General features: G+C 51.0%; 3 protein-coding genes across 3 annotated transcripts; all 3 read right to left on the reverse strand.

Moving 5' to 3' along the window:
- Nucleotides 1–10,096: 10,096 nt before the first annotated feature.
- Nucleotides 10,097–28,643, reverse strand: LOC128948609 (HAUS augmin-like complex subunit 5). Its single transcript, XM_054293380.1, has 15 exons — nt 28,557–28,643; nt 27,441–27,503; nt 26,959–26,991; nt 26,768–26,792; nt 24,630–24,750; nt 22,970–23,126; nt 22,037–22,100; nt 21,827–21,888; nt 21,699–21,756; nt 21,548–21,618; nt 19,264–19,327; nt 12,836–12,916; nt 11,398–11,574; nt 10,463–10,738; nt 10,097–10,357 (listed from the first exon to the last, which is right to left on the reverse strand). Exons 1-15 carry the CDS (start codon nt 28,640–28,642, stop codon nt 10,097–10,099), a joined length of 1,599 nt encoding a protein of 532 aa, XP_054149355.1. The 5' UTR covers nt 28,643.
- A 349-nt stretch (nt 28,644–28,992) lies between these two features.
- LOC128948610 (olfactory receptor 14C36-like) lies at nt 28,993–74,774 on the reverse strand. Its single transcript, XM_054293381.1, has 4 exons — nt 73,887–74,774; nt 29,557–29,608; nt 29,197–29,275; nt 28,993–29,080 (listed from the first exon to the last, which is right to left on the reverse strand). Exons 1-4 carry the CDS (start codon nt 74,772–74,774, stop codon nt 28,993–28,995), a joined length of 1,107 nt encoding a protein of 368 aa, XP_054149356.1.
- Nucleotides 74,775–109,080: 34,306 nt separating this feature from the next.
- LOC128948611 (olfactory receptor 14I1-like) lies at nt 109,081–110,013 on the reverse strand. Its single transcript, XM_054293382.1, has one exon. The coding sequence runs from the start codon at nt 110,011–110,013 to the stop codon at nt 109,081–109,083; it is 933 nt and encodes a 310-aa protein (XP_054149357.1).
- Between the last annotated feature and the right edge of the window lie 32,428 nt (nt 110,014–142,441).

Consider the following 142,441-nt stretch of genomic DNA (forward strand, 5'->3'; position numbering starts at 1 on the left):
CTTTCCAAGCACCTGCTTCCAGTCTGGGGACAGAGCAGAGGAAGGGCTTTTTCCCCTTGTGCTTTGGTGGCTCAGACCTTTACCAGGGCTCTGCTGTCAGCACTGCCCCCTGCACTTTGGGAGGATATTCCACATTGCTCAGATGTTTCTTGTGCATTTCTTATTCTGGCCTTCGCCTGGTCAAAACCTGCTGAAGAGCCAAGCCCCAGTCTCTGACCATCTGGCCGCACAGTGCTATTGAAGGCATGTGGATATATCTATGACAGATAATATAGAAATGTGCTTCGAATAATTATGCTTTTATTGTTACCATATTGTAGCTGCCAAGGATGGGGGAACCCAGCTGTATTTTTCACTCTTGCAGTGATCACTGTGTGATCATTACAGGATGCTGTGTCACAGTCTGCAAACAGAGAAGGAAATTATGTAGGTAAACCTGGGAATATTATTTGTGTTTACATGAACCCCCCTGTGCTGTAGCTGTTTTAGAGCTGCTATTACATCTCAATTGACTAAATTGGAGATAAATACTCTCTTATCTAGTTATGAATGCCATGTACAGTCTAAAAGACTGTACCAGGTGAAAAACAACCCCAGTCTTCTGGACCTGGTGCCAGTAGCTGAGGCAGTGTGGTGTCAGTGCCCTGCTTTTCCCATATACTAGCTCTAAGGAAAAAATGTTGGTTGTTTTTTTTTGAGGGTGGTGAAATGCTGGCGCAGGTTGTCCAGAGAGGATGCCTCATCCCTGGAAACCAGAAACCATGGAAGTCACTGAGCCATTCCCTAAGAATCCCTTGCAGCCAACAGGATGTGTGGAGGAAGCTTGAAGAGAAACAAAATCAATCACTGCTCCTGCTCTCAGGTGGAAAGCACTGGAACAACAATTCCAATAGATCCCTTAATGAGAAAAGGAATTTATTGCTCTCATGATTTCTTCAAGCAGATAAACAAGAAAGCCATTACATGAACTTCAGTAGTACATTGAGCACACTCTGGAAAACAACATTCCCACAGAGCAGCGGCGGTTCAGCAGCACATCCTACAAGGAATTTACAAGTGGGCTGCACTCTGGTGCAGAGACCTGTATTAGCTGGTTCAAGGGCTTGCTCCCATTCCAGGCTTGCTCTTTGAAGATGGCTCTAACCTTGCACAGGCCCACAGCAATTTTACTGCTCAAAGCATCCGACAGCTGAAATCATCCAAAAAAAGGACATCATTCTCCTTTCCACTTCCAGATTGTTATCCTAGTAAAAAAAATAAAAAAAAAAAAAAGAAAAAAGAAAAAAAAGTCTTTGTCTGCTGTTCTGTTGGCGAGAGCTCAGCCCCTGCTCAGTTTCAATCTGGAAGGAGGAAAAGTGCAGTGGGAGCTCCTTGTTCCAACAGAAACTCCACAAGGTCAGAGGCAGATGAAGCCTCACTTGGAATAAAAGCTGCCTCCTCCAGAGATAGCAGTGCCCTTTGCTGGGGTTAACTGGCAAATGATGGATTGCTTGGTGCTCCCTGTTTACATGGGAGATTCCTGCTTCAGAGAAGACAAGCAGTGGAAGAGGAGGAGGATGGTGTGCAGGGGGGCACAGATTGTACAGCAGCAGCTTTTCCTTTCTTCAAAGTGCTGTATCCACACTTCTCAATCACAGACACATTTACCATCAACACCTTTGGTAGCAAAGGTTAACAAATTTGCCATCAACATCTTTGTTAACAAAGTAAGAGAACAGTACCAATTGCCAAGGATTGTCTGGTGATTCCAGGTCAGTGAGGGCCTGGAATCTTCAGGGCTGGAGCTTTCTACCTTCTTAGCTTTGAGAACAATTTTCTGTGATGGAAATAAATTCAGCAGAAGTGATATAGGGAAGCAACAGGAAAATTAGCAAAAAGCAAAGGGTGTTCCTATGTTCCATTGTTGACAAATACCATGCAGTGATCAAATCAGGATCCTCTGCCTAGCTCAGGGCTCCAGCCCTGTGTCCTCCAGCTCATGTCCAAGGGCTTGTAAAGCCCCGGCAATGGTGGCTCTGTGAACATAGTGCCAAAGGAATTGTGTCTTCCTCACAGATCTGCCTCACAGATCCAAATGAGCTAACAGATATTCTGGCCCCTCTGGCCGAAGAAAAATTACTTCTGCTGAAAGCAGACCCTTCAAACCCTCCCTAATGCTGCAGAGCAGGTCTATCTGCCCCATGTCAGCTACACGTCATGACTGGCTGTGTCTGTTTCAGGATATCACCCACTCTGACTGACACTGTGAGAGGGTCAGGGCGTGGGAGAGATTTCCAAACCTTTATGTGAATAATGTGAAGTGCAGAAGTGCTGATCTCTGGGTTAAATTAAGCTCCACGGGGTTTCCTGTACCTTGCACAGGAGTTGTGGAAGTTTTTTTGAGGCAAGTTCTACACACTTTTCCCAGAAATCATCATGCATTTTAATTACTTCTTTCACACATCCAAGCACTTTATATGCAAGTCAACCTTCCAGGCAAGTGTCTTTTAAATAACTTTTTAGTTAAGCCTGGTATTTTCATTTCACCAACCATTTACTCTTCTCATATAACAGACCTCTGCTCAAAATACTTCCACCATTATGCCAGAGGTACAAATTCCACTGACTGCTAGCACTAAAAAGCAGAATAACTGGATGTTCCCAATTACCATAACTGCCTAAGCAGAACTGTCACACAACATAAAGGTGTGCATAAGTGGTGCAGTTTAAATGGATATTAAACCACCCTACAGCAGGAGCATCCCCATACCCAAAGGAAAAGCAGGATGATGAACAGGGGAGACTGGAGCTGGTAACTTTAAAATGGGGATTAGAAAATGAGTGTGGAAACTTAATGCATGATAGTCTCTGGAACAGCTTTGTCACTTTGCCGTCTGCCCTCTCCCCAGGTCACTTCAGATGGTGCTGAACAGCACGGTCCCCACAGAGCATCACTGGTGGCCTCCCTCTGCAGATCACAGCCACAGCCAGCCAGGATTCTTTTCATGCAAAGATCTTTCCTCTCTGAGAAGCTGCACAGCCTTCAGATAAGACTGAGCTGTTGCTAAGGGGCCCCATCAAAGGCCTTTGCAAACCTAAAACTGAACTGGAGCTTCCTGCAGAGGGGAGTTTGGAGAATTCTCACTGAGGGCCCAGCCATCCCAGAATTACAAACACACACAGACCACAGAACACATCCCTTGGGGGCAGGAGGCACATCGGTTCCCTTATCTGGAGATTTCTTTGAGGAATGAAGTGAAAACGATCCATTAGTGACACCAATTAGTCTCCCATGTACAATCAAGCTAAAGTTTTGCTGTGAACAGTGGTAGATCTTGAGCTGAGCCAAGAACCTGACATCAAACACAACAGGACCCACTGTGTGACACCTGCTCATCTGCTGCCTAGGTGGGAGGTGCTGAGCTGCAAACGTCCCCTTTTAATTCTATGAAATATGGAAACAAACAGCACAATCAGTACTTTATATTAAATAACCTGGTAATAAATGCAAAGGTACAGTACCTTGGAGCTTTACCTTCATTCTGCTGCATAACCTTCCACTGAAAAGGCAGAAAGCCCTAGAAAAAAAATCAATGAAATATCGCAGCTGGTAAGGAAAAAGGAAGCAAAGAAGCAAAACCTTCTGACGTGGAAAAGAAATTCAGGCTGCAACTTCAGGACAAACTGGATACTTCTACCACAGTGGTTAACAGAAGATGTAAAGTCATTATTAAGTTTCAAAGTTAAAGTCCCATTGCTGACACTGAGGCATTACGCATCTCTTGGCAGTTACAGCCTTGGAGGATTTGTCAACACCTGCCCAAGTCTGCCAGGCTAATTCCTAAGGAAATTCTTCTTCACTAACCATTTGAATCTAAATCAAAGTGAAGAGTCTAACAGACACATTGGGCAGTACTTGGACACACCACAGGACTTGCTTTTGTGTTAGGAAGCTTCCCTATGTGTCAAAATATTTAAATGAAGAAGGTTCCTGTGCAATGAGTAGCAAAAGTGGCTTCAATTTGGTCTTTTGCTCTTTGAATTTTGTGTCTTCAAAGATTTCCCTCCACAATACTCAGCTGGTTACATTACTGTGTATGTTTCCATCAGAGACACGAATGTCACCCCAAGAGCATGCACCACCATAGCCAAAATAAAGCATTCCCCATTATCAACTCATCACTCAAAAGTGCATAAACTACAGAAACATTCTGAAATACAGCTGGGAACTGTTATGTTTATTAAGGAACTGGTTTGGAAGTGGAGTTTGGTTTTTTTTAAATAACCAGCATGATACTTCCCCTTCCAAATAAAAAGAAGAGTAACAGAAAGAGAAACTCAGCAAAATACAAGAAGGGACAAAGGGACAACCCTGGAGTGTTCTAACTTAGTGAGTTAACAGATCTCCAAAGCCAGTGTCAAAGAGTCATCACACTCATGAGGGCAGGGCCAATTTATCCAGTGAATTCTCATAACCTCTGCTTACCGATCCTGCACAAAGCTCAAGTGGATGCATCGCCAGTCCAGCAAACAGACACGGAGCAAGCACATGCGAGTGGTTTCAGTCTCCTCAAGTCTCGCATTTCATTACTCAGGGGTAATTAGATTATTTTCTCATAAAAAGCAGTTTAAAGCCCAGCAGTGCAATCAAGTTCCAGAGCTCCCTGTGATGCAGCAATGCTGGGCAGTGGGTCTGGACTGCGCAGAGCACACACCATGGTGTGCTCTTCCAGCCCAGCTGAGGAGACCTTGTGTTGGAGAATTTTGTTCAGACATGGCTTATAGAAAGGCCATGAGCACATACAGCTGGTTAAAAAGTAAAAGGCAGCTGTAAGCAGCAAGTTCTCAGGCTTTTTCCTCAAACAATAAACACCATGTCCTTGAGTAAAGTGATGAGAAAAACATGGTGGAAAACATGGAGGCCTTGAGAATGGTCAATAACAAGTCAACTGCAGGATGAGAAAAACAAGTATTAGCCTCAACAAGGAATCACAGGTATTGACAACAAAGGAGGGGTTGGTGTGTAATCTGTAACCACTGATGAGCTCGGGTTTTGCAATATGTATGAGCTTAATTAACACTACTATAAAAGTGTGTAAGCTGGATCAATAAACCGGAGTTCGATGCTCATCAATCAGGATGTGTGCTCGTCTCCCTTCACTTTCCTCAAATGGTGACACCCGATCGTGATACTGCGACGCACCACAGAGGAGTGAAGACACGGGTCGGGTTCTGAGAAGCAGCTGGGACGGCAGATAAACGCGGAGAAAAAAGGAGAAAAAAAAAAAGAAGCTGAGACGCGCTGTGCCTCAGGTGTCGTATAGACGAGCCCGGCCGATACGTGCTGCTGCGACCTTGAAGAGCTGCAACAGCGCTGACGATTTAGGTATCGAAAGGCAAGCAGCATATGATTTATTTACTGCCTTTTTACAAAAACGGCAGGTTAGGGGAATAGATTTACAAAAGGATTTACCAGGGCTTATGGCTATGCTAAGGGAGTTTTTATTAACCCCCATACTGCTCACGAGTTAACGGAGTGGCGTAAATTTGGTGATTTATTGTGGGAGGCTACTTTAGAGGATGATAAAACTGCCAAGAAGTTAGGTAAATTATGGAGGGTGGTTCACAATGAGATGTTAAAGCATCAGGCTGAGAAAAAAGCAGCCGAGCAGGCAACAGCTGCACATGGCCGTAATAAAGATTATGATCAGGAAATGGGTATTCCCCTCGCCCCTGTAGTGAGGACGGTTTTCTTGCCTGCTTCGCCGTCCTCCTCTGCTTCAGCAGGACTGGGTATAGAGCGCGCCTCTGAGGCTTCCGCACCCCCTGAAGAACAGGAGCAGTGGCCAAGACCACCCGATAAGCTCCCGCAAATCAATGAGCCGATCCCTGGGGCGGAAAATGACCTAGCGGAGGGTATTGCGAGGGAGAAACGGGAGGCGTGGGCTGCGCTTGCAAGAGAAGGCATGGAAAAGGGGGATGAGGAGGTTATCAGCACTGCTACCCAGCTGGCTTGTCCTGTTGTATTCAATCCGCAGGAGGGAGGGGGCATGCAGGCTACCATTACAGCCCTTGATTGGAAATTGCTGTCTCAGCTGAGGTCTACTGTTAATCAATTTGGAGGGAAAAGTGAGCCAGCCAAACAAATGTTAGACTATATTTTTGATACCAGTCTTCTCTTGGTAAATGATTGTCGGGGAATAGCTAAATTGATATTCATTCAACATCAGCAGTTGTTATTCAATGCTCATTGGCAAGAGCTTGTAAATGAATGCGTAGTGGTACAGCAACAGCAGGGAGATCCTCTCCATGGTATAACTGTGAACAAGCTTATGGGCTTGGGACCTTTTCTTCGTACCGAAGCACAAGCTTTGCTGGGGCAAGATAAGTGCTGGGAAGCTATGTGGTTGGTCAGGCTTGCTATAGAGAGGGTAAAAGAGCCAGGAGGGGTACCCGTGTATATGGGAATTAGGCAAGGGCCAGAAGAATCATTCGGGTCATTTATTGATAAGGCTGCTGCTGCAATCGAAAGGGCTGGAGTACCAGAATATCTTAGGGGGGCATTACTCAAGGAGTGCGCTCTCCAAAACTGCAATTCTACTACTAGGAGAGTGCTTAATACTCTGGATGCCAATTGGACTATAGAGGAGGCATTAGAGAGGATGGCTTTGGTGCCAACAGGAGCAGAAGCCTTTGTAGTAGATGCAATCAAACAATTAGGGCTAAGCTTACAAGAACAGGCAAAGACCTCTCAGAATCAGGTGTTAGCTGCTCTTGCACCTCTTCAAACGTCAACAGCACTGCCTCCAACGCCTAGTTGGTGCCAGAACCGCAGTGACCACGCACCAACAGAAGTCGTCGCTGCAGCATCAGCACCCTCTCCTGTCTCCAACCCGACACCACAGGGAGCTTCAGCTTGGAACCAGAAGCCGCCGTAGAAGCTATGCTGATGGCCCCGCACCCACAGAAAATTCCGACAGGGATTCAGGGATTCATGGACCGATTGTTACAGAGTCAAGCTGGGTGCTTTGTTTTTTGGAAGATCATCTGTGTTTGTAGGGATTATTTGTTTTGCTTGGCGTCATTGGTGTGGACTATATGTTATGGTGCATACTCTTTTCCCACCACTCTAAATTAACAAAGGACTGAGAATTGCTCAGCTGGTGCCACTTTAGCCAAATGACTAAGGGATTACAGACTATAAAAGGACAAGAGAGGGGGAAAAATGGTTTTGAATCCACCGGAGGACTTACCTTACTGACTTTGAACCTTTCTGAGAGACCCAAGAAAAGGGTGGAAGTGGAATTTCAAGGACAGAAAGGATCATTTTCAGGCTTGTTGGACACTGGGGTCGATTCCAGCATTATTAGCCCTAGCCTTTCGCCTCCTCTCCGGGTTCGCATGAATGAAAACAGCTAACAGCCTTCTTTTCTTAGTCCAATTACCACCTACCGTGCAATGCCTGATAAGGCAGGACATTATGGCTCAGTTGGGGGTGGTTTTAACCCTTTGGGGTAAAAGCCATTGCTTGGACCATGGCTGGGGAACCTTGTGACATTTGCTATAGGGATACTAGGTGTGCTTTTAATGCTTTTGCTTATTTTGCCTTGTATTTTTAATTGTATTCAAGATATGATCAGTAGAATGATAGAAAAAACCTTGCAGACTAACCTCCTTGTGCAAAAAGAAAAACGGGGAATATGTTGGAGAATTTTGCTCAGACATGGCTTATAGAAAGGCCATGAGCACATACAGCTGGTTAAAAAGTAAAAGGCAGCTGTAAGCAGCAAGTTCTCAGGCTTTTTCCTTAACAACAATAAACACCATGTCCTTGAGTAAAGTGATGAGAAAAACATGGTGGAACACATGGAGTCCTCAAAAGGGTGCTCAATAACAAGTCAACAACAGGATGAGAAAAACAAGTATTAGCCTCAACAAGAAACCACAGGTATTGAAAACAAAGGAGGGGTTGGTGTGTAATCTGTAACCACTGATGAGCTTGGGTTTTGCAATACGTATGAGCTTAATTAACACTACTATAAAAGTGTGTAAGCTGGATCAATAAATCAGAGATCGATGCTCATCAATCAGGATGTGTGCTCGTCTCCCTTCACTTTCCTCAGCTCTGTACTGGCAGGGACTGGGACAGAGCGGCTTTGTACTGGGATATACTGGGAGGGACTGGGGGGAGTCACTGGGATGGACTGGGATTAACTGGGACAAACTGGGACCGACTGGGATGTACTGGGAGCACTGGGATCAACTGGGAGCACTGGCATGAACTGGGATGCAGTGGGAGCACTGGGATGAACTGGGATGGACTGCAATGGAACTGGGATTGAACTGGGAGCACTGAGATGGACAGGGATTGAACTGGGATGGACAGGGTTTGAACTGGGATGCACTGGGAGCCCCGGGGCGCCCCCTGCTGGTGTCCCCTGACGTGGATGGGGCGGGGCCACCCTGGGGACACCTCAGGGACACCTTGGGGCACTTTGGGGACACTTTGGGGTGACCCTGGGGCCACCTTGGGGACACCTCAGGAACTCCTGGGGTCATTTCAGGGACACCTCGGGGACACCCTGAGAGCACCCTGGGGACATCTGGGAGTGACCCTGGGGACACCTTGGGGACATCATGGCGGCCATCGTGGGGTCACTTTGGTACCCCCCTGGGAACACTTTGGGGACATCCTGGGGACACCCTGAGAGCAGCTTGGGGACACCTTGGGGACATCCTGGGGACACTTTGGGGACACCTTGGAGACACCTTGGAGACACCTTGGGGACACCTTGGGGACATCTTGGGGACATCTCGGGGTGACCCTGGGGACATCCCTGAGACACCTCAGGGACACTTTGGGGACATCCTGGGGACATTGTGGGGTCACTTTGGGGAGACTTGAGGGACACCTTGGGGACATTTTGAGGACACCCTGAGAGCACTTTGGGGACATTTTAGGAACCCCCAGCTCAGGAACACCTTGGGGACACTTTGGGGACACCCTGGGGTCATTTCAGGAACACTTTAGGGACATCCTGGGGACACCCAGAGAGCACTTTGGGGACACTTTGGAGCCACTTCAGGGACACCCTGGGGACATCCCTGAGACACCTTGGGGATACCTCAGGAACCCCCGGGGTCATTTCAGGGACACTTTGGGGACATTGTGGGGACGTTCTGGGAACCCCAGACCCTGGGGTCACTTTGGGAGCTGTCGTGGGGCACCAAGGGGACACATCAGGAGGCCCCTGGGGACATTTTGGGGACACCCTAAGGCCACCTTGGTGACACTTTTGGGGACACTTCAAAGCCACCACTCTGGGGACACTTTGGGGACACCTTGAGGAGACCTTGGGGACGTTCTGAGACCCCCAGGGGGACACTGTCAGAACCCCCCTGGGGACACTTTGGGGACACCTCAGGATGCCCCGTGGGGACCCCTGGGGGACACCTTGGGGACACTTCAGGGTCACCATCATGGGGACACCCTGAGAGCACTTTGGGGACACCCTGAGGACACCTTGGGGACACTTTGGGGACATTTGAGGGAGATATGGGAGTGAGCCTGGGGACACTTTGGGGACATCTCAGGGACCATCGCAGGGGCACTTTAGGACCCGCAGGGGACACCTTGGGGACACTTTGGGACACCTTGGGGACAGTTTAGGGGGACATCTTGGGGACACCTTGAGGACACTTTAGGGGGACATCTCGAAGCCACCCTGGGGACACCTTGGGGACATCTCAGGGTCACTTCAGGGACACTTTGGGAACACCTGAAGAACTCTTGGGGACACTTTGGGGACATCTCAGTGGCCATCGCAGGGACACCTTGGGGACACCTGAAGGACACTGTGGGGACACCCTGAGAGCACTTTGGGGACATCTTGGGGACATTTTGGGAACCTCATTGGAGCATCATGGAGACACCTTGGGGATACCTCAGGACCCCCCCAGGGACCCTTTGTGGCCATTTGGGGGCATTTTGGGGCCATCTGGGGACACTTGGGGACATTCTGGGGCCATTTGGGGCCATTTTGGGGCAATTTTTGGGCCATTTGGGACATTCTGGGGCCATTTGGGGACATTTTAGGTCCCCCCAATGAGCACAGACTCAGGCCATGCCCCTTTCCCCACACCATTTTATTCCCAACCAATCAGAACCTCCAGAGTGCTTCAGATGGGCGGAGCCTCCTCCGCTCACTCCTCCCCCTTCCCAACGGTGGGTGGGGCCTCCTCGGGGGTGGGTGGGGCCTCCTCGGGGGTGGGCGTGGCCTGCAAGGCGTGGGCGGCGTCTCTCCAGCGCTGCAGCCAATGGGAGAAGGGGGCGCAGCCAGGGGGCGTGGCCAGGACCCACTGAGCCGGCTGGGCCCACCTGGGGAGAGGGGTGGGGTTAGGAAAAGGGGGTGGGGCTTGGGGTGGGAGGAGCTACACTCCCATTCCAGGCCTCTCTCCCTCCAGGCCCCGCCCCCTCCCTCACCATTGGCTGACGAGCTCCTGGAGGCGGGGCCAGTCCCTGATTCGCTGCTCGCAGCCTTCTCTGACCAATCGCAGCCGGGGCAGCAGCTCGGCCACATCCACGGTGAGGGGGGGTGGGGCCAGCGGCTCTGTCTCCGCCCCCAGGACAGGCCCCGCCCCCCGGCGCAGGCGCAGCGCCCCCTGGCGGAGCTGCTGACGCAAGATGGCCGCCTGGGACAGCAGCGAGCCCTGACGGACACAAGGGGATGGGGGCGGGCTTGGCCACGCCCCCCAAACCCTGCAGGACACGCCCACAATTGGCGGCACCCTCCCCCACCTTTTCAGCCCCATTTAAGCCCCACCCCAAATCCCTCCCACTCTCTCCAAGCCCCTCCCCCACTCTTTAAGCTCCTCCTCTTTCCCTCCAGCCCCTCCCCCACATTTCAAGCTCCTCCCCCAATCCTGCTCCCAAGCCCCTCCCCCTAAATTTAAGTCCCTCCCCATCTTTTGGCTCCTCCCCCATTCCCCTCCCCCATCCCTTAGCTCTCTAAACCCCTCCCTCCTCGAGGCCCCTCCCCCACTCAAGCCCCTCCCCCACCCTTTCAGCCCCTCCCCTCCCCATCTTTAAGCCCCTCCCTCTCTTTAGATGCCATCTGTTTTAGGCCCTCCCCCTTTGAGCCCCTCCCCACTCTTAAATCTCCTCCCTCCCCCTCAAGCCCCTCCCCCTCTTTAAGTCCCACCCCTCAAGCCTTTGCCCCACCCTTTAAGCCCCTCCCACTTTAAGACCCTCCCCCACTTTATCCAATCCCCTGGTTTAAGCCCCTCCCCCATTTAAGCCCTCTGGGTTAGGCCCCTCTTCCTGGTATAGGCCTCTCCCCCTGGTATAGGCCCCTCCCTCATTTAAGCTCCTCCTATCCCTCTTTAAGCCCTGCCCCACCCCCTTAGCCCCTCCCCCACCTGTGCCACGCCCATCTCCCGTGCCAGCCCCCGCAGAGGGGGTGTGGCCTGTGCCGGGGGGCGGGGCTCCTCTCCCAGTGCTCCCAGTGCTCCCAGTGCCAGCTGCCGGCGCCGCAGCCACGCCCCCTCCAGAGGGGGAAGGGCCAAGCCCGGCCCCGCCTGCACCACGCCCACAACCTGCGGCCAATCAGAGACGTCGGGAACTGGGATCAAACTGGGAGGGACTGGTAGGGACTGGGGGGAACTGGGTTATACTGGGAGGGGACTGGAGGGAATTGCGAGGTACTGGTTTATACTGGGATGGACTGGGAGGGAACTGGGTTATACTGGGAGGGCACTGGGATCAAACTGGGAGTTACTGGGATCTCAGCTGGAGTCAAACTGGGAGCACTGGGAGGAAGTGGGAGTTACTGGGAGCACTGGGATCAGAGCTGGAGTCAAACTGGGAGTGACTGGGAGGGGACTGGGTTGTACTGGGAGGGACTGGGGGATACTGGGTTATACTGGGAGGGGACTGGGATGGAACTGGGGGGAACTGGGAAGGACTGGGAGGGAACTGGGAGGGAAGTGCCGGATACTGGGATGGACTGGGTTATACTGGGATATACTGGGATGGAACTGGGAGGGTGCTGGGAGGGACTGGGTTATACTGGGAGGGACTGGGATCAAACTGGGAGTTACTGGGAGCACAGTTGGAGTCAAACTGGGAGCACTGGGAGGGACTGGGGGATACTGGGATCTCAACTGGATTCACACTGGGAGCATTGGGATGAACCGGGATGGACTGGGAGGGAACTGGGAGTTACTGGGAGCACTGGGAGGGACTGGGAGGGAAATGAGGGATACTGGGATATACTGGGAGGGAACTGGGATCGTACTGGGAGTTACTGGGAGCACTGGGATCGGAGCTGGACTCAAACTGGGAGCACTGGGAGGGACTGGGATGGAACTGGGGGACACTGGTTTATACTGGGAGGGACTGGGATGGACTGGGAGGGAACTGTGATGTACTGGGATGGACTGGGGAGGAACTGGGGGATACTGGGATGGACTGGGGTTACTGTGAACACTGGGAGGGCACTGGGATCAAACTGGGAGTTACTGGGATCTCAGCTGGAGTCAAACTGGGAGCACTGGGATGAACTGGGATGGACTGGGAGGAACTGGGAGGGACTGGGAGCACTGGGATCAGAGCTGGAGTCAAACTGAGATGAACTGGGACAGACTGGGAGGGGACTGGGTTATACTGGGAGGGACTGGGAGCATTGAGATCACAGCTAGTGTCAAACTGGGATGAACTGGGAGGGACAGGGAAGGAACTGGGATAAACTGGGATGGACTGAAGGATACTGGGATATACTGGGAGGGGACTGGGGGCCTTAGTGGTCCATACTGGTCCATACTGGTCCATACTGGTCCATACTGGTTTGCTCCCCACCTGCTCCTGCAGCGGTTTCAGCGCCGCTCGGCGCCCCCTGGTGGCGGCGCTCAGGAACCGCAGGCGCTGCTGCAAATGGAGCTGGGGAGGGAAACGGCAAAAATCAACAGAATTCACCCCAAATTCACCCAAAATAACCCAAAAATCAACCAAATTAACCCAAAATTCCCCCGAAACCATCCAAATGTACCCAAAAATCAACAGAATTCACACAAAAATAAACCCAAAATTCACCCAAAATGAACCTAAAATACACCAAAATGAAACCAAAGTTAACCCAAAATGAATCCAAAATCACCTAAATTACCCAAAAATCATCAGAATTCACCCAAAATTCATCCAAAATCCCCCAAAACCATCCAAATTAACACAAAAATCAACAAAATTCACCCAAAATTAACAGAAAATGCACAAAAATTCACCCCAAAATCCCCCCGAAATCACCCAAATTAACAAAAAAATCCCCCTGAAATCACCCAAATTAACCCAAAAATAACCAAAATTCATCCAAAATCCCCCTGAAATCACCCAAATTAACCCAAAAAGCACCAAAATTTGCCTAAAATTCACCCAAAATTCACCAAAATTAACCCTGAAATCCCCCCAAATTAACCCAAAAATCACCAAAATTTACCCAAAAATACCCCCGAAATCATCCAGATTAACACAAAAAATCACCAAACATCACCCCAAAATCAGCCAAATTAACCCCAAAATCAGTTAAATTAACCCAAAAATCTACCCAAAATTACTGAAATTAACCCAAAAATCACCGAGATTAACCCAAAAATTCCCCAAAATCACAGAAATTAACCCAGAATCACCCAAATATCCCCCTGAAATCACCTAAATTTACCTCAAAATCACCATAATTCACCCAAAAATCCCCCCAAAACCACCCAAATTACCCTAAAATCAACAACATTAACCCAAAAATCTCTCCAGATCACCCAAATTAACCCCAGAATAACCAATATTAACTCAAAACCCCCCCTGAGATCACCCAAATTAACCCAAAATACACTAAAATTAACCCAAAAATCCCACAGATCACCCCACAATCACCCAAATTAACCCCAAATCACCAAAATTTACCTAAAAATACCCCAAATTAACCCATAATTAGCTTGCAATTTACCCCAAGTCACGCAAATTAGCCCAAAAATCCCCCTGAAATCACCCAAATTGACCCCAAATCAGCCAAAATTAACCCTGAAATCCCCCCCAATTAACCCAAAATTAACCCAAAAAGCACAAAAATTAACCCCAAATACACCAAAGTTCACCCCAAAATCCCCCCAAATCCCCCCACAATCACACAAATTAACCTCAAATCACCAAAATTTACCTAAAAATCCCCCAAATTAACCAAAAATTAACCCCAAATCACAAAAATTAACCCAAAATAACCCCAAATCACCAAAATTAACCCAAAAAACCGCAGTCAACCAAAATACCCCAAAAATCTCTCCCAAATCACCCAAAATACCCGAAAATCACCAAAATTACCCAAAGTTCCCCATTTCCCCCAAAATTCCCCTTTTTCCCCTAAATTACAAAAAAAAGCCCAAAACCCCAAATCACTCCCAATTCCCCAATCCCAAACCTGAATTCCCAAAATCCCAAATCCCCCAAAATCCCCCAAACCCCCTAAACTCCCCAAAATCCCCCAACCCCCCAAAAACCCCCAAATCCACCAAATCCCCCCAAATGCCCAACCCCCAAAAACCCCAAATCCCAAAACACCCCCAAACTCCCCCCCAAGCCCCAAACATTCCAAAAACCCCAAAACCCCAAAGTCCCTCAAAACCCCCCAAAATCTCCCATTTTACCCCCTCAAAAACCCCAAATCCCAAAACCCCAAAAAACTTCAAAACTTCAAAAACCTCAAAATTCCCCAAATCCCCCAAAGTGCCCCAACTCCCAAATCCCCCAATCCCAAAAAAACCCCAAATCCCCCAATTTCAGCCCCAAATTCACCATTTTACCCCCAAAAATCCCAAAGTCCCCTAAACTCCAAAATGTCCCCAAATCCCCCCAAAACCCCAAATCCTCCAAGTCCCCTGAAATCCCCAAACCCCAAATCCCCCCAAATACCTTCAAATCCCCCAAAATTCTCCCCCCAAATCTCCCAAAAACTCAAATCCCAAATACCCCAAAAACCCAAACCCCTAAAACCCCAAATCCCCCAAAATCCCCAAAATTCCCCCAGATCCCTCTGAAAATCACAAACCCCAAAATCTCCAAAACCCCCAAATCTTAAATCCCTAAAAATCCCCAAAGCCCCAAAATCCCCCATACCCCCAAAATTCCCCCAAATCTTAAACCCTTAAAAACGGCAAAAAATGAATCCCAAAACCCCCATAATCCCCAAAACCGCCAAAACTCCCCAAAAACCCCCAAAACCCCAAAATGTCCCAAATCCCCCCAAAATCTCGAATTCCAAATCCCCAAAATCCCAAACCCCCAAATCCCCAAAATCCCAAACCCCCAAATCCCCTCAAATACTTCCCCAAAACCCCCAAATTCCCCATTTTATGCCACAAAAACCCCAAATCCCAAACATCCCAAAATCTCAAATCCCAAAATCCCCAAAAAACCCCCCAAAATCCCAAACCCCAAAATCCACAAACCCCAAATCCTAAATCCCCAAAACCTCAAACTCTCCCAAATCCCAAATCCCCCGAACTCTAAACCCCCAAAACCCCCAAATCCGAAACCCCAAAAAAAACCCAAACCCCAAAATCCCCAAAAATGCCCCCAAAACCCCAAAATCCCCAAATTTCCCATTTTATCCCCCCAAAACCCCAAATCCCCAAAACCCCCCCAAAAAAACCCAAAATCCCGAATCCAAAATCTCGAATCCTCAAAATCCCAAATCCCAAAACCCCAAAATCCCCCAAACCCCAAAAAACTCCAAGGCCCAAAACCGCCAAAAAAACTCCAAAACCTCAAACCACAAATCCCCCAAAATCCCCCAAATTCCCAAACCCCGAATCCCTCAAAATCCCAAATCCCCCCAATCCCCCCACTCTAAATCTCCAACCCCCAAAATCCCAAACACCCAAAATTGCCCCAAATCCCCAAAATTTCCCATACTATCCCCCAAAAACCCCAAAACCCCAAAAAAACCAAAAAAACCCCAAAACACCCCAAAAATCTCAAATCCCACTCCAAAATTCCCCATTTTACCCCCAAAAATCCCATAAACCCCAAAAAGTCCAAAAACCCCCAAAACTCCAAATCTCCAAATCCCAAATCGAAACCCCAAAAATCCCCAAAACCCCCAAAATTCTCAAATCCCAAACCCCCAAAATTTCCCCATTTTACCCCCCAAAACCCCATAAAAGCCCCAAAAAACCCCAAAACCCCAAAATTCCCGCACTCACCACTCGGCCCCTCCCCCTCCACAGCTGCTGCCGGAGCTGCTCCAGGGCCGAGTTTGGGCTCAAATCCGGGGATTTTCGGGCCAGATTTGGGCATTGAGGATCCAAATTTTGGGATTTTGGGGCCAGATCCAAATTTTGGGGTTTTAGAGCCGATTTTGGAGCTGATTTTGAGGCCAAATCTGAGGATTTTGGGTCCAAATTTTGGGATTTTGGGGCTGAATTTTGTGGATTTTGAGGTTTTGGGGCCGAATTTTGGGGTTTTTGGGGCTCCTGGGGTGGATTTTGGGGTGGATTTTGGGGATTTTGGAGTTCCTGCTGCAGCTGGGTCAGCGCCCGGCCCAGGGAGGCCCGGTGGGCCAAGAGCCCCTCCCGGAGCAGGAACAGCCTGGGGAGGAAATTGGGGTGAGAAATGGGGAAATTGGGAAAATGGGGAGAAATAGGGACTGGGGGGAGAGAATGGGGATTTTGGGGAAAATAGGGGGAAAAATGGGGGGAAAATGGGAATTTTGAGAGAAAAATAGGGGGAGAAATGGGGGGAAAATGGGAATAAAAACCGGGATTTTGGGGTCAAATTTGGTGATTTTGGAGCCAATTTTGGAGCCAATTTTGGGGATTTCAGAACAGGTTTTGGGGCTGAATTTGGGAATTTTGGGGCAGAATTTGGAGATTTAGAGCCAAATTTTGGAGTTTTGGGGCTGAACTTTGTGATTTTGGGACCCAATTTGGGGCCAATTTTGGAAATTTTGGGGCTGATTTGGGGCTGAATTTTGGGATTTTGGAGCTGAGTTTGGGGCCAAATGTTGGGGATTTTTGAGGCCAAATGTTGGGGATTTTGGGGCCAATTTTGGGGATTTTGGGGCTGAATTTGAGGATTTTGGGGCTGAGTTTGGGCATTTTAGAGCAAATTTTTGGGACTTTATGGACAATTATGGGGCTAAATTTGGGGATTTTGGGGCGAATTTGGAGCAGAATTTTGGTGGTTTCAGGCAAAATTTTGGGGTTTTTTTCTGGGGGTTTGGAGCCAAACTTGGAGATTTGGATTTGGGGGCTAAATTTGGAGCCATATTTTAGGGATTTTGGGGCCGATTGTGGGGATTTTAGAGCCAATTTTGGGGCTGGTTTTGGGGCTGGATTTTGGGGTGGAATATTGGGAGTTTCGTACCGATTCTGGGGCTGATTTTAGGGCAAATCTGGAGGATTTGGGGCCAAATTTTGGGGCCAAACTTGAGACCAAATCTGGGAATGTTGGGCTGATCTTAGGGCTGAATTGTGGGGATTTTGGGGTCAAATTTGGGGGTTTTAGGGCTGAATATTGGGATTTTAGACCCAAATTTTGGGGCTGATTTTAGGGCTAAACCCAGAGGATTTGTGGCCAAATTTTGGCGATTTTGGGACCGGATTTTGGGGCCAAATTTGGGCATTTGAGAGGCAATTTTGGGGTCAAATTCGGGGCCAAACTTGGGGATTTTGGGGCTGAATTCAGGGACTTTACAGCCGATTTTGGGGCCAAATTTTGGGGATTTCGGGTTGAATTTTGGGGCGATTTTGGGCGATTCTGGGGCCCAGGGAGCCCCAGAAGGCCGAGAGCCCCCCCCCAGAGCAGGAGCAGCCTTGGGGGGGAGTGCAGAGGAATTTGGGGTGAGAAACGGGGAAATTGAGAAAATGGAGAAAAAATGGGGAAAAATAGGGGGGGGGGAAAGGGGCATTTTGGGAGGGAAATAGAAAAATAGGAATAAAAATGGAATTTGGAGGGAAAAATGGGAATAGAAATGGGGATTTTGGGGGATAAAATTCAGGAAACAGGAGAAGAAAAATGGAGACTTTGAGGTGAAAAAGGGGGATTTTGGGGAAAAGGCAATAAAAATTGGGAATTTTGGGTACATTAGGAAAAATTTGGGATAATTTTGGGTATTTTAGGACCAATTTCAGGGAGTTTGGGGTGGATTTGGGAATTTTTTTGGTACATTTTGGGCTGGATTTCAGACATTTGGGGATAATTTGAAGTATTTTAGGATGGATTTAGGATATCTTAGGATATTTTAGGAATATTTCAGGGATTTCGGTCTCACCTGGTGACTCCATCATTGCCCATCCCCCGCTCCAGGTGTGTCCAGGGATTTTGGGGAGCATTTGGGATTTTTGGGGTATTTTGGGCCGGATTTCAGGGATTTTGGGATATTAGAGGGTAATTTAAAATATTTTAGGGTAATTGAGAATATTTTAGGAATAATTCAGGACATTTTGGTGTTACCTGATGACTTCATTGTTGCCCGTCCCCTGCTCCAGGTGCGTCCCCCAGCTGCCCCTCAGTTGGGACAGGTGGGACAGGAGGGGGGCAGCGCCCCCCACACCTCCCCCACGGCCCCCCAGCACTCCTGGGGACCCCAAAAGCACATCAGGGACCCCAGAATGGCCTGGGGACCCCAAAAATCCCAAAAATCCACCCCAAAAATCAGCTCAGAAACCCCCAAAAGCCCCAAGTCCACCCCAAAAACGACCCTGGGATCCTGAAAATGGACTCGGAAACCCCAGAACCCCAAAACCACCCCAAAAACCCCAAACTACCCCAAAACCAGATAAGGAACCCCAAAAATGGAGCCGGGGAGCCCAAAAATCCCAAAATCTGTCCCAAAACCCCTCAATACCTCAAAATCCACCCCAAAAATCCCAAATCCACCCCAAAAACACCTCAGGGACACAAAAAATGGATTCAGGGACCCCAAAAACCCCAAATTCACCCCAAAACCCCAAATCCTGACCCCAAAATTGCCAAAATCCCCCCAAAAATCCCAAATCCCAACCCTATATGTTCCCAAAATCCCTCAAGTCCCCAAAAAATTCCCCAAAATGCAAATTTCTGACCCAAGAAATCCCCAAATCCCCCCCAAAAACCCCCAAATTCAAAATCTTGACCACAAAAAACCCCAAATCGCCCATCTGAAATCATGACCCCCAAAAAGGCCCAAAACCTGAAATTTTGACCTCAAGAAGCCTCAAAATCCCCAATTTTGACCCCAATCTCGTTCCCCTCCCACTCACCTGCAGGAGGCTCTTCAGGGTGGGCGGGGCCTCGGCTGAGGGGGTGGGGCCAGCCAGGAGAGCTCTGTGATTGACAGGTGGGAGGCCACGCCCCCAACGGCATCAGAAATCCCCTCAGGGACCCCAAAATGTCCTAAAAACCCCCCAAATTCCCTACCACCCCATTAAGACCCACCCACCCACTTAGGCCACACCCATTCCTTTTGGCCACACCCACTCCTTTAAGCCCCACCCATTCGTTTGGCCACACCCACTCCATTAATCCCCACCCACCCCTTTAAGCCCCACCCATTGCTTTTGGCCACATCTACCCATTTAGGCCACACTGATCCCTTTAAGCCCCACCCACTCCTTTAAGCCCCACCCATTTTAGTCCTGCCCAATCCCTTTCAGCCCAACACACCCCTTTAGACCACACCCACCCCCTTAAGCCCTGCCTATCCCTTTAAGGCCCACCCGCTGTTTAAGCCCCACCCACCCCGTTTAAGGCCTTCCTGCCCCTTTAACCCCCACCCATCCCTTTAAGCCCCACCCACTTCTTTAAGCTCCACTCACCCACTTAGGCCCCACCCACCCTTTTAAGCTCCACCCATCCCTTTAAGCCCCACCCACCCATTTAGGCCACACCCACCCACTTAGGCCACACCCACCCACTTAGGCCACGCCCCTCTGTTTAAGCTCCACCCAACATTAGCTCACCCAATCCCTTCAAGACCCACCCACATTTTAAAGCCCCACTAACCCACTTAAGCTCCACCCACCACTTTCAGCTCCGCTCATCCCCTTAAGCTTCACACACCCCCTTTAAGCCCCTCCCTTCCTTTAGGCCCCACCCACCTATTAAAGCCCCACACACCATTTGATGACCCACCCAATCCTTTTATCCCCACCCACCACTAATCGCCACCCACCCTTTAAGCCCCACCCCTCTTTAAGCTCCACCCACCCCTTTAAGCCCCGCCCACCCTTTTAAGCCACACCCATACCCTTTATACCATACCGTCCCCTTAAACCCTGCCCACCCTTTTTAAGCCCCACCAACCCCTCTAAGTCCCATCTACATCCTAAAGGTCAACCCACCCCTTTAATCCCCACCTCCCTATTAAGCCCCACCCACTCATCAAGCCCTGCCCACCCTTTTCAGCCCCACCCACCCATTTAGGTCACACATCTCTAATCCCCACCCAACATTTAGCCCACCTAATCCCTTTAAGCCCCACCCACCCACTTAAGCTCCACCCACATCTTTAAGCTCTACATATGTCCTTAAGTTCTACCCTCACCTTTTATGGCCCACCCTTCCTTTATGCCCCACCCACCTTTTAAAGCCCCACCCACTCCTTTAAGCCCCACCTACCTCTAATTCCCACCCACCCTTTAAGCCCCACCCCTCTCTTTAAGCTCCACCCACCTTTTAAGTCTCACCCACCCATTGAAGCCACACCCCACTGTTTAGGCCCCACCCAACATTTAACCCACCCAATCCCTTCAAGCCCAAACCCACATCTTAAAACCTCGCCCACATCTTTAGGCCACACCCATGCAACTAAGCCCAACCCACCTTTTAAAGCTCCACCCACTTCTTTTAAAACCACCCACTGCATTAAGCCCCACCCATTTAAGCCCTACCCATTTTGGCCACACCCACCTCTTCAGCCCCACCCACTCATTTAAGCCCCACCAATTCCTTTAAGCACAGCCTGCTCCTTTAAGCTCCACCCATGTCTGCAAGCCCCACCCACCCATGTTAATGCCCCACCCATCCCTTTAAGCCACACCTACCCATTTAAGCCACACTCCTGGTTAAGCACAACCCAACATTTAATGCACCTAATCCCTTTAAGCCCCACCCACCTTTTAAAGCCCCCACCCACCTCTTTAGGACCCACCCATTCCTTTAAGCCCCACCCACCATTTAAGCTCCACCCACTTATGCCACACCCACTCCTTTTAAGCCCACTCCATCCATTTAAGCTCCACTCACTATTTAAGCCCCACCCAAATATTTAAGCCCCACCCACTCATTGAAGCCCCACCCACCAGTAAATCCAGCTAATCCCTTGGAGCCACACCCACCCTTTTAAGCCCCACCCACCCCTTTAAGCCCCACCCATCTTTTGAGCCCCCCCCATACATATTAAATGCCTGGCCACCCTCTTAGGCCACATCCACACTTTAAGCCCCACCCATCTCTTTAAGTCACACCCGCCCCTTTAAGACCCTCCCATTCTTTTGGCCACTCCCTCCCCTTTAAGCCCAACCCACTCCTTCAGGCCCCACCCACCTTGTGCTCTGATTGGCCAGGACCTCCAGCGCCCAAAGCACCGCCTCTGGGCTGTGGCCAATCAGTACAGCCTGTAGGGGGCGCCATGTGTCAGAGCACAGGGCGTGGCCTGAGCAGAGCCATGCCCCCTCCCCCAGCCTGCCACGCCCACCTCAGCCTGTTCCGACCAATCTGGAGCCTCCTCAGCCTTCCCGGGGTGATTGGCAGCTCTGGGGTTCATTAATTAATTGATTAATTGAGGGGTTAACTGGGGGTTAAGGAGGAAGGGGTGTGGCTTACCTGTGTGGGTGTGGCCTCTGGAGCTCCGCCTCCCTGGCCTTGCACAGGGCCTTGATTGACACCTGCGAAAGTGGGAGGGTTTGGGGGAACTTGGGGATTTTTGGTGGGTCCTGGGCTGATTTTGGGGGAATTTTGGGGGTCCTGCGCTGATTTCGGGGTCCCTGAATGGTCTCCAGGCCCCGCCCACCATGTCAGGCCCCGCCCACTCACCAGCACTTCCGGCTCTGCCCCTGCGGCCAAGATGGCCGACAGCTCCTCCCGGGATTGGCCCGGCCTGAGGGGACCCAAAAGTCTTTTAAAATACCCAAAATCTCCTCAAAATGCCCCAAAATCCCCCAAATTTACCCATAATCCACTCAGGAACTCCAAAAATCCCATCAAGAACCCCAAAGTCTCCTCAAAATCAACCAAAACCCCCTCAAAGTTTCTTCAAAATCCCCCCAGATCCCCTTAGGAACACAAAGTTCCCCAAAAACCCTCAGGGACCCTAAAATCTCCCCAGATTCTTAAAAAATCCCCTCAGAAACCCCAAAATCCACTCAGGAACCCCAAAAATCCCCCAGAAAGCAAAAATTGCCTCACAATCCCCCAAAATCACCTCAGAGACCCAAAAATCTGATCAAAATTTCCTCATAATCCTCCAAAATTTGAAAATTCCCACCAGGGACCCCAAAATCCCCTCAGGAACCACAAAATTCTTCAAAAATCCCCTCACGGACCCCAAAACCTCATCAAAACCCTTCAAAATTTCCCAAAATCCCAGTAGGAACACAAAATCCCCTCAAAACCCTTCAAATTGTCTCAAAATTGCCTCAGGAACCCAAAATCCTCAAAAAACGCTTCAGGGACCCCAAATTCTCCTCAAAATGCCCCAAAATCTCCTCACAATCCCCAAGAGACACAAAAAAATCTCTTCAAAACCCTTCAAAATCCTCCCAAGTCCCAGAGAATCCTCCAAAATCCCCTCAAAAGTCACCCAAAATCCCCTGAAGGGCCCCAAAATTCAGTCAAGGACCAAAAAATCTAAAAATCCCCCAAATTCCCCCATTGCCCATATAAGGAAATTCCCCCACTGCCCATATAAGGAAACACTGCAAGGCCCCGCCCCTTCCACCCTGCCCCTTCAGGCCCCGCCCCTTTTACCTTTTATGGATTGCCCTCAGCGCCCCCTCGTGGCCGTCCCGCAGCCCAGCTGGGCCCGGCTCCGCCCCTCGCTGAAGCTCTGCCCCCAGCAGCCGAAGCTCCGCCCCTCGCTGAAGCTCCGCCCACCGCCGGCTCTGCGCCTCGTCCAGCGAGGCGTCTGGGGGGGAAAGGGGGACCCAAAGGTTTGGGGTGAGAACCCCCAAATTTGAGGGTTGGGGGGTCTGGGACCCCTAAATTGAGGGAGGGGACCCCGAAATTGGGGTGAGGATCCCAAATTTGGGGTTTAGGGGGATCCTGGGACCCAAAATATTGGGGAAGGGACCCCAAAATTGGGTTTGGGGGGTTCAGGGATCCCAAATTTGGGATTTGGGGGGGGGTCACGGGACCCCAAAGTTGGGGGAGGAACTCAAAATTTGGGGGGTGAAAATCTCAAAATTGGGGTTTAGAGGGCTCAGGGATCCTAAAAATGGGGATGGGGACCGCAAAATTGAGGTTTGGGGGTTCAGGGACCCCAAATTTGGGGTTTAGGGGAGGTCTGGGACCCTAAAAATGGGGAAGGGATCCCAAAATTTAGGGGTAGGGACCCCAAATTGGATTGGAGTCCGGGGGGGGGTCTGAGACCCTAAAATTGGGGGAAAGGGACCCCAAAATTGGGATTTAGGGGGATCAGGGACCCCAAAATTGAGGAAGGGGACCCCAAAATTGGGGTCTAGGAGGACATGGAACCCCAAAATTCGGGTTTGAGTTCATCAGGGATCCCAGAATTGGGGTTTGGCCTCGATCAGAGACCCTAAAAATGGGGAAGGGACCCCAAAATTTGTGTTTTGGGGGTTCAGGGACCCCAAATTTGGGGTTTTGGTGGTCCTGGGAGCTCAAAAAGGGGAACGGGACCCCAGATTTAGGGCTTGGAGAAAAATTGGGGTTTGGGGGTTTCTGAGACTCCAAAATTGGGCATGGGTCCTCGAAAACTGGGGTTTGGGGGGGGTCAGGAACCCCAAAATCGGGATTATGGGAGTTCTGGGACACTACAAATCAGGGGGACCCCAAAATTTGGGGGTAGAGACCCCAAAATACAGTAAGGAGCCAAAAATTGGGGTTGGCGGGGGGAGGGGGTCCAGGGACTCCAAAACTGGGAAAGGGGACCCCAAAATTTAGGGTGAAGATGCCAAACTGGGGCTTTAGTGGCTCAGGGACCCCAAAATTGGGGTCCAGGAGGACATGGGACCACAAAGTTGGGGTTTTGGGGGTGCTGGGACCCTAAAATTGGGGAAAGGGACCCCAAATTTGGGGCTGGGGTGTTCAAGGACCCCAAAATTTGGGGTTCAGAGGTTCTGGGACAATAAAAATTGGGGGAATCCCAAAATTTAGGGGTGGGGACCCCAAATTGGTGTCTGGGGTGTTCAGGGAACCCAAAATTGGGGTTTGGAGCATCAGGGACCCCAACTTGGGGTTAGGGGAGGGTCAGGGACCGCAAAATTGGGGTTTTGAGTGGGCAAGGAATCCCAAATTTCTGGTGAGGACCCCAAAACTGGGACTTAGGGGCATCATGAGACCCCAGAAATGGTGCGGGACCCCAAAATTAGGGGGTGGGGAGCCCCCAAAATGGAGGTTTGGAGGGTAGGAACCTTTGTGCGGGGGCCGCGTTTCCGGCCGGACTCACCGAGGCGCTGCGCCGTCTCCTGTGCATCCGCAATGGCGTCCCCCAGGTCCCGCACCTCCTTCCGGAGCCGCTCCACAGCCGCGCGCAGCGCCCCCTGCTGGCCCGGCCGAGCCGGAGCGGCCTGCGCCAAAACGGGCCCAAAAGCGCCACAGTTCAGCCAAAATTCAGCCAAAATTCACCCAAATGTACCTGGGAGTGTGCCCAGGGTTCTCACGATACCCAAAAACTCTCAAATATTGAGAAAATCCCACAAAAAACCCAAAATTCCACAAAAATGAGGATTAAAATTGGCCCAAATCTGACCAAATTCACCTCAAAATTCACCCCAATATCCCTGAGATTGTGCCCAGCGTCCTCACGATACCCAAAACTGCCCCAAAAAAAGAGAAAACCCCCAAAAATGAGGCTCAAAATTGACCCAAATCCACCCAAATTCACCCCAATATCCCTGAGATTGTGCCCTGGGTTCTCACAACACTCAAAGCTCACAAAAAAACCGAGAAAAATCCCACAAAAAATACCCCAAAATCCCGCAAAAATGAGGCACAAAATTGACCCCCAAAATTCCCCGAAAAAAAAAATCACCAAAACTCTCCAAAAATTCCCCCCAAAACTCCCCCCAAAAATCCCCACAAATTTTATAAAAACAAGGCTCAAAAAAATCCCAAAATTCCCCCAAAAATTCCCCCCAAACCCCCAAGATTTTATAAAAATGAAGCTCAAAATGGACCCAAATCCACCCGAATTCAGCCCAAAATGCACCCAAAATTCACCCCAATATCCCTGAGATTGAGCCCAGGGTTCTCATGATACCCAAAACTCCCAAAGTTTGGGGAAATCCCACCAAAAAACCCAAAATGAGGCTCAAAATCGACCCCCAAATCCGTCCAAATTCACTCAAAATTCCCCTCAAAAATAATCCCAAAAATTCCCACCCAAAAATCCCCAAAATTCCCCAAATTCCCCCCCAAAAACTCCCTGAAAAAATCTCCCAAAAATTGCCCCCCAAAAATTGCCCCCCAAAAATCCCCAAAATTTAATAAAAATGAGGCTCAAAATGGACCCAAATCTGCCCAAAATTCACCCCAAAATCCCCGAGATTGTGCCCCGAGTCCTCATGATACCCAAAACTTCCAAACTAACGGGAAAACCCCACAAAAGAACCCCCAAATTCCACACAAATGAGGATTAAAATGGCTCCAAATCCTCCAAAAAATCCCCAAAATTGCCCCCCCAAAAATCCTTCAAATTCCCCCCAAAATTTCCACGAAAATCCCCCCCAAAAAATCCACAAAATTCCCCCAAAAACTCCCAAAAACCCCAAAATGCCACAAAAATGAGGCTCAAAATTGACCCTAAATCCTCCCAAATTCACCCCAAAATCCCCTCAAGTAGCCCTGAGATTGTCAAAGAATCCCAAAATCTTTTTCAAAATTCCCAAAAACCTGAAAACTCCCAAATACCCAAAAATCCCCAAAAATTCAAAAAAAATTCCCCAAAAAATTCCCGAAAACATCCACAAAATTCCCCTAAAAATCCCAAAAAAACCCCCAAAATTCTTCCCAAAAATCACCCAAAATTCTCCCCAAAAATTCCCAATACCCCTCAAAATCCCACAAAAATGAGGCTCAAAATGGACCCCAAATCCGCCTGAATTCCCCCCAAAATTCACCCAGATATCCCTGAGATTGTCAAAAAATCCCAAAAACTCCCCAAAGTCATTTCCAAAATTCCCCAAAACCCCTGAAAAATCCCAAAAGTCCCACAAAAAAATCCTCAAAATTCCCCAAAAAATCCCCCGAAAAATCACTTTTAAATGCCCCAAACCCCCCAAATCCCTCCCAAAATTCCCACCAAACCCAAAAACATTCTCCAAAAATTTTGCATTTCGCCCACAAAAAAAATCTCATTTCAAGCTCCAGAACTCCCCTGGACCCCCCAAAATTCCCTCAAATCCCCTCCAAAAATCAAAAAAGATCCCCCAAAATCCAAAAAAATCCCTTAAAATTCCTGAAAATTCCCCAAAAATCCCAAAATTTCCCCAAAATGTCCCCAAATCTGAGGGAACCTCCCCAAATTTTGGGTTCCCCACCCCAAATCTGACCCCAATTCCCCCTCAGGTTTTGGGTCACCCTCACCTCCAGCTCCTGCAGGTGCCCGTACCTGAGCCCCGAGTTAAGGAACAATTTGGGGATCCCCCAAAAATCTCCCCTTCAATTTAAGGTTGAACCCCCAAATTTGGGAACCCCCACCCCAGATTTTGGGGTTTCCAGAATTTTCTATCCGAGGAACCCCCAAATTTTTGAGGATCCCCCAAAATTTCGGATACAAGCGCAGATTTCCTCGGATCTTCTTCACGTTCCTGTGGGGACACCCCAAAAATTCTGTGAGGGGAGAACCGGGAAAAAGAGCGGGAAAAGCGGCGCGGGGCATGATGGAAGCTGTAGTTCAGGGGGGTGGGGCCTGCAATGATGCTCTATGGGCGGCGCGGGGCGTGATGGGACCTGTTTGCCGGCTATAATGAAAATCAATGGGGCGTGGGGCATGATGGGAGTTGTAGGTTTGGCTATAATTGAACTCACTGGGGCGCGGGGGATGATGGGAGCTGTAGGCTTGGCTATAATGGAACTCAGTGGGGCGCGGGGGATGATGGGAGCTGTAGGCTTGGCTATAATGGAACTCAGTGGGGCGCGGGGGATGATGGGAGCTGTAGGCCCGGAAAGCATCTCCCCCTCCTTCCCCTTAAATTTTGGGGCCCCCTTTCAATTTTTGGGGCTTTTCACTCTCCCCAATGTTGGGGTCCCCCCTCACCGCTGGTTCCGGACGTGGCGGATGACGTAATCCCAAATGGGGGCTGCGGGGCCGGAGCAGAGCCTGCAGGGGAGGGAATTGGGGCACCCCAACATTTGGGGGTGACCATAAAATTCACCCAGGAACCCGAAAATCACCCCCAGGAACCCCCAAATCCACTCAGGATGCCCTAAAAGGGACCCCAAAAGGACCCCTCAGGACCCCCCAAAGGGACCCCAAAATCCCCACAGGACCCCCCGAAACCTCCCAAGGGACCCTTCAAGGGGACCCCAAATTCTCCAGGACCTCCTAAAGGACCCCAAAAGCATCCCCAGGACCCTCCAAAGGGACCCCAAAACCCCCCAGAACTCTCCAAAAGATCCCAAAATCTCCTCAGGACCTCCCCAAACCTCCCCATTACCCTCCAAGGGGACACCAAAATACCCCCAGGACCCCCCAAAACTTCTCAGGACCCTCCAAAGAGACCGCAAAACCACCTCAGGACCCCCAAACCCACCCAGGGCCCTCTAAAGGGACCCCAAAATCCCCTCAGGACTCTCAGGAGGACCCCAAAATCCCCCAAGGACCCCTCAAAAGGACCCCAAAACTCACACAGGACCACCCAAAAGGACCCCAAAATCCCCCCAGCACCCCTAAACCCCCTCAGGACCCTCCAAGAGGACGCAAAATTCACTCAGGACCCCTAAAACCCCCTCAGGACCCTCCAAGGGGACCCCAAAACGCCCCAGAATGTTTCATAGGGACCCCAAAATCCCTTCAGGACCCCCAAAATTCCTCCAGGACCCTCCAAGGGGACTCCCAAACCCTTCCACGACCTTCTAAAGGAACTCCAAAACCTCCCCAGTACTCTCCAAAGGGACCCCGAAACCTCCCAGTACTCTCCAGAGGGAGCCCAAAACCTCCCAGTACTCTCCAGAGGGAGCCCCAAATCCCCCCAGGACCCCCCAAAACCTCTCAGGACCCTCCAAGGGGACCCCAAACCTCCTCAGCCCCCCCCCACATTCCCGCTCTCCCCTCACGGAGCCCTCGGGGGGTTCCCACCCCCGGCAGCCCGAAACCCCCCGGCCCCTCCCCGCCTCAGGGGGGTCCCCATGGGGGTCCCCGGCTGGTCCCGACCTGCGGAGCGCGGCCGGGGAGGGGATGGCGGAGGGCGGCAGCTCCATCTCCTCCCGGAGCCACCGCTCCAGCGCCTCCGCCATCATGGCCGGGGGGCGCTGAGGAGAGCGAAAAACCGCGGGAAAAGCGCCGCGGGGCAGCAGGGGAGTTGTAGTGCGGGAGGGGCGGGGCATGCAATGATGGGCTATGCGAGGCGCGAGGCATGACGGGAGTTGTAGGCGAGTAACTGGGGCGCTGTGGTGCGCGAGGCATGATGGGAGTTGTAGGCGTGGCTTTAATGATTCTCTATGGGGCGCGGGGCCTGATGGGAGTTGTATGCACACCTGTAATGGGGCTCTATGGGTTATAATGATTCTCTATGGGACTCTATGGGTTATAATGATTCTCTATGGGGCGCGGGGGCTGAGGGGAGTTGTATGCGTGTTTGTAATGGAACTCAATAGGCGTCGCGGGGCATGATGGGAGCTGTAAGCCAGGAAGTTTGTCGATGGGGAAACTTGGGGGTCTGGGGGCACTTGGGGGTCCTAAGGGCCACTTATGGGTCAGAGGAGCCATTTAAGGGACACTTAAAAGGCACCCGAGGGGAACTTTGGGTCTGAGGGCACTCAGGGCCACCTGGTGAGCTGGATCCTGGCTTTACCTGGCCTCTGTGGGGTGCGGGGGATGATGGGAGTTGTAGGCTCTGGGCAGCATGGGAATTGTAGGCGTAGACTGAGGGTCTGTGGGGAGGGGGGAGGTTTAGGTGGGGCACCTGGGAGTCCGTGAGGGCACTCGGAGGTCCTGAGTGGGGGCTGAGAGATCACTTAGGAATCCTGGGAGGCACTTGGGGGTCCGGGGGAGCAACTGAGGAGCAACTTTGGGTTTGGGGGGAAATTTGGGGGCGTGTACCGGGCACTCTGTGTGGCTGCGTGGCATGACGGGAGGTGTAGGCCGGGCTTCCTTTAGACTCTATGGGGCCGCGGAGCATGAAGGGAATTGTAAGCCAGCCATCAATACTTACGTGTAGTGCCGCAGGGCATGACGGGAGTCGTTGGCCCCGTTTCAATGGCGCTCTAAGAGGCCGCGAGGCATGCTGGGACCTGGAGTCCAGCGTTTAATAGCTCAGTTTTCTGCCGCAAGGCATGACGGGAATTGTAGTCGAAAAAAGCCAAAATGGCGTAGCCTTTAGATACCGCCTTCAAGGCCGCTGATTGGTTGCAAGCTATGATTGACAGGCAGGTCGACCAGTGGGAGGTGGCGCCGACGGAAGGCGGGGAGCGGCAGCTCCTGAGGGCGGCGGTGAGAGGGGGGCGCGGATTTTGGGGGGATTTGAGGCGATTTTGGGGCATTTTGGGGGATTTTTGGGATCCCTCACGAGCCTCTCACCCCTGCCAGGCCCCAGGGACGCGTCCGGAGCCGTGATGGCCGCCAAGGTGAAGGTGGAGAAACCAGGTGAGCTCGGCCGGGAGCCCCAAAAACCCCAAAAACCGCCCAAAAAACCCCAAAATTCCACAAAAATCCCACTCGGGACCCCCCAAAACCCCTCAAATTCCCTCAGAAAGCGCCGAAATGCCAAAAGATTTCCCGAATATATCCCAAAACAACACAAATCCTCCCCAAAATTTCCAAAATATTCCCAGAATTCCCCAAATTCCTCCCAGATTCGTCCAGAACCCCCAAATGCCCCACAATTCTCAAAATTTTCTCCCAAATTTCTTAAAAATTCCTCACAGGACCCTGAAAATTCACCAAATTCCCAGAGCTGGACCCAAAAATGCCCAAAAATTCCCCAAAATTCCGAATTTTTTCCAGTGCTGAACACCAAAATTCCTTAAAATTCCCCCAAAATCCCAATTAAAACCCAAAATACCCTCAAAATTCTCATTTGAATCCCCCAAAACCCCAACGAAACCCCAAAAATTCCATTTAAACCCCAAAAATCCTTTTAAGACCCCAAAATTGCCCCAAAAATTCCCCATATCCCCTCAAAATTCCCATTTCAATCCCTCAACCTTCATTTTAAACCCTAAAATTTCTTCTTTAAACCCCCAAATCCCCTCCAGGATCCCCCAAATTTAAAAGAATCCCTCAAAAATCCCAAATTTCCATGAACTTGTCCCCCAAATTCCCCTCATATTCCAAAAAATCCCCAAAATTCTCCCAAAAATTCTCTAAAAATTGCCCAAATGCCCTCCAGAATCCCCCAAGTTTAAAAATAATTCTCAAAAATCCTCAAAATTTCTGAATTTCCCAGAACTGGACCCCCAAATTCTTCCCAAATTCCCAAAAGTTCTCCCCAAAATTCTCAGTTATTCCCCAGATTTCCCCAAAACTGCCCCAAATCCATTCCAGGACCCCCAAATTGCCAAAAATTCCCCCAAAATTCCAAAAGTCTCCAGTATTCCCAGAGCTGGACACCCCAAAGCCCCAAGACTCCACAAAATCCCCCAAAACTCCCCCCAAACGCCTTCCAATATTCCTAAAACTTCCCCAAAAAATCCCAAATTTCCACCAATTTCCCTAAGATTCCCCCAAAAATGCCCAATTTCCCATTTCAGTCCCTCAAAATTCCCATTTTAACCCCAAAATTCCCCCAAATCCCCTCCAGGACCCCCAAGTATCCCCCCAAATTCCCTAAAATCTCTTCCACCATTCCCAAAACATCAAACAAAATCCCCAAAATTTTCCCATTTCAACCCCAAAAAATCTCCCAGAAACCCCAAAATTCCCAAAAAGTCCCAAAAATTCCCCCAAGTTCCCATTTCAACCCCCATAAATCCCCAAAATTCCCAGAGCTGGAGCCCAAATTCCCAAAAATTCCCCCAAAACTCCCCCAAATTCCTTTCCTCATTCCCAAAAATCCTGCAAAATTCCCAAAAATCACCCGAACTCCCCCCAAATTTCTTCAAAAAATCCCCCAAATCCCTTCCAACATTCCCAAAACATCCCCAAAATTCCCATTTCAATCCCAAAATCCCCCTAAAAATTCCCAGAATCCTCCCAAATTCCCTCAAAATTTTTCAAATCTCCCCAAATTCCCCCAATGTACCCAAAAAATCCCCCAAATTCCCCCAAAAATTTCCATTTCAACCCCCAAAAATTCCCATTTCAACTCCCAACCCCTCCATTCCCCCAAAATTCCCAAAAATTCCCCTCAAAACCCCCAAACCCCCTCAGCATTTCCCCAAATCCCCCCCAAGTCCCACAAAATTCCCAAAAATTCCCATTGCAACCCCAAAAATGCCCCAAAAGTTCCTAAAATTTCCCAGAATTTTCCCAAAACTCTTCAAACTTTCCACAAATCTCCCTGAAATGCCTTCCAATATTTAAAAGAATCCCCAAAATTCCCCAAGAAATCCCAAAATTTCCTCAAAAATCCCCTTGTTCCCTGAGCTGGGGCCGTTTGGAGGCCCCAAAATCCCCCAAACTGCACCAAAATTCCTTCCAAAATGTCAAGAAAACCCCACAAAACTTCCCCAAAGTCCTTTAAGAATTGCAATTTAAACCCCAAAAGTTCCCATTTCAACACCATAAAACCCCCTTAAAATCCCAAAACCTCCCCTAAAACTTCCCCAAATCCAAAAAATCCCCGAATTTCCGCAAATTTCCTAAAAAAACTTTAAATTTCCCAGAGCTCTGCCCTGGAGCTGCTCAGCACCACCTGGAGCCCCCAAATCTCCTCAAAATTCCTCAAAATTCCCAGAAAATCCCAAAATCCCTAAAAAATGTCTTCCAAAATCCAAAAGAAATCCCAAAACATCCCAAATTTTCCCCCCAAATATCCCTATTCATGCCACAAAATTTTCAAAAACTCCCCCAAATTTCCCCCAAAAATCCCATTTCAAACCCCAAAACTCCCCCTAAAAATCACCCAAACCCCGAAAGTGCCCCAAAACTGTCCAAAATCTCAAACAAAATTCCCAAAAATCCCCAAAAATGCCAGAAATTCCCCAAATTTTCCCTAGTTTCCCCAATTTCCTAGAGCTGTCCACCGGTGCTGCCCGGCGCCGCCTGGAGCCCCCAAATGTCCTAAAAATTCCCCCAATTTTCCCAAAATCCCCCAAATGCCCCCAAAATCCCCCCAAAATTTCTTCCAAAAATCCCCCAATTCCTTCCAACATTCCCCAAAATTCCCATTTCAAACCCCAAAATCCCCAAAAATTCTGTGGAGAGTCAGGGCTGTGTGTGTGCGGCAGGAATGGGGCTGTACGGTCAGTCAGGGCTGTGTACAGCAGGAATGGGGCTGTACGGTCAGTCAGGGCTGTGTGTGCGGCAGGAATGGAGCTGTACGGTCAGTCAGGGCTGTGTACAGCAGGAATGGGGCTGTATGGTCAGTCAGGGCTGTGTACAGCAGGAATGGGGCTGTACGGTCAGTCAGGGCTGTGTGTGCGGCAGGAATGGGGCTGTACGGTCAGTCAGGGCTGTGTGTGCGTCAGGAATGGGGCTGTACGGTCAGTCAGGGATCTGCGTGTGCAGGAGGAATGGGGCTGTACGGTCAGTCAGGGCTGTGTGTGTGCAGCAGGAATGGGGCTGTACGGTCAGTCAGGGCTGTGTACAGCAGGAATGGGGCTGTACGGTCAGTCAGGGCTGTGTGTGCGGCAGGAATGGGGCTGTACGGTCAGTCAGGGCTGTGTGTGTGTTACAGGAATGGGGCTGTACGGTCAGTCAGGGCTGTGTGTGTGCAGCAGGAATGGGGCTGTACAGTCAGTCAGGGCTGTGTGTGCGGTAGGAATGGGGCTGTACGGTCAGTCAGGGCTGTGTGTGCGGCAGGAATGGGGCTGTACGGTCAGTCAGGGCTGTGTACAGCAGGAATGGGGCTGTACGGTCAGTCAGGGCTGTGTGTGCGGCAGGAATGGGGCTGTACGGTCAGTCAGGGCTGTGTACAGCAGGAATGGGGCTGTACGGTCAGTCAGGGATCTGTGTGTACAGCAGGAATGGGGCTGTACGGTCAGTCAGGGATCTGTGTGCGGCAGGAATGGGGCTGTACGGTCAGTCAGGGCTGTGTACAGCAGGAATGGGGCTGTACGGTCAGTCAGGGATCTGTGTGTACAGCAGGAATGGGGCTGTACGGTCAGTCAGGGATCTGTGTGGCAGGAATGGGGCTGTACGGTCAGTCAGGGCTGTGTACAGCAGGAATGGGGCTGTACGGTCAGTCAGGACACCCCCCCTCTGCAGTCAGACCTTTGCTCCGTGCCTGGCTGCACCCAGCCGGACGTGAGCAGAAGGAAATGACACTGACTGCCCAAGCCATAAAAACCCCGGTGACCCCTCAATAAACACCATTTGCTGTCCACCACGTTGGTGTCAGGAGCATATGGACCGAGTGACCCTGGGCTTTGGGCCACCGTGCCGGAGTGAGAACCAGGTCGCCAAGCCTTGAGAAGGCAGCAGTCATGCATGATACACCATGAGAAAAAAAGGCATATATTATTAGAACAGCATCTGAGTTTTTCAGAGGAGGAGAGATTCATTGACGTCCCAGCAGTCAAACCTGTTCAAATACTTTCCTCAGGGCTTCCTTGAGATGAGAGGTGACCAGCAGAGGCCAAGGCCAGCCAGAGCTCTTTGTCCTGGCAGCTTTTGCCTGGGAGAACCCTTGCAGATAGGGAATTTTTCAGGGGGAGTATCAGTTTTGGCTGTGGGCACCTGGAAAGAGGGATGGTTCTTTTCCATAGGAAGGAAAGCACCAAGCCCCAGTTCTCCAGGGGCTGATGAGAAGCAGCCCTCAGTATTCCAAGATCAGCTGGACCTGTCAGGTGGCCCCTGAGAGGCCAAGCCAGCCAGATCTGTTCCATGTTCCCTGGGTTCCATGAAGCCCTGCAGTGTCACAATGTTCTCCTTGCTTCTGCAGTGTCAAAATGGCCCCGTGCTTCCATGAGGCCCTGCAGGGTCACAGTGGCCCTTTGGTTCCCTGGGGCCTCACAGTGTCACAATGGTCTCCATGATTCCCTGGGGCCTTGCTATGCCACAATGGTCTCCATGGATCCACGGTGCCCTGCAGGATCACAACGGCCCTTTGGCTCCATGGAACCCCACAGTGTCACAATGGTCTCCATAGGAAGGAAACCACGGAGCCCCAGTGTTTCAGGGACTGATGACCTGCAGTCACCAGAGGCCAAGGCCAGGCCTGTCTCTCTGTATTGGCAGGTTTGTCTGGGAGCAACTCTTGGATATTGGAAATTTTGAATGTTGAATCTCATTTTCAGCCAATTTCGGCCTGGAGAAGGCTAATTCTTCTCCACAGAAAGGAAAGCACTGAGCCCCAGTGTTTGGAAGGCAGGTGAGAGCTGGCCCTCAGGAGGCCAAGGCCAGCCAGACCTGTCTGTAATGGCAGCTTTTCTGCAGGAGAAATCTTTGGATATAGGACTTTTGGAGCTGGAGTCCCAATTTCAGCCATGAGCACCTGGAGAAGAAAGATGGTTACATTCCATAGGAAGGAAGGGGTGCAGCCCCAGGGTTTCAGGGCAGAATAGAGGCAACCACCAGAGTCCAAGGTCAGCCGGAGCTGTCTGTCCTGGGAGCTTTTGTCTGGGAGGAAAACCCCTTGAACATAGGAATTTTGGAGGAAAAATACCAAATTCAGATATGGCCAGCTGGGCAGGAGAGACAGTTCTTTTCCATAGGAAGGAAAGCAGTGAGCCCCAGTGTTTGAAGGCAGGTGAGAGCCAGCTCTCAGGAAGACAAGGGCAGCCAGACCTGTCTGTAATGGCAGCTTTTGTCTGGAAGCAATCCCTGGATATTGGGAATTTTGGAGGGGGAATCCCATTTTGGCCATGGATGCTTGAATGAGAAAGGCAGTTCTTTTCCATTTGAAGGAAAGCCCAGAGCCCCAGGGTTTCAGGGGTACATGAGAAGAGACCCTCGACATGCCAAGGGCAATTGGACCAGTCAGGCCAAGCCAACCAGACCTGTTCCCTGTTCCCTTGATTCCATGGGGCTCTGCAGTGTCACAGTGGTGGTGTCATATTGGATCCTTGGTTCCATGAGGCCCAGATGTGTCACACTGGCCTCTTGTTTCCATGGGACTCCAGTGTGTCACAATGGTCCCTTGCTTCCATGAGGCCTGGAAGTGTCACAGGGGTCTCCTTGGTGCTGCAGTGTCACAATGGACCCTTGGTTCCAAGGGGACTCACAGTGTCAGAAGGGTCTCCTTGGTTCCATGAGGCCCTGCAGAGTCCCTTGATTCAACGAGGCCTCCAAGTGTCACAATGGCCTCCAGGATTCCATGAGGCTCCGCAATGTCCCAATGGACCTTTGGTTCCATGGGGTCCTGCACTGTTCCATGGATCCTTAGTTCCGTGGGGCCCTGGAGTGTCACAATGGCCTCCTTGGTTCCATGGTGCCACACAGTGTGACAACTGCCCCTTGGCCTGCCAGGACTCCATAGTGTTACAGTGGTTCCTTGCTTCCATGAGGCCTTGCAGTGTCACAATGGTCTCCATGATCCCATAAGGCCTTGCAGTGTCACAACAGACCATTGGTTTCATGGAGCTCCACAGTGTCACTGTGGTCCCCATGGCTCCACAAGGCCCTGAAGTGCCACAATGGCCCTTTGGTTCCACAAGGCCTCCAAGTGTAAAAATGGCCTCCATGGTTTCATGAGGCCCTGCTGGGTCACAATGGACGTTTGGTTCCATGATGCCCCAGAGTGTCACAATGGTATCCTTGGTTCCACAGTGTGAGAATTGACTCTTCATCCCATGGACACCCACAGTGTTCACTGCAGTCCCCTTGATTCCACCAGGCCCTGCCATGCTCTAATGGTCCCTTGGTTCCAGTGGGTCCCAAAGTGTCAGAAGAGTCTCCATTGTTCCATGAGGCCCCACAATGTCCCTGTGCTCCCCTTGGCTCCACAGGGCCCCACAGTGGAACAATGGACTCTTGGTTCCATGAGGTTCCTCAGTCACAATGGTCTCCTTGGATCCACAGTGTCACAGTGGCCCCTTGGCTCCACGTGGCCATGCTGTGCCACAATGGCTCCTGGTTCCATGAGGACACAGTTTAACAACAGACCCTTTGTTCCACAAGGCCTTGCTGGGTCAGAATGGTCACCAAGAGGTTTCTCAAAGTCACAATGGTCTCCTTGGACCTGTAGTATCACAATGATCATTGGTTCAATGTGGCCCCAATGTGATAAAATGGATTTTGGTTCCATGGAGTTCCACTGTGTCACAATGGACCCTTGTACCATGAGTTTGCTCAGTATCACCGCTGACTCCTTGGTTCTGTGAGGCCTCGCTGTCACCAAGTCTCCGAAATATCAGAATAAGGCTCCTTAACACTACTTTGCTATTTATGAGGGGATCATTTATTCAGGCCTGAGGTCTAGTGAGGGATAACTCCTAAACTTATGTGGACATGTAATTCTACCAGCGCCACAAAACGTGTATTACAATTTATGCATTACCATAAAACTCACCCCAAATTCCCAGATTCAGTCCTTCTTTTTTCTATCACTGCATTCTTGAGCCAGATGTCTTTTCTTCCAACCATCCTTGCTGGGAAAGCAGCCCCTGCATGCCTTGTTCCTGTGCTAAAAGTTCACAGGCATGGTAAAAATTGAATTAACCCTTTTGGCATCAGCCCAAGGCTTTGTGTGGGCAGGCAGAGGCAGGCAGGAGGCAGAGCTGTCAGCAAAGGAAGGGCCCAGCCAGGTGGGGCAGCCGGGGGATGCCGACAGCCTGCAGGGACAGAGGCGCAGGGCAGGGACACCGTGGGACAGCGCGGGCTGCACAGGGCACAGGGATGGGCAGCAGCTGCAAGACAGCCCTGCCAGAGCCAACTTGGGCAGCACTTTGGCCATGGCTGCTGGCCCCGGGCCTGAGGCCACGAGGGGACAAGTGACCCTTGCAGGCCTGGGGCCTCAGTGCCTCCTTGTCCCTGCTCAGCAGCCTGGCAGGGGCCGCCCCATGCTCCTGCCCTTGGCATTGCCCATCCCCACATGCCAGTGCCCATCCCAGGAAGAGCCCTGAGCAAGGAGGGAGGGACAGGATCTGCCTGGCCAGGGGCTGGGGCTCAGGTCTGGGCCCTGTGCATTCCTGAACCACATCCAGGTGTGCTCAGCACCAGAGACACCTTTGCCTTGTTTGTCCCCACCTGTCATCACTGCCTCCAGTGTTCTGCTCTGACTGGAACCTGAGGAGACTTTTTCAGTTGTGTCCCTGACAGGGATCTCTTCAAAGTGCAAGAAACTTCAGTGTTTCAATGGAACTGAGTTCTTGAGAGTTTTGTGACATCACAGAACTGGCTGTGACATCACACAGCAAGATGTGAGGCCATATAGCAGACTCTGCCATCATAGAGGGTGTCTCTGTGGCATCAGTGAATGGGTTGTGACATCACTGGGTGGCTGTGAAACATCATAGAGCAGGGTGTGACATCACAGAACACGATTGTGATGTCACAGGGTGACTTTGTGACATTACTGTCTTCTGTGACATCACAGCACTACTGTATGACATCACAGGGTGACTTCATAGAATTGGCTCTGTGACATAACAGGTGGCTGGATGACATCACAAGAGCTGTGTGACATCATAGAGTTGGTTGTGTGACATCACAAGGTCTGTTTGACATCACCAGAGGCTGTGTGACATTACAGGGGGTGTGATATCACAGGGGCTCTGTGGCATCACAGGATGCTGTGTGACATCACAGAGGCTGTGTGACATCACAGGATGCTGTGTGACATCACGAGGGCTGTATGAGGTCACGGGGGAGGTCACTCTGCCCCGGCTCCCCTCACAGCTCCCCCCAGAGCAGTCCAACCCTGCTCGTGCACAGTGGGGTCCCCTGTCCCCCCTGGGTCCCCCCGCCCCCGGCCCCGCAGCCTCCCCCAGAGGATGTTCCACGAGATCGACCCCAGAGCCTGACACGGGGACGGGGGGCCGGGGCCCTGGGGGTGGCACAGGGGGACAGGGACCCCCTGGCAGTGTCCCCGTGTCCCCCAGGGCCAGAGCCTGGGCCAGGGCTCCTTCACCCTGGTACAAATGAAGCCTTGAGAGCACTGAAAAAATCCCTGGCAAGGGATCAGTAAAAACCAGATTTAATATTAAGGGACAGCAGCACAAAGTTCCTTGGCAAGCATCACTCTGCTCCTCACTGAACACTGGAGGCACACCAAGAAAACAAAGCAACAACAAAACCAAACCAAATCCAGGCAAATCCAGGCAATCAAACCAGAAATGAACCGAGAACTCTCCGTGTGTGTGTGTGTGTGTGTGTGTGTGTGTGTGTGTGTGTTACAACAGGTCAGTGAGAGCAAGGATAAAATGTAAATGGCCTAAAAGCTCAACAGAGCTCAAGCTTAACAGGACTTAACTTATACCTTAACCTTAACTGATACCTTAAATGTCACAATTTAGCCAAAAACAGCACTTAACAGTATTTAACCTATCTTAAAACCTATGACTTAGCAATTTAACAGAGGAATAACATTTAACAATTTTTAACTTAGCTAATAACTTAAATTAAATGAAGCAACTTAGCAAAAGAACAACTCTTAGGAGCATTTAACTTAGCTTAGACTTCATGACTTAACCTTACTTACTGATATCTGGATATCTGACTGACACAGCAATCCAAGGCACTCCAACCCCTCAGAGAGCAGCACTTCTGCCACATTTCCCCAGCACAGGCACTCCTGTGTGCACACAGACACAAGAGTCAGTGCAAGGCACCTGTGAGAAATTCCACTGAGGGCAGGAAATGCTCACTGTGGATCCTTTGGCATCTCCCCAGTGGGTGAAGGGCTGAGCCTGGAGGAGTGGTGGGATTGGCCTAGGCTCTGTCATTGTTCAGGATCCCCGAGTGCAGCAAACGGGAGAGTTCCCTGCTCAGAGAGGCCCCACTCAGAGGGAGTCGCTGGCCCAGGAGAGCTCCAAGGGCTCCTTTTGGAGCACTGTTTGCAGGGCCCCAAGAGAGAGGCTTCAGTCCCAGCAATGGTTCATCCTGGCCACACTTGAAATCAACAGCTTTCTTTGGCAGTGTGAGAACAGGGATGTTGTGCCACTGAGGGAACAAAAACAGTTCCCAGGGCTGCTCCTACAGAAACCAGGAGCTGGTTGGGCAGCAGCAGTGCCTGGAGCAGACAGTGTTTGTGATGAGCTGCAGAGGAGCTGAGCCCAGGGGCTGTTGGCCAAGGCCCAGGCCCAAGGAGCATTTCTCAGCTGGCAGGGCGGCCTGAGAAGGGGAGGGGGGAATGCAGCAGCACAGGGCCCATGGAACCAAGGGAGCATTGTGACACTGTGGGGCCTTGTGACACTGTGGGACCATTGTGACACTGTGGGACCATTGTGACACTGTGGGGCCTGGTGAAACCAAGAGGCCTTTGTGACACTGCAGGGCGGCATGGAACCAAAGGTCCGTTGTGACACTGCAGGGCCTGATGTCATCTGCACACCACTTTGACACTGAGAAACCAAAGGAGACCATTGTGGCACTGCAAAGCCCCAGGGTCCAGAAGTCCATTGTGACATTGCAGGGCTCATGGAACAGAGGAGTCATGTGACATTGTGGGGCCTGGGGAACCACAGAGACCATTGTGACACTGCAAGGTCTAATGCAATCAGTGGGAACTTTGTGACAGTTCAGGGCCTTGTGGAGCCTGGAGGCCATTGTGACATTGTGGGACTCCATTGAACCAAGGGTCCATTGTGACACTGCTGGACTCCATGGAATCAAAGCACCATTAGGACACTGCATGGCCCCATGGAACCAAGGGGACCATGGTGATACTGCAGGGCCCCATAAAACCAAGGGAACATGGAACAGGTCTGGCTGGTTGGGCTTCCTGTGAGCTGCCTGACTTGTCCAGCTGACCTTGGCATGTTGAGGGTCTCTTCTCATCGGCTATTGAAACACAGGGGCTCCATTCTTTCCTTGCTATGGAAAAACCCTCTCCTTCTCCTCCAGGCACCCATGCCCAGAATTAGGACTTCACCTCCAAATTTCCTTATATCCAGGGATTGTTCATATAGGAATATTTCCAGGACAAGACTGTCTTGCAGTAGTTTCAAAAGGATCACCTCCCATCTGTCCCCAAAACATTGGGGAAGGCTCCATACATTCCTTCCTATGGGAAAGAACTGTCCTGCTTCTCCAGGAACCCATGGGTGATATTGGAGCTCCACCTCAAAAATTCTTTAAATCCAAACTCTGCTCCCAGACAAAATCTGCCATTTCTGGCAAGTCTGGCTGGCCTTGGCCTAGTGAGGCTCTCACCTGCCTTCCAAACACTGGGGGTCTCTGCTTTCCTTCCTATGGAAAAGAACTGTCCTTGTCCTCCAGGTGCCCATGGCCAGAAGTGGGATTTCACCTCCAACATTGCCTGTGGGGCAGACTGGAGGAGATTCTTGGCTTGAAACATTTCATGTGTGAGGGAGGATGAAGAGGCAGGTCCAGCCTTGCCCTGCCCTGGAACCCCAGCAGTGCCCTGGCCTGGAACCCCAGTCCCCCCAGAGCCTTTATCCCAGCCCAGCAGTGTCTGTCTGTCAACTCATCAGGTTTGTATCCTTTGAGGGATCAGGAACTAGTGAGACTCAGAGGCACAGAAAGGTTTCTGTTCATGGGCAGCATAAAAAAAGTGAAATGATAAAATTTAATAAACACCAAAACACTTCGCTGAGCTCCTTGTGACATCCCAGCAACATCAGACATGTCCACCATCCTCAACAGACTGCCATACCGGAAGGATTTTAGACAAAGACATAGGAAGACATAGGAAGATAAAACTACAACTAAGATGCTGACTAAGGAGTTACTAAAACTTCTGAAAGACTGGGCAACCTCCTGAATTTCAAAGCATGAAGCCAGTCAAGGGAGATGCATTGGAATGACCAGAGAACAGCTGCAGGAGAAAATCTGGGAGCCATGGGAAGGACATAGATCCAGCTGCTCCAAATGAAGAGATGTCCTTAGACAGGGCCATTTAAAAAGGAGAGCTGGAAACACCTGAAGGAAAAGGGTCATGAAATATCAGAGTAATGAAATACTAGACTGAATGCTGGTGGAAAAGGGAGAGGGGAAGGTCAGTATTTCTTCTCCTGCCATAAGCAGAAGGATCTAGTAGATCCAGGAAATTTCTGTTCCTGGTGGGAAAACATTGACATTTCTTAAAAGTACTCAAATGACCCAGATAATAAAGATTTGCTTGTATATTATGAAACTAACAGTTATTAACACCTGTGCCCCTTTCCAGGCAGACATCAGTTGTGTGCCCATGAACAGGCAGGGCCACTTCTGCCCTGAGGTGCCCAGATGGGATTGGATCTCTCCGAGAGCACCTGAGGGACAGCAGAGCACCTTGCAAGCTGCAGGTCCCTGACAGCCCCACAGGGCTCCTGTCCCATCAACATCTGCTCTGCTCCAGTGTGAAACAGGGCCCAGCATGGTGCCAGGATCATCAGAGAGCTGAGGTGTGTGCTGGAATTCAATGCCCTCCCCATCCCTCAGCAACGCTGCATTTTCTTCCTGCAGCCGTGGTCTCCAGCACAGCCATGGAGGCTCTTTGGGCTCTGGAGTGTTGCTGCAGCCCCCAAGGGCAGCTGAGCTCTGCCTTTGGCACAGTCAGGCCTGGCCAGCGCAGGCCATGCTCAGCAATTGCTTGTGTGTGCCTGGCCTTGCTGTCAGCCCCGGCAGCGGCTGTGTGGCCCCTTTGTGGCCCTGTGCTGGCCCAGCCATGGTGGCCCAGCCCCTGTGCAGGCCCAGCTCAGGCCATGAGCATTGCAGCTGAGAACGGCCTCTGTGCCGTGGTGCCCACAGCAGCCTTGGGGCTCTGTGCCCCATGGCCTCCCTGCTGGGCAGTCTCTGCCAGCTCCTGCAGAGCCCGTGGCACCTGTGGGGCTGCACAGACAGCCCTGCCCCGGGCTCTGCCGACCCCTGGGCCAGCAGAGAGGCAGCCAGGGCTGGCCATGGCCGGGAACAGGCCCTGAGCCCCGCAGGAGGATAGAGCTGGGCCACAGCCAAACTCAGCCCAGGCCAAAGCTGGGCTCAGCAGCCAGGGCTGCCAACACATGGGGACAGAGGCTGGCGCTGACAAATGTCCTGGGCCCCCTCCCTGCTCTGTCCATGCCGCCAAGGGCACAGAGCAGCCTCCTCTCTGGGCCACTTGCCTGTTTGCAATGCCTTACACAGGTGCTGGCCCTGCCCCACAAGGCCTGGCCTGAGTCCTGCCCCTGAACGTTCAGCCAGGCTGAGATGGACACTGATGGTTTCTGGGCCAGGCTCTCTGAGCCCAGCCCAGCTCCCTGCAAGCTCTGCCAGCTGCCCTGAGCTCTGGGCAGCACCAAGGGCCTCTCCCCAGCCCAGTCCAGCCCGCTCTGGCCCCACAGCTCTGCTCAAGCCAGGCTGCTCTGGGCACTGTCCCCACAGCCTCAGCCCCTGGCAAGGGCACAGCAGCAGCTGCAGCTGCCACAGGACTCAGCCCCAGCCATGAGGGAAGGTGCCGGGCCAAGTCCAAAGGAGGCTCCCTGGCTGCCCTGCTCCCCTCGGGCTGAGGTGCTGAGAGCTCTGCAGCCCCTGCTGCCATCCCATCTACCCAGGGCAGCACAAGAGCCCCAGCCTTGGGGACCTCAAGAGCTGCTCCTGCTCCAGGCCCAGGGCCCATGCCAAAGCTGGACAGTCCCAAAGCTGTGCCCATTTCTGTTCATTGCTGCTCTGGGGATGAATCCTCAGCCTCTTGGAGGTTGCTGATGAATTTTACTATTCCAGAGGCCTATTCTTTCTGGAGCTCTTCAGTTCAGGAATTCACTGAAAAAGGCTCATATATATGTGTTCAAAATACCTGAGCAAAAAAAACCCCTGGGAATAATTTAAATGTTCAATTCTTTGCTGGTTAATTGAAGAGATTTCAGTAGTTTATTTAATGTGAATATATTGTATTGAAAACAATGCAGAGAGAACTGTTTTGTCCTGTTTTCTTTTCCTGTTGTAGAAGGTCATCAGCAATGTCCAATTGATATTGACCCCCAGTTCCTTCTAATGCAGTCTGAACAGATATGAAAATCAAGACCCTTCACAGCTGACAATCAATCACACTTTGTCCCCACTCCCTCCCCACCATTTCCCTCATCCAACCCCTGGCTCTCCTATGGATCAGGAATGGTGTCGCCAGCAGGACCAGGGCTGTGATTCTTCCCCTGTGCTGGGCACTGGTTGGGCAGCACCTCGAGTGCTGTGTCCACTTCTGGGCCCCCCAATTTCGGAAGGACATGGAGAGGCTGCAGCGTGTTCAGAGAAGGGCAACAAGGCTGGGCGGGCTCTAGAGCACAAGTCCTGTGAGGAGCGGCTGAGGGAGCTGGGGTTGTTTATCCTGGAGAAGAGGAGGCTCAGGGGAGACCTCATCACTCTCTACAACTCCCTGACAGGAGGGTGCAGCCATGTGGGGGTCCAGCTCTTTTCCCAGGGAACTGGGACAGGACAGCAGGACACAGCCTTCACCTGCACCAGGGGATATTTAGGCTGGACATTAGGAAATATTCTTCACACTAAGGGTGATTGGGCATTGGAAAGAGCTGCTCAGGGAGGTGGGTGAGTCACCATCCCTGGAAGTGTTTAAGGAAAGACTGGATGTGGCACTCAGTGCCATGTCCTGGGTGACAAGGTGTTGGGTCCCAGGTTGGCCTTGATGCTCTCCAAGGTCTTTTGCAGCCTGGTTGATTCTCTGATGATTGTGACACTGCAGGGCCCTGGGGAAGCAAGGGGCCATTGTGACACTGCGGGGCCTGATGGCACTAAGATGACCATGGTGACACTGTGTACGACATGGCAGCACAGAGCCAAGAGGCCATTGTGACACTGTGGGGCTGAATGGAAGCAAGGAGTCCATTGTGACAATGTGAGTCATGGTGGAACCACAGAGGCCACTGTGACTCTGCAGGGCCTTGTGGAACCAAGGGGCCATTGTGCCACTGCAGAACCAAGGAGACCCCTGGGGAGAGCCTGGGGACAATGGAATCAAGTGGGCATTGCTCCATTGCAAGGACTCTGGGAACTGAGGGAACAATTGTGATCCTGTGGTGCCCCATGGAACCAAGGGTCCCTGGTGACAGTGCAGCATCATGTGTCACCAGAGCTCCATTGTGACACTGCAGCACCAAGGAATTCATTGTGGCCCTCTGAGGCCTCATGGAACCAAGAGGCCACTGTGACCCCACAGGGCCTTGTGGAACCGTGCAGAGCATTGTGACAGAGCAGAACCTGGTGTCAGATGGGGCCATTGTGACACTGCAGGGCCCCATGGAACCAAGGGGCTAGTTCTGCTCCTCAGGGACTCCTGGAATGAAGGAAACATGCTTGACACCATGGTGGCTGTTGGGACCAAGAGGTCATTGTGACACTGTGGAAGCAATGAGAGCATTGCTGCACTGCCAGACCTCATGGAACCACGGATTGTGACACTGCAGGGCCTGGGGGAACCACGGCACCATTGTGACACTGTGGGGCCCAAGGACCCAAGGGACTTGGTGGCACCAAGGGGTCCCATGGAAACAAAAGGACATTGTGACACTGGGAGACCTCATTGAAACGTGGAAACCATTGGGACGCTCTGGGGCCTCATGGAACAGGCTGGATCCAGGGTCCAAATCCATCAAGGTGAGGTTTAACAAGTCCAAGTGCTGGGTCCTGCACTTTGACCACAACAACCCCTGCAGCGCTACAGGCTGAGGACAGAGTGGCTGGAGAGCAGCCAGGCAGAAAGGGACCTGCAGGGACTGATGGACAGCAGGCTGGACACGAGGCAGCAGTGTGCCCAGGTGGCAAAGAAGGCCAATGGCTCCTGGCCTGGATGAGGAATGGTGTGGCCTCCAGGAGCAGAGCTGCTGTGCTAGCACTGATCTGCCCCCTGCTCTGCACACAGACATTGCTGCTGCAGCTCCAGAGAAGGCAGCCAAAGTGCATCTCTGCAGAAAACTTTGCTGGGAGATCCTTTAGTTCCTTTAATGCCACTGATAGCGCAACCACTCATTGACATAGTCTTGGACCACAGGGAAGGTGGAGAGAAACAAAATAAGAAATGGCACAAAGAATGACATTTCTATGTGGACAAGATGAAAAAATTAAAATAAAGGGAACCCCTCCCTCCACAATTAAACAAACAAGAAGTATCAAAGATGACTTTTATTACCAGTGATTTTCAGAAATTTGGCAGCAGTTTAATGTTTCTGAAAGCATCCAGCCATTAGTCTCCTCACAGCAGCCTTGAGCTCCTGATTCCTCAGGCTGTAGATGAGGGGGTTCAGGGCTGGAGTCATCACCGAGTACAGAACTGACAGCGCCAGATCCAGGGATGGGGAGGACATGGAGGGGGGCTTCAGGTAGGCAAAAAAAGCCAGTGCTGATGAACAGGGAGACCACAGCCAGGTGAGGGAGGCGGGTGGAAAAGGCTTTGTGCCGTCCCTGCTCAGAGGGGATCCTCAGCACAGCCCTGAAGATCTCCACATAGGAGAAAATAATGAACACAAAACAACCAAAATTTAAACATACACTAACAGCAAGAAGCCCCAGTTCCCTGAGGTTGGAGTGTGAGCAGGAGAGCTTGAGGATATGTGGGATTTCACAGAACTGGTTCAAGGCATTGCCATGGCACAGGGGCAGGAAAAATGTATTGGCTGTGTGCATGAGAGCACTAAGAAAGGCACTGGCCCAGGCAGCTCCTGCCATGTGGGCACAAGCTCTGCTGCCCAGGAGGGTCCCATAGTGCAGGGCTTTGCAGATGGACACGTAGCGGTCGTAGCACGTGATGGTCAGGAGGTAAAAATCTGCTGAAATGAAAAGCATAAAGAAAAATACCTGAGCAGCACATCCTGAGTAGGAGATGTCCCTGGTGTCCCAGAGGGAATTGTGCATGGCTTTGGGGACAGTGGTGCAGATGGAGCCCAGGTTGCTGAGGGCCAGGTTGAGCAGGAAGAAGAACATGGGCGTGTGCAGGTGGTGGCCGCAGGCTACGGCGGTGATGATGAGGCCGTTGCCCAGGAGGGCAGCCAGGGAGATGCCCAGCAAGAGGCAGAAGTGCAGGAGCTGCAGCTGCCGCGTGTCTGCCAATGCCAGCAGGAGGAAGTGCCTGATGGAGCTGCTGTTGGACATTTGCAGTGCCTTGGCATGGGGATCTGTAAGAAAAGCAATCATGGAATAGGTTGTAGGAGGACATAGTATGGGTAATGTAGAATGTAATCTTATCCCCGAACAAGTTGCAGCTGCACCCTACTACTAAAGATGAGGAACAGGCTGGATGATAACAGGCAACACCTGTAACCAATAAGAACTAGTGGTATAAAAGAGAAGTCACTGGAGTCTGATGGCTGCTGCAAGGACCAAGAACAGTCAGTGCTTAGAGGAGGTATGAAACTCTGAGGATATGAAGTCCTTGCACAATAATGATAAGAGAACTCTTGATATACAAGACAATGTAAGACAACAGAACTCTTAATCTCTGAGACAACATATAATGATAATTGAACTGTTGTAATATATAAGACAACAATAGGTGGGTTTGGAGATAACTTGAAATATCCCAGCACAGCCTTGGGGGAACTTTCCCCCCTTCTGCCTGCCCAGGGCTCTGCTGCCTGGAGCTGTCCCTGCCAGCAGCTGCTTCCCTGTACCCAGGGCTGGGCCCTGCCAGTGCTGCCAGAGCCCAGCCCAGGCCTGGGGGCTCATCACGAAGATTTCCTTTTACAGTTATGGAGAAATATTTCAAGGAGCTTCTGAGAAATATGTAATCCTATCTTAAAGGGTGTCTTTTATTGCTGTTCTTACTATACAAGAGGTGATTGCAGCATCCTGTGATTGATGTTGATCCAGGGTCTCTCCTAAGGAGGTCTGGCCAGGTCAGTGAAGTTGTACCTAGGAGCTGACCCAGTGTGGACAGCCTTGCCCCAAATTCCCCAACCCCATGAGAGAAATTATTTTTACTTTCAAAAATTTAAATTGTTTATTGAGACCTCATGAAAATACAACAAAAACTGAATAAAGAAAAGGATACAATGCTGGGAGCAAAAATTCAGTCACTGTGTGCTCATCTATAAAATGGATATTCTGTCTTTTACACCTCTAACCCCTCCCAAAGTCTTGTGAATTGATTCCTTGTTCACTGTCCAGTGGTAGAAAACACTGTCTTACACCTTGATTGGAGGTCAGGTGCTGCCACAGTAAGAAGCCGACCCTCCTAAATGCCCCAACTACTGAGGCCATCCTGTGATAACAATGCAAGGGGGAGGGGAAGGATAACTATACATCTACAAAACTTCTCTTAACACATATATTTAATATTCACCCCTTAACTGTGGAAATCAACCATGGAATTACACATCTATAACAAGCCCCCATTTTCTTTTTCTAGAAGTCATTTTGTGCGAACAGTTAGGTAAAAAATTTTCTGTCTCTCTTGAATGAGTCATACCAGCATCTGTTGATGTGGGCAAGGACAGTGGGAACAGCAGAAAAAACCTCAGGTTTTCCTTAGACACACTTATTTGGAATGAACAAAAGGGCATCACAGAGGTCCAGTATGGCTTTGACTCCCATCAACAATGCCTATGTGCCTGATACCCATAGTTGGTGTTTCTTAGGGGTGAGTACAGAGGCCAACTCAGTCTTGCCCTCCAATTTCTGTTGAATTAAAAGACAACTGAGCAATCACAGAGGTCTGGTACGGCCTTTTGTCCCTACCTTACCATGCCTATGGGGTTCCTACCCACAGCAGGTCTATGGAGCCTTCTTGGTAGCAAGCAAAGGGGCCAACTTGGTCATGCCCTCCTTCCTTTGTCTTATTTTCTTAAGGAAGCTGTCCCACTGCCTTTTACAGTCCCTTGTGTACTTCTCCTCAACAGATGCTGGTAAATCTCTGCTTGAGAGTCAATCTTGTTTCACCCAGTCTGGATGTTATAGTCCACCCTTCGGGTTCCTCTCCTGGGCCTTTGACTCTGTTGCCATGAGTCCATCCCCGCTCTGCAGTTCGCACGGCCGATTCGGTGGTGAGCAGTACCTGAAAGGGACATTCCCACTGACGAGTTAGAGGCTGATCTCTCCATGGCTTAATCATCACCCAATCCCCAGGATTAAGATTATGGATTCTGAAATCCAGGGTGGTAGTTTGAAGAATTGCTCCTCTATATCTTAGTCCTTCTAAGGTTTGTGCTATAGACATCACTTATTTCTTGGCATTGGCTTCCCCTTTCTCATAGGTGGCAACCTTCTGGGGTGAGGTCAGGAAGGGTAACCCAAACATCATTTCATAGGGTGACACCCTCAGATCTGACTGGGGTGTGGTTCTAATTCTTAATAAGGCCAAAGGGAGACATTTTATCCTTGACATTTGGGTTTAAATCATTAGCTGAACTAGAGCTCTTTTAAGAGTTTGATTCATTCTCTCAACCCAATGGGAACTCTGCGGATGCCATGGAGTGTGTAATTCCCATTTTATTCCCAGGGACTGAACAACTTTCTGCAATATCTTCAATGTGAAATGAGTTTTCCGCTCTGAATCAATCCTGTTTGCCATCCCATATTGGGGAATGATTGATTCTAGAAGTGTTTTACTCACAACACTGGCACTGGCTTTCACAGTGGGTACCACCTCTATCCAATGAGTCACGTGATCTACTATCACTGGCAAAAACTTCCACCATTGTACCTGGGCAAGCTTGGTAAAGTCAGCTTGGATGTTTTGGAAGGGCCGTAAGGCTAGTTCTCGCCCTCAGCTGGGTGTTTCCCTCATTATTTTTTATTAACTTGTTGACATATCACACACTGTTCAGTTACTTGCTTAGCTATTCTGAAAATTCCTATGCATCCCCAATCCCTTAAAAATTGATCACTTAGCACTTGGGTACCCCAGTGTGTTGTTCCATGTATGCTTTCTAGCATTTTCCTGGAAAAGGGTTTATTCAATATTTGCCTCCCATCTGCTAATCTCCACTTCCCTTTATCTTTCTTTGCTTCTATTTTGAGAAATTCTTCCTCTTCTGTCCCACAGAATACAGAGACTTTTTGCATTTCTCTCATGGGTGGTAATACTATTATTAGTTTTTCTGTCGCTGATTCAGTGGCATTTTTAGCTTCTAAATTGGCTAAATTGTTCCCTTGCTCCTGTTTTTGATGTCCTTCAACATATACCACCACTACTTCTCTGGCAATTGTACGGTTTCTAACTCTTCTCAGACAAATTTTTTGTGAATCAGTCCCTTTCCCTTTGAATTTAATAGCCCCCTCCCTTCCCAAATTTTTCCAAATATATGCACTATTCCAAAAGTGTATTTTCACTCTGTATCTATTGTTCCCCTTTTCTATGCTAATATATCCAGAGCTTGTTTTAGGGCATACAACTCAATGCCTGGGCTGACCAGTTGGAAAGTAACTTTATCTTTTCTATGGCTACCAACCCTTCGTGCACTATAGCGTACCCCGATAACCTGTGCCCCTTTATTACCTGTGAAGATCCATCGATGTACAATTGTTTTCCACCTTGGAGTGGTTGATCTGTTACGTCCTCTCTTACTCTAGTTTGACAGTTTATAACCTCTAGGCGATTATGTATTAGTGCCTCATCTGGTTCTCCATACAAAAACGGGGCAGGGTTGAGTTGGTTACTCACAATTAGCTCTAAACCATTATCTATTAAGATGGCTTCATACTTTAGCATTTGGGAATCAGTGAGCCATTTCTCAGCCTTTTGGCTCAGGATACTCGTTACTGAGTCTGGGACATATATCTTCAATTTTCCCCCAAAAGGTTATTTTTTGCTTTCTGCTATGAGTAGGGCAGTCACTGCCACACCTGAATGCAGGTTGGCCACCCCTGGCTGACAGGCTCTAGTAATTATGATAAATAGGCCACTGGTTTCCTGGATCCTCCTCACTCCTGGACTAACACTCCATGTGTTACCTCTTTTTCTATATCCACAGACAGATAGAAGGGTTTGTCTAAGGCAAGATGACTCAGGGCTGGTGCACTGACCAATTTTTGCTTCAAAGCTTCAAACTTTTGTTCATCGTCTTTTTCCCACCTAATCTCTTCAATTAACTTTTCATACAAGAACCAGATGGCCTGCGTGTATCCTCCAATCCATAGCCTACAATGTCCCAACAGGCCTAAAAACCTGACTTCTCTCTTTGTTTTTGGCAGTGGGAGTGAGACTATCCCTGTAATTCTCTCAGGGTTCAGCTGCCAGCTCCCTTGAAAAATCACAAATCCTGGGTATATTACTTCCCTTTCTACAAATTCGAGTTTCCCTTTTGATACCCGAAGTCCTTGGCCCCCCAGAAAATTTAACAACACTATGGTGGATTCCCAAACTTCTTTTTCTTCCTGTCCTGAGAAAAGCAAATAATTTACATATTGGCTGAGCTTTATCTCAGGTTTAATGGAGAAGAGTTGCGTTACTTCTCCTAGGGCTTGACCAAAGAGGTTTGGGGATTCAGAAAACCCTTGGGGTAACCCAGTCCACCGACGTTGTTACTTCCTTCCAGAATCGGGGTCCTCCCATTCAAAAGCAAAGATAACCCTCTTTTCTCTGCCAGTGGGTATGCCCAAAAAGCATCTTTTAGGTCTATCATGCTAAACCACTGGCATGTTACTTAGGTGTGTATAGGGATTAGGCACTACTGGGTACCGATTCACAGTTCTTTTGTTCACTTCTCTCAAATCTTGGACAAACCTGTAAGTCCCATTTGACTTCTTTACTGGTAATCTGGGTGTATTATGGGGGGACATACATGGTTCTAAGGTCCTGTCCTCAAGTAGGTCCTGGATCAGCGGCTTTAGTCCTCGTCTCCCCTCCAGGGAGAGTGGATATTGTCATAGCTGAACTGGATGGTTCTCATTAGTTATTTTTATTACTATAGGTTTCATGTTCAATTTACCTCAGTTTTTTGGTTTTGCCCAAACCATCTCTTGAATTTTCTCCTCATTTTCTTCCCTTAATTGGAGAAGCTTAACTACCATTTTCCCTTTCTCTGGGAGCACTCCAGACAATGTCAAACTGCACCTGTAAATGCCATCCTAATAAATTTCACCCTGCTTCTGGAACTAATAGAACATCCCCTATTCATATTTTTTTTGTTCCTCCAAACTTTGTTTGCTTTATAACTGAGGCTTTGAAACTTTCCCCTTGTTAATGTTTGAAAAGACAGGTGTCAGCTAATCAAGGCAGGAGCTACCCCTGAAATGGAAAATGTAAACCCCCTCCCTCCAAATTGTTATAATTTTTAAATTGAGGGGGCTCTCAGGCACAGATATGGGAGCAGGAAATAACAGTTCTTTAATAGGGAAGAAAATTAAACAAATAAACAATGCAGTACACTAGAACAACATTGACAGAGTCACAACTCAACCTGACACCCTGTGGGTCAGGATGTTGGTAGCAGTCCAATTAGAAATGTGGCTGCAGTCCTCCTGGAGTGTCAGGTGTGGTTCTGTTGGAGCAGGAGGTCCTGTAGAAAAGGATGTATTCTTCCTCTGAAGATCCAGTGGGAGAAAAGGCAGCTGCTGTTCCTCTGGGGAATCCAGTGGAGAAAGCTGTTCTGGTATTCCAGAATCTCCAGATTATATCTGGGTAGCAATGCTTGGCTCCTTCCTCTGGGCGGAGCATCGCACAGTCAGATATTATAGTTCTTATCAGTCATGCAGTGACATTCAATAGCCCATTATCAGCAGATGCCCCTCCCAAGGGAGAAGTGATTGTGATCAGTCAGAGAGAGAGAGATAAGGAAAACTGCCCACTTGACAAGACAACTGCCATACAGATGGTAATAGAATACATCTTGCCTTCAATCTGGAACAATCCCAGAGCCATTAGCCCATCCCAGCTGGTTATGTGATGAGGCCTCCAAATCCCATCTTGGGAGATTTTTGGTTCCTCTCCAAAGTCTGTGAAAATGGAAAAATGTAGTCAAAGGCATTTACTCGCAAATCTTGCAGTGACAGGCTCAATATCTCTGAATTGAATGAGGGTGGATTTACATTTGCTAGAAAGAGGAAATATTTTACAAGTATGAGAGTGGCACAAAACGGCAACCGTTTTTCCATAGAATTGGAAGCCCTATCACAGGAATTGTCCAAGAGCAGGATGTTTGTGCAGCCTGACCCAAGGGAACCCTCTCATCCCCTTGGACAGAATTCCTGTTTTGTGGTTCTCTGATGTCCTGGGTGCCCTCACAATGCTTCTGGCCAGAATGTCTACTGAGGGCAGCCAGGCTGTTGCAGGGGCAGTGACCTCACAGCCATCACCATGGCAGCCCTGTCCCCTGGGCCTGGCTCTCCCCTTTCCTCTGCCCCTGCCTTGACTCTGCTGGCATGAAGAGTTTTGTCATTAATATCTTGTCCCCAAGGTGCTGGGGCCAATGGCTTCCCAGTCAGGCTCCTGGAGCAGAAGTGGCTTTTCAGAGCCCAGCCAGGAATGAGCCCTGAGGCAGCAGCTCTGCAGTGGTGGCCACCAGGCCGGGCTGCCAAGGGAGGCTTCTGGCCGTGGCCTGCAAGCAGCTGCTGCTGCCAGGGTGCCTTTGATGCCTCAGGCTCTCCCTGACACAGCTCCCAGCGCGGCACTCTGCCCTTGTGCCCGAGCCCTTCCCTGTGCTGGGGCTGGCCTGGGGCTTTTCCTGCAGCGGGACCTGCCCTGCTCATGGCCCAGGAAAGGCAGTTCCTGCTGGAGCAGGAGGCTCTGCCTGCAATGGGCTCCAACAACTCCAGCAAGGCCCTGCTGACTTCAAAACTGCTGCCTAGAGCACTATATTCTAATATTGGTATAGCTCCTGAACTGTGGACTCAATGAATGTGGTTAAGTTCTTTCTTCTAATCATGGTTAAAATCAATTAGAGGAATATTTATGTAAATCTATTGGGTATCCCATCATTAATTCTGTGGGACAAATTGGGTTAAAGGTTCAATTCCACCTCTCCAATCCTTTACACCTTTCACAAAGTCTGGGGCTGGGATTGGATCCAGCCACTCCCAGTCTCCTCTATTTGAAGGAATTTTAGAAGTCTAGGGGCCCTGCAGGGGTTTGAGGATCCATGGTGGCTGTTCAGTGTCATTTCTCCACCTCATGATTTAGCAGGAGTTTTTCCAATAAAGAAAAAAAGCTTTTGCCTGAAGCTCCCACTGTGCCCATGACAGGAACCCCTGTGAGTGTCTGGGACATGCCGGATCTTTGGCATCCTGGGGACTCCTGGGATGTCACTGTGGAGCCCCCGTGAGTGCCTGTGACAGATCGGTGCCTTTGCAGCCCAAGGTGCCCTGGGATGTCACCATGGAATGGCTGTGACTGCCTCTGACCAAAGAGCTCTTTACCATCCCAGAAAGCCCTGGGAGGTCTCCATGGAGCCCCTGTCTGTGCCTGTGACATTCCAGCTCTGGAACAGCGTGGAGACTCTTGGAAAGTCCCCATGGAATCCCTCTGAGGGTCTGTGACAAATCTGATCCATAGCAGGCAACCATAACCAGGACCCTGTTGCTATGGTCAGTTTCCATGGCAACCATCACAAACCCCCTGTTGCTATGGTCAGTTTCCATGGCAACCATCACCAGCCCCCTGTTGCTATGCTCAGTCCCTTGGCAGCTCCATGGAGACCCCCTGCCGGGGTGGTTGCCATGGACACCAGCTCAGGCCTGCAGCCATAGCCCGTTGCCATGGCAACCATTGGCAGCCCCATCCCCAGGCTCATGGGATCCCAGAACCACAGAATTGGCTGAGCTGCGAGGGACCCATCAGGATCCTCCAGCCCAACTGCTGGCCCTGCACAGGACACCCCAACAATGCCAGCCTGGGCCTGGCAGCGCTGTCCAAATGCTGCTGGAGCTCAGAGAGCCCTGGAGCCGGGACCCTTCCCTGGGGAGCCTGGGCAGGGCCCCAGCAGCCTCTGGGCAAAAACCTTCTCCTGACATCCAACCTGAGACTGCCCCGACTCAGCTGCAGCCGTTCCCTCCGCTCCTGTCCCTGGGCACCAGAGGGAAGAGGTTCCCACAGCCCCAGCCAGGGACCCGCTCCCAAGGCTGTTGCCATGGCCACCAGCGCTGGGACCAGCTGGGATGCTCGGTTTCCATGGGCCGGGGTTCAGGAATGGGATTCACCAATTTCCTGCTCCTGCTAAAACCACGCTGCCCTTGCTGCCCTCCCACCTCTTGTGGAAAGAATAAAAGGCAAAGATCCCAGGCTGGGATAAGAACAATTTATTTGGAACAGCAACGACATAAGGAACAAACAAGAACAGAAATAATACTGGTAACAGAAGGGATAAAATAAAGGGAAAACTACAATACAACTGACTGTCTCTTCCCAGCCACAGTTTTCCATTGCCTGGAAAGGACACCCTTCTTCTTAGGAGTGAGAGAGAGAGAGAGAGTCCTTTTTCTGCCCCTGGCACTGTCCTGAGGTGGGAGGGCAGCAAGGATATAATGACATGGTCATGCCCTGACCCTCATGTGTTTTTTCAGAGCCACATCATGTCCATTGGCAGGGGCAGGAAAAGGTACAGGTGTTTTCCCAGCCTGGATCATGGGGAACATGGATCACCAGGGCTCTGCTTAACATGGGTCCTCCATGGGGGTTGAAGCTGGAGCAGTGCACGAAGCTCCTCCTGCACTTGGGGCATTGGTAGAGCTTACTTTACCGGTGCCTCCATTGGTGTCTGGTCAAGTGAGAGCTCCGGGCGAAGCTCTTCCCACACTGGGGACACTTGTAGGGCCTCTCCCCAGTGTGGATGCGCCGGTGCCTGATGAGGCGGGAGCTGCGCTTGAAGCCCTTCCCACAGTCAGAGCAGCAGAAGGGTCTCTCATCCGTGTGAATCTGCTGGTGCAGGAGGAGATTGGAGCCGGTCTGAAACCTCTTCCCACACTCAGGACACTTGTAGGGCCTCTCCCCAGTGTGGATGTGTTGGTGGGTCACAAGGTTGGATCTGTAGCTGAAGCCCTTCCCACATTCCCCACACTCGTAGGGCCATTCCCCAGTGTGGATCATCTGGTGGCAGAGCAGGGTGCTGCTCTGCCTGAAGCTCTTCCCACACTCCAAGCACTTGTGGCGCTTCTCCCCATCATGAAGCTGCTCCTGGGCCATCAGCTCCAAGAACTGGCTGAAGCTCTGTCCACCTTCCTGGCTCTGGGTAAGTCTTTCCTCCTCAGAGCACCCTGGGCTGGGTTTGGAGCCCCTCTTCCTGCAGGATCTCTGGGGATTTTCCTCCCCATTAGAATTCTGCACTGTGGACTCAATCAAAACAGCCTCTTCCATGAGGTTCTGCCAAGGCGATTTTTCCTCCCTGGTCTCCATCATCAGCTTTTTGTCTGGGGAAGGAAGGGCAAGGAGAAGATGGGATTTGCCTCCATTCCAGAAGGAAGGGGAAGGAGATTCCCCCAGTGCATCCCCGGCAGGACGGTCTTGGCACCAAGGTTGTCCTGCAGCCGGGGGCTGTGCTGGGCTGGGAGATGGATGAGGAGAGAGGGGGAAAGGGGCACTGATTTCCTCCTCACCTGCCTGGGTATCCCAAGGCTCCTTCCTTTTCCTCGCAGCCTCCTCCTCCATCCAATCAAGGTTTGGGAATGGGAAATCCTGTTCTGCGAAGAAAACAAAGGGTGCGCACATTGTCTTTTGTTCTGGTTTGAAGGTAAACTTGGGGGAGAGTCTAAGGTCGGAGTTACAATTTAAGAAGAAAATTTAGATCAGGGCAGTGATACAGAAACACTGCCTTAAACTGACAGAGTCAGGATATAACCTGACACCCTGTTGGTCAGGGTGGTGGCAGCAGTCCCATTAAATGGTGGCTTCAGTCCTGTTGGAGTGATCAACGTGATTCTGTCAGAGCAGTGATCCTGTAAAAGGGTCTGGTCTTCCTCTGAAGGTCCAGTGGTTGTTATGGAGCTCTTGTCCTCTGGGAATCCTGTAGGCAAGCTGCTCCTGGTGTTGAAAGCCTCAGCTTATATCCAGGCAGGAATGCTTGGTTCCTCCCCCTGGGCGGAGCATCCCACAATGGGATGATGGAATTTTATCAGTCCTGCAGTGACACTCAATGGCCCATTCACAGGAGATATGTCCCCTGGAGGGCGTTATCAGGGGTGAGTCATGGAAGAGATGAAGAACAATGCCCCACCTTTTTATAGCAGTTTATGAGGATGGGGATTGGAAACATGCATTTGGTTACATCTTGCATTGCAACCTGAAGCAGTGGGGTAATCCCTGCTCTGGGGGTGAACACCACCCCCCTTACCCAAACTGGCTCAGGTGTAAAACCCCCACCCTGGGAAGGGCTCACACACAGGGGACAATGTCACACTTGGCTCCCTCCAGAGGAGGTCTCTGTCCCTTGCTCTCTCCCCCTTTTCTCTTTCTTTCCATCTCTCTCTCTACCTCACATTTACTGTTCAATAAAATCCATTTTGGATTTGGTCTCGTTAGCACTTTAATTGGGGCAGAGGAATCTCTGTAACCATTTTTTTAACCATATTGCAATATTATTTGGGCACAGTGTGTTCAGGGCGCTGTTCTCTGACTCCAAGTGTCTTTGACAACAGCATGGTTCCCTTCTCTGAGTTGTGGTTCTTTCTGGAAGAACTCTTGGAAACTTGGATGCAGGTTCCTCTGAGCGACTTATGGGAGAACTGATGAAGAAAATAGGTGTTGTGGGTGGCCAGTGTAAAGAAAATATTTTGTTGTCCTTCCTTGAAAAGTTTGTTAAAATCACTGGAGGAAAGGGAGCAAATGCTACCAGCCAGACTGACAAGGTTCATTCACCCCACGATGAGGAACACAAGGCTGCGGAAAGTCCCACAAGAACCCCAGCTCAAGTAGCTAAATTCCAGAATAACTTCTGAATTCACAGGCTTGGGGGCTTTGCCAAATGTGAGAATCATTTTTCTCTTCATCCCTGTCAGCTTTGTGACAGCTACACAGAGCTTTCCCTTCCTTTTCATAATCTGTATTGGACCGAATTTCTATTTTGCTCTTATTGGAACCTACCAGCAGCTGAGCTGGAGCTGTTCAGGAACTGATCAACCTTGGAATTGCCACAAAATTGCTTCTATTTTTGGTTTATTCATGTTTGCAATTTATTTGTGTTTTCATCACATATGACTTGTGGGAAAAACAAGTATTCATCAAAGCGATTTATGCAGAGTCAGGTTTGATTTCTGCCAAGTTGTCCAGTGCCCAGGGGAATCTCCCATCCTGTCTGCAGCTGCTCCCACAGGGATATGAGGGCTGATCCCAGAGCCCCAGGGGTCACAGTCAGGGCTGCCCTCAGGGAATGCTCACCTGGTATTGAGGGGCAGCGTGGGAGCACCTGGATCTTGGGGCACCCAGCTGCCCCTCATGTTTGGATGTGCCTGAGGAGGACTGGGACGATGGCAGGGACATCCTGCAGTGACATCCCCTCTGTCCCGCTCTGGGTGAGCTCAGTCCCAAACCTGACCCTGATCCTGGTCTCAATCTCACTCCATGTTTAGACACACTCACAGTTCTGTATTTAATCTCATCCCAGTGCCAGACTTGTCTAGCCCCAGACCCAATCCCAGCCCCAGCCATAAAGCCAATCCCATGTCTAGCCTTAACCCCAATCCCAGCTCTAATCCAAATCTCAGCCCCAACTCCAACCCAGCCCCAGTTCCAGCCCCTTCCTAAATCCTCAGCCCCACACCAAATCCCAGGTTCAGCCCTTCTGGGAGTTTGCGGGTGTCTCTGTCCCTCTGACCCCGATGATGTTTGGGTGGGGTCACACCGGGGCTGAGAGGGACAGAGACCCCCCGGCCTCCCCAGGTGTGAGAAGGTCGGAGAGCCCCCCCAGCCCCGAGCACCCTCAGCGGTGAGAGGGACACAGAAGCCCTGGTCCCCAGCCCTGCACAGGCATTCCCTGAGGCCAGAGGGACAGAGACCCCCCGAGCATCCCCCAGGGCGAGGGGACAGAGAGCCCCAAGCATTCCCTGGGCTGAGAGGGACAGAGACTGCCCCGAGCACCCTTTTCAAGGAAGGACAACACAATATTTTCTTTTTCACTGGTCAGTCAGAACAGCCATTTTCTTCATCATTTCTCCCATAAGTTCCCCAGGAGGAAGGAGGGACTGTTTCCAAGTCCTTCCAAGTTTCCAAGAGTTCTTCCAGAAAGAACCACAATCTCCTCAGAGAAGGGAACCATGCTGTTGTCAAAGACACTTGGAGTCAGAGAACAGCGCCCTGAACACACTGTGCCCAAATAATATTGCAATATGGTTAAAAAAATGGTTACAGAGATTCCTCTGCCCCAATTAAGGTGCTAATGAGACCAAATCCAAAATGGATTTTATTGAACAGTAAATGTGAGGTAGAGAGAGAGATGGAAAGAAAGAGAAAAGGGGGAGAGAGCAAGGGACAGAGACCTCCTCTGGAGGGAGCCAAGTGTGACATTGTCCCCGTGTGTGAGCCCTTCCCAGGGTGGGGGTTTTACACCTGAGCCAGTTTGGGTAAGGGGGGTGGTGTTCACCCCCAGAGCAGGGATTACCCCACTGCTTCAGGTTGCAATGCAAGATGTAACCAAATGCATGTTTCCAATCCCCATCCTCATAAACTGCTATAAAAAGGTGGGGCATTGTTCTTCATCTCTTCCATGACTCACCCCTGATAACGCCCTCCAGGGGACATATCTCCTGTGAATGGGCCATTGAGTGTCACTGCAGGACTGATAAAATTCCATCATCCCATTGTGGGATGCTCCGCCCAGGGGGAGGAACCAAGCATTCCTGCCTGGATATAAGCTGAGGCTTTTAACACCAGGAGCAGCTTGCCTACAGGATTCCCAGAGGACAAGAGCTCCATAATAACCACTGGACCTTCAGAGGAAGACCAGACCCTTTTACAGGATCACTGCTCTGACAGAATCACGTTGATCACTCCAACAGGACTGAAGCCACCATTTAATGGGACTGCTGCCACCACCCTGACCAACAGGGTGTCAGGTTATATCCTGACTCTGTCAGTTTAAGGCAGTGTTTCTGTATCACTGCCCTGATCTAAATTTTCTTCTTAAATTGTAACTCCGACCTTAGACTCTCCCCCAAGTTTACCTTCAAACCAGAACAAAAGACAATGTGCGCACCCTTTGTTTTCTTCGCAGAACAGGATTTCCCATTCCCAAATCTTGATTGGATGGAGGAGGAGGCTGTGAGGAAGAGGAAGGAGCCCTGGGATACCCAGGCAGGTGAGGAGGAAATCAGTGCCCCTTTCCCGCTCTCTCCTCATCCATCTCCCAGCCCAGCACTGTTCCCGGAACAAAAGACAATGTGTGCACCCTTTGTTTTCTTCCCAGAACAGGATTTCCCATTCCCAAACCTTGATTGGATGGAGGAGGAGGCTGTGAGGAAGAGGAAGGAGCCCTGGGATACCCAGGCAGGTGAGGAGGAAATCAGTGCCCCTTTCCCCCTCTCCTGCTCCATCTCCCAGCCCAGCACAGCCCCCAGCTGCAGGACAACCTTGGTGCCAAGACCGTCCTGCCGGGGATGCACTGGGGGAATCTCCTTTCCCTTCCTTCTGGAATGGAGGCAAATCCCATCTTCTCCTTGCCCTTCCTTCCCCAGACAAAAAGCTGATGATGGAGACCATGGAGGAAGAATCTCCTTGGCAGAACCTCATGGAAGAGGCTGTTTTGATTGAGTCCACAGTGCAGAATTCTAATGGGGAGGAAAATCTCCAGAGATCCTGCAGGAAGAGGGGCTCCAAACCCAGCCCAGGGTGCTCTGAGGAGGAAAGACTTACCCAGAGCCAGGAAGGTGGACAGAGCTTCAGCCAGTTCTTGGAGCTGATGGCCCAGGAGCAGCTTCATGATGGGGAGAAGCGCCACAAGTGCTTGGAGTGTGGGAAGAGCTTCAGGCAGAGCAGCACCCTGCTCTGCCACCAGATGATCCACACTGGGGAATGGCCCTACGAGTGTGGGGAATGTGGGAAGGGCTTCAGCTACAGATCCAACCTTGTGACCCACCAACGCATCCACACTGGGGAGAGGCCCCACGAGTGTCCCCACTGTCAGAAGAGCTTTTGGAGAAGCTCCGATCTCCTCAGGCACCAGCTCATTCACACTGGGGAGAGGCCTTTCTGCTGCCCTGACTGTGGGAAGAGCTTCAAGCGCAACTCCGACCTCATTATCCACCAGCGTATCCACACTGGGGAGAGGCCCTATGAGTGCCCAACCTGTGGGAAGAGGTTTCAGACCAGCTCAAATCTCCGTCTGCATGAGCGGATTCACACAGAGGAGAGGCCCTTCCACTGCCCTGACTGTGGGAAGGGCTTCAAGCAAAAGTCCACCCTCATCACCCACCGGCGCATCCACACTGGGGAGAGGCCCTTCGAGTGTCCCCAGTGTGGGAAGAGCTTCACCCAGAGCTCTGCCTTGACCAGACACCAACGGAGGCACCGGTAAGGGAAGCCCTGCAAATGCCACAAACGCAGGAACAGCTTCATGCACCACTCCAGCTTCAACCCCCATTGGAGGGCCCACATTGGGAAGAGCCCTGGTGATCCATTTTCCCTGTGATCCATCTGGGAAGACACCTGTCCCTTTTCCTGCCCATGCCAAAGACATGATGTGGGATGGAAGAACATGAGGGTCAGGCCATGGCCGTGTCATTACATTTACTCCCACCTCAGGTCATTTCCAGGGGCAGGAAAGGGACTCTCTCTCTCTCCCTGAGGAGAAGGGTGTCCTTTCCAGGCAGGGGAAATGCATGGCCAGGAAGAGCCTGTTGTTGATGTATTAGTTTTCCCTGTAAACAGTTTTTCTTATCCCTTCTGTTATCAATATTGTTTCTGTTCCGTTTGTTCCTTATCTCATTGCTGTTCCCAATAAATTGTTCTTATCCCAGCCCGGGATCTTTGCCTTTTGTGCTTTCCATTGGGGGTGGGAGGGCAGAGAGAGCAGCGCGGTTTTAGCACGATCAGGAAATTGGTGAATCCCATTCCTGAACCCCGGCACATGGAACCGAGCATCCCAGCTGGTCCCAGCCCTGGTGGCCATGGCAACAGCCTTGGGAGCGGGTCCCTGGCTGGGGCTGTGGGAACCTCTTCCCTCTGGTGCCCAGGGACAGGAGTGGAGGGAACGGCTGCAGCTGAGTCGGGGCAGTCTCAGGTTGGATGTCAGGAAAAGGTTTTTGCCCAGAGGCTGCTGGGGCCCTGCCCAGGCTCCCCAGGGAACGGTCCCGGCTCCAGGGCTCTCTGAGCTGCAGCAGTGTTTGGACGGCACTGCCAGGCCCAGGCTGGCATTGTTGGGGTGTCCTGTGCAGGGCCAGCAGTTGGGCTGGAGGATCCTGATGGGTCCCTCCCAGCTCAGCCAGTTCTGTGGTTCTGGGATCCCATGAGCCTGGGGATGGGGCTGCAAATGGTTGCCATGGCAACGGGCTGTGGCTGCAGGCCTGAGCTGGTGTCCATGGCAACCACCCCGGCAGGGGGTCTCCATGGAGCTGCCAAGGGACTGAGCATAGCAACAGGGGGTTGGTGATGGTTGCCATGGAAACTGACCGTAGCAACAGGGTCCCGGTGATGGTTGCTATGGAAACTGCCCATAGCAACAGATGTCTGGTGTTGGTTGCCATGGAAACTGACCATAGCAACAGGGGGTGTGTGATGGTTGCCATGGAAACTGACCATAGCAACAGGGGGCTGGTAATGGTTGCCATGGAAACTGACCATAGCAACAGGGGGCTGGTGATGGTTGCCTGCTAAGGATCAGATTTGTCACAGGCCCTCTAAGGGGTTCCATGGGAACTTACCAGGAGTCTCCATGCTGTTCCAGAGCTGGAATGTCACAGGCACAGACAGGGGCTCCATGGAGACCTCCCAGGGCTTTCTGGGATGGTAAGGAGCCGTGTGGTCAGAGCCAGTCACAGCCATTCCATGACGACATCCCAGGGCACCTTGGGCTGCAAAGGCGCCGATCTGTCACAGGCACTCACGGGGGCTCCACAGTGACATCCCAGGAGTCCCCAGGCTGCCAAAGGGCTGGGATGTCCCAGACATTCACAGGTGTTCCTGTCATGGGCACAGTGGGAGCTTCAGGCAAAAGCTTTATTTCTTTATTGGAGAAACTTCTGATGAGTCATGAGGTGAAGAAATGACACCCAGTAGCCACCATGGATCCTCAAACCCCTGCAGGGCCCCTAGACTTCTAACATTCCTTCTAAGAGAGGAGACTGGGAGTGGCTGGATCCAATCCCAGCCCCAGACTTTGTCAAAGGTGCAAAAGATCGAACAGGTGGAATTCAACTTCAACACATTTTGTCCCGCAGGATTAATGACAGAATACCAGATACATTTATATAAATATGTCTCTGGCTTATTCTGATCATGATCAGATGGAAAGATCACTAGCACAGTTATTTACTCCACAGTTCAGGAGCTATACCATTATTAGAATATAGTGCTCTAGGCAGCAGTTTTGAAGTCAGCAGGGCCTTGCTGGAGTTGTTGGAGCCCATTGCAGGCAGAGCCTCCTGCTCCAGCAGGAACTGCCTTTCCTGGGCCATGAGCAGGGCAGGTCCTGCTGCAGGGAAAGCCCCAGGCCAGCCCCAGCACAGGGAAGGGCTCGGGCACAAGGGCAGAGTGCCGCGCTGGGAGCTGTGCCAGGGAGAGCCTGAGGCACCAAAGGCACCCTGGCAGCAGCAGCTGCTTGCAGGCCATGGCCAGAAGCCTCCCTCGGCAGCCCGGCCTGGTGGCCACCACTGCAGAGCTGCTGCCTCAGGGCTCATTCCTGGCTGGGCTCTGAAAAGCCACTTCTGCTCCAGGAGCCTGACTGGGAAGCCATTGGCCCCAGCACCTTGGGGACAAGATATTAATGACAAAACTCTTCATGCCAGCAGAGCCAAGGCAGGGGCAGAGGAAAGGGCAGAGCCAGGCCCAGGGGAAAGGTCTGCCATGGTGATGGCTGTGAGGTCACTGCCCCTGCAGCAGCCTGGCTGCCCTCAGTAGACATTCTGGCCTGAAGCGTTGTGAGGGCACCCAGCACATCAGAGAACCCACACTACAGGAATTCTGTCCCTGAGGATGAGAGGGTTTCACTGGGTCAGGCTGCACAAACATCCTGATCTTAGACAGTTCCTGTGATGGGGCATCCCTTTCTCTGGAAATACACTTGCAGCTTTGTGCCTTTCTCATAACTATAAAAGATTTCCTCCTTCTACCAAATGTAAATCCACCTTCATTCGTTTTAAAGATATTGACCCTTGTTCTGTCACTGCAAGATTTAGGAGAAAAATCCTTTAATCACTATTTTTCCGTTTTCACAGGTCTTGGAGAGGACCCAAAAATCTCCCAAGATGGGGTTTGGAGGCCTCATCAGATAAGCACCAGGGAGAGGCTGATAGCTCTGGGGTCAGTGGGGTAGAGACTGAGGACTAAACGCGAATAGCCTGGGAGGGATGGAAGGGTGGTTTCAGAGAGTCTGGAGCTTTTTCTTCATAGTGGGAATGGGCCTGAAGAAGACATAATAGCATCAAGGGCAGTTGGGGAGGCCCAGACTGGCACCAGGAGAAAGGAATTTCCCTGCCAGGGCAGGGCTGTGGTGCAGCACGTGCAGGCAGAGGCAGGCAGGAGGCAGAGCTGCCCCAAAGGAAGGGCCCAGCCAGGTGTGGCAGCAGGGGATGCCGACAGCCTGCAGGGAGAGAGGCACAGCTTTGCTCAGCACCAGAGACACCTTTCCCTCGCTTGTTCCCACATGTCATCACTGCCACCTGTGTTCTTCTCTACCTGGAACCTGGGTACATTTTCTCGGTCCTGTCCCTCAGAAGGATCTATTTAAAGTATGAAAAACTTCAGTGTTTCCCCCTCTTTTTGAGTCCCTGAGAAGTTCTTTGAGCACATTCTGGGGGATGGGTCTGAAGCAAAGAACAGCAAAGCCCCAGAGGGTGATTAAAGTCCCTGTGCTGTGTCTGTGCTGCTGAGCTGGGCTGGGCTCCTGGCCCAGAGGCAGCTCCTGGCAAGGGCAGCGCTGCAGAGAGACAGCTCTGGCCAGGAGCAGCTCCTGTGCACAGCCCAGCAGGGCTGGGGCACTGCCAGGGCCCCTCAGGGACACCAGCAGGGCACAGACAGAGCTCACAGGGACTCAGCACTGGGAGGGGCTGTGGGATGGCCCTGAGGGGGCTCTGTCACAGCAGCACCTCTGGGGCTGTGTCACAGAGGCACAGAGCAGCTGTGATGGCAGCAAGGGGCTGTGTGACAGCACAGAGTGGGCTGTGTGAGGTCACAGATTGGGCTATGACATCACAGAGTTTGTTGTGTGAGGTCACTGAGCAGCTACAGCATCATAGAGGGGACTGTGTGACATCACAGAGCAGTCTGTGACATCAGGGCATGGCTGTATGACATCATAGAGCTGGCTGTGAGGTCAGAGTGTGTGCTGTGACATTACAGAGTGGCAGTATGACATTGCAGAGAGGGTTTTGTGACATCACTGAGACTGTTGTGACATCACACAGCTGCCTGTGACGATAAAGAGCAGGTGTGAGGCCATAGAGCAGATCCTGCCATCATAGAGGGTGTCTCTGTGACATCAGAGAGTGGGTTGTGGCATCACTGGGTGGCCGTGTAACATCACAGAGCAGGCTGTGACAACACAGAAAAGACAGTGACATCACAGGGTGCCTTTTTGACATCACTGTGTTTTCTGTGACATCACAGTGCAGCTGCATGACATTCCAGGGTGACATCTCAGATTTGGTTCTGTGGCATCACAAGCGTGATGTGTGACATCCCAGAGTGGGCTGTGATATCATTGGTGTCTATGTGACATTGCAAAAGAGGTGTGCGGCATCATAAGGGGCAGTGTGACATCACAGGGGCAGTGTGATATCACAGGAGCTCTGTGACATCACGAGGGCTGTGTGAGGTCACTGGGAAGGTCACTCTGCCCTGGCCCCCCTCACAGCTCCCCCCAGAGCAGTCCAACCCTGCTTGTGCACAGCGGGGTCCTCTGTCCCCCCGGGTCCCCCGGCCCCGCAGCCTCCCCCAGAGGATGTTCCACGAGATCGACCCCAGACCCTGACACAGGGATGGGGGGCCAGGGCCCTGGGGGTGGCACAGGGGGACAGGGACCCCCCGGCAGCGTCCCCATGTCCCCCAGGGCCAGAGCCTGGGCCAGGGCTCCTTCACCCTGCTACCAACAAGGGGCTGAGACTGCTGAAAAAATCTCCAGCAAGGGAGCAGCAGAAACCAGATTTAATATTAAGGGACAGCAGCACAAAGTTCCTTGGCAAGAGTCACTCTGCTCCTGACTGGACAGTTCAGGCACAGAAAGGAAACAAAGTAACAACAAAACCAAAGTAAATCTAGGCAATCAAACCAGAAATGAACTGAGAACTGTCCCTGTGAGTGTGTATGACACAAGGGCAGCGAGGGCAAGGATAAAAGGAATACAGCCTAAAAGCTTAATAGAGCTCAAACCTAACAGAATTTAACTTACACCTTAACCTTAAGTGATACCTTCAACTTCACAATTTGGCAGAAGAACACTACTTAACAGTATCTAACCTAACTTATAACTTACGACTTAATTTAAAAAGGGAATACCACTTAAAAAATTAGGTAATAACTTAAAATAAACTTTATATCTTTGCAAAAGAACAGCTTTCAGCAGCATTTAACTTAGCTTAGAGCTTGCAACAAAACCTTACTTACTGATATCTGGATATCTGACTGACTCAGCTATCCAAAGCACTTAAACCCCTCAGAGAGCAGTATTTCTGCCACATTTCCCCAGCACAGGCGCTCCTGTGTGCACACAGACACCAAGAGTCAGTGCAAGGCACCTGTGAGAAATTCCCCTGAGGGCAGGAAATGCTCACTGCTAATGCTTTGGCATCTCCCCAGTGGGTGAAGGGTTGAGCCTGGAGGAGTGGGGGGATCGGCCCAGGCTCCGTCGTTGTTCAGGATCCCCGAGTGCAGCAAACAGGAGAGTTCCCGGCTGGGAGAGGCCCCACTCAGAGGGAGTCGTGGCCCAGGAGAGCTCCAAGGGCTCCTTTTGGAGCGCTGTTTGCAGGGCCCCAAGAGAGGGGCTTCAGTCCCAGCAATGGTTCATCCTGGCCACACTTGGCACCAACAGCTTTCTTTGGATCCCTGTGATAACAGGGATGTTGTGCCACGGAGGGAACAACAACAGTTCCCAGGGCTGCTCCTACAGAAACCAGGAGCTGGTTGGGCAGCAGCAGTGCCTGGAGCAGTCAGTGTTTGTGATGAGCTGCAGAGGAGCAGAGCCCAGGGGCTGTTGGCCAAGGCCGAGGCCCAAGGAGCATTTCTCAGCTGGCAGGGTGGCCTGAGAAGGGGAGGGGGGAATGCAGCAGCACAGGGCCATGGAACCAAGGGACCATTGTGACACTGTGGGGTCCTGTGAGACCAAAGGACCATTGTGACACTGTGGGCCCCTTTGAGACCAAGGGAACATTGTGACACTGTGGGGCCCTGTCAGACCAAAGAGCCAGTGTGACACTGTGGGGCCCTGTGACATCAAGGGACCATTTTGACACTGTGGGGCACCATGGAATCATGGAGAGCACTGTGACATTGCTGGGCCTCATGGAAACATGGAGACCATTGTGACACTCTGAGGCCCTGTGGAATAAGCAAACCATTGGGACACTGTGAGGCCTCATGGAACCAGTGAGACCATGAGGAAGTCTATTGTGATACTATGGACCTCCTCATAGTGGCCCTGGGAGGACCATTGTGATACTGTGGGGCCTCATGAAATCAAGAGGCCTTTGTGACACTGCAGGGCTGCATGGAACCAAAGCTCCAGGGTGACACAGAGTGGCCTCCTGTCATCAGTGGTCCATTGTGACACTGTGAAGCCAGAGGAGACCATTGTGACACAGCAAAGCCCCAGGGTCCAAAGGTCCATTGTGATATTGCAGACCTCATGGAACAGAGGAGTCCCATGACATTGTGGGGCCTGGGGAACCATGGAGACCATTGTGACACTGCAAGGGCTCATGGAATCCTTGGGACCATTGTGACACTGCAAGGGCTCATGGAATCCTTAGGACCATTGTGACACTGTGGGGCCTTATGGAACCTAGGGGCCACTGTGACATTGTGGGACCCCATGGAACCTAGGGGCCATTGTGGCACTGCAGGTCTTCTTGTAATCAAGGGGCCATTGTGACACTGCTGGAACCCCTGGAATCAAGTCACCATGATGACACTGCGGGGCTCCATGGATCCAAGGCACCATTGTGACACTATGGAGCCCCATAAAACCAAGAGAATACAGAACAGCTCTGGCTGGTTTGGCCTCCCATGGACTGCCTGACTGGTACAGCTGACCTGTGCATGTTGAGGGTCACTTCTCATCTGCTGCTGAAACACTGGGGCTCTGTGCTTTCCTTCCCAATGGAAAAGAACTGTCCTTCTGCTCCAGGCACCCATGGCCAGAATTGGGATTTCACCTCCAAATTTTCTTATATCCTGATATTGTTCCCATAGGAATATTGCCAGGACAAGTCTGGCTGGCAGTGGTTTCACAGTAGTCACTTCTCATCTGTCGCCAAAACACTGAGGGAGGGTCCATGCTCTCCTTCCCATGGGAAAGAACTGTCCTGCCTCTCCAGGTGCCCATGGCCGAGATTGGTTTTCCACCTCCAAAATTCCCTAAATTCAAAGACTGCTTCCAAAAAAAATCTGCCATTCCTGACACGTCTGGCTGGCCTTGGCCTACTGAGGCTCTCACCTGCCTTCCAAACCTTGGAGCTGTGTGCTTTCCTTCCTATGGAAAAGAACTGTCCTTCTGAACCAGGTGCCCATGGCCACAAATGGGATTTCACTTCCAGCATTTCCTGTAGTGAAAGACTGGAGGAGACTGTTGGCTCGAAACATTTTGTGTGTGGAGGAGGAAGGGGCAGGTCCAGCCTTGCCCTGCCCTGGAACCCCAGCCCTGCCCTGCCCTGTGACCCCAGTACCCCCAGAGCCTCTATCCCAGCCCAGCAGTGTCTGCCAGTCCCTGGCACAGCACAGGCAATGCTCCACAGCCACCTCTGCAGCCCCAGCCCAGCTCCTGAGGGACCAAATGACCCCAAGTCCCACCTGGGGGAAGGGCCCAGGATGACCAAGGGGTATTTGAGGCTGACCACATGGCAAGCACACATCTTGACCCTACCTCCTCTTGGAATTTCCATCTGAAACGTTCTGGAATCCAGGAGTTGGTAGCTGTTTGTGTGCTCCCCTGTATTTTGTTTTATTTCTTTCTCTCTTTCTGTGTTTTCTTTTCCTTCTTCTAATTCCCTCTTCTTGCCAATTTTGAGTAACTTAAAATTGAACAGGCTTAGAATTTGTAAAGGTGAAGGGGCCAAGTTAATGCTTTGAGAATTGTGTTGTGTTGATTGAATGTCATATTAAACCTTTTGCCAAAGTTTCTCTGATTTTCTAAAGTTACCAGTAAAAGCTGTTTTGTTGTTTTGAGCTCCTGAGAATCTTTTGTTGGTATTGCTCCAGTGAGTTCAACTCAGAGTATGGAAAGAATTGTAATTCCTTTTAAATATCTCTTTTAGAGAGTTGTTTGGGGGATGGGAGTCAGGGCTTGTGTGCCCTGCTTGGCACAGCCCAGGCAGGGCTTTCCCAGCCACATTCCACACTCCATTTCCCAGCTGGAGCCCCTGCTGCCTCTGAGTTGTGCTGCCCCAGCCCCAGGGACGCTCTCCTTGTCTGCCCATTCCCCCACGGTCTCTGGGCAGGGATGGCCTCAGTGGGGGCTGCTGACATCCTCTGCACCTTGGAGGCTGCTGCTGAATTGTCCTGCTCCAGAGGCTTGTTCAGCCTTCAGCTCTTCAGTGCAGGAATACACTGTCTCAGGGCTCATTAACATTGAGAACACCTTAAAAAGCCAAGCCTCTGAGAACAATTTAATTTTAATTTTTAAATATTTTGCGGTTAATTAGACAAATTCCAGTAGTGTATTCAAGTTGAATAGATTCTATTTAAAAAGACAGTGAGAAAAGATTTCTTAGGTCAAATTGAGGGTTTTTTCCCCCTGTCCATTTACATATACATGCAATCTCCAGCTGACACTGAATCCAAGTACCTCCTTATGCAGTTGGAATAGATATGAAAATCAAGACCCTTGATGGCTGACAATCAATTAGACTCTGTCTCTACCCCCACCCCACCATTTCCCCCATCCAAGCCCTGGCACTCAGAGTAGCCTTGTACAAATCTGAGCTCCCTCCAGGCCAGGCTGCACCTGCAGCTTTCAGCTCCTTGGCTCCAACTTCCACCTGCTTTCTTTGGAGAAGGAGCTGCCCGAGAAACAGAGGGATGTTCATTTCTTTTCAGCCAAGAAACCCCTGGGAACTAAGGTGTGTGCTGGAATTCAATGCACTCCCCATCCCACAGCAGCCCTGCATTTCCCTCCTGCAGCCTTGGTCTCCAGCACAGCCATGGAGGCTCTTTGGGCTCTGGAGTGTTGCTGCAGCCCCCAAGGGCAGCTGAGCTCTGCCTTTGGCACAGTCAGGCCTGGCCAGCACAGGCCTCGCTCAGCAATTGCTTGTGTGAGCCTGGCCTTGCTGTCAGCCCCGGAAGTGGCTGCGTGGCCCCTTTGTGGTCCTTTGCTTGCCCAGCCATGGTGGCTCAGCCCCTGTGCAGGCCCAGCCCAGGCCAGGAGCATTGCGGCTGGGAACGGCCCTTGTGCCGTGGTGCCCACAGCAGCCTTGGGGCTCTGTGCCCCATGGCCTCCCTGCTGGGCAGTCTCTGCCAGCTCCTACAGAGCCCGTGGCACCTGTGGGGATGCACAGACAGCCCTGCCCCGGGCTCTGCCACCCTCTGGGCCAGCAGAGAGGCAGCCAGGGCTGGCCATGGCTGGGAACAGGCCCTGAGCCCTGCAGGAGGATGGAGCTGGGCCACAGCCAAACTCAGCCCAGGCCAAAGCTGGGCTCAGCAGTCAGGGCTGCCTAGGCAAGGGCACAGAGGCTGGTGCTGACAAATATCCTGGGCCCCCTCCCTGCTCTGTCCATGCCCCCAAGGGCACAGAGCAGCCTCCTCTCTGGGCCACTTGCCTGTTTGCAATGCCTTGCACAGGCGCTGGCCCTGCCCCACAAGGCCTGGCCTGATTCCTGCCCCTGCACACTCAGCCAGGCTGAGATGGACACTGATGGTTTCTGGGCCAGGCTCTCTGAGCCCAGCCCAGCTCCCTGCAAGCTCTGTCAGCTGCCCTGAGCTCTGGGCAGCACCAAGGGCCTCTCCCAGCCCAGCCCAGCCGGCTCTGGCCCCACAGCTCTGCTCAGGCCAGGCTGCTCTGGGCACTGCCCCATGGCCTCAGCCCCTGGCAAGGGCACAGCAGCAGCTGCAGCTGCCACAGGACTCAGCCCCAGCCATGGGGGAAGGTGCTTGGCCAAGGCCAAAGGAGGCTCCCTGGCTGCCCTGCTCTCCGCTGCCTGAGGTGCTGAGAGCTCTGCAGCCCCTGCTGCCATCCCATCTGCCCAGGGCAGCACAAGAGCCCCGGCCTTGGGGCCCTCAAGAGCTGCTCCTGCTCCAGGCCCAGGGTAGGGCCCATCCCAGAGCTGGGGCAGCCACAAAGTTGTGCCCATTTCTGTTCATTGCTGCTCTGATGGGGATGGATCCTTAGCCACTTGGAAGTTGCGGGAGAACTTTGCTTCTCCAGAGGCGTCTTCTTTCTTGACCACTTCAGTTCAGGAATTCAGTGTAAAAGGCTCATAAATATTTGTTCCAAAACACCTGAACAAGAAGAACCCCAGGGAATTATATAAATATTCAATTTGACCGTGGTAATTATACACATTTAAGAAGTATATTCAAAGTGAATATACTATATTGAGAACAATGCAGTGAGAACTGTTTTGTCCTCTTTTCTTTTCCTATTTATAGATTGATATCAGCAATGTCCAATTGATATTGACTCCCAGACCCTCCTAATGCAGTCTGAATACACATGAAAATCAAGACCCTTCATGGCTGCCAATCAATAACACTTTGTCCCTACCCCCTCCCTACCATTTCCCTCAGGAATGATGTGTCCAGCAGGAGCAGGGCAGTGATTCTTCCCTTGTGCTCAGCACTTGTTGGGAAGCACCTCAAGTTCTGTGTGCAGTTCTGGGCCCCTCAGTTTAGGAAGGACATGGAGGGGCTGGAGCGTGTCCAGAGAAGGGCAACAAGGCTGCTGAGGGGTCTGGAAAAGAAGTCCTGTGAGGAGTGGCTGAGCGAGCTGGGGCTGTTTATCCTGGAGAAGAGGAGGCTCAGGGGAGACCAGGCAGTGTCAGGGCACAGATTGGACTTGATTATCTCCAAGGTCTTTTCCAACCCTGCTGATTCTGGGATTCTCTCAAACCCTTGGAGCAGTCACAGGATGAGCCCTGGGCCTCCTCTTCAGAAGCTGCAGCAGCCCAAGTCCCTCAGCTTCTCCTCACAGCCCCAAAGCCCAGCCTGTCAGTCCTGCAGAGCCTCTGCAGCTCCTCCTCATTGCCCAGAACAGGCAGCTCCAGAGCCAGACACAGCAGCCCAGATGTGTCCCCCTGGCCTGGGGTGCCTCTGGCAAGGGAGCAGCGCGAGGCACTGCAGGAGCCTGCAGACAATTCCTACAGCACTTGTAGGATGATCCTGCTCCCCAAGGGACGTTCCCATGGGGCCAAGTCAGGAACTGCAATGGGGAGTGGGGCCAGACAGGAAAGGGCAAAGAAGGATGGGATGTTTGCAGGGGAAGGAACAGGGATGGGCAAGAGCAAGAAATTTATATCGGGGAAAGAGTAAAGAAAGCAAAGGTGAAGCAAAGGAAATGCTCAGGGCAGTTTGGGGGTGGCTGCCAGGCAGCCCTGGCTCTGCGCAACATTGTCTGCAGTGGGACAGGAAACTCCCAGCTGATGGGAACAAACTTGCTGGCTGACTGCAGAGGCCAGGACAAAGCTGAGTGGTTTCCCTGGTGTCCCCCAGCCCTTGCTGGCCCCAGGGGCTGATGGCATTTGTGCTCCCTCAGGTTCATGTCCCCACACCAACAGCATGGGGGTGCTCCCCCTGCTGTGTACAATGCAAACAGGGGCTGCTGAGCCAGTGATGCTGTGTCTGTGCCTGCAAGGATGGGGCACCTGTGTGAGCTGGGGGAGAGGCCAGGGCTGCAGAGGGGGGATGTTGTTGGCAGCTCCATGAGGACACTCTGGGTCACTGCCCTGGGCTGTGCAGCGCACTGGGGATGGATCAGCCCCTGCTCTGCTGCTCCTTCCCATCTGCCCCACGGCCCTTGCAGAGCCCCAGCCATGCTGTTTGTACCCAGCCTGCCCACGGCCAGCCTGGGACTGCTCATGGGGCTTTTCTGTGCTGAGCACTGGCCTGGGTGTGTTCTTGAGAGAGCCTGGGCAAGGAGCCTGGAGCCCCCAGGCCCTGGCCTGAGGCGTCAGCGCTGCCCCAGCAGAGCCCATGGCCTGTCCTTGCTGCAGCCCCGGCACTGCCACCCCCAGGGCTGTGCCCGGCCCTGGGAGCACTCAGGCCCTGCAGCAACACCAGGGCCACCAGGGCAGCGGGGCAGGGCCATGGCAGCAGCACTGGCAACACCAAGTGCTGCTGCTGCTGGGCACAGCTGCTGCGCCAGCCCTGATCTGCCCCCAGCTCTGCACACAGACATTGCTGCTGCAGCTCCAGGGAAGGCAACAAAAGGGCATCTCTGTAGAAAACTTTGCTGCAAGATCCTTTAGTTCCTTCACATACACCAAGAGTGCAGCCCCTCATTGACACAGTCTGTGGTCACAGGGAAGGTGGAGAGAAAGAAATTGAGAAATGACACAAACAATGGATTTTCATTGTGCAAATATTATTAAATTAAAACAAAAAAAGAAAGATAAACCACAACCAAACAAACAAGAAGTATCAAAGATGACTTTTATTACAAGTGATTTGCAGAAATTGGCCAGCAGTTTAATGTGGAGAGCCTGGTTCAAGCATGGCTTAAAGAAAGAGGCCATGAAGGTATACAGCTGATGGAAAAGTAAAAGATAGCTGTAAAGCAGCATTTCCCAGGCTTGATTCTGTAAATAATTAGGTTTTCAAGCACATTTTTATAAACAATAAGATTCTCAGACAGTCTTCTCATAACAGGCAAACATTCTGTCCTTGGCTGCTCTGGGAACAGATAGCTGCTCTGGGAACAGATATGAAGGTTTTGTGAACTTTTCATATCACGGTGAGAACACTGATCCTGGTTTCAATAAACAAACCACAGGTATTGTAAACAAAAGGAGGGTTGGAGTTTTCTCTGTAGCCTATCATGAGCTTGAATTTTGCAATATGCATGAAGTCAATTAACATTTTTATAAAAGGTGCCTGATTTGTTCAATAAATCGGAGTCGATGCTCATCAATCGGATGGTCGTCTCCCTTCACTTCAATAGTTTAATGTTCCTGAAACCATCCTGTCATCAGTCTCCACACTGCAGCCTTGAGCTGCTGGTTCCTCAGGCTGTAGATGAGGGGGCTCAGGACTGGAGGCACCACTGAGTACAGAACAGATAGTGCCAGATCCAGGAATGGGGAGGACACGGAACGGGGCTTCAGGTAGTAAAATACAGCAGTGCTGATGAACAGAGAGACGACTCCCAGGTGAGGGAGGCAGGTGGAAAAGGCTTTGTGCCGTCCCTGCTCAGAGGGGATCCTCAGCACAGCCCTGAAGATCTGCACATAGGAGAAAACAATGAAGACAAAACAACCAAGTGCTAAAGAGATGGAAAATAGAATAACCCTAAGTTCCCTGAGGTAGGAATTAAAGCAGGAGAGCTTGAGGATCTGGGGGATTTCACAGAAAAACTGGCACAGGGTATTGCCATGGCACAGGGGCAGGGAAAATGTATTGGCTGTGTGCACCAGTGAATAAAGAAAAGCACTGGCCCAGGCAGCTGCTGCCATGTAGGCACAAGCTCTGCTGCCCAGGAGGGTCCCGTAGTGCAGGGGTTTGCAGATGGACACGTAGCATTCGTAGCACATGATGGTCAGAAGGGAAAATTCTGCTGAAATGAAGAACAGAAAGAAAAAGAGCTGTGCAGCACATCCAGTGTAGGAGATGTTCCTGGTGCTCCAGAGGGAATTGTGCATGGCTTTGGGGACAGTGGTGCAGATGGAGCCCAGGTTGCTGAGGGCCAGGTTGAGCAGGAAGAAGAACATGGGCGTGTGCAGGTGGTGGCCGCAGGCTACGGCGCTGATGATGAGGCCGTTGCCCAGGAGGGCAGCCAGGGAGATGCCCAGCAAGAGGCAGAAGTGCAGGAGCTGCAGCTGCCGCATGTCTGCCAATGCCAGCAGGAGGAAGTGCCTGATGGAGCTGCTGTTGGACATATGCTGTGTCTTGGCATGAGGATCTGTAGAAAAAGTAATCATGGAATAGCTGGGTTTGGAAAGGACTTTAAATATCCCAGCACAGCTTGGGGGCACTTTCCCCCCTCTGCCTGCCCAGGGCTCTGCTGCCTGGAGCTGTCCCTGCCAGCAGTTGCTTCCCTGTGCCCAGGGCTGGGCCCTGCAAGTGCTGCCAGAGCCCAGCCCAGCCCTGGGGGCTCAGCTCTGCCCTGCAGACCCCTCCCAGCTCTGACACTGCCCAAGGGAGCTCTGGATCTGCAGGGTCTGATGGCAACGTCAGAGCAACCCTGAGGAGGCTGCAAAAGGGACACTGATGCTGCCTGTGAGGGGCCCTGTGCTGATTTATGTCACTCCCTGGTTTATCCAGATCTTAGATAACACTTTTTTTTTGTCCACCTGAACTGAGAAATGAAAATATATCTCCAGTTTCCCATCCTGGCAACCCAGAGCAATAGATTATTAAAGCAGGATTTTCCCTTTTATGCAACCCCTGCCTTCCTGCGCTCCATGTATAATCTACGTGGAAATGTTCTGCAGTCAAATGCCATGCTGAGAGCAGTCCTGAACAATGCAGCGTCCTCCCCTCACAAGGAGAACACTTCCAAGCCTTACCAGCTGTCTCCTCCAACCCAGATCTTGTCCCCCAGTGCTGGGAGCAGCTGCCAGGGCTGGTTGAGAGCTGTTCCTGGCAGGCAGCAGAGTCCCTGCCCCAGCACAGCGCCCTGGGCTGCAGGACCCTGCTCTGCAGGACAGCCCTGGGCACCCCGGCTGCTCTGCAGAAGAGACAATCAGAGAATGTACTCACAGAGTCTGTAGGCATTGGGATGTTCTAGCTTCAGGAGATCACTCCAGGAGATGCAGCTGCATTGTCCTGCAGCCCAAGGTTCCTGTGCCAAGGGCGGGCAGTGATTCTGCCCCAGGCACTTCTCAGCATCTTCCCAGCCCTGACTGATTGAAGCTCTTTGCGCCTCTGTGCTGTGCCTGGGGTGACTGCAGGCAGTGCCCCAGCCCTGCTGGGCTGGCAGAAGAGCTGCTCATCAAGAGAAATGTGCTTTTGAAGCTCTTCTGGGTTACCAGGAGCTACCTCTGTGCCAGGAGCCCAGCCCAGCTCAGCAGCACAGACACAGCACAGGGAGTTCAATGAGCCTCTGGGGCTTTGTGCTCAGGCCCTGAACATCAGTCCCTGAGAGAGAGCAGAAGAAACCTCTCCAGAACTCCAAGTCAGAATCGAACTCCAAAGTTTCTTGGACTTTTAATGGGTCCCACCGAGGTTCATGACTGAGAAAGTGTCCCCAGGCCCCAGGCAGAGCAGAGAACTGGAGGCAGTGATGACAGGTTAGGACAAAGAGAAGCCAAGTCTTGGTGCCTTGAGGCACATCAGCAGGGTCTGTGCCACCCACGGCTGGGAGGAGACGCCTTTTCCTGAGGCCGTCGGGCCTCCTGGCACAGCCCCAGCCAGGCTGGGCACTGTCAGCCCCTTGTTCTGCCTTCAGCATCCCCCCCTAGCCCACATCCCAGTGGCCTCAAGGATCTGCTGGAAGGAGTCCCTGGGGAGCCTTGCTCAGCAATGGCCCTGGGGGCTCTTTAATGCTCACAGAGTTTTTCAAAGGACTTTGGGTTTGGCTTTTGCCTTGGAGTCTCTGAGAGGTTTGTGAAATCATAGCCTCCAATTATCTGCTGTAATGAGTCTCTGGAGAGGCTTTGTCAGTAACACTCAGTGGGGCTCATTAATGCTTCAAGTTACTTCAGTTATTTTACGGTACTTGGTGTTTCCCTTTTGATACAGACTCTGTGAGAAGTTTGTGCAATCATGGCCCCAATTATCTGCTTTAACGAGTCCCTGGAGAGGTTTGTACTGACACTCAGTGGTGCCTATTAATACTTTGAAGTACTCAAGGTTTTTAAAGTACTTTGGATTTTCCTTTCCACACTGAATCTCTTAGAAGTTTTTTTGCCATCCTGGCCTCCAGTTCTGTCCTCCAAGGAGTCCATGAGGAGCCAGTGTAGGGGATGGACCTCAGTGGGACCCATCCATGCTTTGAGACACTTTGGGGTTTTCTTCTAACTTTGACTCCTGGAAAGGTTTGTGTAATCTCCTCTCCTCTCAGGCCCTGAGATTCCAGGGCTCAGCTCCAAATGCACCGTGTGGCTCATTAGGATCAAACAAGTCCTGACAAACCATGGTTCTGCCTTGATTTCCCTCTGCTCTAGTGCAGTTCATCAGAAATATTTCTGTAGTGGTTTTCATTCACCAATTTGAGATTTCTTGGAGAATGCAGCAATTATTGTAGTGGGTTCAGTATTGGGTAATTACCAGTGCACTCAGTAGAATACACTTACTCATTTCCTCTTGTGTGATAAGGTTAGGAGAACAGCAAAGCAGGCTCAAAACTTTAAGAGGGCATGAGGAAAAGTTCATCAATAGCAACTAAAAGAAAGAGTAAGAAGAACAAAACTTTCAGAACACTTCTCCTCTCCCTGCAACCTTTTCTTTCTTACTGACAATATAGAGAGACAAACCTAGAATTTTCAGTCAGTTTACCCCAACTGGAATAGTCTTTCTTGAGTTCACTTAGGGAGAGAAGTCTCTCTTTCATGCTATGGAGACTTCTCCAGAAGAAACACTTCTCTTGTGGCTCTCAATTTCCATGAATAGCAACTGCCCAGAAAAATCTGCAATTGTGACATCCCTCCCAGTTTTTCAAAGCTCTTTTACAGATGTGTTTATGGGCCATGTCAACCTATGGGGCATTAGTTTAAAGATGAGCTGTTTAAGAGCAAAGGTTTTCCTCATCTATTTCTGAAATCATCTTCATCTCTGAGAACAGAGATCTTTTTCTTCTCCCTGTGAAGGCACAGGATCTCATCACTCTTCCCTTTTTCAATGTTCTAACTTCTCACGGGATCACAGCTACTTCAACATTTGCTTACTTTAGCATGGAGGCCTTTGCTGAACAAGTCAAGTCTCCATAATTTTCAATGCGATACAGGGAAAAACAGAGTCTGGTGTATCAGTTACATCCTTCTCCATAGCTTTACAAGAGGATTTCAGCCCCAAGATCAGGACATCTCCTCATCCCTCCCATCTGGGACTCAACTTCCTCTTCATGACCTTGGTGTCTTCCTGTTGCTCCTGTATGTGCCTGCACTTTGTTCTTTTCTCTCACTCGAGGGAGGATGGAAGCACTGAAAGAGGTAATATCTCACCCGGGGCCTGCAGATGGTTCCGTGACCCCGGCCGGACTCGGTGCTTGTAGCCAGACCTGCTCCCTGTTCCCTTGGTTCCATAGGGCCCCATAGTGTCCCAGTGGTCCCTTGCTTCCATGAGGACCTGAGGTGTCATAATGCCCCTTTGGTGACACAAGGCCCTGAAGGGTCACAATGGTCTTCATGGTTCCATCAGGCCCCACAGAGTCATAATGGTCTCTGTGCTCCATGCCTGCTGTGTCACCATGGCCCCTTGGTTCCATGGGCTCCAGTGGTGCCACAATGATCCCCTTGGTTCCATGAGGTTCCCACAGTGTCCCAGGGATCTTCATGGGAAGGAAAGAACCCAGCCCCGGTGTTGCAGGGGCAGTCACCAGAGGCCAAGGCCAGCCAGATTTGATGGTACTGACAGATTTTACCTGGGAGCAACCCTTGGATATACATAATTTTTTAGGTGGAATCCCAATTTCAGACATGGACACCTGGAGGAGAAGGACAGTTCTTTTACATAGGAAGGAAAGCACGGAACACCGGTATTTGAGGGGCAGACGAAAGCTGGTCATCAGAGGCCTAAGTCAGTCAGACCTCTCTGTTCTAGTTGCTTTTGTATGAAAGTAACCCTTGGATATAGGGAATTTGGGAGGTGGAATCCCAATTTTGACCATTTCTTTGTAGATAAGAATGACAGTTCTTTTTCATAGGAAGGAAAGCACAGAGCCCAAGTGTTTCAAAGGCAGATGAGGAGACAGGTGGCTCCTGTCCTGGCTCCCAAGCCAGCCAGACCTGATTGTCATGGCAGCTTTTGTCATGGAGGAGTCCTTGGATATATGAAATTTCAGAAGAGAAATCTCAATTTTGACCTTGGACTCCTTGACAAGAAGGATGGTTCTTTTCCATAGGAAGGAAAGCATCAAGCCACAGTGTTTCGAGGCAGGTGAGGGACAGCTCCCTAGCGGCAAGGGCAGCTAGACCTCCCTGGCTTTCATTTGGGAGCAATCCTTGGATGTACGGAGTTTTGGAGGTAGAATTCCAGGTTTGGCTATGGGCACCGGGTCAGGATGGATGGTTTTTACCAGTAGGAAAGAAAAATGCCAAGTCTAATTGTTTTGGAAGAAGATGAGAGGTGGCCACCCTTAGGCCAACACAGCCAGACCTCTCTGTCCTGCCACCTTTCATCTAGGGACTCTCCTTGGACATAGGGCATTTTGAAGGTGGAATCTCATATTTGGCTGTGGGTACCTGGACAGGAAGACAAGTCCTTTCCATTAGGAAGGAAATCACAGAGCCCCAGTGTTTCAGAAGCAGATGAGTGCCAGCCCTCAGGAAGCCAAGGTCAGCCACACTTGTCAGTCCTGGCAGCTTTGTCTGGGAGCTATCCTTGGATATAGGGAATTCTGGAGGCAGATGCCAAATTTTGGCCATAAGCAACTGGTCAAGATGGATGTTTTTTTCCATAAGAAAGAAAAGCACATGGTCCCAGTGTTTCAAAGGCAGATGAGAGGTGGCCCTGGGTGGCCAAGGCAGCCAGATCTGTCTGTCCTGGCAGATTTCATCTGAGAACAATCTGTGCATATAAGGAAAATTGGAGAAGGAATCCCAGTTTTGGCCATGGGCCCCTGCAGGAAAAGGACAGTTCTCTCCCATAAGATTGAAAGCCCAGAGCCCCAGTGCTTCAGGGGCAGATGAGAAGCAGCCCTCAACATGCCAAGGTGAGCTGGACCTGTCAGGTGGTCCCCAGGAGGCCCAGCTAGCCAGACCTGTTCCATGTTCCCTTGGTTTAATGGGACCCCACAGTGTCACAATGGTCTCCTTGGGTCCATGAGGCCCCGGAGTGTCACAGTGTTCCCCTTGCTTCTGCAGTGCCACAATGGCCCCATGCTTCCATGAGGCCTTGCAATGTCACAATGGCTTCGTGGTTCCACAAAGCCCTGATGTGTCACAATGGCCCATAGGCTCCATGCGCCCTCGCTGTGTCACAGTGACTCCTCTGTGACAGTCCCGGCTGCACAAGGTCACCATGGACCCTTGGTTCCTTGGGACCCCCGAGTTTCACAATGGTTTCCTTGATTCCATGAGGCAGCACAGTGTCACAATGGCCCCTTGGTTCCAGTGGGTCCCAAAGTGTCATAATGGTCTCCATGGTTCCATGAGGCCCCATAATGTCACAATGGACTTTTGGTTCCATGAGCTTTCCTACTGCCAACAACAGTCTCCTTGGTTCCACAGTGTCACAATGGACCTTTGGTTCCATGAGGCTCAGTAGAGTAACATGGATGCCTTGATTCCATAAGGTTGTGCAGTGTCACAGTGATCTCCTTGATTCTGCAGTCCCGCTGTGGCTGCTGTGTAACAATGGACCTGTGGTACCATGAGGGTCCATAGTGTCACCATGGTCCCTTTGGTTCCACAAGGCCTTGCTGTGCCACAATGGACCCTAGGTTCCCCGCAGTGTCTGGGCAGCCACAGACCCTCACAGACCCTTATGTCTCCTAAGCGTCCCTCACAGCCCCTCATGGCCCCCATGGCCCCTCACAGCCTCAGGCCTGGGGCTCCTCCCAAAGGAGAAGGGGGCGGGCCCTGCTTGTTCTCCTTTTATTTCTGTCCCTTCCCAGCAATGAGTAAAGACGGCCTGAAATGGAGCCTTTCCCCAGCGTTTCCCTCGGGGTTCATTGCAAGCTGAAGCTCTGTGCTGGTGCTGGCCCCAGCGCCACCATCCCTGCAGCCGCCAGGCCTTTGCTGTCCCCCCGTGTCCGTTCCCTGTCCCCGAGTCCCGCCCGGCTCTGGCAGCAGCAGCAGCCGCAGCGCAGGGGGCGCCGGCCCGGCCCAGCCGGGGCTCCCGGCCAGGAGCAGCAGCAGCGCCGGCCCCTTCCCACCTGCTCCTGCCTCGGTCCCAAGGGCTTTTTCCAGCTCAATTCTGGAGCAGAGCAGCCAGCACCCACACACAGCCCTGACTTCTCAGGGCCTGCCTGTGCTGCCCTGAGCCAGCCCTCAGAGGAAGAAAGGATCGGGTTCCAGAGCTGTTTACAGCACTGTTTTACTCACCCTGAGCTGACAGTAGGAGGCTGCTGGTGCCTTTGCCTTGGGAATTGCAGATTATGGCAGCTCTTGGCCCTCTTCTGCTTGCCACCTGAATTTTATCTATAAAAATGCAAGTGCCTCTTTCAGTTGGTTATACCCACGGTGCTTTCATGACAGTGAAGTCAGTATTTTTGTCTCGGACATAAAGATCAGCAGATACTGGAATGCCCTCCAGCCTCTGAGCACTAAGGCGAGGGGAATTAAAGCCACACAGAGCACGTTTGCAGTGCTCAAACACAGCCCTGTTGCTGAAGCTCTTGAAATAGAATATACTGACAGAGGCCACCACAGAAATTGCCTCCATAGTGGGGAATTAAATTAAAAAATCCACCAGGAGAAGCAGAAACCAGAACTTCTCGACTCGCTTCATTGCCCCTTCCCAGCAGCAGGAAACGCAGATGCCCAGAGGTGTTTTGCACTGCTGCTGCCTCCAGTTTGAGCCCAGGCTCTGCCCAGTCCCAGCGGGAACCTGAGCCCAGCCCAGGGAGCTCAGCACACGCGGGGCCAGGCCCAGAGCCCGGGCACGGCCGCCCATTGCGGGGCAGCGGCGCAGACGGAATGTCCTGCGGCCCAAACCTCCTGCTCCTGCCACACAGCGCCAGCGCTCTCCCCCTCCTCCTCCTCTCCCAGCACGGCACAAATTCCAGCTCGGAGGAGGCTTCCCCAGAGAGGGCTCCATCTCCTGTTCCAGCCTGAGTGTCCCTGCAGAGGAACAGGGCGTCTTTCAGGCACTTTCACAAGCTCAGGCTTCTCCCTTCATGGCAAATCTGGGATGCAAATGGCCTTGCTAAGAAAGACAAAACCCAAAATGGATTAGTAGTTATTAGAAAAAAATCACCCCTCTTCCAGGCAAGGTTCACCAAGTCATTCTCTGCATTTCTCCTTTTCAGATTCTTTTAGTCAGTTACTCTGGGAGGTCCAGCTTGTTCTGGTGCTTCTCATGAACTGATTTTGCTCTTGATTTATGCACCAAGGCACCAGATGTGGAATCGTCCCCACTGAACTCAGAAACAAGCTCCCTCTGTCAGACCATTTTCACATTCCAGATCATTATCAAGGTGTCCACTGACAGGTTGGAATGATTATCACACAACTCTCCACTTGTGGCTGCAGGTTCTGGAAATTCTTTCTCTGCATTCAGCCAGGCTTGTATTACCTAACAATTCCTGGTACCATCTCCTGTTTCCTTAGCCTGGAACAGTAACAATATAAAACTTTACCCACGGCACAACTGCCCGATCTACCAGGAAAAGAAAGGACAAGTTTTCAAGTCCTCAAAACCTTTGTCCTGCTTTGCTGCAAGAGTCCTGCTGCATGCACAGTGTGGAAAGCCAAGAGAAGCTGCAGGTGGTGGCACATCTTGTGACAGGAGTTCGACCTCAGTCTCCAGGAAAGGTTTTTGAAAAGAGCAGACAGGATTACAGAGAAGATTCCTGGAAAACTGAAACAGCTTTCCAGAACTGAAATGAAAATGGTAAGGAATCATCTGAAATATTTTCCTCAATTTATTTCTATGCTCCCCTTTTCCATCTTACACTATTTCTCCATGCCATTAATTCAAAATGCATCCCACCTCTACGATCGATGACTTGGCGAGTTTTAGGCACTCTAAAATACCATGAGCTGCACACAGTTTGCCTTCCCCTGTTTTTGCTGGAAAGCAGCAGTGGAGCCATCAGTGCAGTGCTTGGGTCAGGCACGACTCCTGCAGGCAGGGAATGTGCCCCGGCAGTGTGTGACCCTCAGCAGGGACAATGCTCAGCAATGCTGCAGGCAGGGAATGTGCCCGGCAGTGTGTGACCCTCAGCAGGGACAATGCTCAGCAGTGCTGCAGGCAGGGAATGTGCCCCGGCAGTGTGTGACCCTCAGCAGGGACAATGCTCAGCAATGCTGCAGGCAGGGAATGTGCCCCGGCAGTGTGTGACCCTCAGCAGGGACAATGCTCAGCAGTGCTGCAGGCAGGGAATGTGCCCGGCAGTGTGTGACCCTCAGCAGGGACAATGCTCAGCAATCCTGCAGGCAGGGAATGTGCCCCGGCAGTGTGTGACCCTCAGCAGGGACAATGCTCAGCAATGCTGCAGGCAGGGAATGTGCCCCGGCAGTGTGTGACCCTCAGCAGGGACAATGCTCAGCAGCGTTGCTGTGCTCGGTCTCCATGGAACCATGCCAGGAGCAGCTGCTGAGCTCAGAAGCCATCGCAGCCCCCGCCCTGCTCCAGAGCCCCTTGGCAGGGTGGGCTCCTGCCCTGGCTCTGTGTGCCAGGAGCCAGCAGCGCTGGGTGCAGGGAGCCCAGGGAGGGCACAGAAACGCTGGGTGAGAAATGCTGGGGCACAGCGAGATGGGCGAGTGCAGCCGGCCAGGGCAGAGGAGCAGCACGCACAGGGGGCACAGCCTGCAGGACAGATGGCCAAGGGGAGAAAACAACAAACTTCTCAGGAGGGTGGAGAACAAACGTTTAGTTGCAAACTTCAGACAATGAGGTATTTGGGAAATCTGAAAAAGCATTGAATTACAGTAAAGCACTTGACAAAGCACTGACTGAGCAAACTCTAACCTGTCCAACTTCAAGTTATGCAGATTTTGAGAAGATGAAGTCAGGACAAGAGAGAGAGGGAGAGAGATATCCACTGTCAGTCTTGGATCTCACCTGCTGTGAGCTCCAGGGCCATGGGATGTGTCAGTGTCACACCCGTGTCACAGCCAGACCTGCTCTGGTCCCTCTCCCAGGTGGGGTTTTCGGGGTGCCAGGGGCTTGGCAGCCACTTTGGGGCTGCACCAGAGGCTGCAGTGGCTGGGGTGGGGCAGTGACCACCCCACCTATGCACAACTCTCCCTGCCCCCAAACACACACACACTGGAGATGTCTGGGGCTGTTCATCATTTCTCTGCTCTCCAGCACCGAGGCAAGGGACTCTGGCTACAGCTCTGTGCTCGTGCCCAAGGCAACCACCCCTGGCAATGGGGCTCCATGGAGCTGCTCTCAGGAAAACCCCCGAAAGCTGGGGAGTGCCCCAAAACTGCCTCAGAAACATGAGAGACCTCAAAATGTTTTCAGGAATGTGGATTATTCAAAAACTCAGTAATGGGCTCTCCCTCCCTTCATCATCCCCAAACTCTGGCTGTCTGATTCCAGACCCCAGCCCACCTCCCCAATCCCAACCTCAACCCATCCCACCCCTCCTGGACATCAACGCCCCCTTCCCAAGCCATACTTCCCCCATTTCCCACCTCTCAAACCCCATCCAACCCATCCTGCCCCACCCAACGCCCATCTTACCCCTCCTGATTTGAAGCCCACTTCACCCAATCCCCTTCCAACCCTATTCTACTCTGAGGGGCTCAGTACCTGAGTAATTTTGGGGTGGGATTGCGGAGGTTTCTGTGGCATTGAGCGGTTTTGAGCTGACAAATATATCCCTCTCGTCTTTTGCCAAGAAATAAAGACAATCAAACCAAATACCCCCCAACCCCTCCCCATATCCTCCCAGATATCTCCTGCAATCCAAGATTCCCCCAAAACACAAGTAAAATGTGGGGCTTTAGATGCCACTGATGAATTTGTTGATTTTTACCCCAATTTTCTCTGTTTTAAAGGGAGAGAGATAAATCAAAAGATAAAGAGAGGCAAAATAAAAGGAACACCAGCCATTTCCCACTGTGTATCAAAGGAAATGTGAGTCACCAGGGCTCTGACCAATGTGACCCCATGTGAGTTCTCTGATGGGGATGAAGCTGGAGCAGTGCATGAAGCTCCTCCTGCAGTTGGGGCACTCACAGGGCTGCCCTTACCGGTGCGTCCCTTGGTGTTGGGTAAAGAACGAGCGGTCTGAGAAACTCTTCCCACACTGGGGACACTCGTAGGGCCTCTCTCCAGTGTCGATGCGCCGGTGGGTGACGAGGGTGGAGTTGTGCCTGAAGCCCATCCCGCAGTCAGGGCAGCAGAAGGGCCTCTCCTCGGTGTGAATTCGTTTAGTTACAAGGAGATGGGAGCTGGTCTGAAACCTCTTCTGACACTGGGGACACTCGTAGGGCCTCTCCCCGGTGTGGAACCTCTGGTGGACAACCAGGTCAGACGTGTGGCTGAAGCTCATCCCATATTCCAAGCACTCGAAGGGCCATTCCCCAGTGTGGATCCTCTGGTGGCAGATCAGGTTGAATCTCTTCCTGAAGCTCTTCCCACACTCCAAGCACTCATAGGGCCTCTCACTGTCATGAAGCTGCTCATGGACCACCAGCTCTAAGCTCTGGCTGGATCTCCAGCTGCCTTCCTGTCTCGGGGTGGGTCTTTCCTCCTCAGAGCACCCCGGGCTTGATTTGGAGCCCCTACTCCTGAGGGATCTCCTGGGCTTTTCCTCCCTGTTGGATTCCTGCATCGTGAAGCTGCGCAAGATGGCATCTTCCACCATGTTCTGCTGTGGGGATTTGTATTCCCTGGTCTCCATCCTCAGCTCCTTCTCTGGGGGAGGAAGGACAAGGAGAGGATGGGATTTGCCTGTGTGCCAGAGCGAAGGGGAAGGAGATCCCCCCAGTGCATCCCCGGCAGGACAGCGTTGGCAGCAGGGTTGTCCTGCAGCCAGGGGCCGTGCTGGGCTGGCAGATGGAGCAGGAGAGAGGGGAAAGGGGCACTGACTTCCTCCTCACCTGCCGGGGTATCCCAGGGCTCCTTCCTCTTCCTCGCAGCCTTCTCCTCCTCCATCTGGCCAAGGTTTGGGAATGGGAAATCCTGGTTAGGGGGAAAAACAAGGTGTGAAGGCCTTGGGTTGGGGATTCCTCCTGCCCAAGTCCATCTCCAGAAGTCACCTGATGCCCATAAAAACCTCCAAAAATCAAGAGTGAATAAAAAAAAGCCACCAGGAGTTTCCCATTTCCACTCTCATCCCTTTGGGGTTCTGGTGGTCCCCCATCTCAGGGCTGCTGGGGATCCCATGGGTCCTGGACATCCCCCCTCTCCAGGGTCCTGCTTAGGGATGCTGGGGGCATTTCGGGTCCCCCTCTCCAGCCTCCCTGCAATCCAGCCACTTGGGGCTCCCCCCTCTCCCCACCGCCCCGTCCTGGTTTAGGGCAAATTTGGGAGAAAGTCTCCAAAAGATTTTCCTCTAGAAAGCAGATTCAAGCGGCCCCTCCTCCAACTGGATCGAGAAAAGATTTCCATGGAGAAAAGGGGAAAACCCTGTTTATTTTACAGGCAAAGCATTCACCAGCACAAAAAAATGAGCAATATTAAACAATAAAACTTCTTGCTGCTGCAAAAGGGATGACAAACTCAGAAAGTCCCTCCGTGGGCTGCAGCTCAGCTCACTCCATCTCTTATCAGTCCCTCCACTGCTGGAAATGCCACAGCCCAGGCTTGGCCAGATGGGCCACAGGTGGGGCTGCCGGTGCTCTCTGGGTGCTCAGTCCAGAGCAGGTTTAAACAGCTCCAAAGAAAAAGAAAAACCACAGTCCAGGGAACTTCTCTGCCTCAGAGACCTAAAAACTAACTAAAAGCAAAGGAGAGCTCTGTCCTGCTGTCTGTCCATCCAGGAGCCGGAATGTGAAGGAATGAGTGCAGTTTCTGAAAACAAACTGCTGCTTCTTCCTCCTCCCCTTCGCTCTCAGAACCAGCCTTAAAGGCACAGAACTCATTTCTGGGCTAAACAGACCGAGGAGGGTACGAGCATCATGAAGTCACCCCAGGACACCCCTGTCAGGGTCAGGGGTCCCGTCCCCGCCTCATCTCCGGGCTGCCGGGGGTCCCTCAGCTCCGGTATCGCCCCTTCCCCTCTCCCCGCCCCGGGGGTCCCCCGTTCCACAGCCCCGGCTCTCACGGGGATCCCCAAAACCAATGTCCCGCCCCGTCGGTACCGGGCCATCCCCACGTGGCCCCCCCGGGACCCTCCCGAGGGGCGATCGCGGCTCCTCTCCCCCCGAAAAAGCTCCTCTTAGGGAGCCCGGAGATACCCGGGGCTCGACTCCGGGATCTGCCGGCTCCGAACACTCTCCAGAAAAATCCTCCCAGAGACCCCTGGCTGGAGCCGGGGCGAGCTCGGCCTCCGCCCTCACCTGCGGCTCGGGGCTGGGGGCGATGCTCCCGGGGCAGGGGGTGCTGCAGGCTCGGCGTGCGGGCGCTGCGAGCGCCGCGATTCTCCCGCTCCTGCTGCTGCTCCTCCTCTCCCTCCTCTTCCTCCCGCATTTCCTCGGCTGCCAGCCCGGACCCCCCTTTCCCACCGCTCTGCCCCGCGGCCCCGCAGCACCGGCTGCTGGGTGGGGGAGCCCCCGATCGGCCCCAGGGCTGGGCAGGGGGCTCGGGGACCCCCCCGGGGCGGATCCGTCCCCCCGGCCCGAGCCCCAAATTCCGCTCCGGGGCCACCGGGCTCTGCGGGTCCGCCTGGCAACCGGCGAGTCATCGGCGAAAAAAGCTCTGATTGGCTGGAATTGTTGAGCGCGTCCTCTGATTGGCTGGAATTGTGAAAGGCGCTGCGCCCTCCGGGTGTCCCCGGGAGCTGCGCAGTCCGGGCCGGAGCCTTTTATATTTCTTTCTGTTTCTGAGACCATTTTCCTACTTCTATCTCCCCCTCTGAGACTCTTTCCTATTTCTTTCTGTCTCTGAGGCCATTTTCCTATTTCTTTCACTCCCTCTCTCCTCCCCATTTCTTTTTCAGTTCAATCCATGTTCAATCAAATCCACAGGTTGTGCTCCCACGCTCTCATTCGCACCTTCACTGGGGCAGAGACATCTCTCCCTCGCAAAATCGTAACCCATGGGCAGGGTCCCTTCCCACCCCAATCGTTCAGGATTCTGTCAGTGACCCGCTTCCATTTCCTCCCTCCGTCTGGTTCCAGACAGAAATGTGCTGGAAAATGTCCGGCAAAGCCATCTTTGTTGTGTGCTCTGGAGCCCACAGGGCTGCTGGACCTTGTCCCCTGGCCCTGCACAGCTCCTTGGGAGGCACGGCAGAAGCAGCACCCTGGGAGCCTCGGGAATGCCCCTCTGGCATCCATGGCACACACTGCCAGGGGCTGGAATTCCAGTTCCCAGCCAGGAAAAGATGTTTCTGCCCTGAAAGGAAAAGCTTTTAAGAAGGTGCCAAAAGCCAAGTGGAGCAAGATCTTAGAGTGACATTTCACTGCCCACTTGAATAACTTCACCCATGGTTGTTGTAGCTCCTCTACTGGGAATTAAATCAGGGCAGGGTCTTTGGTGGGAGCTGCCCTGGGTCAAGGGAGACACTGAGAGAGAAGCAGAGCAGGCAGAGAAAGGCCGGAGAGGAAGGAGGACACAAACACAATCAGCTGAGAAGGCGGCATTCTAAAAACAGAACTGCAACTGACTGAAAATGAATGGGACAGAAATCAATAATTCTGAAAGTTTTATTTAATATCAAAATACATCCCACACACCCAGCCCCACACAATCCTGATCCCACACCCTCAAATTTGGATCCCACTTCTCCCCATCTCCTTCCAATCCCATCTCATTGTCGAGGCTGTGGAACTGAGTAATTTTGGCACGGGACTGGGTTTTTCTGAGATGCGAACAAGGCAATTTGAGGTTGGGTTGAGCCTTTTGGGGTAAGATTGTGGTGTTTTTGGTGGGACTGAGTCATTTTGAGGTGTCAGATCAATCTGTCTTTACTTTCAGAGTGCAAAGATATGGAGAACACTTCCTGAAATCCCTAAAGAACCCATAAATCTTTGAGAATATGTCCCAAAACCATGAATTCCTGGTCAAGTACCTGTTAATTGATGAAACTTTAGACATCTTTTAGCAATTTCTTACCTTTTAGTTCTATTTCAGGTGTTTTTAAGTGATAATGACAAATCAAGAGGAGATTGGGACCAAACTAAAAGGATAGCCAGCCAGGTGTCCTCCCAATGCAGATCACTGGGAATGTGGGTCACCAGGGCTCTGACCAACGTGGATCCTCCCATTGGGATGAAGCTAGGGCAGTGCATGAAGCTCTTCCTGCAATAGGGGCATTTGCAGGGCTTCGCTTACCAGTGCCTCCATTGGTGTCTGGTCAAGTGAGAGCTCTGAGTGAAGCTCTTCCCACACTGGGGACACTTGTAGGGCCTCTCCCCAGTGTGAATGCCTGAGGGTGGGTGATGAGAGTGGAGTTGTGTTTGAAGCCCTTCCCACAGTCAGGGCAGCAGAAGGGCCTCTCATTTGAGTGAATCTGCTAGTGCAGGAGGAGAGTGGAGCTGGTCTGAAACCTCTTCTGACACTGGGGACACTTGTAGGGCCTCTCCCCAGTGTGGATGCGTTGGTGGGTGACGAGGGCGGAGCTGCAGCTGAAGCCCTTCCCACACTCCCCACACTTGTAGGGCCATTCCCCGGTGTGGATCATCTGGTGGCTGATCAGGGTGCTGCTCTGCCTGAAGCTCTTCCAACACTCCAAGCACTTGTAGGGCTTCTCCCCATTGTGAAGCTGACCATGGACCACCAGTTCTGAGCTCTGGCTGAAGCTCTGTTCACCTTCCTGGCCCAGGGTGGGTCTTTCCTCCTCAGAGCATCCTGGGCTGGGTTTGCAGCCCCTCCTCCTGTGGGACATGCAGGGCTTTTCTTCCCCATTGCCATGGAGCCACTCAAAATAGCCTCTTCCACTAGGTTCTGCCCTGGGAATTTGTCCTCTCTGGTCTCCATCCTCAGCTCCTTCCCTGGGGGAGGAAGGACAAGGAGAGGATGGGATTTGCCTCCTTGCCAGAAGGAAGGGGAAGGAGATCCTCCCAGTGCATCCCCAGCAGGATGGTGATGGCAGAGGGGTTGTCCTGCAGCCGGGGGCCATGCTGGGCTGGGAGCAGGAGGGCGGGGGAAAGGAGCACTGACTTCCTCCTCACCTGCCTGGGTGTCCCTGGGCATCTTCCACTTCCTCAAAACCTCCCTCTCCTCCATGCAGCCAAGACTTGGGAATGGGAAATCCTGGTTAGGGGGAAAACAAGGAATTAGCACATTGAGTTTGAAGGCCCCTTTGTGCAAGTCCATCTCTAGAAATCAGCAGCCACCTGGTGACCATAAAAACCTCCCAAACACCAAGATTCAGCCCTGAAAATGCCTCCCAGGAGTTCCCTTTCTCTGGTCTCTCCTGTTTGGGGATTCCCCCCTGTCCCAGCTGCTGGGGGTCACGCTTGTATTGGGGGTCCTCTGTTTACCCGGTCCCCGCCCTCCCCAGCTGCTGGGAGTCCCAGCAATCAAAAAAGATTCCCCCTTTTCCATCTCCCCACTTAGGGATGCTGGGGATTTTGGGCTCCCAGGCTCCCTTCTCCCCTCATTCTCTGCTCTGGCCTGCAGCGGCTCCAAGGAGTCCCCCATGCCCCTCTCCAGGCTCTTGAGGCTCCCACCCATGGCGGCGCTCCCCCCTCTCTGGGCTCCCCACTTTGGGCTCCTGGGGGGACACAGGGCTCTGCTCCTCCAGGCTGCCTCTCCTGGCAGCTGCCACCGCCATCCCCGATGTCCCCCCAAGGGGCCTTTTCCACTCAGCCTTGGACTTCTTCATTCTCCAAACATCCCCCCAGAAAAACCTAATTGAGGGACCTTCCAGGATATCTGGGCTGAGCTCTCCTGTCCAGGGCACCCGTGGGATGGGGGGTGATGATCCAATGGGAGGGGGCTCTGAATTCAGGGAGTGCTCCACCTCATGTTTCCTTCTCCTTTCCCTGATCCTCCTTTGTCTCTCCTCTTCCTCCCACTCCTCCTCTTCCATCCCTCCTCCTCCTCCCCCAGCAGCAGCCACACCCTCGGTGCCCCGTTCCTGCAGCCCTCGCAGCCGGTGGCAGGAGCAGGGATGGAGCCAGGACAGGTCGGGATGGGCAGCGCGGGGCTCTTGGCTGCTCCCAGCCGCTGCGGGCGGAGGGAACCCAGCCCGGGCCAAAGGAGAGGCAAAGTGGGCAAACTGGGGGCTGCACATCCAAACTGGGCCTTGCTGGGGACCCGGCCTGGCCACTGCCAGCCCTTGGGGCTCCTCTCGGCACATCCGCCAGGTGGGAACGCACACAGGGCTGGGGGATCCCTGCAGTGGCAGCACTGGGAGGGGCTGGTTTGTACTGGGATCATTCTGGGATGGAGTAGGGGCCTGCAGGGGCAATTGAGACCATGTTGAGGGCAAATGGGATATACTGGAAGCCACTGGGATCATTCTGAGGGTGACCAGGAGCAGCTGGAAGCAACTGGAATCATGCTGGGAGCAACTGGGATGAACTGGGAGTCACTGGGTGCATTCTGGGGGTGATTGGAAGCAACTGGGCTTGTACTGGGATGAACTGTGATCATGCTGGAAGTGACGGGGATTATAGTGGCAGTGAGTGTGGCTACACTGAGGTTGACTGGGGGTGGTTGTGAGCAAATGGGATCAAGAGGGAAGAACCTGGGAGTGACTGGCAGCTGAGCCCATGCTGGAGTCTGTTCCAGATTGCAAGGCAGGATGTATTCTTACCATCTGTATGGCAGTTGTCTTTTGCCAATGGGCAGTTTTCCTTATCTCTCTCTGAGTGTTCACAATCACTCCTTGCTCAGGAAGGGACATCTGCTGATAACAGGCTATTGAATGTCACTGCATGACTGATAAGAACTACAGCATCCCATTGTGAGTTGCTCTGCCCTGAGGGAGGAGCCAAGCATTGCTACCCAGATATAATCTGGAGATTCTGGAATACCAGAACAGCTTTCTCCACGGGATTCCCCAGAGGAACAGCAGCTGTCTCTTCTTCCGCTGGATCTTCAGAGGAAGATTACATCCTTTTCTACAGGACCTCCTGCTCCAACAGAACCACACCTGCCACTCCTGGAGGACTGCAGCCACATTTCCAATTCGACTGCTACCAACACCCTGACCCACAGGGTGTCAGGTTGAGTTGTGACTCTGTCAATGTTGTTCTAGTGTACTGCATTGTTTATTCATTTAATTTTCTTCCCTAATAAAGAACTGTTATTTCTTGCTCCCATATCTGTGCCTGAGAGCCCCCTTAATTTCAAAATTATAACAATTTGGAGGGAGGGGGGTTTACATTTTCCATTTCAGTGGTGGCTCCTGCCTTCATTAGCTGACACCTGTCTTTTCAGACATTAACAAGGGGAAAGTTTCAAAGCCTCAGTTATAAAGCAAACAAAGTTTGGAGGAAAAAAAAATAGGAATTGGGGATGTTCTATTAGTTCCAGAAGCAGGGTGAAATTTATTAGGACAGGATTTACAGGTGCATTTTGACATTCTCTTGAGTGCTCCCAGAGAAAGGGAAAATGGTAGTTAGGCTTCTCCAATTAAGGGAAAAAAAAGAGGAGAAAATTCAAGAGATTATTTGGGCAAAACCAAAAAACTGAGGTAAATTGAACATGAAAGCTATAGTAATAAAAATAGTTAATGAAAACCATCCAGTTTGGGTACGATACATCCACTCTCCCTGGAGGGGAGATGAGGACTAAGGCCACTGATCAAGGACCTACTTGAGGACAGGACCTTAGAACCATTAATGTCCCCCCATAATGCACCCATATTACCAGTAAAGAAGTCAGATGGGATTTACAGGCATGTCCAAGATTTGAGAGAAGTGAACAAAAGAGCTGTGATTTAGTACCCAGTAGTGCCTAATCCCTAAACACCACTAAGTAACATCCCAGTGGCTTAGCGTGATAGACCTAAAAGATGCTTTTTGGGCATACCCACTGGCAGAGGGAAGTGGGATATATTTGCTTTTGAATGGGAGGACCCCGATTCTTGGAGGAAGCAACAGCTTCGCTGGACTAGGTTACCCCAAGGGTTTTCTGAATCCCCAAACCTCTTTGGTCAAGCGCCAGGAGAAGTAGTACAACTTTTCTCCATCAAACCTGAGATTAACCTCATCCGATATGTAAATTATTTGCTTTTCTCAGGACAGGAAGAAAAAGAAGTTTGAGAATCCACCATAGTGTTGTTAAATTTTCTGGGGGACCAAGGACTTTGGGTATCAAAAGGGAAACTCCAATTTGTACAGCGGGAAGTAAAATTCCTAGTACATGTGACAAGGGAGCTGGCAGCTGAACCCTGAAAGAATTACAGGGATAGTCTCACTCCCACGGCCAAAAACTAAGAGGGAAGTCAGAAGGTTTTTAGGCCTGTTGGGATATTGTAGGCTGTGGATTGAAGGATACACACAGGCCATCAAATTTTTGTATGAAAAGTTAGTTGAAGAAGAGATTAGGTGGGGAAAAGACAACGAACAAAAGTTTGAAGCTTTTAAAGCAATAGTTAGTCAGTGCACCAGCACTGAGTCTTCCTGCCTTAGACAAACCCTTCTATCTGTAGATATAGAAAAAGGAGTACCACATGGAGTATTAGCCCAGGACTGGGGAGGATCCAGGAAACCAGTGGCCTATTTAGCAAAACTGCTAGACCGTGTCAGCTGGGGGTGGCCAACCTGCATTCAGGCTGTGGCAGTGACTGCCCTACTCATTGCATAAAGCAAAACATTACCCATTGGGAAAAAACTCAAAGTATACACCTCTCACTCAGTTAGAAGTATCCTAAGCCAAAAGGCTGAGAAATTACTCATTGATTCCTAAGTGCTAAATGACGAAGCTATCTTAATAAATAGTCATTTAGAACTGATCGTGAGTAACCAACTCAACCCTGCCCAGTTTTTGTATGGAGAACCAAGTGACAAACTAATACATAATTGCCTAGAGGTTATAAACTATCAAACTAAAGCAAGAGAGGACCTAAGAGATCAACCATTCCAAGGAGAGAGATGATTGTACATCGATGGATCTGCATGGGTAATAAAGGGGCACAGGGTATCAGGGTATGCTATAGTGCATGAAGGGTTGATAGCCATAGAAAAGAGAAAGTTGCCTTCCAACTGGTCAGCCCAAGCGTGGGAGCTGTATGTCCTAAAACGAGCTCTGGAAATATTAGCACAGAAAAGGGGAACAATAGATACAGACTGAAAATACACTTTTGGCATAGTGCATATCTTTGGAAAATTTTGGGAAGAGAGGGGGCTGTTCAATTCAAAGGGAAAGGGACTGATTAAAGTGTTAGAAACCTTAAAATTACCAGAGGAAGTCGCAGTGGTAAATGTTAAAGGACATAAAAAGGGGCTGACTCAGGAGGCATAAGGGAACAATTTAGCTGATTTAGAAGCTTAAAATGCAACTGAATCAGAGACAGAAAAGCTAATAATAGTATTGGCACCCATGAGAGAAATGCAAAAAATCCCTGTATTCAGTGGGACAGAAGAGGAAGAGCTGCTTAAAATAGGAGCCAAGAAAGATAACAAAGGGAAGTGGAGATGAGCAGATGGGGGGCAAATGTTGAATAAGCCCCTTGCCAAGAAAATACTAGAAGGCATACATGGAACAACACATTGGGGTACACAAGTGCTAAGTGATCAATTTCTAAGGGATTGGGGCTTCATAAGAATTTTCAGAATAGCTAAGCAAGTAATTGAACAGTGTATGATATGTCAACAAGTGAATAAGAAAATCATGAGGACAACACCCAGAGGAGGGCGAGAACTAGCCTTACGGCCCTTTCAAAACATCTAAGTAGACTTTACTGAGCTTCCCCAGGTACAACGGTGGAAGTGTTTGCCAGTGATAGTAGATTATGTGACTCATTGGGTGGTACCCAGTGTGAAAGTCAGTGCCAATGCTGTGAGTAAAACATTTCTGGAATCAATTATTCCCCAATATGGGATGGTAAATAGGAATGATTCAGACCGGGGAACTCATTTCACATCAAAGAAACGAAAATCAACACCCTTCGGTTGTATTTTGATAAGGTCTTAATAAACCATTTAAATTTTTGAAAGTGAAAATGATTTCTCACATGGGGTTAGGGAATGTGAGGAAAGGTTGTCCACACTGGGTCAGCTGAAAGGTACAACTTGTCTGACCTGGCCACACCTCCTTAGGAGTAGCCCTACATCAATATCAAGCACAGAATGCTGCAATCACCTCTTCTCAAAAGAGAAGAGTAATAAAATACAGTCTTTAAAAAAGGATTACATATTTCTTAGACAAGTACAACTTGTCTGACCTGGCCAGACCTCCTTAGGAGTGGCCCTACCTCAATATCAAGCACAGAATGCTGCAATCACCACTTCTCAAAAGAGAAGAGTAATAAAATACAGTCTTTAAAAAAGGATTACATATTTCTTAGAAGCTCATTGAAATATTTCTCCATAACTGTAAAAGGAAAACTTCCTGATGAATAGGACAAGACCAGAGGGAAATCAAGGCAGAGCTATGGTTTGTCAGTACTTGCTTGATCCTAATGAGCCCTGTGGTGCATTTGGAGCTGAACCCTTGAACTGCAGGGCCTGAGAAGAGATTGCACAAACCATTCCAGGAGTCAAAGTCAGAAGAAAACCTCAAAGTGTCTCAAAGCATGAATGGGTCCCACTGAGGTCGATCCCAGCACAGGCTCCTCGTGGACTCCTGAAAGAGAGAATCGGAGGCCAGGATTGCAGAAAAAAAACTTCTCAGAGATTCAATGAAGAAAGGAAAATCCAAAGTACCTTAAAATCCTTGAGTACCTCAAAGCATTAATAAGCCCCACTGAGTGTCAGTACAAAGCTCTCAAGGGACTCGTTAAAGCAGATAATTGGGGCCATGAATGCACAAACCTTTCACAGAGTCTGTATCAAAAGGGAAACACCAAGTACCGTAAAATAACTGAAGTACCTTGAAGCATTAATGAGTCCCACTGAATGTTGCTAGTGACAAAGAATCTCAAGGGACTAAGTACAGCAGATAATTGGAGGCCATGATTGCACAAACCTCTCAGAGACTCCAAGGCAAAAGCCAAACCTAAAGTCTTTTGAAAAACCTGCAGTCCCTGCAGGGAGCATGAAGGAGCCCCCAGGGCCATTGCTGAGCAAGGCTCCCCAGGGACTCCTTCCAGCAGATCCTTGAGGCCACTGGGATGTGGGCTAGGGGTGGATGCTGAGGGCAGGACAAGGGGCCGACAGTGCCCAGCCTGGCTGGGGCTGTGCCAGGAGGCCCCAGTGCCTCAGGACAAGGTGTCTCCTCCGAGCCCTTGGTGGCACAGACCCTGCTGCTGTGCCCCAGGGAACCAAGACTTGGCTTCTCTTTGTCCACAGCTGCCATCAGTGCCTGCAGTTCTCTGCTCTGCCTGGGGCCTGGGGACACTTTCTGAATTGTGTCCCTCAGTGAGACCCATTAAAAGTTACAGAAATTTTGGACTTGGAATCTGATTTTGAGCTCTTGAGAAGTTCTTTGAGCACACTCTGAGGCACTGATGAGTGTGATGCAAAGAGCACCAAAGCCCCAGAGGCAGCTCCTGGCAAGGGCAGCGCTGCAGAGAGACAGCTCTGGCCAGGAGCAGCTCCTGTGCACAGCCCAGCAGGGCTGGGGCACTGCCAGGGCACCTCAGGGACACCAGCAGGGCACAGACGGAGCTCACAGGGGCTCAGCACTGGCAGGGGCTGTGGGATGGCCCCGAGGGGGCTCTGTCACAGCAGCACCTCTGTGGCTGTGTCATAGAGGCACAGAGCAGCTGTGATGTCAGGAAGCGGCTGTGTGACAGCACAGAGTGGGCTGTGTGAGGTCACAGATTTGGCTATGACTTCACAGAGTTTGTTGTGTGAGGTCACTGAGCAGCTACAGCATCATCGAAGGGGATTCTGTGACATCACAGAGCAGGCTGTGACATCATGGCATGGCTGTATGACAGCATAGAGCAGGGTGTGATGTGAAAGTGTGCGCTGTGACATTACAGAGTGGAAGTATGACATCACAGAGAGGGTTTTGTGTCATCACTGAAGGGATTGTTACATCACAGAGCTGACTGTGGTGTCATAGAGTAGGGTGTGACACCATAGAGCAAACATTGCCATCAGAGAGAGGGGCTCTGTGACATCAGAGCATGGGTTGTGACATCACTCGGTGACTGAGCAACATCACAGAGCAGGCTGTGATGTCACAGAACAGACTGTGATGTCACAGTGTGACTTTGTCACATTACAAAATCTTCTGCAACATGACACAGCAGCTGCATGACATCACAGGATGACACCTCAGAGTAGGCTCTGTGACATCACAGGGGCAGTGTGACATCACAGGAGCTGTGTGACATCACGGGGGCTGTGTGAGGTCACTGGGGAGGTCACTCTGCCCTGGCTCCCCTCACAGTTCCCCCCAGAGCAGTCCAACCCTGCTCGTGCACAGCGGGGTGCCCTGTCCCCCTGGGTCCCCCCGCCCCCGGCCCCGCAGCCTCCCCCAGAGGATGTTCCACAAGATCGACCCCAGAGCCTGACACAGGGACGGGGGTCCAGGGCCCTGGGGGTGGCACAGGGGGACAGGGACCCACGGCAGCGTCCCCGTGTCCCCCAGGGCCAGAGCCTGGGCCAGGGCTCCTTCACCCTGTTACGAACGAGGGCTTGAGAGCGCTGAAAAAATCCCCAGCAAGGGATCGGCAAAAACCAGATTTAATATTAAGGGACAGTAGCACAAAGTTCCTTGGCAAGAGTCACTCTGCTCCTGACTGAACACTTCAGACACTCCAAGGAAACAAAGCAACAACAAAACCAAAGAAAATCTAGGCAATCAAACCAGAAATGGGTTGAGAACTGTCCCCGTGTTTCTGTGTGATATACAAGGACAGTGAAGGCAAGGATAAAAGGAATATGGCCCAAAAGCTTAGCAGAGCTCAAACTTAACAGGACTTAACTTATACCTTAACCCTAACTGATACCTTCAACTTCACAATTTAGCAAAAGAACACCACTTAACAGTATTTAACCTCACTTAAAACCTATGACTTAGCAATTTAACAGAGTAACGCTTAACAATATTTTACTTAGCTAATAAGTCATATTTAACTTAAAAATTTAGAAAAAGAACAATTCTTAGCAGCATTTAACTTTGTTTAGACCTCGTGATTTAAATTACTTACTGATATCTGGATATCTGACTGACTCAGCTATCCAAGGCAATCAAGCCCCTCACCTGGCACAGGTGATGCCAGCAGGGGGCTATTTACAGATCACAAACGGAACGAGGCTGCTGTGGAACACGCCTCGAGCTGTTTTATTTTTTCAGCAACAGTGTCATTACATGCTTATGACAATGGGAAGATGCCACCAGCTCACATCCCAGGCAGCAGACAAAGAACTTGATGTTACAACTTACTTTATAAATTTCTTGACCAATCACACAAAGCAAAAGCACATTGACAGTAGTTCTATCATATCACCATAAGTACACGTACTTTGGGTTAAAACAATGCTTGCCTATTTCAAATACAATGCCTACTTGGAAGCCTTAAAACACAATGCACAGAGCTCCATTATTAAGCTTCAACCTTCCTAATATCTTGTTAGATAAACCTTTCTTTAGCTTAGAGAGTTATTTAGACAAGCGTTAATACACAGACCATTGTTCTATTTGTCCTTGCTTTGCTACAGTTTAAATAATTTTTCTGCTGACCTATCTCATGGCTGCTGCTTACCTCTAACCACAGTTCTGCTGTCTCAATGGCCTGCCTTTTGCAGCTTTCCCAGAAACCTCTGATTTTGTGGATTCCCACACACAGGTACTCCTGTGTGCACACAGACATCAAGAGTCAGTGCAAGGCACCTGTGGGAAATTCCCCTGAGGGCAGGAAATGCTCCCTGTGGATACTTTGGCATCTCCCCAGTGGGCGAAGGGTTGAGCCTGGAGGAGTGGGGGGATCGGCCCAGGCTCCATCGTTGTTGCGGATCCCCGAGTGCAGCAAATGGGAGAGTTCCCGGCTGGGAGAGGCCCCACTCAGAGGGAGTCGCTGGCCCAGGAGAGCTCCAAGGGCTCCTTTTGGAGCGCTGTTTGTAGGGCCCCAAGAGAGGGGCTTCAGTCCCAGCAAAGGTTCATCCTTGCCGCACTTGGCATCAAATAGCTTTCTTTGGCAGTGTGATAACAGGGATGTTGTGCCACTGAGGGAACAAAAACAGTTCCCAGGGCTGCTCCTAAAGGAACCAGGAGCTGGTTGGGCAGCAGCAGTGGCTGGAGCAGTGTTTGTGATGAGCTGCAGAGGAGCTGAGCCCAGGGGCTGTTGGCCAAGGCCGAGGCCCAAGGAGCATTTCTCAGCTGGCAGAGCAGCCTGAGAAGGGGAGGGGGGAATGCAGCAGCACAGGGCCCATGGAACCAAGGGACCATTGAGACACTGTGGGGTCCTGTGAGACCAAGGGACCATTGTGAAACTGTGGGGCCCTGTGACAACAAGGGGCCATGGTGGCACTGTGGGGCCTCATGGAATCATGGAGAGCACTGTGACATTGCTGGGCCTCATGGAACCAAGGGGACCGTACTGATGCTGTGTGGCTCCATGGAATGTAGGGATCATTGTGACACTGAGAGGGTGTAGATGCATCTGTGGGAGTGTCTGTAGGACTGATGGGGGTCACGCACGGTCGGGACGGACAGAGACGAGAGATCTCTGCAGCCAAGTTGTGAAACTATCGGTTTATTACAAAGGGCGTGGGTGCATGGGCCTGTTGCGAGCTGCCAGCCGCAGCTTGTAGCAGGGCTGAGAGAAGAGAGGCTTAATGTGTAAGGGAGTTAAAAGACAAAGGTTTAAGAGTGGAGAGCATGTAGAAAGGAGAGGGTGAAGAAGTGCAGAGGTGAGCACGAAAAAAAAAGAGAAGAGGAAGAGCGAGGAAAAAGAGAAGTGGAAGAGAGAGGAAAGAGGGAGGAAAGAGAAGTGGAAGAAAGCGAAGTTCCTGTTACAATACAATAAATCATCTTCAGTGTTGAATATTCAGATTCTCATTAATCAATCTACTACAGCATGCATATCCTATAACATTTCCATACAACCTATAAGAATCACTACATTACCATACTGTTTTACATTTTAAACCCTAAATCTTACTCTTTGGGCCCTATCTGCCAAGCTGCAGGGTCTGCTCTGACCCTTGGACCTGCCTGCTTGCAGAGGGTATTGTTTCATCAAGAGGGGATTACCTTCAGCTGGCCACACCATTGTTTTCCAGTTGTTCAGTATCAAAGGGATCTCAAAACTTGCTTTCATTTCAATCTCGCTTATAGTTTCTATATTCTCAAAATCTTTTGCCAGGCAATCATATTTACAAGGCTTTCCTGTTCCATCCTCCCCATCAAGAGGCCTTATGGAATTGTGGAGACCATTGTGACACTTTGGGGTGTCATGGAACCAAGGGGCCATTGTGACACTGCAAGACCCCATGGAGCCAAAGGTCCCTTGTGACATTGCGAGGTCTCATGAAGTTGTGGAGACACCATTAAGAGACTTCAAAGTCTCATGGAACCAAGGGGCCATTGTGACACTGAGGGGCACCATTGAATCATGGAGACTGTTGTGATACTATGAGGCCCCATGGAATAAGGAAAGCATTGTGACGCTGTGAGGCCTCATGGAACCAGTGAGACCATTGTGACCCTGGGGGTCCCTACAGAACCAAGAAGACCATTGTGATACTGTGGGGCCTCGTGAAACCAAGCGGCCTTTGTGACACTGCTGGGCTGCATGGAACCAAAGTTTCAGGGTGACATATAGGGGTCTCCTGTCATGAATGGTCCATTGTGACACTGTGGAGCCAGAGGAGACCATTGTGACACAGCAAACCCCCAGAGTCCAAAGATCCATTGTGACATTGCAGGGCTTATGGAACAGGGAATCATGTGACATTATGGGGCCTGGGGAACCACGGAGACCATTGTGACACTGCAAGGCCTCATGGAATCATTTGGACCATTGTGACACTGCAGAGCCTTCAAGAACCTAGAGATCATTGTGACACTGTGGGACCGCGTTGAACCAAGGGTCCGTTGGGACACTACAGGACTTATTGTAATCAAGGGACCATTGTGACACTGTGGGACCCTATGAAAACAAGTCATCATTTTGGCACTGTGGGGCCTCATGAATCCAAGGTACTATTGTGGCTCTATGGGGCCCCACAATACCAAGGGAACACAGAGCAGGTCTGGCTGGTTTGGCCTCCCAGGGGCCACCTGACTGGCCCAGCTGACCTTGGCATATTGAGGGTCTCTTCTCATCTGCTGCTGAAACACTGGAATTACATGCTTTTCTTGCCATGGAAGAGAACTCTCCTCCTCCAGGCATCCATGGCCAGAATTAGGATTTCACCTCCAAATTTCCTTATATCCAGAGATTGTTCCCATAGGAATATGGCCAGGACAAGTCTGGCTGGCAATGGTTTCACAAGGTTCACCTCTCATCAGTCCTCGAAACACTGGGGAAGTCTGCAAGTTTTCCTTCCTATGGGAAAGAACGGTCCTGCTTCTCCAGGCACTCATGGCCAAGGTTGGGCTTCCACCTCCAAAATTCCGTCCAAAGAATGCTTCCAGACAAAATCTGCCATTACTGACACCTCTGGCTGTCTTAGGCCTAGTGAGGCTCTCACCTGCCTTCTAAACACTGGGACTCTGTACTATGGAATAGAACTGCCCTTCTCATCCACGTGCCCATGGCCAGAATTGGGATTTCGACCTCCAACATTGTCTGTTGTGAAAGACTGGAGGAGATTGTTGGCTGAAAACATTTCATGTGAGGGGGAGGAAGGGGCAGGTCCAGCCTTGCCCTGCCCTGGAACCACAGCCCTGCCCTGTCCTGGTACACCAATCCCCCCAGAACTTTTATCCCAGCCCAGCAGTGTCTGCCAGTCCCTGGCACAGCACAGGCAATGCTCCACAGCCACCTCTGGAGCCCCCAGCCCAGCTCCTGAGGGACCAAATGACCCCAAGTCCCACCTGAGGGAAGGGCCCAGGGAGACCGAGGGGTATTTAAGGCTGATCACATGGCAAGCACATATCTTGACCCTACCTCCTCTTGGAATTTCCATCTGAACAGTGCTGGAATCCAGGAATTGGTAGCTGTGTTTGTGCCTCTCAGTATCTTTTTTGCCTTTCTTTCTTTCTGTGTCTTCTTCTAATTTCCTTCTCTTGAACATTTTAATTAACTTAAAATAGAACAGGCTTACAATTTGAGGAATTGAATGGGCCAAGGTAATGCTTTGAGAAGTGTTTTCTGATGATAGTATGTCATATTAAACCTTTTGCAAAAATTTCCTTGATTTTCCAGTTTGCCAGTAAAGGCTGTTTTATTGTTTTGAGCTCCTAAGAATCTCTTGTACTGGTATTTCTCCAGAGAGTCCAACTCAGGGTACAAAAACAAATGTAATTCATTTTAAAAATCTCCTTGAGAGAGTTGTTTGGGGGATGGGAGTCAGGGCTTGTGTGCCCTGCTTGGCACAGCCCAGGCAGGGCTTTCCCAGCCACATTCCACACTCCATTTCCCAGCTGGAGCCCCTGCTGCCTCTGAGTTGTGCTGCCCCAGCCCCAGGGACGCTCTCCTTGTCTGCCCATTCCCCCACGGTCTCTGGGAAGGGATGGCCTCAGTGGGGGCTGCTGACATCCTCTGCACCTTGGAGGCTGCTGCTGAATTGTCCTGCTCCAGAGGCTTGTTCAGCCTTCAGCTCTTCAGTGCAGGAATTCAGTGTCCCAGGGCTCATTAACATTCAGAACGCCTGAACAAGCCAAGCCTCTGGGAATAATTTGATTTAATTTCCAAATCTTTTGTGGTTAAGTAGATCTCAGTAGTATATTCAAAGTGAATACATGATATTTATAAAGACAGCAAGAAGAGATTTTTTAGGTCTTTCTTAGTTTTGTTTCCCTGTTAATAAATTGATATGTGCAATCTTCAATTGACACTGAATCCCAGTACCTCCTCATGCAGTTTGAACAGGTATGAAAATCAAGACCCTTTATATCAGACCATCAATCAGACTCTGTCCCTACCCCCACCCCACCATTTCCCCCATCCAAGGCCTGGCACTCAGAGCAGCCTTGTGCAAATCTGAGCGCCCTCCAGCCCAGGCTGCACCTGCAGCTTTCAGCTCCTTGGCTCCAACACCCACCTGCTTTCCTTGGAGAAGGAGCTGCCTAAGACACAGAGGGATGTTCATTTATTGCCAGCCAGCAAAGCCAAGGGAAGGCACAGCTCTATCAAATGCAAAAGTCATTCTACTCCCTGGCTCTGCCCTGCCTCTGATCCCCACAGCCTGTCCTGTTTCCTTCATCCCTCCAGTGCCAGGGACTTTCTGGGACAAGGGAGCTCTGCTCTGGCTATGAAGGTAGGTCCAAGTGCAGCCCTGGAGTGGGAACCACAACTCATCAGGTTTGTGTCCTTTGTGGGGCAGGAACTGGTGAGACTCAGAGGCACACAAATTTTCTCTTCATGGCCAACAGACCATAGTGGAACAAGACACAATTTAATAACAATCACGCTGTTCTCTGAGACATGTGCAACATCCAAGCAGGATCTCATGAGTCCACCAACCATAAGTGATTTCCATACTAAAATTAATTTCAGACAAATGTGGTTCTGTGATAGATATAAATACAATTAAGTTCTTGTATCAGGATGTTCATCCTGGAGTGGGGGCAAAACAGCTCAAACAATTCCTGTTTTTCGGAGCTGTCAGTGGTGAATGGAGAAAGGAGGTCAGGCTGCTTTTGGTGTTGAGGAAATGCTGAAAGCAGCCTGACTCATTTCATCTCCTCCTGTCCTGGCTGATCTCCCCTCTTTCCCCTTCCATCCATTGGCTTTTGTCTCCCACCAGCCCCCCCAGTGAAGAGCCTGGCTCTGTGTTCTCCATCCCCTCCTGGCTGGCACTGCCAGGCTGGCATGAGGAGCCCCTCAGCCTTCCCTGCTCCAGGCTGGACCAGCCCAGCTCCCTCAGTCTCTGCTCACAGCCCAGGGGCTCCAGCCCCACCTTGGAGGCCCTTCCCAGACCCTGCTCCAGCTGCCAGACATCTTTCCTGCCCTGGGGACCCCAAACCAGGCCTCAGTGACCTGGATAATCCACGTGCTTGATGTCCTGGTCACACAGCCCTGGCCCCTTGTCCCCATGTCAGGCTCTGGGATGGATCCTGTGGAACATCCTTTGGTGGAGGCTGTGGCTCCAGGTGGGCCGGGGGATCCCGGGGGACAGGGACCCAGCTGGGCATGAACAGCATTGGACTTGTTGGGAGAAACTGTGAGGGGGAGCTGGGGCAGAGTGACCAACCCAGTGACCTGACAGAGCCCTGCTGGGATGTCACACAGCCCCTCTGGGATGTCACAGACTGCTCTGTGATGTTACAGAGACAGTCTATCATGTCATAGCTTCTCCATGACTTTACATCCCCCACTCTGTGATGTCATAGCCCACTCTGTGACCTCATGTTACCAGATGATCAATTGTCTCCCCCAGGTGAGCTGACACCTGGAGATTGTTCTCCACAACCCCAGGCCTGTGGAAACCACACAATGCCCATTGTGTGAGAAGGGGAACTGGAAGCTCACCAGCCTCAGTGTCCTGCCAGCTCAGCCAGGCCCACGGGAACACTGGGGCCACAAGCACCAGGGACCACCAGAGAGACCCCCAGGACAGAAGAACACATGGGAAAAGGGGAGCATAAACATGTTAATGATTTGGGGAAATTATTATCATATGTGTGTTTAGTCAGGGAAAATAAATGCATATGTATGCAAAATACAGAAAATAAACAGAACTTTCCTGTACTCAGAATGCACAGCTTTGGGAGGAGCTATAGCCCGTGCATCCAGCTGAATAAAGAATAATGCTTCTTCATGCTACATTGGGTTTAAGGAATTTTCTGTTTTACCAAATTTCTGGTAACACTCCCACTGCCAAGGAAAGCTCTGTCTGCTGCTGTTCACAAACAGAGAAGGGCTGGTGGCAGATGTGGGGCTCAGAGGCTGCCTGGGGAACAGTGACCATGAAATAATCAAGTTTTCCATGTTCTGTGAGAGAAGGAGGGGCAGCAACAAAATTTCTACACTTTAATTAGGAAGGGCAGACTTTGGCCTATTTAGTATGCAGATTTGGGGACTACTAAATCAGGTCCTGATTTTTTGAAGGGAAACAGCCCTTAAAAACAAAGAGGTCCAAGAAGGATGGACACATTTCAAGAAAGTAATCTTAAGGGGGAAAGAGCAGCCTGTTCCAGTGTGGCAAAAGATGAGCTGGTGAGGAAAATTACTGGCCATGTGGGAATCCTTAAAACACAGGGTTTTTGGAAAGCTGCAAAAGGCATGCCACTGAGAAAGTGGAATTGTGATTTGAGCTAAGCAGTAGCCATGAGATAGGTCAGCAGGAAAATTATGTAAAAAGTAGAAAACTAAGGACAAATAGAAAAATGGTCTGTGTAATAACGCTTGTCTAGAATAACTCCCTAAGCTACAGAGAAGTTTATCTTGCAAGATATTAGGAAGTTTGAAGATTAATAATGGAGCTCTATGCATTGTGTTTTAAGCCTTACATGCAGGTATTGTATTCGAAATAAGCAAGCATTGTTTTAACCAAAGGTACATGTGCCTAAAGTGATTGGATAGAACTACTGTCAATATACTTTTACTTTGTGTGATTTGTCAAAAAACTTTTAAAAAAAGTTGTAACATTAAGTTCTCTGTCTACTGCCTGGGCTGTGAACTGATGACATCTTCCCATTGCCATAACCATGTAATGAGATTGATGCTTGCAGTATCGGTGGTCTCTGGGCTTATATGAGTCCAAACCCGGCTCACCCAGTACCCAAGCCCACACAGAACCACATGAATGAGATAAAAGACGAAAAGCGCTCCCTGTAACGTGGGTCAAAGTGTCCAGTTTATTCGTGTGGGACAAATCACCTGTGGAGTAGGCGACCACCCAAGCAGCAAAGAGGGCGTGCCTCACCTGCGGTGAGGTTTTATGCCCCAGGTGGTGGGGGTGGGGAAAGAGGACCACAGTCAATGGGATAACACTGGGGAGGGGCGAAAGGAGGGACCACCTGTGGGGCAGACCACCAGGCATACAGAGACCAGGGGTGTGAGGGAGGAACCATGTGAGGGGGAATATACCATCCACGTGACCCAATAACATTTTTTCCCAACACTCGGTGCAACCAACTAAATATCTAGTGCAATACAACAGATGCTGAAAAATAAAACAGCTCAAGGAAAGTTCCTAGCTGTCCCATCCTATTTGTGAAATGTAAATAGCCCCTGGCCAGCGATATGGCCTGGCTGCCCATGGAACTTTTTTGGGAATTCAGGGCAAAAAGGACCAGCAACTCAGGAAGTCTTTAAGAATATCGTTACATTATGCAGAAAGAAAAGTTGAGAGGTGAAAGCTCAATTAGAGCTTAACCTGGCCAGCGCTGTAAAAAAAAAGAATATTAAATTGTTTTTATTAAAAAAAATTATAGCAAAAGTAGGGAGAAGGAGAACCTCTACTCTTTTTTGGATGCAGTGGAGAATATAGTAACCAAAGATAACGAAATGGCTAAGATACTTAACACAGTATCTGTCTCAATTTTCAATATTAAGACAGGCTGCCCTCAGGACAAGAGTTCTCCTGAGCTGGCAGATGGGCACAGGGAGCAGAACAGCCCCCTGTAATCCAAGAGGAAGCAGCTGGGGACCTGCTGAGCCACTCAGGTGCTCACAGATGTATGGGATCAGATGGGATCCAACTCAGGGGGATGAGGGAGCTGGGGGATAAGCTTCCCAAGCTGCTCTCCATCATTTCCCATCAGTCCTGGCTCACCAGGGAGGTCCTAGAAGACTGGAGGTGCCAGTGTGAGCCCATTCCCAAGAAGGGCTGGAAGGGGAAATCCAAGCCTGTCAGTCTGACCTGGGTGCCCAGCAAGGTTATGGAACAGATCACCTTGAGTGCCATCACAGGGCACCCACAGGATGGCCGAGGGGTCAGAGCCAGCCAGCGTGGATTTCAATATCTGCATTTATGATCTGCATGAGAGGATTGAGTCCAGCATCAGCAAATTTGCAGATGACACCAAGCTGGGTGTGAGTGTTGATCTGCTGGAGGGCAGGAGGGCTCTGCAAAGGGCCCTGGACAGGCTGGATCCAGGGCCCAAATCCAACAAGATGAGGTTTAAGAAGACCAAGTGCTGACTCCTGCACTTTTGCCACAACAACCCCTGCAGCACTACAGACTGGGGACAGAGTGGCTGGACAGCAGCCAGGCAGAAAGGGACCTGCAGGGACTGATGGACAGCAGGCTGGACAGGAGCCAGCAGCGTGCCCAGGAGGCCAAGAATTGCAATGGCTCCTGCCCTGAAACAGGTATGATGTGGCCAGCAGGAGCAGGGCAGGGATTGTTCCCCTGTGCTGGGTACTGGTTGGGCCGCACCTCAAGGGCTGTGTCCAGATCTGGGCCCACTGGAGTGGGCAATAGGAAGAAATTTGTAGCAGGAAGAATAAAGAAAACAAAGGTGAAGCCAAGGAAATGCTCAGGACAGTTTGGGGGTGGCTGCCAGGCAGCCCTGGCTCTGAGCAACAGCCTCTGCAGTGGGACAGGAAACTCCCAGCTGATGGGAACAAACTTGCTGGCTGACTGCAAAGGCCAGGACAAAGCTGAGTGGTTTCCCTGGTGTCCCCCAGCCCTTGCTGGCCCCAGGGTTGATGGCATTTGTGCTCCCTCAGGTTCATGTCCCCACGCCAACAGCATGGGGGTGCTCCCGCCTGCTGTGTGCAATGCAAACAGGGGCTGCTGAGCCAGTGCTGCCGTGTCTGTGCCTGCAAGGATGGGGCACCTGTGTGAGCTGGGGGAGAGGCCAGGGCTGCAGAGGGGGGATGTTGTTGGCAGCTCCATGAGGACACTCTGGGTCGCTGCCCTGGGCTGTGCAGCGCACTGGGGATGGATCAGCCCCTGCTCTGCTGCTCCTTCCCGTCTGCCCCAGGGCCCTTGCAGAGCCCCAGCTGTGCTGTTTGCCCCCAGCCTGCCCACGGCCAGCCTGGGGCTGCTCACAGGGGTTTTCTGTGCTGAGCATTGGCCTGGGTGTGTTCTTGAGAGAGCCTGGGCAAGGAGCCTGGAGCCCCCAGGCCCTGGCCTGGGGCGTCAGCGCTGCCCCAGCAGTGCCCATGGCCTGTCCCCGCTGCAGCCCCGGCACTGCCACCCCCAGGACTGTGCCCGGCCCTGGGAGCACTCAGGCCCTGCAGCAACACCAGGGCCACCAGGGCAGCGGGGCAGGGCCATGGCAGCAGCACTGGCAACACCAAGTGCTGCTGCTGCTGGGCACAGCTGCTGGGTCAGCCCTGATCTGCCCCCAGCTCTGCACACAGACATTGCTGCTGCAGCTCCAGAGAAGGCAACAAAAGGGCATCTCTGTAGAAAATTCTGCTGGGAGATCCTTTATTGTGGGATCTCAGCACAGCAGTCCTGATGTGCAGTGTCACCAAGAAAACCCTTGGGGGGCTCGGAGGTCCTGGAATGTTGCCAGAAGTGTCTGGTGGCTGGACTTTGATCCTGCACGGGAGATGACACCTGTGTGAGGATGGGAGGATCACACGGGGATAAATGGTGAAGGGATAGGTTAATTATAGTTTGAAACACAGGTTTTAGAATTTCGGTACAGGGGGGTTCTAGAGAAACAAGATGGAGGAATTAGGGCGTGTCCTGTCCTTCTTCTTCTTCTTCTTGGCCTCCATCTTCTGTGGTGGTGGTGGCACTTTGGGATTGGTTCTTACTAAAAGTGCACTTGTCAATAAGGGTGAAAGGTATTGGGGAAAATAGGTAAATATCTTATACGTAGTTTTGGGTATAAAGATAAGTGACCACCCCGAGGGCTCTCAGTGTGCTCATGGCCGACGTGCTGTGTGGACCTCTGTCGGGCCGAGAGAAAATATTGTAGATAAAAACTAATAAACACTGAAGACCGAGAAAAAACCTGAAGACTCTTTTCGTCCTTTGGAGCGTGGGCTGTCCCAAGGCCATCCCGAGCCTTTCCAGGCCATCAAAACCAGCCGAAAACGGGACACTTTATTATCTTTAAAGTCACCCAGAGCGCAGCCCATCATTGACACAGTCTGGGGCTACAGGGAATTTGGAGAGAAACACAATGAGAAATAGTACAAGGAATGACATTTCTTTGTGGACAATATGAAAAAAGTGAAACAAAGAAACACATTGTCCAAAATTAAACAAACAAGTAGTATGAAAGATTACTTTTATTGCAAGTGATTGACAGGAATTTTACAGCCGTTTATTGTGTCTGGAACCATCCAGTCATCAGTCTCCACACTGCAGCCTTGAGCTGCTGGTTCCTCAGGCTGTAGATGAGTGGGTTCAGGGCTGGAGGCACCACCGAGTACAAAACTGACAGGGCCAGATCCAGGGATGGGGAGGACATGGAGGGGGGCTTCAGGTGAGCAAACACAGCAGTGCTGAGGAACAGAGAAACGACAGCCAGGTGAGGGAGGCAGGTGGAAAAGGCTTTGTGCTGTCCCTCTACAGAGGGGATCCTCAGCACAGCCCTGAAAATCTGCACATAGGAGAAAACAATGAACACAAAACAGCAAAGTGCTAAACAGGAACTAACTGCAATGTGCACAAGTTCCTTGTAGTTTGAGTGTGAGCAGGAGAGCTTGAGGATCTGTGGGATTTCACAAAAGAGCTGGCCCAGGGCATTGCCGTGGCACAAGGGGAGGGAAAATGTATTTGTCATGTGCATGAGAGCAGTGAGAAAGGCACTGGCCCAGGCAGCTGCTGCCATGTGGGCACAAGCTCTGCTGCCCAGGAGGGTCCCGTAGTGCAGGGGTTTGCAGATGGACACATAATGGTCATAGCACATGATGGTCAGGAGGTAAAAATCTGCTGAAATGAAAAACAAAAAGAAAAACACCTGTGCAGCACATCCTGCATAGGAGATGTCCCTGGTGTCCCAGAGGGAATTGTGCATGGCTTTGGGGACAGTGGTGCAGATGGAGCCCAGGTCGCTGAGGGCCAGGTTGAGCAGGAAGAAGAACATGAGCGTGTGCAGGTGGTGGCCACAGGCTATGGCGCTGATGATGAGGCCATTGCCCAGGAGGGCAGCCAGGGAGATGCCCAGCAAGAGGCAGAAGTGCAGGAGCTGCAGCTGCCACGTGTCTACCAATGCCAGCAGGAGGAAGTGCCTGATGGAGCTGCTGTTGGACATTTGCTGTGGCTGCACATAGGGACCTGTTCATGGAGAAAAGACAGTGACAAGTCAGGAGAGGCTGCCTGGAGCCAAACCTGGGCCATTCCCTGCAGACTGTCGCACTGGGACTCACCCACCCTTGTTCCTGCTCTGGGAAAACCTTCACCCAGGTCCCTGCCTGAGCTCCAGTTGTGCTGGCTGAGTGTGCCAGGAGCAGCCAGGCCTGCGCAAGGGGCCTTTCAAGGAGCCATCCCTGTCCCTCTGCCCTGGGTTTGTGGCCATGTGGCAGAGGCGCAAGGCTGGATATTCAGGATTTGTCCGGGAAATCACTCCTAATGCTGAGAGGCTTGGTAGCATCTGCACTCGCAGTTCTAACGGAAATAGATGGCAGGAGTTGGTTTTAGGAATTATTTTCCTATCTACACATCATTCCTGGCTCTCTGAGGTCAGATATCCCCAGCAGTTCTGCTGCACTTAGAGTTTGCCACTGACAGATGGGAAAGGCAAAGGATTCCCTGTGGCTGAGGGAAGGTGAGGGGCTGGATGGGCTTGTTCCCAGCTGCCCTGGCTTTGCCCCTTTGGCTGCAATCAGAGCACAATCACACTCCCGGGTCACCCTGGGATAAACAAGTCCCTGCCCAGAGCAGAGGGATCCCTGAATGTCTCACTCTCTCTAAAGGTCTCTGAGCAAGCTCTCAGCACTCCCATGTGCCAAGGACACTCACAGCTCCATTGGAAACCCAGCAGCATTTCCTCAGCTTTTGCAGCTCTGCCTTTCCCTTTGGGACATTCAGGGAACTCCCAGAGGCTCTGGCACAGATTTCCACCCAGGAGGGCAGCTCAGAGCCTGGAAGGGCACAGCAAGGAGATCCCTGGCTGTCCCCTTGATGGGATCTCAGGGAGGGGGCCCAGCTCATTCCCCTTTCCCATGGACTGCTTTGCCCACAGCCCCACAGGTGCCAGGGAAGCTTGGACACCCCATTCCCATGGACAGCCCTGCCTGGCAGGAATGCCAAGGGCAGTGCCTGACTTAGCTGCTGCAAATGCCAGAGCCTCCCTGAGAGCAGCAGATAACAGTGACAATATCAGGGCAGGGCAGAACCAAGAGAAGATGTTGTGGTGCTGTGCCTGAGAGGGCAGGGCAGAAACAGCCGGGCACTCAGGACAGTGTTCCCGTGCCCAGCTGTGCCCGGCACCACCCACACACCAACAGTGCCCTCATCCTGCCCCCAGCACTGCTCTCTTCAGCCCCCTCTCCTTCCCTGAGCATCTCCCTGGGCCTGGACATTCCCTCCTGAGAGGAGCCTTGTCCCTGCCAGTGCTCACAGAGCCCATCCCAGCCTGTGTGCCCTGTCCGGGGCCCTACAGAAACCTGCCTGTGTGCAGGGCCCTGGCTGGGGCAGGCTCTGTGTGCAGCTGGGCAAGGGCAGCTCAGGAGAGCCCTGCTGGGCCCTGCAGAGGTGATGCTGCTGCTGTCCAGGGCTGAGGAGTGGCTGAGGGCCCTTTAGGAGGCTCCCAGCAGAGAGACTGACCAGCTTAATTTACAGTTCTGCAGTCCCTGTAAATGTTCAAACATTAGTTGTATGATTCTGTGTGTCCCTTTCAACTCAGAATGTTCTGTGATTCTGGGATTACAATTCCTGTTCTTCTTCTCTCATCCCCTTGTTTTTTATAATCAAAAGAGAAAAAAAAACCAAAACCTTGCAGCAGTGTTAGAACAGTAAAGTAAAAACCAGACATTTATTGGAAGATTTCAGGTGTCCCAGTGGGTATGGGGCACACCTGGGGCCTGATTTACACAATTTATTGAGGTTGATTAATAAAGAAAATTTAACAGGAACATCCAATAGGAGATTCACTTACCCCAGTTACACACCCCTGGCTCAATCCATTGGAGTAGGTCCAAGGGCTTCTTTGCCTTCAATTTTTGTTATGACTGCTCACATTCTGGTTCAAAAACAAAATGTTCTTGTAGGTTCTCTTCCTGATAATAAGACTATACAGGATACTATATGTATTGTATACTATATGTATTTCAGGAATGCATTTAGACAATCAGCTTATTTTTCTAAAATCAAAGAAAAAGCTTAGGGAAAATATTATAATGAATACAGGATTTTAGTTATAGAAGTATATAATAGTAATAGAGTTCATTAAAAGTTTAATAGTCCTAAAAAAGGATTATAGATTTATAATTATGTAATAGTAATTTACAGAGCTACAAATATATGAAAGATGTATAAAATGAAATAGCTTTTTGTCATCACCCCAACTTTCCCATCCCTCTCCAAGCAGGAAATTGAAATCACTCTCAGGAAAGCTCCTCATCTTTCCAGCAATCCCAGGCTTACCTTCTTTGGCAAGTGTCCTCTGGAGCTGTGCCCAGGCTGGTCTGGAGCTGGGAGCAGCCCTGCTGCACCCAGCTCCTCTCAGCAGCAGCCCCTGCCCTGTTCAGGATGGCTCCTTCCCCCCAGAGCTTCTCCCCAGCGCAGGGAGCAGCTGCCAGGGCTGGCTGAGAGCTGTCCCTGGCAGGCAGCAGAGTCCCTGCCCCAGCACAGCACCCTGGGCTGCAGGACCCTGCTCTGCAGGACAGCCCTGGGCACCCCTGGCTGCAGCCCCAGCTGCTCAGCCCTGCAGCAGAGCCTGGCAACAGAAGCTGCCTTGGGCTGTGCCTGGGCTGGGGCAGCAAGGAAAGCCAGCCCTGCCCTAGGGCCACAGCCCTGCCCTGGAGTAGCTCTGAGAGTCCTCCTGAAAGGTGCTAAAAGCTGTAGGATGTGCCAGCTCCAGGAGATCCCTGCAGGAACTGCAATTTCTCTTCCCACAGCCGGGGAATGACTGCTTCAAACCTGCGATGATTTCTGATCTAGTGAGCCCTGAGTGAGCTCTGCTCTGTGCTCCCAGCCCAGGCTGAGTTTAACCCCTCTGTGCCTCTGTGTTGTGCCCGGGGTGGCTGCAGGCAGTGCCCCAGCCCTGTTGGGCTGTGCACAGGAACTGCTTCTGGGCAGAGCTGTCTCTCTGCCGTGCTGCCCTTGCCAGGAGCTGCTTCTGGGTCAGGAGCCTCTGCAGGTTTTTCAAAGGACTTTGGTTTTGCTTTTGCCTTGGAGTCTCTGAGAGGTTTCTGCAATCATGGCCTCCAATTATCTGCTGTAATTAGTCCCTGGAGAGGCTTTGTCAGTAACAACATTCAGTGGGGCTCTTTTATGCTTCAGGATACTTCAGTTTTTTTAAGGTACTTGGTGTTTCCCTTTTGATACAGACTCTGTGAGAGGTTTGTGCAATCATGGCCCCAATTATCTGCTTTAACGAGTGCCTTGAGAGCTTTGTACTGACAGTAGTGCTCATTAATACTTTGAGATACTCAAGGTTTTTAAAGTACTTTCAATTTTCCTTTCTACACTGAGTCTCTGAGAGGATTTCATGCCATCCTCACCTCCAATTCTCTCCTCCAAGGAGTCCATGAGGAGCCTGTGTTGGGGATACATCTCAGTGGGACCCATTCATGCTTTGAGACACTTTGGGGTTTTCGTCCGTCTTTGACTCCTGGAAAGATTTGTGCAATCTCCTGTCAGACCCTGAGGTTCCAGGGCTCAGCTCCAAATGCACCATGGGGCTCATTATGACCAAGCACATCCTGGCAAACCATGGTTTTGCTTTGATTTCCCTCAACTGTAGTGCAGTTCACTAGGAAGTTGTTTTTCTATTGTTACAGAGAAATATTTCAAATAGCTTCTAATAAATTCACATTCCTATTTAAAGGGTGTATGGTTCTCTTTAGAGAAGAAATGATAGCAGCATTCTGTGACTGATAGACCCAGGGGCTTTCCTAAGCAGGTCTGGCCTGCTCTGAGAAGCTGTGCCTTGAGTTCTGACTCAGCGTGGAGAGCCTTGCTCCACATTTCCAAACCCCATCCTGTCTCTCTTCACTCACCTGGCGTCAGCTTAGCTTGGAGAACTGGCTGCACTCAGGCAAAGAGGGGGTTTTCTTCTTTTATTTTAGTTATCTGAAACTCCTAAGCTCCCTGTTGAAAACAGACACCCTCCTCAAGTGTTTGCCAAGCCCAAGCTGCCACCAAGACCACTCCAGACCTGCCCTGGGCCAGCTGTGAGGATGTGTGGAGGCCCAGAGGCCTACCATCAGAGTCTCAATCCCCTAAACATGGAGGACTGGTTCCAGATAAGAGGAATAGGCTTTCAGGTTAGGGTAAGACACTTTCTTCTCCCATTGATCTTTGCAGGCACATGATTTATGTCACTTTATGTTACCCCATTGGCCCATTGGCCTAATTACCCTAGTTCAACTCCTATTTCCCATGTTTGTTTAGCCCTAGAATGTTCTCTTATCTCTCTGTCCCTCCATTGGCCCTAGTTTGCTGTATTCCTCCACCCTTGTTTCCCTATTGTTGACCTGACCTTTGACCCCTCCTCTGCACCATTTTCCCCCCTATCCATTGGACTCTGACCCTCAGCTCCACCCTCACTACCCCATATAAGACCCTGTTCCCTCAGCCTACACCCTGTCTTCATCCCTGGACCCTGTTCGGGTGTGTACCCTGTTCCTGTACCAATAAACCCAGTTTGCTGAAGATCATACAAAGACCCATCCTGCCTATTCTGTCAGCTTTCTAAGGTAGCAGCGAGCTTTGGGCTCATGAGTGCTGGACGCTTCAAGGGCCTCAGTAGAGTCATGATGCTACACATGGCGCCCAAACAGGGACCAGATTCATTGAGGTCCCTGTGAGCGTCTCCAGCGGTGATCCTGCCAGCCAGATGTCACTGGAAGCTGTACGCCTTTGGGTCAGCCACAACACTGAAGTGAGATTCGAGTTCTACTGAATCTCACTGACATGGAAGTCGACAATCCTTTCAACATCCGTGGGACCAACTTTAGTGAGAGCCCCACAAGCCCCACTTTGGCTGAAGGTTGTGCCTGTGAGACTGAGAGTGAGTGACTGAGGGGCAGAGAGCTCCCAGGGGTTCGGGCTTTTGATTTTCTGTTCCTGTGGGTGGGAATTTCCTCTTCCACTGGGGGCAGCTCTGGGAAATACTCAGTCCCAAGCTGAAAATTATGTTTTTGTTGTTAAGTTTTGGGGAGTTTTAAATTTAGAGGGAAGTTCATTTTCTGAGGGGAGTTTGAAAGGTATTGTTCACTGGTAGTTTACAGAGTTTCCTGATATCTCTGTTGATTCTATCAGTCATCATTTTGGGATGCTCTTGGGGAAAAGCTTTATATTTTACAAACACAAATGGTTTCAATAGTTGGGAAGTTTTATCTGTTGTTTCATTCCATTTATGGGATCATTTCACAAGTTTATGGTTCTAATCCTTTGTCCTGGTTTATTCAATCCGCCTCCCACATTCCCAAACCCACATTCCCTGAGGACAGGACGGGAGATGGAGCCCACCCTTTGGCACAGACAAGCCATCTGCTACCTGTCATCTCTCCTCCTTTTCTGTCCTCTCCTCAGGGTGGTAGTTGCCATGCTGTCCTGAGATATTCCCTCACCCACATTCCTTCATCCCCTCATCCTAATCCCCCTTCCTATAAACCACAAGATGGCAATACTCCTGTGAGAGAGACCGCCATTTTAGAATCCCTCCTGTCTTCATCCCTATTTCCCACCTTTGCTCCAGGTACCTCCCCTGTGATGGGTCCCACCTTGAAGTTGAGTTCCACCCCTGGAACTGGACATGGGGCCAACCAGAAGGAAGCCATTTTGGCTACCATAGGCCTTCAACACCAGGTGTTGCCAGTTGGCCGAAAGCCCTGCACCCCTCCCAGCAGACCTGCTTCCTCTACAGAGGAAGACAGCGATAGCTTCTCGAAGAATGAGGATGAGTCCAGGGATTCTTGGCAAAGGATGCGGAGAAAAGCCACAAAGGAGGGGGACTGGGAGGTGGTATCCAAGATTCAGATGGCACCTGTGCAGTATAAACAGGGGCCAAAACCCTTAATGGGAATCTATTCCCCACAGGGAAATGAAGGATTTAGTAAAGGAAGCAAAGGATTATGGTGGGGGTTGACCCTGCTTTAACCATTTGCTGTACACGACATTTACTGCCCACATGATGGTACCATACAATTTAAAACAGTGTATGAAAATTATATTGTCACCTGCTGAGTTTATTTTGTGGAAAGGACTTTGGATAAATAAACTTAATGACTTACCAAAAAGTTATGTTGAGGAAGAAGAGTGACAACATCTCAGAATGAGCTGCATTACCGGGGAAGGAGACTATACTGGACTGCAACATCAGGCTGAAGTCTTCCCCTGGTCAATACTGGAAGATCTCAAAGGTGCTGCATGGTCCACCCTCCTCCAAACACCTGATGCTTCTACATCCCACACTGACTTCACTGACATTTGCCAGGGTCTGGATGAGAGCTGTATCAAGTTTGTCGATCACCTTATGAAAGTGCTGGAAAACCAGGTAGACGATCAAAAGGTCTGGGATTAATTTATTAGCAAATTAGCTTTCTGTAATGCCAGTATTGACTGCAGAAAGGTTCTGCACATCCTCCCCCTTGACCCTGAGTTGACCATCGCTCAGATGGTAGACGCTTGCATTTGCCAAGCGGTGTCAGATTGTGACTCCAGCCTAGCCAAGGCTGCAGGCCAGGTCGCAATAGAAGCACTGATTGCAGCAAATGTGCTTCCCCACAATACAGAATGTAATAAAGGCAGTGGAAACTGTTACAACTGCAGGAAATCTGGACATGTAGCAAAAGACTGTAAATAAAAGAATAACACCCGTTCTCATTTTCCACCAAGCCCTCAGTCCCACAGGCATTGCCCAAACTGTTCCTGAAGCCAACAGCACTACCAGCCCTTGGGAAACTCTGAGAAGAGTAGAAAATGACACCGAAGATGAAGTTATTCCGTCCCACCCTTCCATCGGTGATAGATGTCCTAGGTTAAAATATAAAGATGTATTCTATTTCCATTCTCAAGAGCTGTTGAAACCAGGAGGGGCATTGTTTTATTCCTTATCTCCTGTTAATGGGCCCATCAATGCCTTGCCACATGACACAGAGATAACTCCCTCCAGGAGCCATTTCTGTTTAATGGACCCATCTCATGACTGATAGAATGATATCAGTCCAGTGTGAGATGCTCTGCCCAGGGGGGAGGAGCTAAGCATCCCGACCTGGATATTATCTGGGGCTTCGGAGAGAACAAGCTGCCTTTCCACTGGATTTCCCAGAGGAACAGCTGTCTTTACCACTGGATCTTCAAAGGAAGGCTACACCCTGCTATACGATCACTATTCCAACATACCCACATCTGCCACTCCAGGAGGACTGCAGCCACCACCAACTGGACTGCTACCAATACAATGCCCAACAGGGTGTCAAGTTGTATTCTAACTTTGTCAGAAGTTTCTCTTTTGTCTTATTGCATGCATTTTGGTTTTTTATTTTTTTCTTTTCCTAATAAATTGTATTTCTGACTTGGAGTCTCTCACTGGTTTTGCTTTCAAAACAGAAAAAATGGAAAAGCCTGAATGGGTTTCCTGAACAACAAACCCCACTCAGGAAACACCTGATCCATCCAGGCTGCCTTGAATGGTGTCATCTTTCTACAAGAGACAGGGTGAGCAGAAATGGCCTCTGGAAGCAGAATTCTCTGAGTCTTGCAGCTGAATTCTCTGTCCCTGTCCTTTCCCTGGATCTCAGCTGCAGATGGAAGCTGCTGGTGCCATGCTCACCATTAACATCTCTCTTGAATGCAAACAGATATTCCCATCTGTTTTAAGCAGGATTTTTCCATGTTTCTACAAAACTTTTGTGTTCCCCATGGAACGAAAGGGCCATTTTGACACTGAGGGTGTGACGTGGAAGCAAGGAGTCAATTGTGACACTCAAATGCCATGGACCCAAGAGGCCATGGTGAAACAGCAGGGCCACATGGATCCAGTGGTCCATTGTGACACCTTGGATCCAAGGAGACCATGGAGACACCCCCAGAACCTCATGGAACCAAGGAGTCCATGGTGACCCAGTGGGGTTGCATGAAGCCAATGGTCCATGGTGACACTGCCCTTCCAAGGAGTCCATTTTGACATTGTGGAAGCTCATGGAGTGAGAGAGGCCATTGTGACACTGAAGAAGTTCATGACACCAAATATCCATGGTGACACAGGAGGGCATCATGGGAACCAAGGAACCGCTGCTGGCTGTAGGGAAACTCGTGGAACCAGGGGCCATTGTGGCACTGCAGAAGCAACAGAACTGGTGGACCTTGTCCCCTGGCCCTGCACAGCCCATTGGGAGGCATGGCAGGAGCAGCACCCTGGGAGCCTCAGGAATGCCCCTCTGGGATCCATTGCACCCACTCCCAGGGACTGGAATTCCAGTTCCCTGCCAGGAAAAGATGTTCCTGTTCTTGAAGGCAAAGCTCTCAAGAAGGAGACAAAAGCCAAGTGGAGCAAGATCCTACAGTGACATTTCAATGCCAGCCTTCATAACTTCATCCATGGTGGTTGTAGCTCGTGGATTGGGAATGAAATCAGGGCAAGGTCTTTGGTGGGAGCTGCCCTGGGTCAAGGGAGACTCAGAGAGAAACAGAACGGGCAGAGAAAGGCAGGAGAGAAAGGAGGACACAAACACAATCAGCTGAGAAGGTGACACTCTGAAAAACAAAACGGAACTGAAGGAAAGTGAATGGGACAGAAATCAATAATTATGAAAATTTTATTTACTATCAAAATAGATCACACAAACTCAGACCTACACAATCCTAATCCCAGACCGTCAAATTTGGATCCCACTTCTCCCAATCTCCTTTCAATCCCATCTCACCCTGGAGGCTGTGGAACTGAGTAATTTTGGCACGGGACTGGGTTTGTTTGAGGTGGGAACAAGGCAATTTGATGTGGGATTGAGCCCCGTGAGGGTAAGATTGACTTGTTTTCAGTGGGGCTGAGTCATTTTGAGATGACAGATCAATCCATCTTTACTTGAGAAGTGCAAAGATATGGAGAATATTTTCTGAAATCTCCCAAGAACCCATAAATCTTCCAGAATATGTCCCAAAACCATAAATTCCTGCTCAAGTAACTGCTAACTGGTGGAACTCTACACATCTTTGATAAATTTCTTTATTTTTAGTCCTATTTCAGGTATTTTTAAGTGATAAAGAAATATCAAGAGGAAACTTGAGCCAAAGCAAAAGGATAACCAGCCAGGTGTCCTCCCAGCACAGATCACTGGGAATGTGGGTCACCCCGGCTCTGCTCGAAGTGGGTCCTCCCATGGGGTATGAAGCTGGAGTGGTGCACAAAGCTCTTCCTGCAGTTGGTGCATTTGCAAGGCTTTCCTTACTGGTGACTCCGTTGGTGTCTGGTCAAGTGAGAGCTGCTGGTGAACATCTTCCCACACTGGGGACACTCGTAGGGCCTCTCCCCAGTGTGGATGCGCCGGTGGGTGATGAGGTGGGAGTTGTGCTTGAAGCCCTTCCCGCAGTCAGGGCAGCAGAAAGGCCTCTGCTCTGTGTGATTCTGCTGGTGGCGGAGCAGATGGGACCTGGTCTGAAACCTCTTCTGACACTGGGGACACTTGTGGGGCCTCTCCCCAGTGTGAATCATTTGGTGGATGACAAGTTGGGACCTCTGACTGAAGCCCTTCCCACATTCCCCACACTTGTATGGCCTTTCCCCAGTGTGGATCACCTGGTGGTGGATGAAGTGGGACTTCTGCTTTAAGCTCTTCCCAAATTCCCCACACTCATAGGGCTGTTCCATGGTGTGGGTCCTCTGGTGGGAGATCAGGTTGGAGCTCTGGTGAAAGCTCATCCCACATTCCCCACACTGGTAGGGCTTCTCCCTGGAATGGATGCGCCAGTGGATGATGAGGTGGGATTTCTGCTTGAAGCCCATCCCACAGTCAGGGCAGCGAAAGGGCTTCTCCTCTCAGTGAATCCGCTGGTGGTGCAGGAGGAGATTGGAGCTGGTCTGAAACCTCTTCTGACTCTTGGGACATTCATAGGGCCTCTCCCCAGTGTGGATGCGTTGGTGGGTGACCAGGGCAGAGCTGCAGCTGAAGCCTTTCCCACATTCCCCACACTCGTAGGGCCATTCCCCTGTGTGGATCATCTGGTTGCAGATCAGGTGTGAGTTCTTCCTGAAGCTCTTCCCACACTCCAAGCACTTGTAGGGCTTCTCTTCCACGAGGTTCTGCCACGGGGATTTGTCCTCCCTGGTTTCCATCCTCAACTCTTCCTCTGGGGGAGGAAGAACAAGGAGAGGATGGGATTTGTCTCCATGCAACAGGGAAGGGGAAGGAGATCCCCCCAGTGCATCCCTGGCAGGATGGCGATGGCAGAGGGGTTGTCCTGCAGCCGGGGGCCATGCTGGGCTGGGAGATGGAGCAGGAGAGAGGGGGAAAGGGGCACTGACTTTCTCCTCACCTGCCTGGGTGTCGCGGGGCATTGTGTCAGTTTGAAAAGACAGGTGTCTGCCAAGGAAGGCAGGAGACTCCCTTGAAATGGAAAATGTTGATCCCTTCCCTTGGAATTATAATTTTCAAAATATGGGGCTGTCAAGCAAAATTTATGGGAATAGGTATAACAGTTCTTCAGTAGGAAAATAGAAAATACAAATGCAATAGTACTAAAAAACTACTTACAGAGTCAGAATACAACCTGACACCCTGTTGGTCAGAGTGTTGGTAGCACTCCCGTTAAATGGTGGCTGCAGTGCTCCTGCAGTGACAGGTGTGGCTCTGTTGGAGCAGTGATCCTGTAGAAGGGTGGAGTTTTCCTCTGAAGGTCCAGTAGTGGTTTCGATGGGCCTGGTCTTCCTCTGGGATCCAGTGGAGCTGAAAGCTGCTCTTCTGGGAATCCTGTGGGAGAAGGCTAACTCTGTTGTTCACATTCTCAGATTATATCCCAGTAGAAATGCTTGGCTCCTCCCTCTGGGTGGAGCTTCCCACAATGGGGTGATGTAATTTTTATCAGTGACACTCAATGGCCCATTAACAGACGATATCTCCCTGGAGGGAGGATTCCTTGTGGAAGAGATAAAGTAAACTGCTAAATTAACAGATGATAACTGCCCCACCTTTAACAGATGGTAATTGAACACACATCCAGCTAAACCTGAGAAGCTGTTCCAGCCTTGAAAAGCAGGATTTGGTACCAGGATTTGATAGGGAATGCAACCCTGACTGAAGGCAGAGGTAGAATCTCCAGAGCCTGCAGCGAGAAATGCAAAGCTATGTGATAATCATTTCAACATCTTCTCTTTTGCAATTATCTACTAATGATTATTTGCCTTGCCTATCTAATATTTTTGAAAATTTTGGCAAATTTGCATTATCTAAATTACCCTGTTCCTTAAGTTAAGTTGGTATCTGTGTCTTTGGTGCTGGCCATGTCCAACGGTTAAACAGGGCCCCATCCTGCCTAAGTGTTACCTGGGAGACAAAAGTGCTCACTTCAAATGTCCCTCTTTCCTCTTTGTTCCTCCTTTGGTCAAGGGTATCCCTGGGGTCAGTTGGGATCACCTGTCCTGGCTCTGTCCCCTCCCAAACTCCTCCACACCCTCAGCCCCTCCCCAGCGTGGCCGAACAAGGGGCAGGACAGGCGTTGGCTCAGTGCGAGCTCAGCAAGAACACAATCATCTCTGTGTGCTCAGCCCTGTGCTCAGCACCCGGCCCCGGCATTTCCTCTGCTCCCACCCCGGACCCCCCTTTCCCACCCCTCTGCTCCACGGCCGCCGCAGTACCAGCTGACAATAGAAGCAATTCTGTGGCAATCCCAAGTTTCACTGGTTCCTGCACAGCTCCAGCTCAGCTGCTGGCAGGTTCCAATAAAAGTGTAATTCGGCCCAATACAGATATTATTAAAAGAAAGGGGAAGCTCTTAGTAGCTGTCACAAAGGTGACAGGGATGAAGAGAATAATGATTCTCACATTTGGCAAGGAACCCAAGCCTGGGAATTCAGTAGTTATTGGGAATTTACCTACTTGACCTGGGCTTCTTGTAGGACTTTCAGCAGCCTTGTGTTCCTCACCTTGGGGTGAATGAACCTTGTCAGTCTCACTGGTATCATTTGCTCCCTTTCCTCCAGTGATTTTAACAAACTTTTCAAGGAAAGACAACAAAATATTTTCTTTACACTCCGGAATCACAATGGCCATTTTTCTCATCAGTTCTCCCATAGGTCTCTCAGAGGAAGCTGTGTCCAAGTTTCCAAGAGTTCCTCCAGAGAGAATTACAACCTCCTCAGAGGAAGGAACCATGCTGTTGTCAAAGGCACCTGGGGTCAAAGAACACTGCCCTGAACTCACTATGCCAAAATAATGTCACAATCTGGTTAAGAAAATTGTTAGAGAGATTGCCTCTGCCCCAATTAGGCGATAACGATACCAAATCCAAGGTGGATTTTATTAACAGCAAATGTGAGGTAGAGAGAGAGATGGAAAGAAAGAGAAAAGGGGGGAGAGCAAGGGAGTGACAGGGACAGAGACCTCCCCTGGAACAGGGCAAGTGTGATATTGTCCCCTGTGTGTGTGGCCTTCCCAGGGTGGGGGTTTTACACCTGAGCCAGTTTGGGTAAGGGGGGTGGTGTTCACCCCCCTGAGCAGGGATTACCCCACTGTTTCAGGTTGCAATGCAAGATATAACCAAATGCCTGTTTCCAATCCCCATCTTCATCAACTGCTATTAAAAGGCAGGGCAGTATTCTTTATCTCTTCCATGACTCACCCCTGATAACGCCCTCCAGGGAAGATATCTTCTGCTAATGGGCCATTGAGTGTCACTGCAGGACTGATAAAATTCCATCATCCCATTGTGGGATGCTCCGCCCATGGGGAAGATCCAAGGATTCCTACCTGGATATGGACTGAGGCTTTTAACACCAGGAGCAGCTTGCCTACTGGATTCCCAGAGGACAAGAGCTCCATAACCACCACTGGACCTTCAGAGGAAGACCAGACCCTTGTACAGGATCACTGCTTCGACATAATCATCTTCATCACTCCAACAGGACTGCAGCCACCATTTAATGGGACTGTTGCCACTACCCTGACCAGAAGGGTGTCAGGTTATATCCTGACTCTGTCAGTTTAAGGCAGTGTTTCTGTATAATTGCCTTGATCTTCATTTTCTTATTAAATTGTAATTCTGACTTAGACACTCCCCCAGGTTTGACTTTAATCCAGTACAAAAGACAATGTACTCACCGCTTGTCTTTTTGCCAAACCAGGATTTCCTATTCCCAAAATTTAATTGGATGGAGGAAGAGGCTGCGAGGAACAGCAAAGAACCCTGGGATACCCAGGCAGGTAAGGAGGAAGTCAGTGTCCCTTTCCCTCTCTCTCCTGCTCCATCTCCCAGCCCAACATGGCCCCTGGCTGCAGGACAACCCTGCTGCCAATGCTGTCCTGTCAGGGAAGCACTGGGGGGATCTCCTTCCCATTCCCTCTGGCATGGAGGCAAATCCCATCCCCTCCTTGTCTTTCCTCCCCCAGAAAAGGAGCTGAGGATGGAGACCATTGAGGAAAAAGCTCCATGGCAGAACCTCATGGAAAAGGCCATTTTGAGTGACTCCACAGTGCAGAATTCCAATGGGGAGGAAAATCCCCAGAGATTGTACATGAGGATGGGCTCCAAAGCCAGCCCAGGGTGCTCTGAGGAGGAAACACCCACTCTGTGCCAGGAAGGTGGACAGAGCTTCAGCCAGAGCTCAGAGCTGGTGATCCATGGGCAGCTTCATGATGGGGAGAAGCCCTACAAGTGCTTGGAGTGTGGGAAAAGCTTCAAGCAGAGCAGCCCCCGTATCCAGCACCAGATGATCCACACAAAGGAATGGCCCTATGAGTGTGGGGAATGTGTGAAAGGCTTCAGCTACAGATCCACCCTCATCAGGCACCAACGCATCCACACTGGGGAGAGGCCCTACCAGCATCCCCAATGTCAGAAGAGGTTTCAGAGAAGCTCCAATCTCCTCCAGCACCAGCAGATGCACACCAAGGAGAGGCCCTTCCACTGCCCTGAGTGTGGGAAGGGCTTCAAGTGCAAGTCCAACCTCATCACCCATCGGGGCATCCACACTGGGGAGAGGCCCTACGAGTGTCCCCAGTGTGGGAAGAGCTTCACCCAGAGCTCTGCCTTGACCAGTGACCAACGGAGGCACCGGTAGAGGTAAGGCCTGCCAGTGCCCCAAGTGCAGGAGGATTTTTGTTCACTGCCACAACTTCATCCATCATTGGAGGATCCATGTTGGGAAGAGTCCTGGTGATCCATGTTCCCTGTGATCTATGTGGGGAAGACACCAGTCTTTTGTCCTGCCCCTCCAAGTGACATGATGTACATTGAAAAATATGAGGGTCTGGCCATGGCCCTGTCATTACATTCACTCCCACCTCACGTCATTGCCAGGGGTAGGAAAGGGATTCTCACTCCCTAAGGAGAAGGGTGTCCTTTCCAGGAAGGGAAAATTGCGGCCAGACAAACCCAGTGAGTTGTGTTTTAGTTTTCCCTGTAAACAATTTTGCTTATCCCTTCTGTTGTCAGTGTTGTTTCTGTTCCATTTGTTCCTTATCTCGTTGCTGTTCCCAATAAATTGTTCTTATCCCAGCCCACGATCTTTGCCTTTTATGCTTTCCATGGGAGGCGGGAGGGCAGCGAGGGCAGCACGGTTTTAGCGGGAGCAGGAAATTGGGGATTGCCATTTCTAGACTCTGGCCCATGGAAACCAAGCATCCCAGCTGGTCCCAGCCCTGGTGGCCATGGCAACAGCCTTGGGAGTGGGTCCCTGGCTGGGGCTGTGGGAACCTCTTCCCTTTGGTGCCCAGGGACAGGAGTGGAGGGAACGGCTGCAGCTGAGTCGGGGCAGGCTCAGATTGGATGTCAGGAAAAGGTTTTTGCCCAGAGGCTGCTGGGGCCCTGCCCAGGCTCCCCAGGGAACGGTCCCGGCTCCAGGGCTCTCTGAGCTCCAGCAGTGTTTGGATGGCGCTGCCAGGCCCAGGCTGGCATTGTTGGGGTGTCCTGTGCAGGGCCATCATTTGGACTGGAGGATCCTGATGGGTCCCTCCCAGCTCAGCCAATTCTATGGTTCTGGGATCCCATGAGCCTGGGGATGGGATTGCCAATGGTTGCCATGGCAATGGGCTCTGGCTGGAGGCCTGATCTGGTGTCCATCGCAACCATGCCTGGCATGGGGTCTCCATGGAGCTGCCAAGGGACTGAGCATAGCAACAGGGGGCTGGTGATGGTTGCCATGGAAACTGACCATAGCAACAGGGGGCTGAGGATGGTTGCCATGGAAACTGCCTATAGCAACAGGCAGCTAGTGATGGTTGCCTGCTAAGGATCAGATTTGTCACAGGCCCTCATAGGGGTTCCATGCGGACTTTCCAAGAGTCTCCAGGCTGTTCCAGAGCAGAAATGTCATACGCAGAGGCAGGAGCTCCATGGAGACCTCCCATGGCTTTCTGGGGATGGTAAAGAGCCTTGTGGTCAGAGGCAATCACAGCCATTCCATGGTGACATCCCAGGGGACCTTGGGCTGCAAAGGCACCGATCTGTCACAGGCACTCACGGGGGCTCCACGGTGACATCCCAGGAGTCCCCAGGCTGCCAAAGAGCCAGGATGTCCCAGACACTCAAAGGGGTTCCTGTCATGGGCACAGAGGGAGCTTCAGGCAAAGTTTATTAGAGGAGCTCCTGTTGGGTCACATGGTGCAGAAAGGAGCCCCAATAGCCCCCATAGATCCCCAATGTCACTGTTTAATCAGAGATGACACAGACTCAGATCAGAAGGCTAAGGGCTAAAAGCCACCCATTTATTCAATGCTGTTGTTTTTTTATCTTGGTTTGCTACAGGTGGACCTCATTGGTCATTTAATCAATGGTCATTAATGATTAAATGATTAATTGGTCATTTAATCAACACATTTCACATGATTGCCTAATTAAGACAACACCCTTCAGTAAACAATATCATGGAAAAGAGCCAACCTATAAAAAACATTGTCAAGGCACCATTTACTGATGTTTGTTTTACATTGGGCCTTTCTGGGGGCTCCCTGGATGGGGGAAACCTCCTATAACAGTTCTGTGTGAGGTAAAAGGAGATGGACAGGACTTTTCCAGTCTTTAACTTCTTGTTTATTGTTAGATTATCTAAAGTTTTGCATTGCAGTCTACACCAGGTTCAGCACATTGGAAAAGCATTGCAAAATGGCCCCAGAATTTATGGTTTTAAGGTCTTGTAAAGTTATCTCATCCAATCAACTCTTAAAAAGATAGGTTATTTCTACTTATCTACCACTAGGTCATCCCTTAACTGTCCACATAACCTCTGCACTGTGCTTTCCTTGACCAATTACCCTGTGCTACCAACACAGCAGAAAATGGAGTAGATGAAGAAGAAGACAGGGACTACACCCAAATTCCACATGTTGCTTCCTATCTACACCACACTAAAAATCCCAAAACCTAAATTTCTCAGCCAATGACATACTATACTATTCACTATTATCTTTTTCCTACTTGGGTAAATTCTAATCTATCTCAATGTCCTGGAAGTCCTCTCCATGGGCAAAGGTTAAAGGCAGGGTTTCTCTGGGGGTCAGGACCCCTCAGAGCAGACAGAGAAATATTCCCTGTGCCCTGGATTCCCACACATTTAACCTAAAATCCTTTAACCCTTAACATGTGATGTTACCCAAAAATGTTCCAAGTAAGCAGGATTAGAGGGAGAAGAAATAGAGAACCACAGAAAGACAGAAGATCCATAGAAAGAGACGCACATAGGTAGCAACTGAAGGGGTCCCAGCATCACCAACAGAGGAACCCCAAGGGAAGGCAGGACCCAGACCATGGGCTGGCCTCGTGCTCTGGCTTTTAACCCCCTGGGCCTTCATGGGCCCACCCCTGGGGTGGGACTGCCAGTTGTTTGCCCAATCAGAGTCAGGGTAGCACCAGCTGCTAGTGTGTGATTGATTGAAAGCTCAGCCAGTCAGAGCTGGGTTAGCACAGCCCCTGCTGTGTGATTGACAGCTCTGCCAGGCCAGGGCTGGGGGCGCGGCTCTGTCCAACCACAAACCAAGGCCTGACCCGGCCCTGGCCCCACACGGGCATTCTGAGCATCCCAAGGTGTCTCAGGACAGTGATCTCATCCAGCCTCTGACAGCGACCACGGTGACACTACGGATCCTCATGGAAACATGGGTCAGTTGTGACAATGGAGATCCAAGGAAACTATGGTGAGACTGTGGAATCCAGGAATCATGGAATCAAGGAGACCATTGTCCAGATCATGAGCCCTATGGGAGCAAGGATCAATGATCAAACTGTGGTTTGATTGTGATTGATTTCAAATAGAAACAAGGAGCCATTGTTTTACAGTAGGGCTGCATGGGGCCAATGGACCCTTGTGACTCTGTTTGGGCTCCTGAAACCAAGAAGCCATTGTGACATTGCCAGACCTCATGGAATCAAGGAGACCATTGTGACAGTATTGGGACCCATGAAGTCAATGGAACATGGAAGAGGTCTGCCTGGTTTGACCTCCTGGGGGCTGTCTGACAGGTCTCCCTGAATTTGACATGTCAAGGGCCACTTCCCATCTGACCATGAAGCACTGGAGCTCCGTGCTTTTATTCCTATGGGAAAGAACTGTCTCTCTTGTCTAGGGACCCATGGCCAAAATTGAGATTCCACCTCTAAAATTCCCTATATCCAAGGGTTTCTCCCAAACAAAATCTGCCAATACAGTCAAGTCTGGCTAGCCTCCACCTCTGGTGACTGCCTCTCATCTGCCTTAGGCTCACTTGTTTCCTGCCTATGGAGGCCACTTTGACACTGCGGGGCATTGTGGAGCCAAAGGGCATTGTTACACTGTAGAAACCTGTAGAACCAAGGGGATCATTGTGACACTGTGAGTACCATGGATCCAAGGGGCCATTGTGACATTGTGGGGCCTTGAGGAACCATTGAGACCACTGTGACACTTTGGGGTCTTTTGAAATGCAGAGGACATTGTGACGCGGCAGAGTACCACAGATCCAAGGGACCTGTTACACTGTGGAGCCTCATGGAACCAAGGACATCACTGTGGCTCTGTTGGGCCGCATGGCCCCAAGGGGCCAGTGTGAAGCACCAGGGCTTTGTGGAGCCAAGAGACCATTTCTGCATTTGAGGGCCTCACGGAGCCAAAGGGCCGCTGTGATCCTGCGAGGCACCATGGATCCATGTAAACCATTGCGACATTGCAAGGCCCCATGGAGTCATGGAGACCATTGTGACCCTGCAGGCCCTCATGGAGGGAAGGGGCCATTGTGACACTATGGAAACTTGTGGAAACAAGGGAATCATTGTTGCACTACTGGGCCCCAATGGAACCAAGGGGCCATTGGACACAGAGAGGCTTCGTGGAACCAATAGACCATTGTGACACTGTGGGACCTTGGGGAACCATGGAGATCATTAGGATCCTTAAGGACTTGTGTAATCAAAGGGCCATTATGACACCTGAGGGCACCATGGAAGCAAGGAGCCATTGTGACACTGCAGGGCCCCGTGGAACCAAGGGAACATGAAATAGATTTGGTTGCCTTGGCCTCCCAGGGGTCATCTGACAGGTCTGACTGATCTTGGAATGTGGAAGGCTGCTTCCATCTGCCCCTGAAACACTGAGGCTCTGGGCTCTTCTTTTTATGGAAAAGAACTGTCCATTTTTTCCAGGCAGCCATGGCCAAAATTTGGATTCCACCTCCAAATTTCTGTGTATCCAAGAATTGCTGCCAGATAAAGACTGCCAGGAGAGACAGATCTGGCTGGTCTTTGATTTCTGAGTGTGAGAACTCACCTGTTTTCCAAACACTGGAAAGGGCTCTTTTCTTTTCTTTGTATGGAAAAAATCATCCTTCTCAGGCACAAAAAATTCTGAAATTAGGATTCCACATTAATAATTTTGAATATCCAAGGGTTACTCCAAGCAAACCTGCCAGAACAGACACATCAGGCTTGCCTTGGCCTCTGGTGGTTGCTGTTCATCAGCTCCTGAAACATGGGGCTTCTGTGGCTTCCTTCCTATGGAGACCAACGTGACATTTGGGAGCCTTGGGAAATGAAGGCGCCACTGTGGCACTGCAGAGCCCCATGGATCCAAGGGACCATTGTGACACTGTAGAGCCTCATGGAACCAAGGACATCATTGTGGCTCTGTTGGGCTGCATGGTCCCAAGGGGCCAGTGCAAAGCAGCGGTGTGGTGGTTAGCCCAGCTGTAACTCAGAGTCAGCCAGATCTTACCCCAAAAGAATTTGGCAGTAGTTTCAAGCCCCAGGAATCATTTGTTTAACTTAAGGTGAGTTTGAGATTTCCCCCATAAGCCTTTAGCGTTGCTGTGCTAACTTGTCCAAGTGTCTACTCCCCTGTTGGTTACTTGTTTCCCCTACATGGTTATCGTTCTAATTTGCTAGCCCCAAGTGTACATGTTGTTGCTTCCCCTTTGACTCAGGTCTTTGGATCCTGCCCCTCATACTGTTCTCAACTTCTCCATGTTTTTAGTTTTTCACCCCATTATTAAAGTTCCTTTTAAACAACTCTGTTGATCCTGCTCCTTTTCATTTTTGGCACCCTCACCCTGAAGTCAGGGAACCAGAGAGGTTTGTCACAGCCACCTTCATTGTGACATTTGGTGCCCAAACAGGGACCATGACATTCAGGGCTCCCTGTGTAAGTCACGTCAGCTGGGGTTAACTGATGGATAGGCAAGCACTCCCTGGGATTTTGGATTGCGCTGAGCCCAATGGATTCATCGTTGCTTCGAGGGACCTTTCCCAGGATATGCAGAGACAACAATGATTTCACCTGCATAGGATTGCAGGTGGGTTTAGGGAAATGCCAGACATTTATTGCCGATTTTGCCATTGTGTTTTTAAATTATGCACCCACGTCCCATAATTGATTTGGGGTGTTTCCGTGGCTCTTCCCCATAAGGCAGAGAAAGAGAAGAATCAGCAGCCAGATGTCCAAAGTAGAAAGGAGCATATATGGATGCTTCAAGTTAATTCTCACTGATCATGACAAAGTATTTTCAAAGAACGAATCGAAATCAATCATGAGGTGGATCATTAAAAATTTTCCAGATGCCTCTGCTAATGAAATCCATACCACTGAATTTTGGGAGTCCGTGGGACTTAAAATGTACAACTTTCAATAAAATGGGACCCCATTGCACCCCAAATGCTCCCCATCTTCCACACCACCCTCACCAGCAAGCCATGTGTTGAAAACTCAATCCGTTGGTCACTCCTAACTCAGGACCTCCCCTCAAACTTTCCCTCCTCAGACCTTCCACGATGGTCCAAGACGGCAATGGCCACGCTGACTTGGAGCATCATGCCCTGGAGACTCAAGATGGAAGGAGCCTGAATGTGGCTCGGGAGCCCAACCATCCTCCCTCCATCTTGGCTCCTCCATTTCCTGCTACCACAACCTTCTCTTCCTCCCTGAAGGAACCTCCAGACTCCACCCCCACAACTGTGGGTCATGCCCCACTGTCAATCAGTCCACCTTCACCCTGGGCCATGCCTCCAGAACTCCACCCTGGAAGTCCGCCATCCTAAATCAAGGCCCTTCCTGCCCAACACCTGACAAAATGGCAGCGCCCTTTGCCTCACCCTGTGGCAACAATATAACCCCACGATCGAAGATGCTAAGCCCAACTGTCTCACTGTTTCTAATCCAAATGTTTCAGCTCCAAGTTATTCTTCCTCCCCAGAAGACAGTTTGGACTCCTCAGAGCCACCTCACCCCTCAACCCCAGAAGGTCCCTAGGAAAGGAAGGAGATTGGCGAATAGTTTTGAAATTCCTCATTGCCGCAGTATGTTATGAAAGAAGGGGGCAGAATCCCAGGTATCAGCCACTGGTTTGAGGGGAAATCAAGGATCTATGTAGGGCAGCTAAAAACCATAGGAGGGACTTACCTTGTTTTATTGGCCTAATGAGGGCCATCTGTACAGCATGTCTTAACTCCCTATGATTTAAAATGTATTATGACCATGTTGTTGTCACCTACAGAATACACCCTGTGGGAAGGGGGATGGAAGTGTTTACTAAATCAATTAATAGCAGACTATGCCAATAATGAGGCAAGGGCATAATTGACAATCATCCATCTAGCTGGAGAAGGACAATACAGCCCACCAGATGACTGAGCAGCAGGTATCCCCAGAGAAGTATTGGATAATATCAAAGAGATGGCTTTGAAAGCTTTACTCCAGGTATCGGATGGTAGCACCCCCAGTTTGGACTACCTTGGGTGGCTGCAGCTAAAGCTTTAGGACAATTAGACCATCTTGGGTGCCTGTTAAGTAAGCAAACCAATGCTACCTCCCTCACATTGAGTGGCCTGGCCTGCTCTCAGACATAGAGACCATCAGACATGCCACCTTGCAGAACACCGATAGAGTTTTTACTCTGGGCACATGGGCATGGTTGGTTAGACTCTGAGGGCATGTGTTGCATGAACCTCTCCAGCCACAGCAAGTCAATCCACAAGAGCATTCAGGTACTGAAGGAAGGGTTCAAGAAGCTTCAAGTCAAAAACAAAGACTGGTTCAATAAACTCTTCCAATGAAAAGGACTAAAGGGTTGGATGATGTCTAGCTAAAACAGGACATTTAACTCTCTTAGTTGTTGTTGTTGTAATGTTAATTTTCCCATGTTTGTCTGGATGCTTTTTGAAAGACTTAAAAAATTCTTTCAGTTCCATCTTTGCTGTAAAACCGAAAGGGGGAAGATATCCAACACAGGCTCCTCGTGGACTCCTTGGAGGAGAGAATTGGAGGCCAGGATGGCACAAAACCCTCTCAGAAACTCAGTGTGGGAAGGAAAATCCTTAAAAGTACCTAAAAGTATCCTTAAATCCATATAGTACCTTAAAAACCTTGAATATCTCAAAGTACTAATGAGCCGCACTGAGTGTCAGTAGAAAGCTCTCAACGGACTCATTAAAGCAGATAATTGGGGCCATGATTGCACAAACCTCTCACAGAGTCTGTGTCAAAAGGGAAACACCAAGTACCTTAAAATAACTAAAGTACCCTGAAGTTTTAATGAGCCCCACTAAGTGTTGTTACTGACAAAGCCGCTCCAGGGACTAATGACAGCAGATAGTTGGAGGCCATGATTGCACAAAGCTCTCAGAGACTCCAAGGCAAAAGCCAAACCCAAAGTCCTTTGAAAAACCTGCAGTCCCTGCAGAGATCATGAAGTAGCCCCCAGGGCCATTCCTGACCAAGGCTCCCCAGGAACTCCTTCCAGCAGATCCTTGAGGCCACTGGGATGTGGGCTAGGGAGGGATGCTGAGGGCAGGACAAGGGGGCTGACAGTGCCCAGCCTGGCTGGGGCTGTGCCAGGAGGCCCCAGTGCCTCAGGACAAGGTGTCTCCTCCGAGCCCTTGGTGGCACAGACCCTGCTGTGTCTCAGGGCACCAAGACTTGGCTTCTCTTTGTCCCCACCTGTCATCACTGCCTCCAGTTCTCTGCTCTGCCTGGGGCCTCGGGACACTTTCTCAGTTGCGCCCTTCACTGGGACCCATTAACAGTCGCAGAAACTTTGAAGTTGGATTCTGACTTGGAGTTCTGGAGAGGTTTCTTCAGCTCCCTCTCAGGGACTGATGTTCAGGGCCTGAGCACAAAGCCTCAGAGGCTCATTAAAGTCCTGGTGCTCTGTCTGTGCTGATGAGCTGGATGGGCTCCTGGCACAGAGGCAGCTCCTGGTAAGCAAGAAGAGCTTCAAAAGCACATTTCTCTTGATGAGCAGCTCTTCTGCCAGCCCAGCAGGGCTGGGGCACTGTCTGCAGCCACCCCAGGCACAGCACAGAGGCACAGAGATCTTCAATCAGTCAGGGCTGGGAAGGTGCTGAGAAGTGCCTGGGGCAGAATCACTGCCAGCCCTTGGCACAGGAACCTCTGTCTGCAGGATAATGCAGCTGCAGCTCCTGGAGTGATCTCCTAAAGCTGCAACATCCCAATGCCTACAGACCCTGTGAGTACAACTCTGAGTATTTCTGGTGTAGGGGAGGTGAAATTCTTATGAGTTCTGACATGCTGAGGCATTCTGATCAGTCATAGAATATTACCAAGACAATGATTTTGATAAAAATGAGGAAATGCACAAAGACTAGGTGTTCAGTTTCCAACTATGGAGCATGGCAGGGAGGGAGGGATAAATATTAGTGGTTGATTATTAATTATGAATTTTCCCAAGGTCCTGAGAGATCTAAACTGCTACTTTTAGTGATCAATAGTTTCACAGGAGATCCCTAATGTGCTTGCAGCCACTCTGCCCATGGACAGCACCAGCATCACCTTTGGTGGACCCGTCAGGCTCAGTCTGAGCTGTTCTTTCTCCAAGCTGCAAACAGAACCTGCCCGCAGCCAGTGTCCTGCAAACAGACAGGGTTCTCTCAGGCCTAGGAGAGTGCACAGAGATTTGGGGTCTATGAGTGCTGGCAGGGAGAGATCAGGCACAGGGAAACAACTGCAGGAGGAAAATCTCCAGGAATCAGAGAGAAGATCAGGGAAGGAGAGAAAACAAAACCCGGCAATGCTGTGGCAGGGAGAGTTTAGAGATGCCCACAGGATCCCCTCCAGTGCAGCCTCTCCCTCTGAACAAGCCCCCTCCCTCCTGTGCCCCAGCCAAGCCTCTGCCCTCAGGGCCGGGGCTCCAAGGCGTGCAGCCCCTCCTGTGCAGGCAGAGCTGCAGCAGAGCCGTGGGGCAGCTCTGCAGCCCCGGGCCCAGTTCCCTCTGCAGAGCACAGGGCTGGGAGCAGCTGCCCGGCCCTGGGGGCTCTGGCAGGGGGCACAGCTGGCTCAGGGTGATGCTGTCCCCATTGCCTGGCTCTGTGCAATGCTGTTAGTGCAGCCAGGGAAGGAGCTGCATCTCCCTCAATCCAATGCCATCATAAGGACACTTGGAAGTCTCTCTGAGATTTCAGTCCAAGCTGGGAGCTTCAATCCAGGATAGAAACCTGTCCTAGAACATCTCTGTGTTATCTGAAAGCCCCAGGGTGAGGCACAGAAGTTGTATGATGAGAAAATGCTGTTGGGTTGGTGAAATGAGCCCAGTGTGTCCCTGGGTACAAATGTGTGGCTGAGATCTTGAGAAGGGAATGGACATTTGGTGAAGTGTGGGGGATCCATCTGCTCTCAGCAGCGTCGGGATGGTTTTTAAAGGACACATGGGAGGGTGATTATCCTATGTCTGAGAATGGAGAAAGTCCAGAGAATCCTGGAACAGGACTGGGAGGCAGACGTCCTCCCCTCGCTCTCCATTCCCCACCTTGCTTTAGAGAAATCACTCTGTTCTCCTGGAGGGCAGGAGAAATTATGACAGTTTCTGCCATCCAAAAATACTCAGAAGGAGACGGGGAAGAGGAGCTGTAAAAACTCTAAAATATTTAAACAGACTTTGCCATTCCTGCTCTCTGTCAGTAGGGGTGCAGATGCTGACAGGGCCTTCTGTGTTAACAGGGTTTCCAAGTGGAACAAGAGGACAGGTCCCTGTCCCTGCCCATGTCTGCACAGCAAGGATGAATAAAAATAACCTGCATGTAGCTGCTGTGCACGTGAGGCCCCACTTGGCCAGAACCAAACAGGGCTCCTCACTTAAAGATGAAAGAAAATCCGGTAGAAAATCAAAAGGGTGTCAGAGTGTTAGAGGAGAAAGGTCTGTGGGAAAAGGCTTTGATTTTGCTGGAAGAAGTTTCTCCTAACCTGTCACTGACTTTTCTCCATGTAAAGCTCCCCAAGGCCTGAGACAGCAAATGTCCAACAGCAGCTCCATCAGGCACTTCCTCCTGCTGGCATTGGCAGACACGTGGCAGCTGCAGCTCCTGCATTTCTGCCTCTTGCTGGGCATCTCCCTGGCTGCCCTCCTGGGCAACGGCCTCATCATCAGCGCCGTAGCCTGTGGCCACCACCTGCACACGCCCATGTTCTTCTTGCTGCTCAACCTGGCCCTCAGCGACCTGGGCTCCATCTGCACCACTGTCCCCAAAGCCATGCACAATTCCCTCTGGAGCACCAGGAACATCTCCTATGCAGGATGTGCTGCCCAGGTGTTTTTCTTTCTCTTCTTCATCTCAGCAGAGTATTTCCTCCTGACCGTCATGAGCTACGACCGCTACGTGTCCATCTGCAAACCCCTGCACTACGGGACCCTCCTGGGCAGCAGAGCTTGTGCCCACATGGCAGCAGCTGCCTGGGCCAGTGCCTTTCTCAGTGCTCTCATGCACACAGCCAATACATTTTCCCTCTCCCTGTGCCACAGCAATGCCCTGGGCCAGCTCTTTTGTGAAATCCCACAGATCCTAAAGCTCTCCTGCTCCAAATCCTACCTCATGGAACAGGGCCTTCTCGCTGTTAGTGCCTGTTTAGGACTCGGATGTTTTGTGTTCATTGTTTTCTCCTACATGCAGATCTTGAGAACCGTGCTGAGGATCCCCTCTGAGCAGGGATGGCACAAAGCCTTTTCCACCTGCCTCCCTCACCTGGCCGTGCTCTCCCTGTTCCTTAGCACTGTCGTGTTTGTCCACCTGAAGCCTCCCTCCATCTCCTCCCCATCCCTGGATCCGGCTCTGTCAGTTCTGTACTCGGTGGTGCCTCCAGCCGTGAACCCCCTCATCTACAGCCTGAGGAACCAGGAGCTCAAGGCTGCAGTGTGGAGACTGATGACTGGATGGTTTCACAAGTATTAAACTGCCGGCCATTTTCTAAAAATCACTTGTAATAAAAGTAATGTTTGATACTTCTTGTCACTTTGGTTGTAGATTTTTTTCATAGTGGCCACAAAGAAATGTCTTTATTTGTGCCATTGCCCATTTTGTTTCTCTCCACGTTCCCTGTGCCCAGAGAGTGTGTCAATGATGGGCTGCGCTCTTGGTGGCTTTAAAAGAACTAAATGATCTCCCAACAGAGTTTTCTACAGAGATGCCCTTTTGTTGCCTTCTCTGGAGCTGCAGCAGCAATGTCTGTGTGCAGAGCTGGGGGCAGATCAGGGCTGGCCCAGCAGCTGTGCCCAGCAGCAGCAGCAGCACTTGGTGTTGCCAGTGCTGCTGCCGTGGCCCTGCCCCGCTGCCCTGGTGGCCCTGGTGTTTCTGTAGGGCCTGAGTGCTCCCAGGGCCGGACACAGTCCTGGGGGTGGCAGTGCCGGGGCTGCAGCAGGGACAGGCCATGGGCACTGCTGGGGCAGCACTGACGCCTCAGCCCAGGGCCTGGGGGCTCAGGCTCCTTGCCCAGGCTCTCTCAAGAACACGCCCAGGCCAATGCTCAGCACAGAAAACCCCCCTGAGCAGCCCCAGGCTGGCTGTGGGCAGGCTGGGGGCAAACAGCACAGCTGGGGCTCTGCAAGGGCCCTGGGGGAGACGGGAAGGAGCAGCAGAGCAGGGGCTGATCCATCCTCAGTGCACTGGACAGCCCAGGGCAGTGCCCCAGAGTGCCCTGATGGAGCTGCCAACAACATCCCCCCTCTGCAGCCCTGGCCTCTCCCCCAGCTCACACAGGTGCCCCATCCTTGCAGGCACAGACACGGCAGCACTGGCTCAGCAGTCCCTGTTTGCATTGCACACAGCAGGGGTAGCACCCCCATGCTGTTGGCGTGGGGGCATGAACCTGAGGGAGCAAAAATGCCAGGGGCCAGCAAGGGCTGGGGGACACCAGGGAAACCACTCAGCTTTGTCCTGGCCTCTGCAGTCAGCCAGAAACTTTGTTCCCATCAGCTGGGAGTTTCCTGTCCCCCTGCAGAGGCTGTTGCTCAGAGCCAGGGCTGCCTGGCAGCCACCCCCAAACTGCCCTGAGCATTTCCTTGGCATCACCTTTGCTTTCTTTACTCTGTCCCCGGTATAACCGGTATAAATTTCTTGCTCTTGCCCATCCCTGTTCCCTGCCCTGCAAACAGCCCATCCCTGTTTGCCCTTTCAACTCTGGCCCCATTCCCAATTGCAGTTCCTGACTTGGCCCCATGGGAACGTCCCTTGGGCAGCAGGATCATCCTACAAGTGCTGCAGGAATTGTCTGCAGGCTCCTGCAGTGCCTCGTGCTGCTCCCTTGCCAGAGGCATCCCAGACCAGGGGGGCACATCTGGGCTGCTGTGTCTTGCTCTGGGGCTCCCTGTTCTGGGCAGTGAGGAGGAGCTGCAGAGGCTCTGCAGGACTGACAGGCTGGGCTTTGGGGCTGTGAGGAGAAGCTGAGGGACTTGGGCTGCTGCAGCTTCTGAAGAGGAGGCCCAGGGCTCACCCTGCAATTGCTCCAAGGGTTCTTCCAGAGAATCCCAGAATCAGCAAAGTTGGAAAAGACCTTGGAGATATCAAGTCCGACCTGTGCCCTGACACTATCTTGTCTCCCCTGAGCCTTCTCCAGGATAAACAACTCTAGCTCCCTCAACCACTCCTCAAAGGACTTGTGTTCCAGACCACTCCTCAGCCTTGTTGGCCTTCTCTGGACACCCTCCAGCCCGTACATGTCCATCCTATATTGGGGGTCTGAGAACTGGACACAGCACTCGAGGTGCTGCCCAAGTAGTGTCCAGCACAGGGGAAGAATCACTGCCCTGCTCCTGCTGGCCACACCATTGCTGATCCAGGCCAGGAGCCATTGGCCTTCTTGGCCACCTGGGCACACTGCTGCCTCATGTCCAGCCTGCTGTCCATCAGTCCCTGCAGGTCCCTTTCTGCCTGGCTGCTCTCCAGCAACTCTGTCCTCAGCCTGTACTGCTGCAGGGGTTGTTGAGGGCAAAGTGCAGGACCCAGCACTTGGAATTGTTAAACTTGACCTTGTTGGAGTTGGGCCCTGGATCCAGCCTTTTCCATGAGGCCCCAGAGCGTCCCAATGGTTTCCATGATTCTATGAGTCCACCCAGTGTCACAGTGTCCCTTTGGTTCCATGGGGCCCCTTGGTGTCACTAAGACACTTGGATCCCTTGGGCCCCATAGTGTCACAATGGCCCTTGGTCCCCAAGGCCCCGCAGTGTCACAATGGATCCTTGGTTCCTTGATGTGGAGAGTTTTGTTAACAGTTGGTTAGCTGAGAAAGGCCATGTTGACATAATGCTGCTGGTTAAGCTTGAAAGGGAAGTCTGCAGTCAGTGACCAATGACAGGCAAGGACATGATGCCCTTGCTGCAACATGAGGATAGGGAAGAGAGATTCTTGCTGAAAATATGCAGAAAGTATCAAAAGAATAACCACAAAAATGCAGAAGTAGGCGTAGTTGCTGATATGTAACTAACCAATCCTGAGCTCAGCTTTTGCAATATGTATGAAGCTTATTATGAACTGTATTTAACCCGCTATATTGATCAATAAATCAGACCTGCGATGAACCAATTGGTGTCTGGGTCTCCTTCCATCAACAAATGGTGACCCCGAACATTTGCCCTCTTGTCTCAGATTAAAAGAAAAAGGGGGGAACACGCCACGGTCGAGGAAGTTGGGTTTAGGTCCTTGCAGCCGGGATGGTGCCGGAATTTGAAGCACCCTCGAGGTTCACAACGGTGACTCGAGCCAATACGTGCTGCCGAAGCCTGGAGACCTGCAACAGCGCACGCTGACGAATAGGTATGGATAGGCAAGCAGCATATGATCTTTTCGCCGCGTATTTAGAACGGCGAGGAGGAAAGGGGATAGATTTAAAAAAGGAATTACCAGGGTTATTGGCTTACGGCCATGCTAAAGGGATTTTCGCTAACCCACATACAGTTCATGAGCTAGCAGAGTGGAAGAAGTTTGGGGATATCCTGTGGGATACAGTGTTAGACTATGATAAGTCAGCAAAGAAATTAGGCAAGCTATGGCGGGTGGTGTATAACACGTTGCTTCAGCATGTCTCTGAGAGAAAGGCAGCAGAAAGGGCGACAGAAGCTCATAAGAGGAATATAGGGTATGGTCGTGAGGATGATCCCCTGGCACCTTCTGTAACTAAGATACTTATGCCTAAGAGTCCCCAGCAGAGTGGTGTGGAGGATTTTCCTATAGACACAGTGGAACCGTCTGCACCCTTCCTGTTAGGGGGGGAGGGCGAGTTGGATGGTGGAGGTAAGAGCAAGCCAGCTTTGCCTCCGCCGCCAGCTTTGCCTCCGCCGCTTTCCCTGAGCGAGCCAGCTCCGGCGGGGGGGCCACTTCCCCCACGCGAGCCAGCTCTGGTTCCACCGCCCCCCCCCGCCGGAAAGCTCGGTCTCTGTACCGAAGTGCCAGCAGCATAGCACCCTTAAAGAGTCAGACCCTATCCCAGGGGCACACAGTGACCTATGGGGGGACATGGCTAAACAGAGGAGGGAAGCTTGGGCTGCTTTGGCAAAAGAAGTAATGCAAATGGGGGATGGCGAGGCGGTGGAAGTAGCTTCTAGTCTTGCATGTCCGGTCACATACACACCACAGTATGATGCACAGGGGAACCTTACGCATAATATAGCGGAATATACTCCCTTAGATTGGAAGTTGTTAGCTCAGTTACGTTCTACGGTTAGTCAGTTTGGAGTAAAAAGTGAACCTGTTAGGCAAATGCTAGATTATCTTTTTAATACTCAGGTTTTATGCCCAAATGATTTAAGAGGAATAGTGTGTTTAACATTCACTCAGCACCAGCAGTTATTGTTTAATGCACATTGGCAAGCTATGGTTAATGAGTCGGTTGCTGTACAATGAGCTCAGGGAGATCCATTACATGGAGTAACAGTAGAGGAGCTTATGGGCTTAGGGGCATATTTGCGTACAGAGGCACAGATGATATCGGGAGCAGATAAGCTTAGAGAGTCTATGCGATTAGTGCGTGCTGCAATAGACATGGTTAAAGAGCCAGGAGGGTTACCGGCTTATATGGGTATTAAACAGGGTAGAGAAGAATCATTTGAAAGTTTTATCGATAGGGCAGCTGCTGCCATAGATCGGGCTGGTGTTGCGGACTATATGAAAGGGGCACTATTAAAGCAGAGTGTATTACAAAATAGCAATCCAGCAACACAAAGAGTGTTAGCTACTTTAGGGGCAAATTGGACCATTGAGGAGGCATTAGAGCGAATGGCATTAATGCCAACAGCTTCACAGGCATTTATAGCAGAAGCTTTAAAGGAATTAGGATTAGGGTTGTAAAAGCAAGCAGAGTCTACTCAGAATCAGGTGTTAGCTGCTCTTGCTCCTCTCCGAAGCGGCTCACTGGCAGTCACACAAGGAGGCTCGAGACCGTTCATCAAGTGTTACCGATGCGGCAATGAGGGACATACGCGTCGAGGATGTCGAGCAACTGGTATATGGTGTCAAAGCTGCCGATCTAGCTCCCACAATTCTACGGCTTGTAAGCGCCGGTCAGGAAACGATCAGAGGAGCGTGAATGGGGGCAGCGCCCAGACACAAGTTGCCGCCGTGACATCAGAGACACCAGCTGCCGCCGTAACATCACTGCCACCTCCTGTCTGCAACCAGCAACAGCAGGGAGCCTCGGTTTGGACTTATCAGCAGCAGTAGACGTCACGCTAATGATGAACCGGCCTGAGAGGATACCAACTGGAGTAAAGGGTCCTCTTATATTAAATGGACAAAGATGTGAAGCATTGTTACTAGGACGTTCCTCAACAACCATGCTGGGATCATTTGTATTGACTGGTGTTATTGATGCAGACTATACAGGGGAAATACAAATCATGGTTTACACCCTTTATCCCCCTATTAAAATAACAAAAGGACAACGCATGGCACAATTGGTACCGCTATCACAAATGACATTGGGTATACCATCATTTACTGGGCAAACACGGAATGAGAAGGGTTTTGGCTCTACTGGTGTTACACTTTTGACTGTGGATTCACAAAATAGACCAAAACAAAAAGTTGAGATTACCCATGGACATCAAAGCATAACCCTTTATGGATTATTGGATACAGGAGCAGATACCAGCATCATTTCTCCAGAAGAGTGGCCACAACATTGGCCCCTATTCCCATCATCAAACATGCTCACAGGAGTAGGAGGATTTACATTAGCAAGCAGATCGCCGCCTTTGTCGGTGTGCATTGATAATCAACAAGTATCTGCTATGTTTTCAGTTGTTCAATTGCCTCCTACAGTTTCTTGCTTAATTGGAAGGGACATTTTAACACAATTGGGAGTGGTGTTAACTAACCATCACCCTTTGGGATAATTGCCATTGCTTGGACTTTCCCCATTCCACTCACCTGGAAAACGGATACACCGGTGATGGTTAAGCAATGGCCATTAAAAGGGCAGAGTCTTATGCACGCCCATGAATTGGTAAAGGAACAATACACACAGGGACACCTACGACTCTCCACGAGCCCTTGGAATACACCTATTTTTGTAATCAAGAAGAAATCAGGGAAATACCATTTGTTACATGATTTATGAGCTGCAAATGACCAGATGGAACCAATGGGTGCCTTACAGCCTGGTCTTCCAAATCCAGCTATGATCCCAGAACACTGGCCACTTTTAATTATTGACCTAAAGGATTGTTTTTTCACTATTGGGCTGCATCCTGATGACATGAAGAGATTTGCTTTTACTTTACCGGCAGTAAATCGTAAGGAACCAGACAAAAGATTTGAATGGACTGTGTTACCACAGGGCATGCGCAGTTCTCCCACCTTGTGTCAGCTTTATGTTGATGCTGCATTACAGCCACTACGTCGCAAGTGGCCAGCAACTATAATATATCATTACATGGACGATATTTTGTTTGCACAGCAACAACCATTTTCCTCTTTGCAGATTGACAGCATTAGAGATACTCTTGCAGCATATTCGCTTGTTATTGCTACAGAGAAAATTCAGACCACAAAGCCATGGAAATATTTGGGATGGACTTTAATGGATCAAATAGTAATACCTCAAAAATTGGAATTACAATTAGACATTAAGACTCTGCATGATGCACAGAAGTTGCTGGGAGACTTACAGTGGTTAAAGCCCATTGTGGGAATACCAAATCACTTGTTAGAAATCCTACGGCCTTTGTTAAAGGGCGTTGACCCCACTACTCCTGTATACCTGACAAAGGAGCACCATCTTGCCTTGCAGCAAATTAGTAACTGTGTACAACAAGGGTATGTGTCTCGTCGACAACTCGACTACCCCATTGACCTTACCATCTGGAATAGCCCTTGCCACTTGCTTGGTGCTCTCTCTCAACAACAAAAGAAAACGGGGGAGATACGGGTTTTGGAATGGTTGCCACCACCACTACAACATAAGAAAACAATATTTTCAAAAATCGAACAATTGGCTGTGTTAATCAAAAAGGGGCATCTCAGAATTACTGAAGTGGATGGTCGAGAACCCGCTACCATTAGATTGCCTATGGAAAAAGAAACCTTAGACTGGTACTTGATTAATTCAAAGGATTTACAGGAAGCATTATTGACATCGTCTGCTAAAGTAGAGACCAGCAAATTAGTGCCCAGAGTTTTGCAATGGA

The sequence above is a fragment of the Melozone crissalis genome, unplaced genomic scaffold (assembly GCF_028551555.1).
Source record: "Melozone crissalis strain CALT ecotype California unplaced genomic scaffold, PUWL_Pcris_2 ptg000139l_1, whole genome shotgun sequence".
In the NCBI taxonomy this organism is placed as follows: Eukaryota; Metazoa; Chordata; class Aves; order Passeriformes; family Passerellidae; genus Melozone; species Melozone crissalis.

What these genes read in the sequence shown, in the direction of transcription:
- LOC128948609 (XM_054293380.1), bottom strand. Translation starts at nt 28,642, where the DNA reads ATGATGGCGGAGGCGCTGGAGCGGTGGCTCCGGGAGGAGATGGAGCTG. An exon ending in CAGAGGCCACACCCACACAG is followed by an intron (nt 21,757 to 21,826) that starts GTAAGCCACACC and finishes AATGAACCCCAG; the next exon opens with AGCTGCCAATCACCCCGGGA. An exon ending in CTGGCCAATCAGAGCACAAG is followed by an intron (nt 19,328 to 21,547) that starts GTGGGTGGGGCC and finishes TGTCAATCACAG; the next exon opens with AGCTCTCCTGGCTGGCCCCA.
- LOC128948610 (XM_054293381.1), bottom strand. Translation starts at nt 74,774, where the DNA reads ATGTCCAACAGCAGCTCCATCAGGCACTTCCTCCTGCTGGCATTGGCA. An exon ending in TGAGGAACCAGCAGCTCAAG is followed by an intron (nt 29,609 to 73,886) that starts GCTGCAGTGTGG and finishes GCGGCCTCTTAG; the next exon opens with AGCGCCATTGAAACGGGGCC. An exon ending in CATGCCCTGCGGCACTACAC is followed by an intron (nt 29,276 to 29,556) that starts GTAAGTATTGAT and finishes CCCTCCCCACAG; the next exon opens with ACCCTCAGTCTACGCCTACA.
- LOC128948611 (XM_054293382.1), bottom strand. Translation starts at nt 110,013, where the DNA reads ATGTCCAACAGCAGCTCCATCAGGCACTTCCTCCTGCTGGCATTGGTA.